Raw genomic sequence first — 144,179 nt, 5'->3', positions numbered from 1 at the left:
GTTTCTCATTGCAGTGGCTTCTCTTGTTGCGGAGCACAGGCTCTAGGCGTGCGGGCTTCAGTAACTGTAGCACACGGGCTCAGTAGTTGTGGCTCGTGGGCTCTAGAGTGCAGGTTCAGTAGTTGTGGTGCACGGGCTTAGTTGTTCCATGGCATGTGGGACCTTCCCTGACCAGGCCTCGAACCTGTGTCCCTTGTATTGGCAGACGGATTCTTAACCACTGCGCCACCAGGGAAGCCCTACATTTTGATTTCTTATAACCAAAAAGGATAACCTATCTCAGATATCTACAATTTTTGCCATAGTAAAACATGTCAAAATGTTCAAAAATTTCACCTTTAGACAGGAGAACTAGTCAAAATTAGTGAAAAGACTATACTATGGATTATTTTCAAGAATATGCATTTGAATTAATTTAAATTTTTTAAGTGACTGAGAAACATCTAATAAAGTTACCTTATACTTCAATGATTAGTTTGTCTGTGTTTATCATTATTCATATATAAATGAGAATTTCTGGAATAACTAATAACGTATAATGCAAAATGAATAATTAATAAAGCAGGCTATTCTTTAATGGTATAAACATTTCCCAGAAATCTTGATTATGACATCAATCACTTAAGAAAGAAGTAAAAAAAAAAAAAAAATTTAGCCCAGCCAAAGCCATCAAACCATCAAAAATATCAAATGAATGAAAATCAAATTAATGAAGGTTTAGTACAACTAACATACATTATACAAAGGAAGTGACCCCAGGTGCTCACTACTTGACCTATTTCAAATCTCATGAACTGGATTGACTTTTAAAATCAACAGCTATAAGAACAACTGTGATCTCTGACTACTTGTAGTCATTCAAATATGCAAGTATAATGGCTATTTGATCACATAGAGATATTAAAATAGCATAATAGCAATCATCAAAATAAAGTCTGTAGGTCTGTCATGTCTGTTGAGAAATACTGTAATTAACCTCCTTTCTCTTATGGAAGCTAATGAAAAGGACTCTAGGTTCACTTATTCATCAAATATGTACTGAAGATCCAGTATATACTAGCCACTGAGGAATCTAAGAGAAATAAGATGTCATAGTTTAACCATAGGTTATAATTTATTTAAAATTAAGACTTAATGCCTGAAAAAATACAGAGTTGAAGGAGATCTCAGAGGTCATCTAATTCTAACCTCTCATTTTAATCCCCAGAGCAGTCAAAAGATTTGTCCAAATTAAGTGCCATTTGGTGTGTTTAAAAGTTAGAAAAGAATGATGCATAATTTATGCTCTTTTGACATATATGCAAAGTCTAGTGCATTAATTTATGTAGCAACCATTTATCACTTCACAACCTCATAATTGTCTATGCCATTCTTTGGCTCAAAATAGGTTTGTCTGCTTTTTCCTTGAAGTAAAATCTCTGACTGAACAACCACTTTGCTCATTAATAACTAATTTAATCAAGGCTATATGCTGATTCTTCCTAGGACCATTTAATTTGGTTATGTGTCATGGTCTTAAATCTGGCTAGGCATCTCATAAATACACTTGAAGTTATCTAGGCAAGACATCACAGCTAAACCAAACAAAATCCATTAGCCTTGCTAGAAGAACTACTCAGCCTAAATATCCTACTGAAAGTGAATCTGTAAGTAGAACATGGACCTTGTTGATAGTTATTCAGAATTATTCCATGATTGTTCAAGGATCATTTAATTTTTTTTTCTCTCTCTCTAATTATCTCCATATCAGCTTGCCCTGCAGCAGCAGCTAAAGTCCATTCTCTGCTCATGTTCAGCCTAGTATAACTATTTTGAAAAAGACATTATCTATGGTGACTAGAAGATCTTGTTAATCTTCTTCCAGAGAACCTCAGTTTCATTCAGATATTCATTACTCAGGCAGGGTGATCCTGTAAGCAGCTGAAAGATAAATCTGCATTCATTTAAGTCAGTCATGGTTTTCCCATTCTCCTCCCCAATGATGAGTGTGCCCATAGCCGTGTAAGAGGAAGTCTACAGGCATCTCTCTGGGAAAGGTTTCTATAGCTAGATGGTTAGTTGATCCCTAAAGTTTAATTTTCCCCTTTCATAGCAGGTTTCTAGGAAACAGCTGACTATCCACGCACCATATTTCCAATCCCCCTTTTCATACATAGGATTATGTGGTTAGTTCTAGCCAATGGAATGTGATCAGCAGATACTCACATATGCAGCCTGCATTCCCCACCAACTCTTCCCCATTCTGCAGCAACCTTGAATGTCATGTCTGAAGAAGGCAGCATCATATAACTCTCCAGTCTGAGGTTTGACCAGAAATATCTGCACTGGACTTTGCATGAGTGAGAAATATTATGTGAAGATACTTCTCTAAATTCTATTTCTTAGTCAAGGAACAGAGACAAGATGTGGTACAGAAGAAACAGTAAAGGTATCTAGTCTTCATCTACATATGCAAGCACTGTAGATGTTTTAGTCTGGATACTTTTTTACTCCAGGCTTTGGTTTCTTCATCAGTAAAATTACAGGGTTGGGACCAATGGTCTTTAAACATTTTATAGGCATTACATTCTATGATCTAGGATGCCAATGTATCAGTTATACATTGCCACGATATTCATTAGTATTGAATATAATCTACTCCTATCCTTGTGAACTCTCAAAGGTGATGAGGCAGATCCTTTTTAGGACAGGGCTTTACAGTGAGCAAAAACTGCTGGAAGTGGAACAAAAATCAAGCAGGATGGGACTATGGAGGCAAAGAAAAAAAAAAACATCCAGATAAAGTGCAGGAGAGAAAAAGAACCAAGAAATTTCAAAAACCAAGGTACCATATTTTTTAATACCACATGAAAACAATAGAAGAGTGTGTTCAGTAAAGTTAGAAAATCCATCTAAGCCAAGCCTCCTTATGAAGCTCTGGAAAACTAATTCACATAAACTAAACTTCATGGAAAATTATGAAGGTCAAATCCCATGGTAAGTTACTGTAAGAAAAAAAAAGAGAAGAAGTAGAATCACAGTCCCATAAACAATTACCATATTCCAGAAATGCACTCAAAAAAACAGATCAAAATTTTAATGTAGCACTTCAAAATGAGCTAAAAGACATTAAGAAAATGATGGCACAAGACATGAACAACAGAACTAAATAAGAATCAGAAAAATTTGGAAATGAGATGATATATTTAAAGAAAAGTTGAAAATAAAGGAAAAAATATCATTTTAGAAATGAAGACTCACAAAATAGAAGGATCACAAAAGTAAATAAACCCAACAAAAAATGCCTTAAGAAACTGGTGAAAAGAATGAAACTTTTGAAAATCAAAAGTAAATGAAGAGTGAGGAGGGAATGGGGAGTTACTGTTGAATGGGCAGAGTGTTTCAGTTTGGAAGATGGAAAAGTTCTGGAGGTGGATAGTGGTAATGGTTGCACAACATTGTGAATGTGCTTAATGCCACTGGGTTGTTCACTTAAAAATGGTTAAGTGGTATATTTTACCTTGTGTATATTTTACCTCAATTTATAAAAATAAATGAAGAAAGAGGTTGAAAAATAAAAGGGAAAAAGAAAAAGTGACAAATATTATTGATAGTCAAAAAGTTTCTGAAAAAGAAAAAAGACAAGAAAATAAACATAACACTAAAATTCAAGAAAACTTTCCTGATACTGGAAAAAAAAAATTGGAACAACATGTTAGAAGAACACACGTACCTGAGAACATTGACTCAGAACAACCAATATCTACACATAATTTAGTAAAACCAATGGGCTTTTGAAAACAGAAAAAAATCCTTTTTGCATCTATGCTGAAATAGCACATGATTTATAAGGGGAAATAAAGAGACTTTTTTGACAGAAGCATATAATACCAGGAAAAAAAATGAAGAACACATTGAAGACACTCAAGGGAAGAGAATGTAAAATGTATAAAGACCATTGACAAATTGCTGTCAACATGTAGGAACTCAGGGAATTTCATTCCCATAGGTCTTCCTTTTAGAATTTATGAGAGAGTGAGCTTCAGATGGTTAAAAGGACTAGAAGGACATGGACATAAGGACTGGGGTTGAACACTAAATATGTCATTACTTACAGAACTAAAATTTAATGAGAAAGTTGTTCTAGATAGTAAAGAGCATATGAGCTGATAATATAGATACAACAATCATGAAAAAGGTAAGGGAAGAATAGGGCCAGAAGATGGAAACAAATCTAACTGCTTTCAGTAGTCATGACAGTGATCTCAATAGAAGCTTTGTTATTCTGAGACTGTCCATGTGTAACATGGAATAAAGGAAGTGAGTAATTCTGGGACATTCTAATTTGATCATCCCCTAAGTCCTTGAGAACTTAGATTCTCATTATAGACAGAAGAAAATACAGATGGAATATAGACAAGGTAAAGAACAAACCCTGTAGTCCTGTGTTTGAATTGGAAATATTAGAGTGAATTCTCTGAAAAAGCCTAGAAACAATGACAAGCCTAGTTCCATTGAGTGATCCTAAAGCATACATCCTATTAAAAAACTATTTCTTTTAAAAAACACCTGTGCTTCTTGGAGAAATGGCTGATTCTAAGTCAGGAGCAAGAAATATACAAGATGACCTGAAATATCTTGACATACCAGAGAGCAAGGAAAGACCATTCTATAATGTCAGAAGACTTTGGAGCCAACTTGAAAGAAGCTCCCATTGGCCAAAAACAGGACAAAGAATATCGAGAAGGATAACAATCATAATCAGTGGAAACCCAACCAATATATTTATATTTTGTAATGATATTTAAGACAATCTAATTGGTCATCTGCACAGAATAACAGAGAACTGATTCATTATCTTGAAAATTGGGTAAATAAAAAAAGAATCATATGCTTATGCTTCTACTCCTATCTGAATTGGGTAACCAATTAGTAGATGAGAGAAAGCATCTCCTTATAAAATTATGCCAACTAATAAATGAAAAAGAAGTGATAGAATTAAGTATTACATTTTTTGCAACCTCAATGAATTAATATACCTAAACTTTGAACAGCAACTGCTATAAACGTTACAAAAGAGCAAAAATCAAACATAATGAACCACTTGATGGAAACCATAGTATTGTCAAAGAGATTGAACCCGAGTCTAATTGTCTGGATCCAGCTGCCAATTTGCAGGAAATACAAAGGACAGAGGAGCATGTTGAACTGTACTATGAGTGTGCAGTCAGCAAAATTGGGACTGTTGACTCTGGACAGGTCAAATGCTCTGGGTTCTTCACAGATGTATTGTAAGAGGAAGAAAGAAATGGTTGAGGAAGCTATAGATTAAAAGAGGCATAAAAGAGGGGTAAGGGAGAGAAAGATTGGGTGTTTGGGATTAGCAGAGACAAACTATTATGTACAGAATGGATAAACAACAAGGTCCTACTGTACTGCACAGGGAAGTATATTCAATATCCTGTGACAAACCACAATGGAAAAGAAAATGAAAAAGAATGTGTGTGTGTGTGTGTGTGTGTATGTAACTGAGTCACTTCGCTGTGCCAAGGAAATTAACACAACATTGTAAATCAACTATACGTCAATAAAATTTAAATAAAGAGCCATAAAAGGCGTATCAAGTTTTATAAAATGGGCGAGGCTGAACTAAAGATGCTCACTTGGGTGATAAAACTATAAAGAAATGCAAGGAAGTGCTTACTATATACAACAAGATTGTGGTTACTTTTGCAGGGAGGAAAATGCTGAGATTGGAACATGTTCCTGGAGGTATATCTGCAAAGGATGCTGTATTAGTCAGAGTTCTCTAGAGAAACAGAACCAGTAGGATATATAGAGAGACAGAGATAGAGCTAGAGATGAAGATGGAGATGGAAATAGCGATAAAGATATAGGTATGTAAGTTCATGCAATTCTGGAGTCTGAGAAGTCACACGATCTGGTCTGTAGTCTTAAGCTGGAGACGCAGGAGAGCTGATGGTGTAAATCCCAGTCTGAGGGTCGGGAGAACATACAATATGTCCCAGCTCAACAGTGAGGCAGGAGCAAAGGGTCAAGTACCTCCTTTCTCTGCTTTTTGTTCTATTCACACCCTCAATGGATTGGATGGTGCTCACCCACATTGAAGAGGGCAATCTACCTTACTGAGTCCACAGATTCAAATGTAATCTTGTCTGGAAACATCCTCACAGACATGCCCAGAAAGCAATGTTTAATCTGGGCATCTGTGGCCTGTCAAGTTAACACATAAGATTAACCATCACAACTGGCAATATTCTATTTCTTACAATGAGTGGTGTTTCAAGGTTATTGCCTCATAATAATTTCCTAAACTATACATTTTTGTGTATGTGCTTTTCTGTACCTGTGTTTTATCTTACAATAAAAGGTAATAAAACAAATAAAATACAAGCATATCCTGTATCAAATATAATTTATATATCTATATGAAAGATACATTGTGTACGCAAGAATATTTTTTAAATGAATCATTTTTTAAATGTTCCAAACTGCTGTGCAGAGCCCAGGATTCTTAATATAATACAGAAAGTATTATTAATAGTGTAGCCTCTTTATTTATTTATTTTTTGGCTGTGCCACATGGCTTGTGGGATCTTAGTTCCCGGACCAGGGATGGAACCCGTGCCCCCTGCAGCGGACGTGTGGAGTCCTAAGGACCACCAGTGAATTCCCAATAGTGTAGCCTCTTTATTTTTTTATTTTTATTTATTTATTTATTTTGCGGTATGCGGGCCTCTCACTATTGTGGCCTCTCCCATTGCGGAGCACAGGCTGCGGATGCGCAGGCTCGGCGGCCATGGTTCACAGGCCCAGCCGCTCCGCGGCATGTGGGATCTTCCCGGACCAGGGCACGAACCCGTGTCTCCTGCATCGGCAGGCGGATTCTCAACCACTGCGCCACCAGGGAAGCCCATAGTGTAGCCTCTTTAAACATAGGCAGTATCTCGAACATCTTTTATGTTATCCCGTGGGCCTAGAACAATGGTGAGAATCTAACAGGTACCATTTACTGAGAGATCACAGTGTTGTCGGCCCTATGCCAACTGCTCTATGTGAGTTAGCTCATTTAATCCTCCTACAACCTTAAAAATAGGGATTGTAATTACTTTAAAGAATATTCCAGATAAGGAGACTGAGGCTTAGAGAAGTAAAGTCCCATGCCTAAGTTCCTCTGACTTTAAGTGGCACAGCTGGAATTGGAACCCCTATACTCTAGAGCAGGTTCTACCTCTGAAGTCAATGTTCAACAAATACTTGTCTAATTGAATTGTTTTCAGTGAAAAACATTTTGTCCACCTACTTTCTGTTCACTGCATCACACTAGACACACAAAAGATCGGATAATTATATTTGCATTGGACTTGAAAATGTTATACCAAATTAATGTAAATAATATATTATATCAAGTTAATGAAACACAATGTATCAAACAACATTTCGTAATTTTTACTGTCAAGATGAATCTGACTCAGGAGATTTTCGTAATTTTAACTGCTTATTTAGGTAAATATAGGAAGTCGATACTGTATAGAAAAAAATAGATAATTATTTTTATCAAATTAATAAGGATGAATCTTTTGAGTGGGGGCATGTTAAAAAGTTGTTCTTGGGCTTCCCTGGTGGAGCAGTGGTTAAGAGTTCGCGTGCCACTGCAGGGAACACGGGTTCAAGCCCTGGTCTGGGAAGATCCCACATGCTGTGGAGCGACTAAGCCCGTGCGCCACAATTACTGAGCCTCTGCTTTAGAGCCCGCGAGCCACAACTACTGAGCCTGCAAATCACAACTACTGAGCCCGTGTGCCACAGCTACTGAAGCCCGTGCACCTACAGCCCATGCCCCGCAACTAGAGAAGCCCCCACAATGAGAAGCTCACACACCACAGCGAAGAGTAGCCCCTGCTCATCACAACTAGAGAAAGCCCATGTGCAGCAATGAAGACCCGGTGCAGCCCAAAATAAATAAATGTATTTTTTTTAAAAAGTTGTTCTACTCAAAACAGCATTTATATCATCCAGTTTAACCTTAGGTGTTCTAAGAACAATTCATATAGACTAGATTATTGGATAATGAACTATCCAGAAGAATGAAGACTCTCAAAATACCCTTATGTGCAGTTGTTTGAGGATAAGGAAAGTTCACAGTATTACTGGGAAAGGTAACCCAAGGAATTATGAATGTGAATACCTGAACTAACCTTCTCAATTAATAATTTTCTGGTGCTTTATTAAGAGAGGGAGTTATAAGAAAAATTCCACTCAAATAAGAGCCACAGTGGGAATTATGAGTTGACTGTTCAATATGTCAATTTCAGTAAGATGAATGATTTTAATAAAATTGTACATGGAATACTGCATTCTAGAACCTCACTATTTTTAAGGATACTTTTACATTATGCAATTAAACTTTGGAATCTATTATACATAAATATCAAATGGTCTTTATTTCACAGTGAGGTAGTTATGGTCACATTCTATATTTGCTATTACAAATATTATTACTAACCTCATTAGAAACCATTTGCTCTCTGTTATTATCATGTGTATTGGGTTATATCCAGTAATATTTTTTGTGTTTTGTTACTGGTGTTATTTCCAGATTCTGGATCAATTTAAAAATTCACTTACCCTATGATATCAATCTACCACCCTGTGACACGTTTTTCTTTCCTCCTTTCCTTCTACCTGTCTTCCTTTCTTTCTCTCATCCATCGATCAAATAATTATTAACTGCCTATAGTATACCCAACCCTATGCTAGATGAATACAACATGATTCTGCCTTCACGTATCTTAATGTAGAGGGGATACAACAAATACACAGGTGAATATCATGAAATGTGATATTTGCAAAGTAGAAATAAACTCTGGATGGTTTGGGAGCATAAGGAAGAAGCGTTGAGCTCAGCCTGGTAGGGGAGTTGGAGAGTTGCACACTTCTTTGAACATCACCACCCTCAACAATGAGGGCAACTGCTCCAAAGCCAGTAGAGAGAATCAAAATTTTCCCTGTAGGATTGTCTGCAACCAGACCTGTTTCCTTCCATAGCCTCCAACTCATTGCTCTCCTGAGCTCGGCTACCTTATTTAAAGCACCACTTAAAAAATGTTGCCCTTAAAGGACTAAGATCAGGAAACTGACAGCTCACAAAGTAGTCTGCTGGCACCAGGGCTCAAAAGAACAGCCCCTAAAAGCAGAGGCTCCACTCGTTAGCCCAAACACAAGTTGTTATAATCCCTTTCAGCCTCCTGTGCTTATATAATACAGGCCTTCTTCGATTACAAGACACTTTGAAGATCTCACCTTCTCCCATTACTTGTGTTCTGCGTAAAATGCCCACAGATGTGAGTCTGTTAGAATGTGTGAGAACTGCAGTTGATAATTTATAAACCAGTACTTCCTAAGGTCTGAAATTTTGGGGAATTCAGTGGCACTGAAAGAGGGCCTGTTGCTGCGGGAGCGCCCCCTACTGACCATAAGGAGAAGTGTTATAAAACCGGAGGTAGAAGCTGACAGGCCTGGAAAAAATATTCAACACTTCCTGTCTAATAACAAGTATTTATTGAGTGGTATTTTGCGATACAAGAGGACTGACATTATATGTGCAAATGGCCAAAGCAATTACATATCTATTTTTTAATTTTAAAAACTAATACATTTCGGGACTTCCCTGGCAGTCCAGTGGCTAAGACTTCACCTTCCAGTGCAGGGGGTGAGGATTCGATCCCTGGTCAGGGAGCTAAGATCCCACAGGCTTCCCAGCTAAAAAAAAAAAAAAAAAAGAAAAAAAAACATAAAACAGAAGGAGTATTATAACAAATTCAATAAAGACTTTAAAAATGGTCCACATAAAAAAAAATCTTTAAGAAAAAACAAAAAAACTAACACATTTAATAATTTGACCCCTTCTAGAACAACAATCACAAAAGAAACTTGTGGTTTGGCTGAATTCAAGCGTCATGGGAGTGCTTTGTTTCTGTTTTATTTCTTCTCTAGATGTAATCAGATTATGTACTAACTGAACAAGAAGAGAAAGACACAAGAGGGCACCTAAATAGACCATGTTCTTGCATGGGGACATTCAATAATACGAAATTGCCAACTGCCCCAGATACTTCTATAAATGCAACATATTCTTAATCAGAACCTAAATTGAATTCTTTAATAAATATGACAAGTTGACTCTATAACTCATCTCTAAAAGAATAGGCAAGGCAGTTTTTATTTGATAAACCAAGTATTAGAACACAATAGAAAGCTATAGTAACTAAAACATCATGGAACTGGCAAAGTCAATACACCAGAAACAGACCCAGGTGTTTGGGGGAATTTAGAATTTGATAAAAGTATCTTTTAAATTAATTGGAATAGGATTCAATAACTGATGTTGAGATAATCAGACATAATGCCTATCTTAAGACATGTAACAAAATATATTACAGCTGGGTTAAAAATCAAAGCCAAAAAAAAAATCATAAAAGAAATAGAAGAAAATGTAGAATGACACTTTTACAATACTAGGAGGAAGTAGGCTTTCCTAAACCAAACATAAGTAAGCCATAGTTTCTGACTCCAAGAAATATGTATTATCTTACCATATGCCACAGTATTTAACTATATGAATAGTTTTAGTTTTTTTTTCCCTGTTCAGTTCTGATCTCTCTATCCTTACTCTTAACACATATTTTGCTATTGTTACTGATTGGCCACCTCTTTTTTTGAGACAGATGAAATAAAGCACAAGGAAATGAATTGACTTGGCCAGTAAGTGTGGAGCCATGGAGAGATTTTCTGGAATTCAAAGGCATGAGTTGTCCTTTTAGATACTTGGACTTCCTCAAATTAGTTCAAAACCCACAGATGATAGCTGGAGTATCTAGGTGTCTGGGACTTGTTTTGAATATTCTATTTTTCCCCAAAAGCTTTTATCCCAGTCCAGAAGACCAACCCCCCACCCCCCTGCAAAAGACCAAAGAGTAGAGACTAAATCCTCTTCATTTCTAGAGAGAGAACAGGTAAGAGGTAAAAGGTTTCAGCTGCCAGAAAACTCAGTTTAAAGCTAATGTGTATGGGCACATTAACAACCCCACTAATCTGTGGAAGAAGGCCACTTACAATGCCACTGTCAGAACTGGGTAAGGAATCAGCTGAAGAAGCCACTACCTGAAATTTAACATCCAGTAATCGCTCCATAAAAAGACCATTGAGCCACTGTGTGAAGGAAACGGGTCTAGACAGCCACTCTCCAAGAATGTGCCATTGTGTGTGTAGCAGATTGAGTTCACACTCCACTCCTGATTCACAGAGGAGAGCCAGTGTCCCAGGGGGCCACCAGCCAGGATGTGGGTGGTAAAATAAGTGCTTTTGGAGGGAGCAGTGTTCTTCTGAGAACTGCATCAGCACACCAGCTGAGCAATGCATGCAGAAGGTTTGAATGAGGTTAGACAAGAAGATAAATTGGACTTGACTTTTCCAACGTGTAGAGGGTGGGCATCCACCACATTTCAAAAACTTACTGGACTGTTATATTTCTAGGTAATTCTGCATAATGATCAATGTTTCTCTGTGAGATTCACATGAGGAAGACTTGTCTGTGCCAGTTACATATGGGAATTCTGTGACTATGCCTACATTACTATATTTTCGACACTACCTGCATGATTTGATTGCACTTGTATATCTATGACTCCATTCCATTTATATTCAGATGGGAGGATAGAAAATAGGGACAGGAATTAATCTAGATGTTTCTAAGTGGATTTGAAATACATCAGAGGAAAAAAAAAAAGCCTCCTGCCAAAACCAACTTTTTTCTTAATTAATTACCAAAGAAACTTAAATCTCACATCTTTCATGAAGAATTTCATTGCTTAAAAGAAAAAGAAAAAGTCAGTAATTTCACCCAAACCCCAAGCTGTGCAAATTCATTTCCCATGATTATACATTTACTTAATACTTAAGGGGATATGTTATTTGCCTATGACTAATACAAATACTTTCATATTTGAGGTGTTTAATCTAAAGGATAGTTTTCTTATTTTTTCATATTGCTGCCTGGATTTTAAAGAAGAAAATCATGAAAAAGTGTTTAAAATAAAAATTTCCCCACAATTTACCTTTTTCCAGCTTTGACAGAAATAATGCTGCTGTCATGGGCTTCACTAATGCAAAGTTCTTTTCCCCATCAGAAAAAACATGGGATTGAATAAAGACCTTGATTTTATGCCAGTGAGATGCATGTCAGATGTCTAACCTACAGAACTGTAAGATAAGAAACTTTTTGTTGTGTTGTTGTTTTGGCCGTGCCGTGCAGTATGCAGGATCTTAGATCCCCAACCAGGGGTTGAACCCGGGCCCCCTGAAGTAGATATGCAGAGTCCTAACCACTGGACCACCAGGGAATTCCCAAGAAATTGTTTTAAGGTACCATGTTTGTGATAATTTGTTTCAGCAACAATAGAAAATGAATACTAATACTTGCAGAAACCAGGGCCATTAGGCATAGAGCTAAAGTAGAGTCCCTTCTCTGTGGGGCAACCATAAGCCTTTGAAACATGTGAAAGGAAACTGACCTTACCCTGAAAAGTAACATAGCAATGTTAAGGAAGACCCAGGGGGAGGTAGGGCAGTTGAAGCCCAGCCACTGCTTTGTTCCAGGGTGAGTCAGCACATCAGCAGTGTTGTGTGTGTGAGTGTGAGAATGTGTGTGTATGTGTGTGTGTGTGTGTGTGTGTGTGTGTGTGTGTGTATGTGTGAGCTGCTGCTTCCTTTTGCTTCCAAATCTCGCAACAATCTCCCGTGTGGTTCATGCCATACAAGAAAGAGGATTCTGGGAAATTTAGTTCAATCCAGCCAAATTGACACATCACAAAGCCATTTAATAGGTTTTTCATGCCATAAACTTCTCTGACTTTCCTACGTTCCTTCCTTTTGAGAAAATTAATATCAAACTGATTTCAAAATGTTTATCTTAAAATGTTTAAATGAATTCAAGGTGTTTTATTTAGGAAGAGAAAAAGAAAATACTCCCAATGAGTCTAGAGTACTATGCATACTATGCATACATATTAATGTATGTTTTACATACTAATTTACTTACTTTTTGACTTACAAAAGGTGAGCTTCATCTAAACTAACAACAGGTTCCTAACTGAGATCTAGGCAGCTTCCAAATGAGTATTTTATGAAGATGCATGGTTTCCTGCAAATTGTCACTACCATAAAAAATTGTCTTCAAAGATGCAATGCATAGAACCTGGAAAATGAATAAAGTTACAAAAGGCAGAAAGAATATTTAGATTCTAGCCCCCTCTCCACCCTGTCTGAGGCGGGCAGGCATATTTAAAAAATCACCTATTTCTCTGAAATTTACTGTTCTCATCCACAAAACAAGAATGAACTCTTCAGCTACCTTCAATTCCAGGAAACATAACTTTGAGTTACCAACAATTTTCTGAAGTTGAAGGTATGTAATGGAAAGAATGGTTACTACCAGGTGGTTGTTCTGAACATGTTTCTTAACTGCTTGATATAATCAGCCTCTATGTATGAAGAAAACAGCCAGAAGAATGACTAGATAGATAGTAGCCATCAAGGTCTGTTTTTCAAAAAACTTAACTAAATAGAACAGTGAGATCCCTGGACGTGCTAAATAGATAGATAGTAGCCATCAAGGTCTGTTTTTCAAAAAACTTAACTAAATAGAACAGTGAGATCCCTGGAAGAGCTAAAGTTGTAGTCCCTTCTCTGTGGGGCAACCATAAGTCTTTGAAACATGTGAAAGGAAACTGACCTTACCCTGAAAAGTAACATAGCAATGTTAAAAGAACCACAAGTATGCAGTAGATCAAGAGAGTAAACTCTTTGAATCTCTACTGTTTTACAATGAGCTGTAGTGACCTCAATCAGGTATGTGCTTTTCTGATCCACAACTCTAAGAAAACAAATTTTGACTGTAAAATGTATTAAGAATTTAACTTATTTGCCATATGTGTTATCTGAAAGCAGGCGGGGGGGGGGGAAACCTGCTGTGAAAACATTAAAAAAGAAAAACAAGTTTGACCACATTAAAAGAGTAAGGCACACAAGGACAAAAGGATAATGATTTTTTTCTCTTAAACTCCTGGCCTGAACATAAGTCCACCTAAAGCCCCCCTTACCAGATGGCTAAACCAGCGAGGGAAGACAGCCAACTAGATTTCAAATGTGAGAGTGATTTTTTTATTTAAATGAAAGATAGAAACTGCCTCAACTCCATTATATCTAAGAGGAGAGCTCAAGTGTTCAGCATGTGGGTCTGGTCTGAGTAGGGAGTTCGTCTTCTTTTGAATAGAAATCATATGTAAACCCAGGCAGTGGCCTGAACCATTTGCTAAAACTAATTCTTGGTGGTGGAAAGCGGAGTAGGAGATTGTTAAAGTCTTCCCTGGCAGAAACCTGATCTGTGGAAATGGACTTCACAGGAGCTGTGATGAGGTTTGCAGCTGGCTGGAGAGGACGAGAGTGTGGACACCTGCATCCCCATCTTCACTTTGGCAGCGCAATCGAGACATTGAAACAGCTCTGGGAGGTGGCCAATGGCCCAAAACGCAGATTTGGCATTCCTTTCCTCCCCCAGCCCCTCCCCAACCCCTCCCCAGCTCCTCCCCAGCCCCTCCTCAGCCCAGGATTGGACAACAAAAACGGAAGCGGGTGTATTTCTAAGAACCTATATTCTCAAAAATTTATTATTTAAGGATGTGGCTATTTTGAACTATGATGAACATAAGTACATTTAAGATATATCATTGACAAGTTAGAAAACCACCAAGTAAGGCCAGATGTATAAACTGACTTGATGTTTTAATTTAAAACACCAGCATCCAGTTGAAAGGTCTATTAAGATATGAATCAGCTCACAGAGAATTCATACACAAATGAGGCTGACCTCTTATTCCTGGAACCTAGAAATGATTGCCTTTTAAAATGATTATTAACTGAGACTTCCCTGGTGGTCCAGTGGGTAAGACTCCATGCTCCCAATGTAGGGGGCCAAGGTTCGATCCCTGGTCGGGGAACTAGATCCCACATGCATGCCACAACTAAAGATCCGCATGCTGCAAGGAAGATCCTCCTGCATGCTGCAACTAAGACCCGGAGCAGCCAAAAAAAATAAATAAATATTTTTTTAAATAAATAAAATAAAATGATTATTAACTAATCTATACATCATCAAGATAAGAGGACTTCATTAGTTAAGACACTATTATAAAAGTAAACTTTTGATTGTATGTTAGCTATGACAATATTTGAGAATCCAGTTGTGTTCTATAAGCTATAACATAAAGTATCCTATGTTTTAAATTGTTGTGTGACATGTAAAATTTTTGCTTAACTACTGTTACATTCTTTTCTGATTTAGCTTTTGTTCACTAATACCTAGAAATTCCTCCCCCCTGGCCCCGCCCCAATCAGCCCTGCAGGAACTCTATATGAATCTGTTGTTTCAGTGTTAGTGGACATTACCATGGCTTCTTCCAGATGATGGAGAAAGATACCTGAGCACAGCTGATTAGGGAGAACACATAATAATATCAAGTAGATATTCTAAATGTACTTTCAAGAATAAGGAGTGATGTCCCCAATACTCATACATTTATCAGCTGTTATTTAATAAGTATAAAAACCTGCATATGATTCTTTCATACTTGTTAGAGTTAATACTCTAGCTTTTCAGCCAAACACTTACTGTCACTGTTTTACAGACAAGGAAACACAGTCCCAGAGTCCTGAGCAGAACTGGGACTCAACACCCATGCTCTTTCCATGATATTTACTCATCTAAAAAAAAGAGAAAAGAAAGTGAAATTACAAATACTACTTTGGGAAAGGTGTAGAGTGGTCCACCCCATGAAAAAAAAAGTAAAAAAATTAAAAATGGGACTTCCTTGGTGAAGCAGTGATTATGAATCCACCTGCCAATGCAGGGGACACGGGTTCGAGCCCTGGTCTGGGAAGATGCCACGGAGCAACTAAGCCCGTGTGCCACAACTACTGAGCCTGCAAGCCACAACTACTGAGCCCGTGCACCTAAAGCCTGTGCTCCGCAACAAGAGAAACCACCGCAATGAGAAGCCCGGGCACTGCAACGAAGAGTAGCCCCTGCTCACCGCAACTAGGGAAAGCCCGCGCGCAGCAACGAAGACCCAACATAGCCAAAAATCAATCAATCAATCAATCAGAATCAGTGTGGTTTATCAGTCATTTAGCAGATATCGATCAAAAAATGTCAATATCTTTGTAATAGTACAGATTACAACCCTATGAGAATGCTGCCATTGGCTTATAAAAGAAAATCTCATCTGATGTCTGGCAGAGCTCTTTAGTTCAAAACATTTAAGAGAAAAACATTGTTTTTTCAAGTGAGTGTTCTTTTTATAATATATTTTAAACAAATTATGTTAGCTAGAAACACATTGTTGTTTTTAAGCAATTTTTTAAAAAGCCTCCTTGATTTGCTTTTGGATTTTGTTTTCATTTAAAATGCTTAGCAGAGGCTGGAGTAGATAGGCTAAAGTAACGGGGTGCTGTACACAAGGAGGAAGCCAGTTTCCTGGCTTCTCATCCCCATCTAAGAAAAAATGTTTCCTCTAGTGCATCCTTCTAGATTTATGTTCCAGTTTCTCCAGCTACAACACATGACTGTTATCGAATAGTTACCAGGATATTGGCCTCTTCCTTTCACTGGTGTGCATTTGAACCTACATCCATACCCAGTCTCCAACCCCTCACCCCCCCACCCCCCGCCCGGCATCCTCCAGCCTTCTCCTGCAATGTGACACACTTGAAGGCAGGGCCTGTGTCTTAGCCCAAGGACCAAGCACAGTGTCTGGCACGTGATCGAAATGAATTGAGCTGATTAATTGGAACTTGCTGTTTCCATATACCCGGTAATCCTGTCTAATAGACCAGTGCTTCTCAAACTGGGCTGTGAATTGAAATCACATGGGGAGCCTTAAAAATGCTACAGCATGGCTCCTACTTCCTGAGATCCTGATTTAATTTGTCCAGGGTGTGACCTGAGCATCAAAATGGTTTAAAACTCTCCACGTGGTTCTAACGAGAAGCCAAGAGTGGGAATAGCTCTAACGATGAGATGCTTCCCGAATTGACAGATTCTCCAAGTGATCCCATGTTTATTCCGTAACTGCAATGTCTTAGGTTATACTGGACAGTTAGTTATTTTTCCCTCCCTTTATGATCCCATTCCCTGCTCTTTGGGAATAAGCAAAGTGACTGCTTTTTAGTTATTGGCTGCTAAACCAGTATTTAAATCAATGCAATCTGAAATGCCCCCAAAATTCCAGTGGAATGTTTTGATTGTATTTTAAGTTGGTTTTGAGCAGCTTTTCTTTTAGAAAAAAGAAATCATTTTACAAGTCTAGGCCCAGGGAACACAGGGAACATAATTTGTAACTCTCACTTACTCCCCCTGATATATAGATGTCTTCCATGCCAGTCATCTGAAAGATGTTTGTATGCTCTGGAAGACACACACACACACACACACACACACACACACACACACACACACACACACACACACATTTTGCTAATATAATTTTATAGAGTAAGACCACACAGAGATGCTTGGGGAAGCCATTTTTGCAAATAAATTGGCATGATTTTTAAATCAATAGACAATGTTCCTCTGAGTTCACTGGGCTTGCGCACCAGAGTGAAATTAACTCCCAGTCAACTATAGGATAACAAGGCTTACAAGATCCTTTGTGTTCTGGGTCATCTCTGCTGCTAGGCAACCCCTCACTTTCCCCTTCTCTCCTCACCCTCCACTCTCAGCACTTCTTACTCTGCAGAGCCATCATCCCATGAACATGCTGCACTAATCTCATTTATATTCTTGTCTCCATCACTAGACTGTAAGCTGGTCATGGGGCCATCCTGTGTCTTATCTCTAACACCTGGAACAGAGCCGTGGCTAGGAATACCTTTGACATGTTAAATGATTAAACTCCAAAGTCCATGCTCTTTCTTTTACAAGAGCAGAGAAGGTTAGGAGGTAGATAACTTGTCCTAATCCACCACAGCTCTGGGTGTGACTTGAATACACAGACCTTGGGTCAGCGTGTTAAGTAATTCAGAGAAAGGAAAGGACAACATGAAAAGGGGCTGTGTGTTTTCAGACAGCACCAATAGACTGAAATAGCAGGAGTTCATTTATATTATTAAGTTTGACATTGTTTTCAACACTTTCTTGGTGGAGGAACTTCAAAGAATCATCATCTCTCTGTTTTCATCTACTTTGAAAACTGGTTGGTATTCATCTGTTTCATCTCCTTCATTTCTGCCAGAGAAGGAAAACTAGCAAACGTGTCAGGGTTTACTCACAAAGTACTCAGGCCATTTATCTTAGTGTGGATTCTCTGGTACGCATTCAGTTTGACTTGTTTACCGTGCATTGCCCTCAGGTGGTTTTTTTACTTATAATTACTCCCTTGCAATCAATTTGTAACAACAAGAAGATACTCAGGACCCTGCTCTCATCTGTGGCAGACACTGCTAGCTGACCACCAAAGCTATTTCCTTGTCTTCCTGGGCAAAACAGCAAGACTACACTTTCCAATCCTTTGCGATCCTATGTGGTCACCTGACACTGGCCAATGATATATGAGTGGAAGTGATGTGCGCCCCTCCCAGGCCTGGCCCATAAACATCTCCAATGCACGTCGTCCAATAACGCTTTTTCTTTCCTCTACCACCAGCTTGATGCCAAGTGGTGAAGACAAGCAGGACGCCGAGGTGGAAAGAATCTTCATCACGGAAACCACGCAGAGGAAAGCTGCCTGCAGGAGGACTTCACGTGAGCGTGAATAAGCACTAAACTTCCACCGCGATAATCAACTGAGATTTGGGGGTATATCAGTTACACTGATAATACCCAACCCAGCCCTGGTTGCCCTTGTGACGGAGCCTTGCACAATATTGATGCAGAAATGAGCACCGCAGCTGCCGCTGGTGTCTGGGAAACTTGCCACCCTGGAGCCCTCACTGCTCCCCCCCTGGGAACCGGACCCACCTAGGCAACACGCTCCAGAGCCTCTCCCTAGTTCCTAACACCTTGCTTATCAGCGGATAGGATCACCGCAGGAGCCCCTCTTTACCCACTCCGCTTCAGAGGTTAGTGGCGGTGGGCAGGTGGGGAAAAGAATAAAGAGAACTTTCTTGAGCATCCATTATGTAGCAGGTATTGTTCAAACATTATCTCATCTTCAACATCACAGACCCCACAAGGGAGGCATCCTTATCCCCACTCTCCAAGCTAAACACTCACACAAGGTTACCAGATGGTAGTGGCAGAATCTAGATACCGAGTGGCTCTTCTGTCTAGAGGGCCAGTGATGACTCCACTCACCGTGAGCCCCATACAGACACACACCCATCCTGCTTCGCTGTCACGGGGTCTCCCTTGGAGCGCGCCCCTCTTGGAAGGGCAGTGTGGGAGCTTCTCCTTGCCAGCCAAGGCGTTTCACAGAGACCGGAGTGGGTGGAAGATGTGTTACTAGCGTCCTCATTTAAAACTTGGAACACATTTTTCCATGGAAAAGAATATTATGCAGAGACATTCCATTTCTTTAAATGTATGTGAAAGCACTTTGCAAACCATGAAGAAGTATGCAATATGCCTATAAGGAATTACTACTCTACAGTTCATTAGCACTCTAATTTTGTGGATTAAATAGCCTTTTGTGAAGTAGTTGGAGAATTTAACCACTGACTGTTACATTGTCTCAAAGGAAAAACACATTCCATAGCCAAACAGCTGACTTACAACAGACATTTGGAACCGAAACCATTCATAAACTGAGAGCCGCCTGGATTAACATGAAGAGGACACATCATCACCATCTTCATCAAGTATTATTTATTAAGAGCAGTGCATAGGGTGAAGGCTTTGGGGTAGAGGAAAAAAAGAAGCGAAGTGTTAATCTAATTTTTTAATGGCTAAAATTCCATATCCTCAGTTGTGAATGAACTCAAGCTGTTCCCAAACATCCCTCTCATCTTTCTCTTTATTTCTTTCCCTTCATTTTGTACTTATCTTTGACTTTCCTTTCTTTTTCTTTTCCTCTTGCCATTACATTTTTGGTCTATCTTCCCCATTTATTCACATTTATTCTCGCAAGAAACAAACTTTTTTCTAAAGCTGACGTCTTCTCAGACTTTGTGATAAAGTCTAGAAATACCAAGATGAGTAAAATGCAGTTCTCTGCAAACTCCCCGACCAGTAGGGGAGGCGAGCCCGTAAACAAATAAAATTCTGTCTAGTGTGATCAACACAGAGACCTGTCGGGGGAAGTGAGGGTTTTGTCTAGGCAGGAGTTAAGGAGCAATTCAGTTCCCTTCTTGCTCATCTTACACTTGCATGCCCTTTCTCCTGCCACAGAAGTTTAAACCTTTATTACTTCTCTTCTGAACTACTTTACAGTGGTCCTAACCCGTCTCCTGGCCTCTGCCTCTTTCCACTATAATCTAATGCATATATTGCTGCCAGAAATGTTTCGTTGGGACAACTTCAATTGTACAATGCCCCTTACTTATCTCACTGATACGTTTTGCTCTCAGAGTTTTATAATAATTCCTCACATTGCATTTGGAGGCCCTCCATGGCTATATCTGTAGCCCATCCCTATACAGAGCTCCCTTATTAGTTAATCAAATTGAACCACATGTTATTCCCCAGACAGGCTTCCTTCCGTATGCTATTCTGTCTTCCTGAACAGTACTCTGCAAACCACTAGCATGAACTTCTATGTATCCATCAACACCCTGCCCAAAGCCCACTTACTTGCAGAGCATTCCCTAATCCCCTCAGCTATGGATACTTTATTTCTTGTTTGGAGGAATGAACCAATGTTTGTTGAGCATCTTCTATGTATCCAGTGTGGTTCTGGGTAGTTTTCATGGACTATCCTAGTCAGCGTTCACAACATCCCTATGAAGTCACAGTGTCAGTTTCCCCACTTCTCAGATAAAGAAAGCAAGGCTCTGAGAGGTAAAGCGGTGTGCTCTAGGAAAGGAAGTGGCAGACCCAGAATCTGAACTGCTGTACAACCAAAGCCCATGTTTGTCTCTTTCCGTCAAGCCTCATTGCCTCCTTCTCTTAGAAAAACAGATTGAAAAGTGGTGTGTGTACTCGCCTATGTCTCTATAATCTTGTGGATACTTTCATGTCAGAAACTTGGTCTTAAACATCTTTGCATACCAGAGTGCCAACTGCTGTGTGTGGGATAGTACTGATAGAAACTTAAATAATGTGACATTGATGAAAGTGCTCCATCAGCATGACACTGGGAAGGTGGGGTGGAATCAACAAGCCCTATCTTGTTGCCACATGCAGCTTAACTCATTAAGTTATATTATTACATTACATCATTAACTGAACCACAGAATCATATGTCCACAGACTCATCAATGCAAAGAATCAGATATGGGATTCTCACCAGTGATTCTCTAAAGAGATTCTAAACAGAACAGAAACTAGAGAAATTGGCCCTTGGTGTCTGCATCTGGCAAAGTTTGAGAAGGAAAGCATAGTTAGTGTCAGAAAATACTGAAAATGCTTTGTTTATTTGCTTAGATATTCAAAGTGAACTATTTGCCAAATTTATGGATCCAAGTACAAGACTGAGAAACAAACAAGTGTTTCTTCTCAGCCAATAATAGCTTCTAATACCATCTGGAAACCTACACCAGTTAAGAAAGAAACAAATAGGCCTTTTTTTCCCTTTCCTTCCAAGACCTCAAAGCTTGTAAATCTGGGATCTGTTGGGTAGGGAAAAGGAGAGAGTTCCAAAAATGGGGGCCCTCCATAAAACTCCAGCCCCCTGGCAACCAAGACTTCACATCATAGAGTCAGTCAGAGATGATGTTTGTTCTGATCTCAGTGGTTCAGGAACAAAATAGAGGTTGCTGCTATCTCATTCCACCCTGAAAGAGCGTCATTGTGACCCAATTTAGAGTTCAGTTCAACCCTGTAAATTACTATGATATTTTTATTGATACCATGAAAATGTACCCTCGTTTCTCTATTGTCACAAAAAGCACGTTGTTGAAACACTTAAAATATCTTGGCATGCTTTAGAAGTGATTTTTACAAAAGAGACATGAAATTCATGGTGCATTTCAGTCAACATGTCCTTCACAGCGCTTTCTCTCCCCATCCTCAAAGCCACAGAATAAAGCAAAGTGGGTCCAAACAAGACTTCTGAACATTTTCTGATGGTGAGAACATCTGGGTACCCAGGAATGGCAATCAGTGTTACAATCTTCTCTCATATCCTAATGTACACAGGAACAGCATTAAGCTAGTTTTATCATCAGATTTCACTTTTCAGTGAAGTGTTTGTTTTTTTTTTTTTTTTTTGCGGTATGCGGGCCTCTCACTGCTGTGGCCTCTCCCGTTGCGGAGCACAGGCTCCGGACGCGCAGGCCTAGCGGCCATGGCTCACGGGCTTAGTTGCTCCGCGGCATGTGGGATCTTCCCGGACCAGGGCACGAACCCGTGTCTCCTGCATCGGCAGGCGGATTCTCAACCACTGCGCCACCAGGGAAGCCCTCAGTGAAGTTTTAATTACCAACCCTTATACCATGTCATTTCTGCGAGAGAGTCTTGTAGTTCACCTCCCATTTTCTTACTTTCCAAATCTTTCTCTTGGCAGGTCCCAGCCTACTCCTTTTCCTGCCTCCTCCTTTCATGCCCCATTCAGAAAGCTTCAGATTCGATGCTACCGCTCACCATTCCCTCAGCAGGAGTTTTTTTGAATCCTGTATTATCCTAACCACACAACAGTTTCCAGCCATCAGGCACATAATCTGAGTTGCACATTAGCCTGGAAATGGACTTTTCCCCCATTTGGTTATCTTATCCACAACATGTGCAACAATTACCTCATTCATGCTTGTGCTGGTTCCAGAGATTAACCCCCCAAACTGTCATGATAAATGTACAATTTAAAAAATAGTCAGTTTCCTCAAACTTTATTTTGTCAGCCTTGTTTTAAATTTCATCCCCTGTTATGACGTGGCTACTAGAACTTGTCATCTTTCATACATTCTCATTTACAAATGCTGGAGCCAAAGATGATGTCATATGTTCTAGTAGCACCGCACTTATCTAAAGGAAAAAGCATACCAAGAACTTTTTCTAATGTTTTTATTTGTTATAATAACACACACAGCACAAGTTGAAAAACATATTTTTAAGGGAAACCAATGAGACAAGCTTTAACCTTTAACCGTGAAAAGGATTCCTTGAGTATTTCAAAGGAAAGACAAATTCTATTCCTGAGACCAATTAGGCACTGACCAGCAGAGGTTTTTTTTTTTATGAGTGTTCAATACAAGCAAAATCACTCCATTTATTAGTCAAGCAGCAATTTTGTCACAAGCATCGTGCAGGTATTATGGAGAGTGTTAAGAAGTGAGGGATTGTGTTCATATCCAAAAGAATTGAACATTTTATCTTTTTAAAAAAAGGAAAATAAAAGAACACGAAGATTCTTCCATTTTCTAATTAACACTGGTAACATCATATTTAATCAGCATAAATGGAAGGTGGTATCATGGGAAACAGAAGACCAGGGCATGGTCTTAGGAACGTGATACTGGACGAGTCTCTTACTTTTCCTCATTTATTAGAGATAATCTGTTTTATCTCAAAGTGCTTGAGGAAGATTAAACAAGTAATTCATGCAAAAGTGCTTTGAAACTATAAAGTACTACTATACAAATATGGTATCATCTCTGCCAACTTTCAGCCTCGCTCTTAATTTTTAAAATTATCAATAAAGATGTTTAAAAAAATGTTCAGAGTTGGCACTCTACCCCATTTACAGTTTGTACATCCTTCTCTCCCAGCAGTGACCACCCTGTCCTGTAATCACATCTATGTGATTGTTCCTCCTACTAGCCTGCAAGATCCTTCCATTCATCTTTATAGCTCCAGTGCCCCAGGGCAGTGTTGGTACACGTCTGTTGAATGATTTACTTGCCAAGTGAATGCTTATATGGAGTCCCCAATTTTCATTAACTCATTTCTCATTTTCCATCTTTCCATTAAAGCCTAAAGCTCTTGTCTTTGCCTCACTACTATACTGTCTACAAGAACAATGTTAATTTTTTTCTACCTCCTGAACCTCCTCTTCTTCTTCCTTACTTTTCTGTGGAATTTTCCCCTTGGCCAAGAAGAGAGAATTGTTACCATAACTGAAGCCACCACATGTAGGAAATTTCACTGAAGTCTTAGGAATTACTCTTTCAAATTCATGGAAATTTTGAATGGAAACTCATGATATAACTGAATTTATCTTATTAAAAATAATATTTTTTCTCCTAAATATTTGAGTAAAATGGGGGTTTCAGAAAATAGAGCCCGCATATTCAAAGACCCAATATCTTGGCTACACAAAGCACAAGAATAATCTATATTAAAAGTTTTATTAATGTATAAAGATTAAGGAGGAAATTTGACCTCAAATGTAAACGTAATTTAACTGTATATTCTGAGCATACCATTACCACCAAATAAATTAACTAAAAAGTCTGGAGAACGTAAGGAAGCCATTTTTTTTTTAATCACCTGGGAAGGCGTTTGTTTAATAGAATGAACAAACCTACTCTTGCATTCTCATTTAATTGGTCTGTTAGACCTCATGAAAGCATTTTTTAAGCTTCCAAGGTGCTTCTACTGCACAGTCAGGATGGAGAATTTCTGAAGCACACCCAGAACTGAGAAGCACAGAGGAAAATGTAACCTAAGAACCTGGGAATAAGAAACAAATACCTCCTACAAGTTAAACTCTAAAACAGGAATGCAAAGTTGCAGAGTACAGATACCTAACTTAGAGAGAGAGAATGGCTCTCAGATGCAGGATTTATGATTAGGGTGTTGATAGGGCTAAAGAAAGGATATTGCAGTCTGAAGAGGCACTGATCACCCGTGGAAGCATGGAGAAAAGAATCAGAAAGATCAATATTGACAGAATGAGGACAGCATTGTTCTAGGGAGAGGAACTCTGACCTCCAGGTATACCCTCCCATGGAGGAGGCAACCCCATCCTTGAGTGGGGCACAGGAGTCTTAAATTCAAAATGACCTCGGGCTAAATCCTGGCTTTAATCACTTATCAGCTGTGTGATCTTATGTAAATCATCTAACCTCTCTGATCTTCAGATCCTCCTCTGAAAAATAGTTTTATCATATTCAAATGTAAATCCATGTAAATTAGCACAATGTCTCCTTTGTAGTAAAAGCTCAATACTGGTGGCTATTATTATTATTGTTATTATTAGCTATTGTAAGTTAATGACACAGTTATTGAAATCACTCAGTTAACACTCTGTTTTCACACTTACTAAGCAACTTTCTAATTGTAACTTTGCTTTCCATAAAGGCTTAGCTATTGGGAAAGAATGTAATGATCAGTGATCAGAAGTGGCTAGTCTACTGAATAGCTCTATTTCTCATCAGAAATTAATAAATTAGAATTTTTGTTTTTATATATCAGTCTTTTGTGACTGTGGTTACTGAGTTTCCTTGAATAAAGCTACTTATACTTAATTTTAACATCAAATGTTTTAGCTCTAGCCCCTGGGCTGTAAAAACTGACCAGAGACCTCCTTGGATGCCACTGGGCCTAACCTAGACAAGGGCCCTTCTCATTCTAGTTGCCCACTGCTCCAAACTGCGACACATGGACTTAAAGATAAAAATATATATATTTTTTTTAATTTTTAAAATTTTTATATTTTAATTTTATTGGACTACAGTTGACTTACAATATTGTGTTATTTCAGGTGTACAGCAAAGTGATTCAATTATACATATACATATATTCATTTCTTTTTTAGATTCTTTTGTCATGTAGGTTATCACAGAATATTGAGTAGAGTTCCCTGTGCTATACAGTAGGTCCTTGCTGGTTATCTATAAAAAAATTTTTTTTCTATTTTTTTTTTCACTTAGATCCTCAGGATTCTCCCTTATAAAATAAAGATAACTTCTTTTCCACTTAGAGAAGGCCCTTTACCATTTCTTTTAGGGTAGGTTTAGTATCGATGAACTCTTTATTTTTGCTTCTCTGAGATGTTCTTTCTCTCTCCTTAGAGTCTATTGATAAATGACAGTCTTGCTGGGTAGACTATCTTAGGTGTTAGTGGTCTCAAGCAGCAGGGAAGGAGGGAAAGGACAGCATGAGAAGGAAATGTCAGCTGGTTGTGACAGAGAGAAAAGAGAATTCAGGCTCCAGGGTTGCTGCTTCTGGAGTGGGCATTCATCTTTAACGCATGTAAGGTGCAGACTATCTGCATTATGATTTTTGAGGGTTTTTTCTATAATATTGGGGGGAGAGGAAATTTCTTACAAATTAATCTTTAATTCTGTTTTGCTATATTTTTTCTCTCTGTCCTAAAGAGTACAAACAGCATTTTCTTATTCCCATATGAAAAATCACTCCCAATTTAAGTTGGTGCAGCCACTGTGGAAAACATTGTGGAGGTTCCTCAGAAAACAAAAAATAGAATTACCATATGATCCAGCAATCCTACTCCTGGGCATATATCCAGACAAAACCATAATTCAAAAAGATACATGCACCCTGATGTTCATAGCAGCACTATTCACAATAGCCAAGACATGGAAACAACCTAAATATCCACTGACAGAAGAATGGATAAGGAAGGTGTGGTACATATATACAATGGAATACTACTCAGCCACAAAAAGAATGAAATAATGCCATTTGCAGCAATATGGATGCAACTAGAGATTATCACACTAAGTTAAGTGAGTCAGAAAGAGAAAGACAAATACCATATGATATCACTTACATGTGGAATCTAAAATATGACTCAAATGAACATATCTATGAAATAGAATCACAGACATAGAGAACAGACTGGTGGTTGCCAAGGGGGAGGGTGTTGGAGTGAAGGATGGAGTGGGAGGTTGGGTTAGCAGATGTAAGCTTTTATATATAGAATAAATAAACAACAAGGTCCTACTGCATAACACAGGGAACTATATTCAATATCCTATGATGAACCATAATGGAAAAGGATATAAAAAAAATGTATGTGTATGTATAACTGAATCATTTTGCTGTACAGCAGAAATTAATACAACATTGTAAATCAACTGTACTTCAATTTTTTAAAAATGAAAAAAAGAAAAGAAAAATCACTCCCAGAATTTGATTTCATTTTGTGACCTCCAGTAGCTATTTATGAATGATGTGTGAATCATCTGAAATATTTTTTCCAGAAATGTCATTGAACGTTTCATTTCCAGCTGACAAACAGCTGAAGGATTCTATGCATACAGCATACTTATTTTATATATTACAGAACTTTATGTCAACCTTTGCATATCAAAAAGAAGTGGACATCTTCGTACTGATACACAACACACTACATGCGAAAAGAATAACCTTATCCATGAGGAAACAGTGAAACAAAAGGAAGGGTGTATGTGTGTATTTTCATTGCTGTGTTGTTTTCATCATATTTGTCGCTGATCGAGAGACAGAAGGCAGTGTTGGTGGTATTTCCATGTACCTCTCAGTCATCCTTTTTGTGGGTTCATAGGGCCTTTACAGACTCTGATGAATGTCATGGTCCCTTTCTCCCACAATTAACAGACACAAAATTTTGCATTCAGTTTCTGGGGCTTATGGATCTACTGAAGTTTATCTATGTCTTAAAGGCCCAAGGTTAAGAACTTCTGCTCTAAGAAATTTCAGAATCTGGCCAAGAACTTCTGCTCTAAGAAATTTCAGAATCTGGCCACAGTGGGGTCATGGTCTCTACTACAATAGATCCAGATTCACTTAATTTATTTGTGTTTGTTGGATTCAATTTGTAGATAAAACTACATTGGGCTTCCCTGGTGGCGCAGTGGTTGGGAGTCCGCCTGCCGATGCAGGGGTCACGGGTTCGTGCCCCAGTCCGGGAAGATCCCACATGCCGCGGAGCGGCTGGGCCCGTGAGCCATGGCCGCTGGGCCTGTGCGTCTGGAGCCTGTGCTCCGCAGCGGGAGAGGCCACGACAGTGAGAGGCCCGCGTACCACAAAAAAAAAAAAAAAAAAAACAAAAAAACTACATTAATCTCTACCTTGTAAAAGAGGAGAGGCTAGACACCCAGTACCTGAGCTGTTTCCTCCTAAGAAAGACAGTAGAGAGCACACACCTTATGATGTCCATGAATCTGGAAAATAATGTAAACGAGCAGGAGCCATATTGACAATGTACTCACAAAACAATGTGAACAGTAGCTCTAATGTGTATTTTATTATATTTGATCATTTTAATGATCACCTTGATAGGAAGCCCCATAATATAAAAATATCTATTGAAATTTTATTTCTATATGACTTGAACATGAGCAGCCTGAAATACACTGCCTTTTCTCTTTAATCCATCGCCATAGGAACAGGGTGATGTTTTCTGCACTGGCCCCTACTTGTGGCCTCTTATAAGTATTTAGGTCTGAAGAGATACAGTTAGAACTCAATAGAATATTTCTGAGAGTATGGATTTTTACTTCCTGCTAAGCATTCTATTCTAATATACCCTTGTGACCCTATGGAAATGGGAATGATGAAAATATTTTCTGGCTTGGAGGTTAATCTATAGTTCACTTTCTCCAATGTACTCCACCAAAGGCCAGATGGGATACTAAAATGAACTAGATTCTAACTACAAAGCACCCTTGTAGCCTGAGGCAGGGGAAGGCATTACAAATATGTGTGCTATGTGGAAGTCCCAGCGGGATTTCCACAGAGAGCCTGTCTGAAGGCACATGTCCACTCTGGGAAGCAAACCACTCTGAAATTCCCAATTCACTCTCAGCACTGATCCTGCAGCCTGGGTACAAGGCCAATTGGAACCATGTGTATGGACTACAGCTCTGGACAGATTGCAGGGCCCTTGCCACACTGCCTTGTGGTTATGGTCCCAGAGCCTTCCCAATTCCATGCTTGCAGAACAAACTCTCTAAACCATTGACTTTGCCTTCTAGAAAAAGTGTACCTCTTGTGATGGGGAAACACAAGGTTTGGCATCATTCAGGCCCAGGTTGAATTCTGGGTCTCCTGCGTTTTAGTTATATGATTTGGAGCAAGTGACAATCTCTGGGCTTTATATCCTCATATGTAAAAGGGATAATTACACCTATCTTGCAGAATATTACAAAGATTAAGAAAATAGAGTAGCAAAGTGGTTAAGAGTTTTAAAGCTCTACATTGTCAGCTTCAGTTTCCTCAGCAGCAAAGTGGAAATAACAAAACACTTACCTAATAGGGTTCCTGGTAAGGATTCAGTCACTTAATATATTTAAAGGGCTTCAGCCAGAGTTTGACATGTATTAAACACTTAATAAATGTTCATATTATTGAATAATGCCCCTATAATATTTAGCAGAATGCTGTGGTAAATTAGGAGCTCAAAAATGGCAATATTATTATCATTTTATTTCTTCCTAAACATAGTATGAAAGGAAACTGTAATGTTTATTTCTGTGATCCTACAAATTCAATATGTTTAGTGTCCTCAAAAGCATCTCGTTTAAAATGTCGTATACCATATCCAGATTATCTGTACCAAACTCAGCTTGTGTCAGTTCCCCAAATTTTCTAAGGATATAAAGCATAGGCTGAATTAAACAGATTCAGTGAAAGCTACAGAAAAGTGCACAAGGGGAGAATGTTGGTCCAAGATAAAAGGTATGTGACAGAAGAATTTAGTAATCTCTACCCCAAATACTCTGGTCCTTCTTGAAAATCTCAACAAGAAAAATAAAATATTTTCTAAAAAGAATCTTTTCTTAGTGGCCAAATGAAAGATTTGTATAGTATTTTACTCAAAACAGCAATTTTATTCTGCAGTGAGGACACTTTAAAGAGGAGAAAGCACAGTTGTGTGCACGGTCATGAAAATGATTCCAGGTGCAACGAGCCCTCAAGATTTATATAACTCAGCTCTTAATTTATTTCCTTTAATCCACACGATATTTCCCGGCTTCTCAATTGTCAGCCACATGTTTCTCAATAAAGACCGTGGTGGCACCAAACTTCCAAGTTAGATGCTCTGAGTGCGTTTCTTGAGTGACCAAAATGAAAAGTAGTTACTCTTTTAAATAATTATTTCTCTTGTGATATTTACAGAGGAAGAAGTCAAAGGCTTAATGCCAAAACTTGTGATTCTGCATAGAACCCGTCAATGGACACAGGGTTACCAGAAAGCCAGATGGGCAAATTCTGATGGTGATGCCAGCACAGAGCAGCCCTGGAATTGATAAGAAACTATCTCACTGGTGTAATGCATGGAGCATGTAATGCATGGGGAGAAGGCAGCTAATTAAAATCGAAGTCCATTGCAATCTCAATATAGAAGCATTCTTTGAAAAGAACTATAGTACAGGAATATTAACCAATGGACAACATGCTCTTATTATCTAAGTAGCAAAGAAAAAGATAAATCTGTGTAGTTTTAGTGAATGAAAGTTCAAACTCAGTTATTAAAAATCAATCTTCTGAGAGATAGAAAAAAGCTTTTATCTAGAAGAAGTTCACTTTTACACCTGCCTGCTTGTACTTTAACTGCAAGAACAATTTCTTGCAGCCAATTAAGTAAGCAGGGGTCATTATGTAAATGGAAAAATTTATTACTTTTGTTTAAAAGTCATATCCATAAAAAAAACTATGTAAAATTAAAAGTTCAACCAGAGTGACACTATTAACACTTTCCTCTAAGAGGTCTGAGTAAGAATTCATTAGAATGGAAAGGTAATTTGTGAAAGTTTTATATGAAAAACAATATAAATACCCCCTTTGAATATTAAACATTAATTTATTACATCCCCACTTAAAATTAGTGAAATCTATTCTACACCATCAGCTACCATTCAAAATTCCAGGAGAAGCCATTTTGTTACCTTCTTCGTGGTATTCGAAAGCCTCTGTTAATATAAGGAGCAGTCATTTCTAGTTGTGCAACTTGTGATGAGAATTTATATTTTAGGATAAACGTCCAAATGAGCAATTTTCACACGCTCTGAGTGTGGTGTTCATGTCGACATCATGGCTTATGAGCAGAGGTTAAATGATAGATAAATCATCTCATGAGCAACATACTTAAAACTCTTTCTACTCTCCGTGGCTATCAGTGCCTTGGTGCTGTCTTTATCTTTGCTACAGCCTGCGTTCTTTTTTTTTTCTTTCTTTTTTTCTTTTTAATATGATTCCCAGCGTTTTTGATGTCATATGTTTTGCCTTATTCAGCCATTTGGAGTACAGGTGTGCCACTGTGTTTCTGATGGAGTGTTGCTATTCCAGAAAGCTCCATCCAAAACACAACCCCACACATGTAATCCAAACCCGAAGATGAGTCAGCCACGGTGCCTTTGCTCCAGTTCTTAAGTGAACGCCTCACATAGCTCCACAGAATATAGAATTAGTAACACACGCGATAGTTAAGGAATAATCCTGAACTTGAAAAGATCTCCAGCTTTCTCTATGAATTTTCAAGGACAAAATTTGGTTTTAAATTCTGTGTGCATTCTACTAGAATTACAGTCAGTGCTTTTAGATTATAAGAGTCTTTCCTTGGCGAATAAACCCCCATATACACGCCTTATACCACCTCCGAAACGGGGACATTCCACAATACTGGTTCAATTATTTTTTCACCAAGAACAAGAAGCTTAAGAGAATTTCTCGCCACGGAAATATTCCCTCAAGGGCCGATCAAGACTCTATGGATCCTGACAAACACATCACCCAATTCTTATGTCTTTGAAAATGTTTCAGTTTCTTATCACATTAAGGAAACGACCACTTTCCCAAAGCAGGCAGCAACAAAGAGCACAGCCTGGTTTTTAGGTTAATCTGGGTATTATTTTCAAGGCACGCTTTGGAGAGAGCCTTTGAGTGCTCTGTCTGAGGCTTGTCTCTGCCAGTGTTTATTTCTTGTACTGATGCAGTTCAGAGGTGATTAGTGAAAAGGATGCTGAAAGAAAGGGAATAAACGAGTGGACGGGGCGCATAGTCTTGTTCAGAGCCTGCACGGCCGATTCCATGGGGGCAGATTTGGCACTAGGTGGGTGGCTGCCTGACTTCAGATGCTCAGCTGCTCCCCGGACATTGACAGACTGTCTCCTCTCTTTGGGACCCCCAGGTGATGAGTCTCTGACCCTTTAAACAAGAAGATTGAGTACCACATGGTGACACGAAAAAGTGCTATCTCAAGATGCAGGACTTTATGAAGAACATTCGCATGCCGCTTCGCTGCCTGGGGTCTGTTTGTTACATTGTTTTTGTTGGTAGAAACTACCTTACAGTCTGCATCCTTTAATAAAATATAGCCATGGACGAATAGAAGTTTCAAGCTGGGAGGAACTGATAAACCATCTAGCCCACACTTCTTCAAGGATTCAAAAGATAACATGTGGGAAAACACTTGGTAAACTGAAAAATTCTCCCTAAGAAGAATGTACTTTATTTTGAAGATGGGGGCAACCAATGACAAGAGAATTATGTCTTGTCTACTATACTTGAGGCTGATTGATAACGGCATAATTAATTTTAGCATTTTAATATGAAGTTTTAATGACCAAGTTCATTTAAAGTTTAAAGTTAGACCATCGGTTCTGTGACTTCTGTTTTGAATGTATATTTTTGGATGAGGAATTCAGGACGTTTTCATGCAAAAAGTCTGTCTTACAACAATTCATGAAATGCCAAACAAAGAAGTTGTCAACCACAGCCAGAACACTTCTGTAGAGGTGACCACACTATCTGACCTAATGGAAAAAAGTACAAGTGAGGAGTGAATTATTTCACAGGACAGACAGAAACACTTTGCCAAGGCATGTTCTTTGGGTAAAAATAAAAGAGTGATATAAACTCTTGTGTGATATTTTAATACCAGAAGTCTTCCCATGCCTTTGTCTAGGGGTATCTGCAATCCAAAAAGCAGAAAGGTGTAGGTGGCTGCCCAGAGAGGGGCCATCAGATTTCCAATTCTGACTCCAAGGATCCCTAAACTAACAGAGCCACAGTGGTACGGAGAAGCAAGTTCCAGGCCCTGTTCCCACACAGCATCGCACAGGGAGGCACAGGAAAGAGACAGAACTGCCAGACAGGCTCACACCTGGTTGATCTCACCCGAGGTGCTGGATGCCATGGTGGCCAGGAAGCCAGGTGTTTCTTTACCCCTACACATTGGGCCCATCAGTGATGCTCTCAGGTTTGAAGGAGTGAAGGTGAAATAATTGTTCATTGACTTCTGGATGTTCCCCAGCATCCACAGCTGTCATGGAACCTGCACGTCCACAATGAGCAACTCGAAGAGGCCTGGCTAACAGGTGGAATCTGGTGGAGTCACGTCCCTGCTGGAATGTCGGCTGAGCCCACCATCCTGTTTCCTCATCCTCTTTTTCTTTTTTTTTTTTGGCCACGCCTTTCGGCTTGTGGGATCTTAGCTCCCCAACCAGGGATGGAACTCGGGCCCTTGGCAGTGAGATCACATAGTCCTAACCACCGGATCACCAGAGAATTCCCTCCTCATTCTTTTCTATGAATGCCTTCCGGCCCTCTGCACGGACCTCAGGATTCCCTGGCCCAAGCTTGCTCCAGTTCCTCCACTAATACCCTCTCCCACCTCTGCCATGGTGCCTCTTAGCTGCCCATAATGTGTTAAAGAAGAATCAGGGTATTGACCCACAGAGTGAGAAGTTGAGAATTCAGAGAGAAAAATGGAAGGAAGTGTAGCAGAGCTGACTTTACTCAAAGCTAAGACATTAAATGCCTTATTAGAATCTGACTCATTTTAGCTTCTTCTTAACCGTGGGCATCAGCAATATGGGAGAAATGGGTTAAGAATTTGGAGTGATTTTCATGTTATTAACTAAATGTGACACGTAAGACGATCTTGAACAGCGAGATTAAAATCCAGGGCACTTCAGTGACATCCCAAGCCCAAAAGGTGCCAGATGTCCATCCACCCTCTGTGTTTCAGTACCAGGCCCCCTTTTATTTGTTTTCTTTTACAAAGTGGTGATACTGGGAATGGGGCTGTATAGTGTTGCTTATCCAAGTAGCCCTGTCAAAGCTTTTGATGACAACTGTCAACACATCAACCACCCCCGCCTCCCTGGTTAGAGGCTGTCTCCTATTCACCAGGCCCCAATCTGGCAAACCCAGGAATCCAGTGGCAGAACTGAAACAGACTTCATTTCTCAACTCCACCTGGGGGGAGAATTTCCACCCACCCTGACTCCCGTGATTCTCTTCCATTTCTGTAATGGAGGGAAAAGCCTGCATTCAATTCCTCCAATATCATATTAGGAAATTTAAAACAAATATCCCCTTTTATAGCTTAAATTTGGTCCTGATTTACTTTCTAAGCTAATACGAAGGATGAAAACTGGTTATAATGTTGAGAGTGAATCTCTCATGTCTAGAGAGGGAATCTCTCTCTCTCAGTGTGGTGCTTAGGATAAACATACATTCACAGACTGTTTGTTATACTTCAAAAATTAAAAAAAAAAAGTTCAGTGCAGGGAAAATTTTTCTAGCTGTATTTAGAGAGTGACCTGAGATGTGGGAAAGTTGTCTATTGCTTATGTTATTTTTTTCACCCACTTTTGAATTCTTTGAGGCTACATTTCCCCTGAGTTAAGCAGAGATTGCCACCCACCTTGGCTCTTCCTGCCTCTGCCCCAACAGAACCTCTTTGTTGTTTTATCTAATCAGATTCAGAGGCCCTGCTATGGTTGGCTCGCTTGGATTTTTCAAGGAGGTTATATTTCTTATTTCCCAGGCTTCAGAAGAACTAAAAATAACTGGGTGAAAAATCTGAAAGGCAAAGCTGCTCTATCTGCCAGCATTATAAGGAGATAGGATCCGGCTCAACCAGAAAAGAGCATATCTCTGTCCGTCTGGGATGATTAAAGCAATCTGGTATCTGATGCCAGTTTGGTAGCTACAGCCTCCGGTTTTTTGGATGCTCATATTCAATAGACTTATATTTTTCTTATTTGTCCATTAACACTATTCATGTGAACACCTCTGCTTCTGTTAAAAATGAAATTGCCCTTAAGTCATGCTTGGCCTTCACCTTTCTGTGTCTAATATTGAAAAAAAACCACAACAGCTAGTGGAGTAAACTTAAAATAGCACCAGTGGAAAGTGTGCTGAGTGGCCGCTGTCACCATTAGTCCACTTCCAGCCACCTTCTACATTGTAGTCTCATGCTGATTCTTTTACCACTCCCTGTCGAATCTCATCCAGAAACCTGAATAGTGTGTGGCCCTAAGGCTCATTATGAAGGATTTTCTAATCAAGACAAGCAGTCCTCTTTTCAGGAGGCTTTGCTGGCAGAAACATCCACCTCTGTGTTTTTGAAAGACGGATTATGCCCATGAAACACGGGTGAGGGAACATCTGTCATACGTGAAAGATAAAATATATCTGGCTTTGCCTTTTCATGTGTTAATTTTCAGAGCCATAAAACATTAAGAGACTAAGTCCGGGGAAAAAGTTCAAAAAAGGAGTTTGTACCATTAACTCTGCTAGGGCGTAAGAGGAGATATAGGATTTCAGTTTTGAACTTACAAATATGTGAAACTAGAGATTATGAAAATAAATATTTAGCCATATTCCTAGTTGTCTTTTTGTAAAGGTTAACGGTTTCATACTGAACTAAAAGCAAACGAACAGTGGTGAATTAAGAACTTTGTTCAAACTGCTTTCTTTGCCGTGTTCACAGTGGTCATCTCGCCTGACAAAGCTAGCAATAAAAAAAGTTAGACTCTCCAAGATAACACTGAAAAGTGACATTGTTATCAGAAAGCATTTACATACAACATGGAGATGTTAATAAATAATCCATCCATCTTAAGTGTAATTATAATAACATATAAATATAAATGACTCAATCATCAGATTTGCCAAATTGTTTCACATAGCTGAGCTAAGTCCCGATTGATAAGTCAGAATAATAAAACTGACTTACATGGGAACATTCCCAATGTCTTTTGAGTTTCCATCCTGGATCACAAAAATGGTCGGCAGAGATCCTGGGTTCTCTGTGTGGTTTTTGTAAAACTTCTTCTACTTCTGACTATATTTAAGCTCTGTTCAGGGCAAGAACATCGCTATCCTATTCACAGCTCTTCGCCAGAGCTTATCAGTCACTGGTGCTCACAAAATATTTGTTGAATAAATAAATGAAGGAATGAAGGTGTGAACAGCCTGGGTAGAATTGGTCTCTTTTGGGATGATAGATTTTAAGTGGGAAATACAGTATAAGAAACACAAAACTTTTTGTTAGTGTTGATGCTAACATTTTCTTTTCCCTCTCACTCTAAAATTATTTTCCAATCTAAAACTTTGCAAATAAAGAAGTAGAAAATGTCAGCCATTATCTGCAAAACGGAAGGCTTCTTTTACTAGCTATTCCATGCAAAGTTTTGTTTAAGAGGAAGGAAGGATGAGTGGATTCACAAGGAGCAGGAAATCTCTGAGGAACTTTGTGTCTGATATAAAGGGACAAAGAGAAGAGACTATGGTACGAAAAGGTCACAAGCAACTGACAAAATACTACTTTACAAAAATGAAAATGGTCAATATCTACATTATTTTGCCTTGTCCAGTAGCCCTAGTGTTTATTTTCATCCTGAAAGCTTGTTTTGCTGGAAAATGCTTTTAAATCATCACAGTTTGTTCCAACCCTGCTAGGCGTTTGGAGGCAAAAGGCACCAACACTTTTGCATAATATTTCCATAGGTCTACCCTCGCTCACAGATTATAAGTTGGGAATATCTTGACAATATCTATGAAGTTCAAGTGATTTTGAAATGGGATCCTGTACATACAAAGTTTTTAAAAATACATATCTCCATAATAAAGAAAAGACATAGTTCCCCATATACATTAAATGACTTCACATACTCAATGTCTCTCTCATCTGTGTATAAGCACATATCTCTTCTGTAATACATATGTGCACACATATAGGAGAAGTCGGTTTTGAATGAAAAAGTCAAAGAGAACAAAGTGGAATCCCACTTCAAAGGGCATATGATAAGTACGCCCCTGTTAAATGTCTAGGAAAATAGATCAGACCCATTTCTCTTAATTATTTGCCAAGCATCTAACACAGCCAAGTATATTACCAACACTATCTTGTATTTTAACAGCCCTGAGAAATAAGTATTACTGTTATTCTCATCTTACTGATAGAAAAAAGAATTCTCAAGGAGGTGAAGTAACTTAAAGCCCAAGCCATGCAGCTCTAAATAGCTTAAATAAGTAGGCCTCGTTCTACTGACAAAGCCATTGCTCTTTCCAAAACAGTCTAGTGGTTTGTTAGCTGTGTTCCATGTGTCGCCGGGCATTTTTGACTGGATACTGGTGGTTTAGATACCATCCCACTCTCCCCACACACATTCATACATATGCATACACACACGAGCACACACCTTTACAAACATATCTGTTTGACTTCATTTATTTGCTTTTTTTTTTTTTATGAGGGTGAGAGACAGTAAAAGAAGTTATAGATGGATGGGATGGGATGGTTATCTGTTCCCACCTGGACCAGGAGACTGGATTTTTTAAAAGGCAATAGCTCTAAACAGATGGAACTGTTCAGATGTGCTTTGGGTTTTGGGGAAAGGTATGTCAGAACACAAGAGAGAAGACCCTTATGCCCCCCTGTTGGACACCCCACACTGTTCTGGGGCCCAGCTTAGGGAGCTTGGAGAGTGCCCTGAGACAGTACCCCTGGTGTGGACATTCGTGATTTCCTGGTAGCAGTGGCAGGTACAGCTCCCCACGTGGCACTGCCAGCAGCTACCAGAGGCAACAGGAGCCAGGGAGGCAAAAGAGAAACAAGGCAAACCCACTGGGGAGTACAAGTAAGGAACTGGGGGACACTTTGGAGAGAAGCTGTGGATCTATGGTTACACACCCACATATGTCTACATACAGATGTCCATTACACCTGGAGCCTTGGGATTCTCAGGAGGGGCCTAAAGGCCCATCTTGGGAATTGAGGAGGAGACCCAACAGGTGGGACTTCTGGCCTCTATGCCTATTTCAGCCAGAGCCTCTCTATTTTCTAATGTTTTATAAACTGGGATTCCATGCAATATGTCATTTGAAAAAATATTCTGCTGCTTTAAACATGTAAATTACAAATCTAAACCATAGTACCTCTCTTTTTTCCAATTAAAATTGAGTTTGATTTCCCTTCCGTAAGTTATACAACAAAATGACAGGAAATGGATGCAGGAGAGAGTGGTTGCTGTTGATATTCCCAAGCATATTTTCTTGAGCCAGCTATTTACTTACCTATAACTCTCAAAGGTGCTTCATCTACTCTGAACCTAAAAGTCATCCATATCATTCCATCCCTCACTTCTCTGCTCAAATTCAGTTCTACATATGTGACTGCCTACTGGATATCTCCAACTGCACCTTACATTCCATAATTCAACATATATCCAACCCTCTTTAGCTTACCTAGTCAATGGCCCCAGCACCTATGTACCCATCCATTCATCCAAGCTAGAAGCCTCAAAGCCATCATCAACTTCTCCCTCCACCCGACTCCACAAGTCAGGAAACAAATACATTTAGCTTCTGGAAAATCTCTCAAATCCTCTTTCCCTCTGTCTTCCTCACTGCCCCTTTCTTTTAAAGCCCTTATTATCTCTCACCTGACCATCACAATAGTCTTCTACCTGGACTCCTTGTCTCCATCCTTCCTACCAATCTCGAGACGGACAACAGAACTATCTTTGTAAAATACAAATATGATCATAACATTTCCTATTTTAAAGTCTTCAGTGTGAAAAAAAAATCTGGCATGACATATGAGACCCTTCACATTCTACCCTAAACTTCCTAACTCACACATGAGTGCTATTGACCTAAACAGGGTCATTTAGTTGCAAGAATTATGGCCGATAAAATGGGAAAGGAATTTATTACAGGATACATTGAGGAGCTCACAAAAATTCTGGAAGGGTTGAAGAACCAGACTCAGAAAAGGCAGAAAGAAAGGGAGGCAAAGCAGAAAAACCACAGCCCAGAGCAAACTACATAACCAAGAGAGGAGAGACCGCCACCACTGCCACCACAGAACAGTGGTCCTGGGCTTTGAACCTCCACTGCAGCTCTCTCTAGACACTGGGCGTGGCACTGCCCCACAGCCACTGCCTCTGGAAACTGGAACCCCAGCGATGCTGTTAATATCAGAAGGAGTCTCCGTGCACTGTGTTTTCCTGCTTCTCTTGCTCCATCCGACTGGCAGCGCCTAAGTTAGCTTTCCATTCCTTGCCAAGCAAGGTGGAAGTGGGAAAGGCTGCAAAAACAAGAGGCAGATTTTTCAGTGTCATAGAGAGAGGCTGGCCACAAACAGTGGAATCAGACACTAGACAACAAAAAAATCGACAGAAGTACAATCCATGCTTCAGCTAGTTGGGCTGTGCAACCTTCTCCAAAGGAGACCTGTTCCCTTTGCCTCTTTAAAAATGCTGTTGTCAGGCTTCCCTGGTGGCGCAGTGGTTGAGAGTCCGCCTGCTGATGCAGGGTACAGGGGTTCGTGCCCTGGTCCGGGAGGATCCCACACGGCTGGGCCCGTGAGCCGTGGCCGCTGAGCCTGCGTGTCCTGAGCCTGTGCTACGCAACGGGAGAGGCCATGGCAGTGAGAGGCCCGCGTACGGCCAAAAAAAAAAAAAAAAAAGCTGTTGTCAATATTTGAAAAGATGATTCCCTGTTTTCTAATAAGGGAGCGCCTATCTACCCCTGGTCTAATGTCACCTGCTCTGTGAAGCACTGGGTGGTGTCTTCAGGCAGAGCTGGCGCTTCTTTTGTTTGTGGTCATCACACTTAATTGGCACACTTCTCACAGGGTGTTGTCATTATTATGTCATTTCACAATTCAATGTCCCATCTCAACAGTGAGGTCTTCATGGCAGGGACTATGTCTTGATGTCTGTGCCTTCAGAGCCAGGCATTGTGCCTGGGACAAAATATGTTCTCAGTAATGTTTGTTGAATAATTGTTGTGGCTCCCCTAAGGAGAATGTTTTGGAGTCTATGGGTGATCCCTAGGAGACACTGGCCTTGACTGCCAATAGTAGAGGCACCATCTTCCCCTTGCCCAGAAACTGACACTTCCCAGAACTTTACAAGACAATTGCAAGCTGGAAGGCACTCCTGGCATGAACATTGCCCATCAGCCTTATAATCAGCACTTCTCAACTCGGTTCTCAGCTCTAACATTCATTACGGTGTGGTCTTTGGCATAATACTAAGGTTACAGCTGTACCAAAACTTATGTGCAGTTGTTTTATTGCCTAAACTAGTTATAATCTGGGTAGTATAGAAACTGTGAAAAGTTTTCCATTATTTCATAGGTGAAGGGTAAAGTAATTTCAAAAGTAATCAAATCCTGTGGGGTAGGACTCACACACACTAAAATTTATATTGTCTTCCTTGTGTTATAAAGACTGTAAAGAAACTATTTTCTCTGCCTAGATTTCAGATTGCAAATGAGATAAAATTCTTATAACTTTTTTTTTTTTTAAAGAAGGCATTGGGTCTTTTTTTTTGGCTGCGTTGGGTCTTCATTGCTGTGAGCGGGGGCTACTCTTCATTGTGGTGCACGGGCTTCTCATTGTGGTGACTTCTCTTGCTGTGGAGCATGGGCTCTAGGAGCGAGGGCTCAGTAGTTGTGGCTCACGGGCTCTAGAGCACAGGCTCAGTAGTTGTGGTGCACGGGCTTAGTTGCTCTGCGGCACATAGGATCTTCCCGGAACAGGGCTTGAACCCGTGTCCCCGACATTGGCATGCAGATTCTAAACCACTGTGCTACCAGGGAAGCCCTCTTTTAACTCTTTAATGTTGCACAGTATGTCAGTATAACAATATAAAATTTGATACATTTCAGCATATAGTATAGCTATTAAATTTCTAAAGGCAATAAACTTCATACTAAGTATTAAATTTTTTGATCACTAATATAACTAGAAGATAACGTATTCGTTATACTATTAATATTTTCTGAAAGGTAACAGAAAGCATTTGTGAATAATGTACATTTTTTTTAGGAATGAGATATTCTACTTGGTATCCACTTAGATGCTGGCCTGAAAGTAACATGTTTCTTCAACAAGCTGAATGTCATTTATCAGCTGAATGTCTCTTGGAGGAACAGAGAACTATTGTTCTTCAGGCATTTGAGAGATAGTGGTCAAAACCCATGGTAATTATTCCACCAATATGCACCATTTTCCTTTGCCAAAAGGAAATTAACCTAAATAGCTAACTGGAAAAAGAAATGATACCATAGTTGAAATGGGAAAATTGTGTGAGGAATAAGTATACATAAATTCGGGGGAAATTATTCTCTTGTCGTGAGACTGGGTGAGATACTATTTTTACACATCTATAAACTTATTTTTTTTCATTTCACAGCTTACGGCTTTCATCAGTGTGCTTGGGAAGATTTGGCACTCCAGCAGACCTCTGAAATTTATTTTGATAGAATTTCTTGACCTTGCTTTTTGAGAACCTTTTTATTCCAAATGATCTTGCTTGGGTTCTGTCATAATATGTTGGGCCAATGTAGGGGTGAGCAGTATTCTTATGAAACTATTAACATGTATTGTTTGTCCTTTCCCTACCTCTGTCTATAAACTGCATTTGCTTCTTTACCCTGGGGCCCCGTCTTTGGTCCAGGACGCCAAGAAATCAAATAACACGTGAGTCTCCAGCTTTAAGAGGAAATGCTTAGATTCACCGTGACCTAGATAAACAACAATGGTAGGAGGAAGTTTGTTACAAGTCTCAACCCTCATATCCACCAGTCCTAGTTTAATATTTATTTATTTTGCTATTAGAGCATTATTAATTTGGACCCCTTGCACAACATGAAATCTTTATTACAAACATACAATAACTTACTTTATTTTCATTTAAACTATAAATACCCTTAAAAGTTTACTGATTGTTCAGTCTTCTGTGGATTTTTTAAAATATAAAACTCTCACATTAGGAACTGCCCATGGAAGAGGCATAACCATGGGAAATGCAACCATGTTTACAGTAACTTCTCAGAAAATTAAAGTCTTGATTTTTTTAATGAAAAATGTATTTTTAAATATAAATTAAACAGGAACTTTAATTTTATCTGATAATTTTTCTTACCAAAAAATCTCAATCAAAACATTCACAAAATATAAACAAGAGCAATGCATACTTGCATGTTTCATATTTTACTTTGTACTTTCCCTCTTTTTTCAAACTTAAAAAAAGACTACACTTCCAATAAAGATAATTAGAAAAATATAATAAAATACCTAGAAAATTAATCAAATATGTCCTCCAGCCCAGACAGCTTTCATGAATGGCCTATGCATTTTTTTCTATGAGGTTATATGTGTATGTATTTAACAAAATTCAAATTAAAAGTTCTAAATTTGATATTTGAAATACTATCCTATCCTCTGATTTCAGTCTTTAAAGATTAGAGAACTTTTCAAAATTTAAAAAGAAATGGAAAAGAAAATAGTCTTTTGTTCTTAAAGAGTTGCCAGAACTGAAAATGTAAAACAAATTCAGCTTAGTAGTATATTCTGGTTGTGTTACCCAGACTTTAAACGACTGTTGATCTGAGCCAAAAATATATACTTCTCTTCTAATGTCAGATGCTACCTTGTCAGCAGCCTGCCCGTAATTGGTTTTCACTCCATTTCCTGCTCACCCTGCCAGCCCTGCCTCTCTACCCCTGTGATTCACCAGGCTTTGGCTGTGTTGCATAGGGCTGGGAGTCCTCGACCGTCCAGTTTCATCCTCCTTGATGGTAGATGTCTTGGCCATTTGTCTGCTATGTTGCCAGATGTTTGGGTTCAAACAAAGTGTATTTGTGATGGTGACATTTCCAAGGTCTATACAGGGTCTACCTCCACAGTTAAAACCGTATCTGGGACTCTCATGAGAGGCCTTCCCCCCTAGTCAGCCTTCCCCCCTAGTCAGCCTAGGGCCTCTTCTTAGATTTACACAAAAAGTATGTTTTTGTGAATAAAAAACTCAGTTTCAACGAAAATGAACTCAAATGTGTATCCTTTTAAAATAGTATCAAGAAATCAGAAACAACCTTGAAATGGTCATCATCTCATGAGTTTCACTCTTTTTTTTTTTTCTAAGAAAAATAAAGCATTAACACCCCTCTTCCCAGTGGAGAAAAAGGAAGGGGAGCTTAAGTGCTGCATCTTTACCGATGTATTAGAAAATAGCTTCTCAGAGTAGGTGAACAGCCTAAATGTGTTTACAGTAAGTCCCCTACATACGAACCTTCAAGTCACGAACTTTCAAAGATGTGAACATGCCCCTGTATGCCAGCTGTCGTACTGTACTGCTGTACTTTTCAAGGTACTGTACTGTAAGATTAAAAATGTTTTCTGTATTTTGTGTTTGTTTGTTTTTTATGTATTATTTGTGTGAAAAGTATTATAAACCTATTACAGTACAGTACTATATAGCCGATTGTGTTAGTCGGGTACCAAGGCTAACGTTGTAGGACTTAACGAACACATTGGACTTATGAATGTGCTCTCGGAACAGAACTTGTTCGTATGTAGGTGACTTACTGTATTTTTATAAGAGGAAGGAAGTAAAACTGCTGAAGTTACTTTAACTTTTTACATTAACTTATGAGAAAAATGTGGTAAAAAATAGCAAAGCTTATTCAGACTTTTCAAAGACATTGGGACCTGGTACCTTATTCCAAAGGTCATCACCAATGGTCATCCTCACTCTAAGGACTCTGAGGAGCCCTCTTATGGAGCAGTAAGCAATTAGTCCAGATTTTTCATGGATCCCAAGTCTCTCAGAATTAAGACACAAAATGAAAGAATTTTTCCATTGATGCGATATTTATCCAGATTAAGAGAAGCAACTTACTCATCCATTTGCTAGACCCTGGGAGGGTACAGAACATGTGGGATGACTCTGATCAACTGCTGAGCTGATAGAAGAGATTTTGCAGCTCCCACATCTCTCACTGTGCCTGGACATTTGGTTTTCATTGCTCTCTCTGAAATTAGAGAAAGTAATAATGGATCACCACATTTATAGTGTAATTGTAATTACTCCTACCTAGAAATAATGTGCTTGCCCATGCTTAGGCCAAAGGACAATCTCTCTATCTAATACACAAGAGTGGGCTAGAAGGGTGGGGGGGCAGCATTACCTCCATACATATGACAGTCATTTTAGAAAAGTTTTAAGTTATAACTTAAACCATTAGACAATAGAATGGAACCAAGAGACAATAAATCCAATAGTTTCAACAACTAGCTATTCCACACCTACTTGTGCAAAACATTGGTATGATAGAAAAATTCATAACACAATAGCTACCCTCAATGAATTTATGATCTGGTAGGAGAAAGAGCAAGTATTCAATAAGTAAGTAAGTAAATAAATATTTTAAAACATAAATAACTTTTCTACTAGAAATATAAGCAAAGAAGAATGATTGTTTCCAACTTGAAGTATCAGAAGGTCACTGAAGGCTTGGGTGTGAGCATGAAATAAAGCTAAATTGGATGTTCTTTTCCTCCGTATACAGTTTTCCCAAAGTTAAATGGATTCCTTTAATAAGGTGGTGGTGTTATAGAACGAATGCTACTCTCAATATCGTTGATTATGGAATGTGGAACAATGCAGATGGTGGATTTTTCAAGATTTGTCTTCCTTTGGCTTTCACCATGAAAACCAGTTCATTGCTCATAAAAACTGCAGAGAGCAAACAAGGGAGGGGATGGAGATGAAATTCATTTTGGAACTTGTTAGAAGCATTGGTGAAAGGTTTGGTGGAATTGTAGAAACAGTCTCTTTATATATTTTTTTTTCTTTCACAGAAACCTTGTGAGATTTATATAGTGACTGGAAAGTGGTACGTGTGCTTTGGCTTTCTGGACAAAGGAGCTCTTCAAAGAAGTACTTCAAGAAAAAAATCAAAAAATTTCTCCATTTCATATCAAATATTGTTATATTTTTCCTCTTAAGATTGATTATATAACCCAAACAAAAAACATAGTAAAATATTTCTCAACTAACAGAACACATCAGTATTCACACAAGTAGCAGAATCTATTTTCATGTTAAAATTGATGGATGCTAAATTTAATAATGAATCAAGCAAGTGTGAGCATCAAAAATATCTAAAAACAAAAATTTTTTTTAAACCCAAAGAATGACTTTAAAATAATTATTATTACCAAGAAAGGAGCATGAATTAAAATAATAAAATCTGTGGTGAAGATTTCTGAAGCTCCAGATTCTAATCGGTCTCCCCCAGCCACCACACACAGATGGTCATCATATGTAAAGACGATTTCAGATATAAGCAGTATGGAGGCTTCCAGAATTTGAGAGCCACTGGAAGATCAGAGATTAAACCCAGTAAGATAGAACTGACTCTAAAAAGAGGACAAAAATGAGGGGAGGAACAATTGTATGGACATGAGTGAACACTAAGGTTTGGTTGTTTAAACAAATAATTCACAAAAATGAATTCCTCCGTTAGTCACAGACTTGTGGTTTTATTACTTTTAAGGCTTTTTGATAGTTCTGATGCCTCTGGGGCTCCAAGAGACAAATGAAAAATGTCTTTTTATACACTAGATTGGAAAAATGGAACAAATAATAATGGTGATAATAATAGGTATCAAATCATTGTTGACCGCATACACCGTACGATGTGCTTCATGCAAAACAACATGACAGCTAACGTGCATTAAGCATTGTGATGTACAATCACTGATGAAAATTTTTATATGTTTTAACTCATTTATTCCTCATAATGCTATGATGTAGATTCTATTGTTATATTTGTTGGATGAATGAGGAATTTGGGATGGATGGTGTCATGTTTTAATCTAAATTTCTTGTGTAAGTCAAATACAATTTCTCTCAACCAGGATTTTGATTGTCCAATGTCAACTCATGTGCCACAGTATTTTTTAGTCCCCATTTTTTTAATAGTGGTAAAATACACGTGAAATTTACCATCTTAACCATTTGAAGTGTACAGTTCAGTAGTAAGTACATGAATATTGTTGTACAACCTTCAGAACTCTTTCAAATCTTGCAAAACTGAAATCCCATACCCATTAAATAATCCACAGACCCACCATTTTACATTCTGTCTGTATGAACTTGTCTACTCTAGATATTTCATAGAAGTGGATTCACACAGTATTTGTCTTTTTGTGATTCAATTATTTCATGTGCCACAGAATTTTTGAAAACATATAAAACTATGCCAAGGCAAAAAAATTAACAATCATTTTACAAGGAGGTTTTTCATTATTATTACTCCCCCAAAAGGGCAATGACAACTGATGACTTGTGTGTTTCATAATGCCAATGAAAATTATTTTAACTTATTGGTTTTTTGCATTTCTAATAGAGCAAGAAAGTTTTTACGGACTTGCCTGGTGGTCCAGTGGTTAAGACTCCACGCTTCCTATGCAAGGGGCACAGGTTCAATCCCTGGTCGGGGAACTAAGATCCCACAGGCTGTTCAGTGCCACGAAAAATTTTTTTAAAAAGATGCGTCCACCTCACTACAAATAACTCAATTTCATTTCTTTTTATGGCTGAGTAATATTCCATTGTATATATGTGCCACATCTTCTTTATCCATTCATCTGTTGATGAACACTTAGGTTGCTTCCATGTCCTGGCTATTGTAAACAGAGCTGCAATGAACATTGTGGTACATGATTATTTTTGAATTATGGTTTTCTCAGAGTATAGAGTCTGTCATACAGAGTGAAGTAAGTCAGAAAGAAAAAAACAAATGCCATATGCTAACACATATATATGGAATCTAAAAAACAAACAAAGAAATGGTCATGAAGAACCTAGGGCAAAATGAGAATAAAGACGCAGACCTACTAGAGAATGGACTTGAGGATATGGGGAGGGGGAAGGGTAAGACAGGACAAAGTGAGCGAGTGGTATGGACATATGTACACTACCAAATGTAAAATAGATAGCTAGTGGGAAGCAGCCGCATAGCACAGGGAGATCAGTTCGGTGCTTTGTGACCACCTAGAGGGGTGGGATAGGGAGAGTGGAAGGGAGGGAGACACAAGAAGGAAGAGATATGGGGATATATGTATATGTATAACTGATTCACTTTGTTATAAAGCAGAAACACACCATTGTAAAGCAGTTATACTCCAATGAAGATGTTTAAAAAAAGACAAACAAAAGAAACGTTTTAAATCAACGCGTGCTACCTATGACAGACAAAACACATATCGATAGTAGATATTTAAAATAAAACTTATTATCACTAAGATATTTGATACATTTTGCATTGTCAGTTTCTCAGGTGAAAAGTTTATGAGACACACTTTACTATGCTTTATGAAGTAGATACTATGTGCACTAAGAAATGTATTCCTTAACACTTCTAAGTTTTAACTTTATTTCCTTTCTTTTTTTAATAAGTGGAATACTTTTTGTCAATTATAGACCCCACAAACCCAGATGAAATTAAAAATTATATATTCCCAAGACAAGTAGTCACCAACATTTTGCATTTAAAATTTTATTCTTAAACTAAAAATTGAGACCACCAAAGGCAAATAGAGCCTCATGTTTTTGTAACCTAGTGGATAATTTTATTGTTAAAAAATATTTTTCTTCCTTCACAAATGACATTAAGTAGATTGTGGTTTTTCCTTTGTAAAAAGCCTCCTAAGAATGTTACAGGTCAGATTTCAAACTTAAGTTTTTTTCAACAAAGCTCAAATATTCTGTTCAACATTGTTCTTTCATGACCTCTGATGGTGAAAATGTAAACTGACATTACAAATACTAACAGAAATAATGCCACAAATTCCATTTAACTTTTAGTGAAGATCCTTTCCCTTCTTTTCATATTTATTTACTTTGAGAATGTAATGGTATCAATTATTCAACAATATAGAAAGAGTTTTAGACAATTTCCTACCACTTCAGAGCATAAGAAAGCCCTCTTATTCAGTCTATAAATCTCTGAATGTATGTGTGCATAGAAAGAACATTTTAATGATATAAAAACTTACTACTGTGACTACTAGCTCTCAAATGGAAATGGAATAAAGTTTGGATAAAATTGAAACAATTATTTTAATTTACAAAATCATCACTCTTCCTAAATCTCTGTATATATGAATAAGGCAGCATAATTGCATATTAAGACCTGAATTATTGGAACTTATTTATTACTTCAAGTTCATTAATAAGATTACTGTCTATACCTGAGCTCCTCCTGAAAAAGCTTCCACACAGGTAATTTATCTGGGAATATGACCCCAGAGAGCAGGAATAATGAACAGGGGAATAAAAAGGGGAAAGAAGGAAGAGCTGAAATAAGGATGCATTATCAAAATGATTATAGGAAACCTATGCCGGATTCCACAGGCCTTTTAAGAGGCCGCAATGAAATCCATGAAATAAATAGGAGAAGGGAGAATTCCCTGGAGGTCTAGTGGTTAAGACTGCACTTCCACTGCAGGGGGCCCAGGTTGGATCCCTGATTGGGGAACTAATCCTGTAAGCTGAGTGGCACAGCCCAAAAAAAAAAAAAAAGGCCAAGGATTTTTCAATGGGCTTCCATCCCCCATGGATTTAGTGGCCCTTGGACTTTGACTACCACATACCCACTTGTAGGTTGCACATGTGTGGCACTTCAGTGGGCATTCCACACCTGCACTTCTTGCCAGAAAATGTCCAGGGAAGGAAGTGGAGGCTCACACCTTGGTCAGAGGTGAGGCACTCCCCGGTTGCACCTGAAAAAAACTGATCAAAGTCTATGAGAACTGATTGTAGAAACTGACTTCAGTTGAGTGCAGGGCCAAGAGAATTTTAAGTGATGAACAAAGTGGTCACTGATGCACTAGAACCTTTGCACTACTCAGATCCACGTTTTCTCTCCATTAACTCCTATCTGTCACTGCAAGATGCTGGCCAGCCACAACTTCTGCAAGAGGGTTTGTGAACTAGCTACCATCCCTGCTGCCACAGCTGGTCCCAAAGCCTCTTGATAGTCATCAGCTCTCTTCTCCACCAGCGAATCTAAATTTCTCTCACCCGTGGCCAGCATCTCAGCTGATCTATTGTTGTTTGCCTGGTACAGTGATCCAGACCCTCTTCCTCTAGGTTGATTTGCTTTGCCTTCATCAGGGCATAGTTGCTGTAAATGCTGATTCACCATTATCACCTGGCACAAAACACCAGGAGATGCATCGATCAAGCCGATGGATATTCCTCCCTGCTTCCACCATAGGGCAGTGACCCAGGCTCTTCGTGTTAATAAGGGTAGGTTAGTCTTGCAAATATACTAACATTAATTCTCTTTTGCTTGATGATCCAGGAATGAGGATCCCAAAGAGGTGGTAGTTAAGTTCTGTGGAACTCTTTTACTTTGTCCTCTGGTGGCCCTGGTAAATGGCCGTAAGGCCCTTTGTGAAAAGATAGGGAGAATGTTTGTAACTATTCTTATGACATTACAGAGTCCTTCCTCAAGGGCACTCACCCTCCCTTTGAACACTTGGTATCTGGGTCTGTTGAAATTAAATAAATCCAGAAATTGAATGAAGGCTCTGGATTTTCCATTGTGATAGCTGATGTTAGTATTCCACTCACTAGATCACTTTTCTTTGTTATACACACACTCACACACACACACACACACACACATACACACACAATCAAGTAATCACTCAATCAGCTGTCCATTTATCTCATCCCTCAAAACACCATGATTTATTAGCTAATGGCACAAATCCCTGCAGGTCAAGGCAACCTGATTGCTACTACAGACTTCTGCCCATTTCAGTAATTACAACCATCTTGCCTTTGATAGTTTTGTATTGCTACATGGGCTCTGCCATTGAGAAATCTCATAACCGCGCTGATACTGGGGAGACTAGTTCCACAACAGCATCTCCTGTTAATAACTCTGATCTGTGGAGGACAGACATCACCAAGTTTTTTCACAGATGCTGGCCTCTTCCTCACCACTGAATTCCTTCTTGCCTTACTGAAGGGAATGTCCTATGCATCCTCCTGGGGAGCAAAGTCAGATGCTAGGTTCTAGATATCACAGATATCTACTCTAACATTCCCGTCTCTGTGAGCCTTCTGACATGGTCCTCAATCCTCTGCCAAAGCAATTTTAGCATCTCTACCTTATTTTCCTATTGGCCATTATCACATTCAGGCTTCAAGGAAACATCCCAGCAGTGGACGAGGACCAACACCAGGTGTTCTCACTAGCATGTTGAACCTCAAGACATGAGTGAGTGTTCCCATGTCAATAAATCCTTATGCAGCCTTATTTTATTCTCCCTACCAGTTCAACACTCTCAAGATTCACTCCTACATGTGTTCCCCTGGTTCCTTTTAGTATATATAACATGGGACCTGCACTTTCTGTAAACCATTTCCTCCCAGAGCAAGGAGTATATTTCTGTGCTCAGAAGATGTCTGAGACCTGACCTGATCACTGGCATGGAGATGGTGAATGGTGGCAGGGCTGGATCCTGAAGAGGACAAGAGTCATCTTGTGAGTTGCCTTCCTCATATGAGGGTCTCTAAGTCTTTGCTGGTTCTTCAGGCAATAGGAGGATGCTCTCTTTTAGCAAAGGGAATGGGACTGCTTCTGCCAGTGAGGAGAGTTCAGGGAAATCTGAGAATTCAAGAGTCCCAGAATCATTTACCCAAATGTCTATATTCCTGGTTTCAGGATTTAACTGTTTTCAACCAGGGCCCTAACTCAGGACACCCAAAGAGGCTGTGTCTTCATTCTCCTTTGCACCTATGTTGCAGAAAATGATGATATCCTCAAATGCTGATAGAGGCCCTTGGCATTTACCATGTGCCTTGAATCGATTTGGGCTGACCCGAGCCAGTTATTTTCCTTATTTCAAAGAATTCAAAGAAATCAATAAAAATCCAACCTTCCTTATAATTACCACTGCCACCATACCATTCAAGTATAACAGTAAGTATATGAGTCAACCCTTCACTTTCCACCTGTACCTATGCCCAACGAACCTCATATGAGAATCGTAGAGCTGTGTTCCAATGGTTATCACCACCCCCTTTCCCATTAGCAGTGGGATCTTCATTGCCATCTGACTGTTGAGTTACTCAGTTCCTAAATCCCATCTTAATGGTCCATTTTCCAGGGCTAATCCTGCTCTATCTTTCCTAGTGTTTTCCTGAAAGCAGAACATGAAACAGAGCTCTGCATGAGAGTAATTTACTCAGGAATGGGTTGCCAAGTAGCAGTAGCCATGAACAAGGAGAATGACGTAGAGAAGGATGGAAAGCCGATACAAGAATGTGCTATCAAGTTGGTCTCTGTTGTGAACAACTGGTTCTGGATCACAGAGGACATTGTGATTAGTCTTATGAAATGAGTATCAACACTGTCCAGGGTCAGTAAGGGGAATCGTTTGTTCATCAGCTCCAGCCCCCACTGATAAGCTTGGGCCTGTAGAGATTAAGTCCCCCACTTCTAAGTTGCAAATGTTGAGTGCTGAATGGTTACCCTCAAGGATCAGAGAAGTCCCACGGATCAGAAAGCAAGCAGTTCACACTGCAAGCTCCAGGCAGGCACACGGACGAGCTACACCTGTGTGCAGCTAGTGACAGCCTGAGTGGTAGTGGTCCCAGTAGCTGTGGCGAGAGTAAAAAGAGAGGCCAAGAAGCTCTGAGGCTACTATGTATGTGTGAATTAGTGGGAAGGAAGCCGAATTTGCAAAATGCTTCCTAGTAGGGATGGGTGGAGAAAGCTTCCTAGAGGAAATGAGGGCTAAATTGAAACATAAACCACCTAAAGGATAAGTAGAAGTCAGCAAGGGTTGATAAAGAGGAGACAGGCCATTTTCAGCGAGAAAGAAGCTTTCTCCATCTTCTCAGAGGTTGAGGTGGCTTCTAATGTCTTCCAACCACACCCTCCTTCTTCTACAATAGCAGTGGTCATACTTCGAATTGCAATTGTCCGATCACTTATCTGCTCCACTAGACCAAAGACTCTGTTAGGGCAGGGATTGTGACTGTCTTCTCCTACGCAGCACATATTAGAAACAAAAGTATAAACTTAATTGAATTGTCTTGTAGATTGTAAAGATTAAGTGAAGTAATGTATGCACAGCTCCTAACAACTAAAGTGCTCAGTAAATAGTAGCTTTTTAAAATCTCTATTATTATTCAAATTTTTATCATAGGGCACAGCTCTGGCATGTACACATTTGTATCGCAATAAACACTTGCTGAAAGAAAAGTTCAGGCCGGACATGATGAGGTCCTTAACTATGTCTGCCAGCAGCAACGTTTTCAACTGCTGTCGCTTTTACATTTTGTATCCTAAACGCTGTCCTCTGAAACTCCAACGTGCGTTGTGTTCTTATTTTTTTAGAGGAAGGAATAGAAAAAATAAAATAAAAATCCAAGAAAGTAATTGTAAGATGTCGCTATAGAATGGGGGGAAAGGAGGGGTAATGGGAAACCATAGCGATGTTCTGATATGGGTAGGACTTGGGGTGTGTCTGTGTATTTTCAATTTCTTGTCCACTAGATGGTGGAAGAGTCCCTATCCTGACAACAGAGTTCTTCATCAAAGGTTACAGGTTCTCGCACAACGCCCACGCAGGGCTTTGCACGTGAAGGAAATCATCCAATAAGTTAATTTTTTTTCAAGGCTTCCGCTTGTAAAGCAGAAAGCTGAAACGACACGGGAGGCAAATGTTACGGAGGGGTGAGAAGGGATGAGTAATGCGGAAAGACAAGAGGCAGGGGAGCTAAACTACATTTCCCAGGAAGCCACGGGCGCACCTGCCACACCCACCACGCCTGTTACGGCGCTCGCGACCCTGTCGTCCATCTACCACCGCAAGAAACACAGAGAAGGGCACGGAGTCTCCACTGGTGAAGCAGCCGCGGCGACTCCAGGCCGCCAGATCGTCCTGCTGAGCCACGACCACTCCACCCTGCGCTCGTAGAGCAGAAGGGACACTCACCGCTGCCCCTCTGCTCCCGCGAGCCACGTGACCAGCTCGGGTCATGTGACTCCAGAGCCTGGCGGCTGAAGTCAGTTACCCTGGCAACTGCTGGGCCCCCTCAGACCGTCCGGGAAAGTGGGGAATTCAGAAGCAAAGGTAGGTAAGGCGTGGATACTTGCTTTCCACTCGGTTCAGCAGGGCCCAGACTGTGCTCAGACCCGCTGCTCAGGGCTTTAGTTTCGGGTCATTCCCTTCCTCCACCCCGGCTCCACTGCGGGCGCGTCTTTGTCTTCCCGCCGACTCCGGAGCCCGCGCTTCCTGGGGCCTGGGACCCTCTGAGTGGAACCCTCATTTGACCCAAAATTTGGGGCCAAGACCTCAACCGCCCACACACTGAACTGAACAGAAATGCAAATGAGGGAGAGGAGGTGTTACCGCGCAGGCTGAGCAAAGTATTGTCCAGATCTCCACACCTCCCGCCTCAACAAGAGGAAGCTGAGGTCGGAGCTGCCTCATGGAGTTACGGTCCAGAAGCTGGCGCAGATCCGAAGTTGGGTTCTTTAGGGAGACTGGGGAGAGTTGAGCATTGCAAGTCACCATTGCGTAGTTTTTGTTGACCTTCTGTCCATCCAAGAGAAACATAATTTGTTCTGATTTGTTCCATTAACTTTGTTTTAGGTAGATTCTGAGTCTTAAGGTATTAATCCAGAAATTTGTATCTGGAAGCGCCCCCATATCAGGAAACAGTCTATTTTTCAAAACTTTTAAATATGGATTGATAAATAACTAGCTGAATGATAAAATGGCACAAACTCTGTCCTGCGCTTTGCAAAAGGGAAACAGTCTTTTGGATTTGCTTGTATTTACTTTTTTAAAAGTTTCCTTGAGAAGCCTGGTTTGTTTAAGGGATGTTAAATAACACACACACACACACACACACACACGCGCGCGCGCGCGCGCGCGCGCTAATATGCATAGATTTAGGAAATATTCTCGAGGCCACTTTTTAACAACTGGATGTTAAGAATGAAAGTGTAATTCTCAACTCTTAAGTCAAACTGTGAAAGCTGCTTTTCCAAATTAGTTTTATTAATGAATTAGAAATCTCTTGTCCAATTTACTAGTCAGTAATTGTGTGTATATGCTAAATCATAAGAGAAATGTCTGAAGTTCAAGTCTGACGGTTTTTATGTGATTTGGATTTCCTTAAAGGATGTTTATTATCTCTTGCCATTTAGTGTTTCCAGTGTTGTAAATACTTCGGAATGTTTACTTTGGGAAGGGAAAATTATTGATAATGGCCCACTATTCCAAAGAAGAGCTGGATGAAGAGTTTGAACAGTTCATGAAAGAGGTAAGTTTATATATATATATATATATTTTTTGCGTTACACGGGCGTCTCACTGTTGTGGCCTCTCCCGTTGCGGAGCACAGGCTCTGGACGCTCAGGCTCAGCGGCCATGGCTCACGGGCCCAGCCGCACCGCGGCACGTGGGATCTTCCCAGACTGGGGCACGAACCCGCGTCCCCTGTATCGGCAGGCGGACTCTCAACCACTGCGCCACCAGGGAAGCCCACGTAAGTTTATATTTTTAAAAGCTATATTGTAAATTGTCCCACAAGAAACTCATTCTTCTAGGATGCAATCAGCCTACCGTCAAGCTCTGTCACCTGTTTCCAAAATATATCTATCATCCCTCTAGTTCTCTCCCTGTTCACTGCAACTTTCCTAATCCAGGACACCATCATCTCACTAGGCTACTGCAACAGTTCCTATGTACTGTCCATGTGTTCCTTCACCACACTTCTGCCAGCGTGGTTTGTGACATAAATCAGACTCTGTTGCTCTCAATGGAAAACACTCTATTGGCCTCCCATCACACACAGAGTAAAATCCTGACTCTTCTGTGGCTTACAAAACCCTGGATGATTTTGCTCACGCCCAGCTCACTGACTACACTGCTCTAACCCCTTTGCCATTCACGCCTTTTTTCTCCTCCAGACATGCCAAGCTCATTTCACATTAGGAGCTTTGTACTCTTCCTCTGCCAATAATGCTGTCTATTCCTCTATCCTTTACCTGGATGGTGAAGATCTCTTTTTAAAATCACTACCTAAGGGAGGGTTTTTTTCTGTTCATCCAGTAAAAAAGTAACTACCAAGTTCCTTCTTATACCATGTACTTAATTCTCCATGTAGCTCTTAGAACCATTCATTATTTCACTTGTTTAGCTCTCTTTTCTGCCTCGCATGAGAATTAATGGTCTTTGACATGACAGCTGTATTTTTTTTATTGAAGTATAGTTCATGTACAATATTAGTTCAAACAGTGATTCAGTTTTTATAGATTATACTCCATTTAAAGTTGTTATAAAATACTGGCTGTACTCCCTGTGCTGCATGATATACTTGTAGCTTATTTATTTTATTCATAGTACTTTGTGCATTTTAATCCCTACCCCTACCCCTATTTCGCCCCTCCTCCTTTCTCTCTTCCAACTGGTACCCACTAGTTTGTTGTCTATATCTGAGAGTCTGTTTTCTGCTTTGTTATATTCATTTGTTTTATTTTTTTAGATTCCACATATAAGTAACAACATACAGTATTTGTTCTTCTCTGACTTATTTCACTAAGCATAGTACCCTCCATGTCCATCCATGTTGTTTCAAATGACAAAACTTCATTCTTTTTATGGTTGAGTAACATTCCATCATATATCTGTATACCACACCTTCTTTATCCGTTCATCTGTTGATGAACACTTCCATATCTTTGATAGTGTAAATAATGCTGCTATGAACATTGGGATGCATTTATCTTTTTGAATTAGTGTTTTTGTCTTCTTAGGATATATACCCAGGAGTGGAATCACTGGATCATATAGTAGTTCTGTTTTTAGTTTTTTGAGAAGCCTCCATACTGTTTCCATAGTGGCTGTACCAATTTACATTCCCACTAACAGTGTATAAGGGTTCCCTTTTCTCTACATCCTCACCAGCATTTGCTCTTTGTAGCCATTCTGACAGGTGTGAGGTGATACCTATTTGGGGTTTTGATTTGCATTTCCCTGATGATTAGCGATGTTGAGCATCTTTTCATGTGCCTGTTGGCCATGTGTATATCTTGTGCCCCATTTTTTAATCAGGTTGGGTTTTTGTTATTTTTGTTTTTTGGTTTTTTTGATATTGAGTTATATGGATATATATTTGGATATTAACTCCTTATTGGTCATATGATATGCAATTGTTTTCTCCCGTACTGTAGGTTCTTTTCATTTTATCGATGGTTTCCTTTACTGTGCAAGAGCTTTTAAGTTTGATTAGGTCCCATGTTTATTTTTGCTTTTGTTTCCTTTGCCTTAGGAGACAGATCCAAAAGAATATTGCTACAATTTATGTCAGAGTGTTCTGCCTATGTTTTCTTCTAGGAGTTTTATGGTTTCAGGTTTTATACTTAGGTCTTTACTCCATTTTGAGTTTATTTTTGAGTTTATTTTATATGGTGTGGGAAAATGTTCTAATTTCATTCTTTCACATGTAGCTATCCAGTTTTCCCAGCACCACTTACTTCAATAAGAGACTGTCTTTTTTCCAATGTAAATTCTTGCCTTCTTTGTTGTAGATTAATTGACCATAAGTGCATGGGTTTATTTCTGGGCTCTCTATTCTGTTCTGTTGATGGATCTGTCGGTTTTTGTGCCAGTACCACACTGTTGTGATTACTGAAGCTTCCTAGTATAGTCTGAAGTCAGGGAGCTTAATAGCTTTAGCTTTGTTCTTTTTTCTCAGCATTGCTTTGGCTTTTCAGGGTCTTTAGTTGTTCGTATAAATTTTAGGGTTATTTGTTCTAGTTCTGTGAAAAATGTCATACATGTTTTGATAGGTATTGCATTAAATCTGTAGCTTGCTTTAGGTAGCATGGACATTTTAACAATATCAATTCTTCCAATCCATGAACACGAGCTATCTTGGCATTTCATTGTATCATACTCAGTTTCCTTCATCAATGTTTTATAGTTTTCAGACTATGAGTTTTTCACCTCCTTGATTAAGTTTATTCCTATGTATTTTATTCTTTTGGATGTGATTTTAAAAAGGATGGTTTTCTTACTCTTTCTGATAGTTCATTATTAGTGTGTAGAAAAGCAACAGATTTCTGTATGTTAATCTTGTATCCTACAAAGCTACTGAATCCATTTATTAATTCTGAGAGTTTTTTGGTGAAGACTTCAGGGTTTTCTATATGTAGTATCATGCCATCTGCAAATACTGACAGCTTTACATCTTCCCTTTCAATTTGGAAGCCTTTTATTTCTTTTCATGTCTGATTGCTCTGGCTAGGACTTCCAATACTTTATTAAACAGAAGTGGTGAGAGTGGGCATCCTTATCTTGTTCCTGATTTTAGAGGAAGCACTTTCAGTTTTTCACCAATGAATATGATGTTAGCTGTGGGTTTGTCATAAATGACCTTTTTTACGTTGCGACGTGAGTTTAGATAACCAACTTTGATGAGAGTTTTTGTCATGAATGGATATTGAATTTTGTCAAATGTTTTCTTTTGTATTTATTGAGATGATCATGTGACTTGTTAATGTGGTTTATCACATTGATTGACTTGCAAATATTGAACCATCCTTGCATCCCTAGAGTAAGTCCTACTTGATCATGGTGTAAGATTCTTTTTATATATTGTTGAATTCAGTTTGCTAATACTTTGTTGAGGATTTCTGCATCTATATTCATCAGAGATATCAGCCTGCAATTTTCTTTTTTTGTAGTGTCTTTGTCTGTTTTTAATATCAGGGTAATTGTGACCTTGTAGAATGTATTTGGGAGTGTCCTCTCTTCAGTTTTTTTGGAATAGGTTGAGAAGGATATTAGCTTTTTATATGTTTGGTGGAATTCCCCTGTGAAGCTATCCTGGACTTTTGTTTGCTGTTAGTTTCTGATTACTAATTCAATTATACTACTAGTGATTGGTCTGTTCAGATTGTCTGTGTCTTCCTGATTCAGTTTTGGAAGATTGTATGTTTTTAGAAATTAATCCATTTCTTAGGTTGTCCAATTTGTTGACATGTAACTGTTTGTAGTATTCTCTTATGATTTTTTTTTTTTTTTTTTTTTTTTTTTTTTTTGTGGTATGCGGGCCTCTCACTGCTGTGGCCTCTCCCGTTGCGGAGCACAGGCTCCGGACGCGCAGGCCCAGCGGCCATGGCTCACGGGCTTAGTTGCTCCGCGGCATGTGGGATCTTCCCGGACCAGGGCACGAACCCGTGACCCCTGCATCGGCAGGCGGATTCTCAACCACTGCGCCACCAGGGAAGCCCTCTTATGATTTTATTATCTGTGATATTGGTTGTTAGTTCTCCTCTTTCTTTTTTATTTTGTTTGTTTGGGTCCTCTCTATTTTTTCTTGATGAGCCCCTGGCTAAAGGCTTATCAATTTTCTTAATTTGGGGGAGGACTTCCCTGGTGGAGCAGTGGATAAGACACCATGCTCCCAATGCAGAGGACCCAGGTTTGATCCCTGGTCAGGGAACTAGATACCACATGCATGCTGCAACTAGGAATTCATGTGCCATAACTAGGGAGCCTGCATGCCGTGACTAAGGAGCCGGTGAGCCACAACTAAGGAGCCCACGAACTGCACCTAAGGAGCTGGTGATCTGAAACTAAGGAGCCCTGGAGCCACAGCTAAGGAGCCCGCGACTATAACTGGGGAGCCTGCCTGCCACAACTAAGACGTCATGCAACCAAAAAACAAACAAAAAAATCTTTATTATTTCAAAAAAACAGCTCTTGGTTTCATTGATCTTTTTTATTTTATTTTTTTGATCTCTATTTTATTTATCTTCTCTTTGGTATTTATTATTTCCTTTCTTCTGCTGACTTGGGACTTTGTTCTTCTTTTTCTAATTCCTTTAGATAGTAGGTTATGTTGTTTATTTGAGATTTTTCTTGTTTCTTAAAGTAGGCCTGTATCACTGTAAACATTCCTCTTAGAACTGCTTTTGCTACATCCCATAATTTTAGAAAGTTGTGTTTTTATTTTCATTTGTCTTAAGGTATTTTCTGATTTCCTCTTTGATTTCTTCATTGACCCCTTGTTTTTTTAGTAGCATGTCATTTAGTCTCCACATGTTTGTGTTTTTCCCATTATTCTTCCTATAATTGATATCTAGTTTATACCATGGCGATTGGAAAAAATGCTTGATATAATTTATTTCCTCTTAAATTTGTTGAGACTTTTTTGTGGCCTAGAGTGTGGTCTTCCCTGGAGAATGTTCTATGTGCACTTGAAAATAATGTATATTCTGCTGGTTTTGGATGGAATATCCTGTAGATATCTATTAAGTCCATCTGGTCTAATTTGTCATTTAAGGCCAGTGTTTCCTTACTGATTTTCTGTCTAGATGATCTGTCCATTGATGTAAATTGGGTATTAACACTCCCTACTACTTTTGTATTGCCAACTTCTCCATTTATAGCTGTTAACATTTGCTTTATATATTTAGATGCTCCTATATTAGTTGCATATATTTTAATGAAATGTTATATCCTCTTTTGTATTGATCCCTCTATCATTATACAATGCCCTTTTTGCATTTTGTTATAGACTTTGTTTTAAAGTCTGTTTTGTCTGATATGAGTATTGCTACCCCAGCTGTCTTGTTTCCATTTGCATGAAATAACTTCTAACCCCTCACTTTCAGTCTGTGTGTGTCTTTATCTCTGAAGCGAGTCTCCTGTAAGCAGCATATAGATGGGTCTTGTTTTTTGGTCCAATCAGCCACCCTCTTTTGATTGGAGCATTTAGTCCATTCACATTTAAAGTAATTATTGATAGGTATGTTCTTACTGCCATTTTGTTACTTTTTTCTGTTTTTTGTACTTATTCTCTGTTCTTTTCTCCTTCTTTTTGTTTCTTCCCTTATGGTTTGATGATTTTCTTTAGTTGTATGCTTGTGCTCCTTTCTCTCCAGTTTTTGTGTGTCCATTGTTGGGTTTTAATTTCTGTTTACCATGGGGTTCATATATGTTGATCTTTGGTTATATCCACTTGTTTTAAACTGGTAGTCATTTAAGTTCAAACACATTCTAAAAGTTCTACATTTTTTTCTCCCCTCCCCAACATTTTGTGTTTTTGTGTCATATTTTACATCTTCATGTTTATTCCTTACCTTTTTATTATAGTTATAGCTGATTATACTATTTTTGTCTTTGAATCTTTGTACTAGCTTATTTAAATGGTTGATCCACAGCCTTTACTGTATATTTGTCATTATTAGTGGGGTTTTTCTTTTCCTATACATGTCTACTTCTTGTTGTAGCATTTTCTTTTCCGCTGAGAGAAGACCCTTTAACTTTTCCTTTAGGGTCAATTTAGTATTGATGAACTCTTCTAGTCTTGCTTGTCTGAGAAGTTTTTCATCTGCCCTTTAATTCCAAATTATAATCTTGCTGGGTAGAGTATCCTAGGTTTTAGGTTTTTCCCTTTTGCACCTTAAATATATCATGCCATTCCCTTCTGGCCTGCAAAGTTTCTGCAGAAAAATCAGCTGATAGCTTTTGGGGGGGTGGGGTTCACTTGTATGCGACTCTTTGTTTTTCTCTTGTTGCTTTTAGAATAATCTCTTTAACTTTTAACATTTTAATAACACTTTAATTGTGATATGTCTTGGTGTGGGTCTATTTGGGTTCATTTTATTTGGGACTCTCTGTGCCTCCTGTACCTGGATATCTGATTACTTATTCAGGTTCAAGAAGTTTTCAGCCATAATTTCATCAAATAAATTTTCAACTCCTTTCTCTGACTTCTCCATCTGGGACACCTATAATATGAATGTTGGTACACTTGATGGTATCTCAGAGTTCCCTTAAATTGTTTTCATTTTTTAAATTTGTTTTTTTTTCATGTCTGATTATGTGATTTCCATTATTCTGTCTTCCAGATCACTTATGCATTCTTCTGTATCACCTAGTCTGCTGTTAATTCGTTCTAGTGTGTTTTTCATTACAGTTGTATTCTTCAGTTCTGGCTGGTTCTTTTATATTTTCTAGTTTCTTGTTAAAATTCTCACTGTGTTCATCTATTCCTTTTTCAACCTTCTTATTACTAATACTTTGAACTTCTTATCTGGTAAATTATTTATCTCTGTTTCATTAGTTGTTTTTCTTGTTCTTTTGTTTGAAACAAGTTCTTCATTTTAACTTTCTCTGTCTCTATGAAATTAAATGAAGCAGTTACCTATCCCCATCTTGAAGGGGTGCCCCTTTGTGGGAGTGTCCCTGTGCAGTCTGCACATGCCTGGTGGCTTTGGTGGGAGAGCTGGATCTGACATGAGCAGGAGTTGTGTCTTTCTCCAGGGTGTGCTGGCAGCTATCACTTCGGTAAGAGGTGGGACTGGAGATGAAGGGGCTCAAGGCAGAGCCAGGTATGAGCCAGGGCTTCTCCTCGCTCAGTGGCCAACACCACCCTATGAGGGGTGGGAGCGAGTCCCAAGGTGCTGGAGCAGAAGCCCTGAGGTTTGGGTCCCATCTGGTTCTGTTCCCTATAAGCATGTACTCTTTCCTCTCCTAGCATTGTCACATTGTCATCTTTGCCCCAGAGAGGAGTAGTGCTGGAGCAAGAGGGGCTGACGTAGGGGTTTGGCTTGGGCCAGGGCTTGGGCCAGGGTGGTTATAGGAAACCAGCCAGAGTCCCATGCAGTTTCATTCTGCTTCTTCCACCTTGTTTCAGGAGTAAGGAAATATGTGCACACTCTTCACGAGCAGTGTCTCGGTTTCTTACAGCCCCACTGTCGGTCCCACTGGTTTTATAACCAGCTGTGGGGACTCATCTTCCCAGTGGCAGACCACAGGGCTGTGGCCCCAATATGTGGTTCTAGCCACCTACTCCCCAGAGTGAGTTTCCAAGCCTTTTAATTAAACCCTTTTCTATGTCCCTTCCCTGGGGAACAGGTCCTGACCTGATCACTTTTCTTCCCTTCCTACCCAATTCCATATGGGTCTTTCTTACAGCTGTTCTACTTAACATAACAATTTCAAGGTTCATTTATGTTGTCATATCTATCAGTACCTCATTCCGTTTTTTATAGCTGAATAATTTTCCATCATATGGATTTACCACATTTTGTTTACCTACTTATCAGCTGATGGACATTTGAGTTCTTTCCACTTTTTAGCAATTATGAATAATGCTGCTATGACAATTGTATATAAGTTTCTGTGTGGTTGTATGTTTTCAGTTCTCTTGTGTGTATACCTAGGAGTGGGAATGCTGGGTCATATGGTAGCTCTATGTTTAACCTTTGGAGGAACTGCCAGACTGTTTCCTAAACGGCTCTACCATTTTACTCTCACCAGAAGTGTATTAGTAATATTAGGGTTCCAGTTTCTCCATATCCTCAAGAGCACTGTTGTTAACTGGGTGGCCAGCTGTTTTGTTTTGTTTCATTTTTAATGATCGTGGCCTAGAAAGCAGTGTGGAAGATTGTCAGAAGTGAGAATATGTACTATGTATTAGACAGTAGGACGGGCATTATCTGTTTCTTTGCTGATCTTTGCCACAGCCCTGCAAGGTCAGTGTCGCCATGCTTGTTTTATATATGTATAAACTGAAAAGAGGTGTAATTTTCCCTAAGCAACAGAACTAGCTTATTTTGAAGTTAAAAGTTTGAACTCAGATCTGTCTGGCTCCAAAAACCTATAGTCCTTCTTTCACACTTTTACATAGCCATGGGTTTAGGAGGAAAAAACTGAATCTGAGGCAGATTGTCAGAGTTTGGTAAACAGCAAGAGATAGAAAGGAGAGAGAAATGGAACATTTCAGGGTGACAGTGAAGTATAAGACTGTGTGAAAGGTGATGCAACTAAAATTCAGATGGAGTAAAGAATACTCTTTCTTTTCTCCTCCCCTCATCCTTCCTGGTGGTCAAGGAAGACTGAGTTCTTTTTGAAGATTTAAAAATGGCATTCTTACAAGTCATTGGGGTAGAGTTGTTTGGTTGGCAGGTGGAAATGTGTGTGTAGTCATGTCAGAAGTTTAAGAAGTGCCCCAGGTACCAATGTCCTAGTTGGGGGACCATCTAGAGTATTTGAAAGTGGACAGGCCTTAGTTAGAGAAACCCAAGTTTGAATCCCAGCTCTGTATCACTTACTGATAGTCGCAACCTGGGCAAGTTGCTTAACTTCTCTGAGCTTACTTCCCCATCAGTAAATCTCTGCTGGATTATTTAAAGACTGAAATAACCTGAGTATAGATCCTGACATAGAGCAGGCAAGTAATAAATGTTGATTTCTTCTCCAGAAAAAGTGTGTAGAATAATGATAAAAAGGACCAAGAGCAGAGTCCTGGGGAAGTCTCATGTTAAAGAAAAGGGCAAAAGGGCCAAGAGCTATTAGAGTTGGTTAGGAAAGGTCGCAGAGGTGAAGTATAACCTGGAGGAGGTGGTGCTGTGAGGTCAAAGGGAGAGATTTGCAGGAAGTGAGAGTAGGTCATCATGTCAAACTCCATGGTATGATCAGGGAGATGACTGACAGTCATTCTTTATTTGTGGCATGTAGGAGGCCTGTGGTGACTGAGGAGAGCTGTTTTGGATGGGGACCAGATTTTAAGGGGTTTAACAGTGACCTGGAGAAATTAGAATGTACATAAAGGAGAGGTGATAGGTAGAATGAAAGGGAGGTAGGAGTAAGGAGCTTTGCCTGTTTGCTTTGTTTTGTTTGTTTTCTTTTTTTTAAGTAGGGTAGACTTGAGTGTTCATTCTTATACTATACAGTTATGGCAGGTGTTGTGCCAGGCCCTGGGGATGCAGTGATGAGCAAGTTTATAACCTGAGGGAAGGAGGGCATGGAGATTGAGGAGGGAGTGAGGTGCAGAGACACATTAGGATAACCCGAGGTGGGAGGTGGCCCCTCTGCAGGTTCTCCTGGGAGTGGAGGAAAGAATTGCTCTTCTGAGAGAGGAAAGCAGTGTCTTAATGGGTGAGTTTAGTGGTGGAGTGACGGGAAGGAGAAGGAGGGTGGTTTTTGACCTAAGGTCTTTATTTTCTCTGTGAAGAGAGAGCCCAAGTTATTGGCTGAGAGTAAGGGTGGTAGATCAGGGTTAGAGTAGGGGTTTAGGATTGTAGTAAGATTTGAACCTGAAGAGTAGAAAAGGACAAATAAAAGTTTATTAATCATTGTGACAAATGCAAATTTCTCTGGTAAACACCTCACACTCAGTTCTTCCTGGTCTTAGAATTTTGTGTTCTTCTAGAGCGATGCTAGGTGATTTTGCTCAATCATTATTTATTCTTAGATCCGAGATAATGTCAAGAAAAGGATTATATCCTTTTATTCCTTCCTGATTAGGTTTCTTGATCAAGTTTTTTATTTCTTTGTTGTTATTGTTGATGTTTTTCTCCTTGGTTCGTCTGCTTGTTTAATTCTGGGTATGAAATCAATGTTCAGAGATGCATTCTTTATGTTTAAGTTATTTTGACCCCATAAGTCTATAAATATATGCATTTATACATAATTGCTGAGAATGTTTAGGTGATAACTGAAATATCAGAGAACGAAGAAACATTTTCAGTGATAAATCTGGGATTCTTGAATTTAAAATTCACTAGCTTATATCTGACTTAGCTTTCAGATGATTCTTTTGAAAATTCAAATAAAACACCTAGACAACCTAAAGAAGTGAAGAAGAATGATACAATGCCATGGTGGATAACTGAAGATGAATTTGAAGATGGTGGTAAATATTGCTGATTTTTAATTTTAAAATTATTTGACCACAGGGGGGCAGTCAAGACTTTTAATTCTGGATTTTCTTACCATGCTTTTAATAAATATATAAGGAAAATAATACTAATAGTGTGAATTTTTGAAGTTTGACTTGATTTTCATATTACTTAACTTTATGATATATTTCTTATATAATAGCGAATCTATGTTTCTGCATTATCAGATTATTTTACATTGAAATAATTTATCGTTACTCAATTTAAGATGGTGAATAATATTAGGTATATTTATATATTATCATGTTTAATGATAAATTGATTTAAAGTGATTTAATAAAATATTCTGACAATGTATTAATGTCACTACATTGGGAAGATTTTAACAAATCTATAGATTTTGGTATTGCTCTCTGTTAATGTCAGTAGAAAAAAATAATTTTATTACCTTAATGGTAAATAACTCATTATTGATCCTGTCTAGCACATGTGTATATCTTTTTTGGAACTATTCCTACTCACATCTTTACAAATAGAAAGTTACTCTCTGGGTGTTTTTTTCAGTATAGCTACTATATATGCTACTTCTGTATTCGCAAGGATCCTCAGACTACCTCTGTTAAGTACCTATGTTCACACTATTTGTGTATCACTAAGCACCATTTTATGAACTGATAGGATTTCTATATCTCTTCTTTTTCCTTGTGCTCCTTGACCCTCAACAGTAAATAATAAATGTGTTTAATAGATAAATGTTACTGTGAATTTGATAGTCACTTCTCTGTTCTTCGTAACACTTTACAGTAAGGAATTGCCTTATTGAAAAGTTCAGTGTGTTTTCATAAATCCATAAACCACGCACAGTGCTAAAGTTTGCATGTGAAGAATTCTTTTTTAGAATCTTTTCCCCATTGATGCTTGAAAAGGATATTATATGATTAAGTACTATTGAAATAATTGACAATGATTTGTGACTTATTTAGCATTAAAATCTGTTTCTAGAAAGTAATGAATCAGAGATGGAGTGTGCAAACTCACCCTAAAGGGAAAGAATAGGTCCTAGACCAACACTTGAATGTAACCTGACTAAAGATACTAAATTTTTTTTAAAAGAATGTATCAATCAGAGTGGATTTGATTAGTAAAGGATGCAAAGGATACTTAGGAAGGAGACTTTGACAGTGTCCATTTAAACACAGGGGAAGAAGGTTTCTCTGCCCAAGGGTATAACCTGGTCCCTGGTTCAGTAACAAACATTTATTGAGTTCATGTTATGTTCTGAGTACTTGGCACTAGTATGCAAAGACAAAATATGATTCCTGCCATCAAGAGTGTAGAAGCTTCTAAGGGAGAATTGAACACCCCTTTTTAGAGGAATGCATTCCCAGTCTTACATAGGTGCCATTAAACATCAACATTGAGCTACTTCAGCCTTATAATTTTGCTTTCTCTTTCAGTTGCCATAAGGACAAAATGTTCTGCCTAGTTAGTGAAACCATCTAATTCTCCTACTGGTTATACTCTTCATTAAAAATAACTGAATTGGATCTTGGTTTCAGTTGTATTAGTCTCTCATGAGGTTGGTTAGTGTGGGTCACATCCCTGAGTCCATCTTCAGAGCCGGGCTGAGACCCTGGACAGATGCCCTGACAGCACCCTGACCTTGGCGTGTATGTTTTCATTTGAAGTGCCTATAGATATATCTCCTGATTTTCTCCAGCTGTGTGGAAGTTATTATTGGATCAGTTAAAACCATTATTCACAGAGAGCCATAAAATAATTTGATTCTAAAGCCTTTCCAATAGGATGCTAAGTAGGAAATTGAAGTCACAATTTATAACTTTTCAATAAGGCTTCCTTCTAAGCAAAAGTGGTATTTTTCTAATCTTATTATTTGTATCATATAATATAGTTATTTTTTCCCATATATCAGTTTTTTACAACAAATATATACTGCTAAGGTAAAGAAATTTTGATATTGTATAACTTTTCCAGTGTTTTCTAGTGCTTTTAGAATGAAGAGCAAAACCCTACCCCCAGCCTATGAAGATGAGCATGGTCTGACTGTTGACTCCTGCCCTGGGATTACTTCCCCAAGTGGCATGGTATACTGTATTAAGTACTTATGCTTCAAAATAATTTTTAAAAAATCTCATCTCATTGTGCAAGTTTTTGAAATATTCCACTTAATAAGATGTACTGCAATCAAATAGAATTGTAATTTTTGTTTTGTGAAGTTTTGGTCTGATGGATTTTTATTTCATACTATTTATCTTATAGCTACTGTCTACTATTATAACTAATATAACAGTGTAAGTAGTCTAGGCTAGTATAACAGTACTACCATGTTGGCATAGTAGTCAAAACAATTCTCTTAACATAAATATCCAACTATATTAAATCCCATCCCAGGACTACTTGGAACAAATGTAAGCTATTTGAAACCAAAGAAGACTCCTCAGCCTATTATGGAAATAGAAGAGGAATCTGCTGAAAGGATTCAGTTTCTTAAGAGCAGTGGAACCTCTATCTTAAGTATTGACAGCTTAGAGGCCAATGGTAAGAATTGTGAGGGATGTGAGTTGACAGGTTAATTACTATGCTTATAATCAGGATTTTTAGAAAAGTTAACATAACTGTCTTGGAACCTCCTTTACTGAAGCATGTAGACAGATTTAATATCTTCCTAGAAGGTTTAGAATTATACCTCAGGAGAAACTTCATAGCCTTACGTATTACAATGAATATAAAGCTATATTTGAGTAAGAGATTAAGTGAAGTATGTTTCAAATTTTTTGAAGTCTTACTATGTAATGTCAATAAATACATCATTAAAATTAATTTTTTCAAAATTCTGTGTGTTAATGAAATATATTTGTGCTTTCCATTTAGAGGTAGTAGCTCCTGAGCTCAATCATAGTGTTCTTGGATTGGGATTGGACACATTAGAAGAGCAAGAGGAAAAAGAGCAATTTTTTGCCAGGCTTGAGAAAGGCTTCATATCTTCCATTGATTACTCAAGATTAAATGAAGAATTGGATTCTCATGACTCCACACATTTTAAAGCTTTACATCGGTAATATAAATACAATATAAACTAATCACTGAGTGATTTTTGTATCTTTCTATATTTCTCAAAGGCTGGTAGATGCATGGAATTGAAGGGGTAAACATATATAACAGGCAAAATTTAAATCTTATTTTTAATTCCATTTTCTCTTCATTATTTTGGTCTGGGGTAACGTGTGTGTGTGTAGAATATAATTTATATATACATATGTGTGTGTGTGTATATATATACATATATATATGTATATATATGGGCTGGAAAACATTGATGTGTATTTGAGAGCCTCTAGAGAGCTGAAATTTCATGCATGAGGTACTTTTGAAATGAATAGCACATTGCCAAATAGACCTAACTAGGAAGGTAATTTATTAAGTGATTTTCCAGAGATAAGGTCAACAAGAGAGTCCAGGTAGCTATTATAAACTCAGGGGAAATAGGAACAAAAAGGGAAGGAGGAACCAGGGAGCAAAGACTGATTTGGTTTGTGTCCTACCTTTGTGTATGGTTGACCCTAATGATTATTAGGAGACCTCATTTATCCTGGAAATTCTACTAGTTGACTGAGCTGGTGCCTTGTAAGTGCCGTAGACCTTTGGCATTCTCAAGACTTCTGTGAAACTGATATCTTTAATTTCCTCAGTTTCAGTTTTCCATTTAATTTTTTAAATTATAAATGGAAGCCAGATTACAATTTTAAGATTTTAAGAACACCAAACTATATTTAAATTAAGGGTCAGGAGACTCATAGCCTCTGGTCATTAGAGTGCCTGGTCTCCTCAAGATGCTTATTTTCTTAGACAGTGGACAAAGCAGTGACCCTTATGAACTGTGCAGGGTCTGAGATTTTTACCCTACTTGCAAGCTAACAAGTCAGTCTGCCAGTTTTATGAATGCTGACAATAAACACAAGATTCCTGGGTCAGAAACAAAAGGACTTTATTTTTCATCACAAAAGCAGGACCTGAGGGTCATGTTTATTTGCCTTAGTTTCCCATGCCCCACAAGGTTCACAGGGTCCATGATGGCTGTTTGCCAGTGCAATGGGTTGCTTTACAGGAGAGGGTCACTGAGCTTGAGGAATCTTTGGTTTAGAGTAAGCGGAAACAAGCCTGCTTTGGGGGCAGAAACATTGCCTCGTCTCTCAAAGTTGCTCACTGCACACAACCCTGAGAAATGACCTAGGAAGGAGGGTCTGTGCCTTGCGTTCTTGGCATACCCAGCAAGAACACCTAAGGACCCTCAGGGCCCATCATGGTTTCCTGTCCTAACAGTGAAACAGATTAAACATACACAGGTTTGCTGGCCACAAGTTTTTGCCCCTTTGCAATATTTCTTAACATTTTTTTGTTCTTAACGATATTCTTAACTACTGATATTTCTACACAAGAATAGCCTAGTCAGAGTGCAGTAGTGTATTGAGTATGCAATGGTATTTTCTGCTACTGTTATTAGAGTTTTTAGTTTCTTGGATCTGCTAATGATCTCACTAAAGACATGGTTGGGGGACTGAAAAAGGTAGAACTGATTCTTTGGTTTGAAGGAAGGCAGTATATGAACTAATATATCCAATATAATTAAAAGTAGCTTTCTTGTCACCTTGCTGAGTATTTACTGGCTCAAGGCTCTCTTTCAGCTTCCATTTCAGGATGAAATTGCTTATTAGCATGTAAATGCTGATTCTGGCAGTTTTTTCTGGTCTCCACATAGACTTCACTGATTCTTACAGCTTGTGGTCAGTTCCTAATCTTTAGCATAGAAAGGCTGGCTGGGCCCTGAGACATGTAAATGCACATATTTATGTATAAAATTGTGTATATTTATGTATAAAATTAAGAAAATAGCCCCTTTGTATTACTTTGGCAGCTACAATTAGTCTTAGATCCTTTATTTTCAAAACATTTCCCTCATAGCTTCCAAATTTTTAGCTTTTGCTAGAACAAAAGTACTTGAGAAGAAATATGTAATGTTAGAGGTTTTTAAAAAATATGCACAAAATATTGCATGATAATGTATTATTAACATGTAATACTAAATTAAGTAAATATTTTTCCAGTAATCAAGCTAATGTGGAACTGACTGAAGATAAACATGAGGATGAATCAAAACATGAAGAACTGGCAGGTAATTTCATTGGTTCTAAAATTTACAGTAGTTGAAAAGATAATATAGCTTTTAATAAAGACATTGATAAGAAAAAAATAAAAGGAAAATCATAGAGAAAAATAAAAGGAAAATCATATTATCTTGGAAAGAGCTTGAACAGGTAGAGTGAGTTGCCTACAGTACAATTGGAGCTACTAAGAAATTGTTGTTAGTGCAGGACTGCTTCGTTTGTTGGGAGTGGGTAGTGGACCCATTTGGAAGACAGAAAAAGGACTTTTGTGTTAGGACCAGGGGACTGTGTGCAGTCAGGACAAATACCTCCAAAGCATGGTAAGGGAGGTGTGTCTTTTTCCATCATTTGACTTTTAATGTGTCTGTGTTTCTGTATTTTAAATGGCTTTCTTTTGGTAGCATATAGCTGAGTTTTGCTTTTATATCCAATCTGACAATCTCAGACTTTTAATTGAAATGTTTCTACCCTTTGCAAAAATATATTCATTGGTTTGGTTATTTAGTGTTTTGCCATTTGTTTTTTTATCTTCCCATCTTTTTTTGGTTATTGCTTTTGTGCTACATTTTATTGGATTGAGTATTTATACCATTCCATCTTAACCCTTCTTTTGGCTTGTTAGTTGTACTTCTTTGCTGTATTTTTTTCTTAGTTGCCCTGTGATTCACAATATGCATCTTTATCTTATTAGAGTCTACTTTCAAATATCATTATACCACATTACATGAAGCTTAACAGTAAACTTCCCCCAACCTTTTTGCTATTTTTGGCATATATTTTTCTTCTACGTATCTTAAAAACCCCACAATGCAGAAGTATTATTATTATTATTGCTTTTAACAATCTGTTATCATTTAAAAAAATTTTTAAGGAAGGTAAAAAAATTTATACATATATAAAAATTTATATTTATCCATGTATTTACCGTTCCCAATGACTTGTATTTCTTTGCATACATTTGAGTTTCTTTTTTTTTTTTACTTTTTATTTTGAAATGAATTTTAAAAGTTTATTTTAAAATTAACATATAATCGACATATATAACATTATATTAATTTCAGGTGTACAACATAATGATTCAATATCTATACATTATGAAATGAGCACCATAATGAGTCTAGTTAACATCTGTCACCTTACATAATTACAAAAAAATTGTTTTTTCTTGTGATGAGAACTTTTAAGACCTCTTCTCTTAGAACTTTCAAATAATTGCTATCTAGTATTTTTTTTTTTTTTTTGGCGGTATGTGGGCCTCTCTCTGTTGTGGCCTCTCCCACTGCGGAGCGCAGGCTCAGCGGCCATGGCTCATGGGCCCAGCTGCTCCGCGGCATGTGGGATCCTCCCGGACCGGGGCACGAACCCTTGTCCCCTGCATCGGCAGGCGGACTCTCAACTGCTGTGCCACCATGGAAGCCCTATCTAGTATTATTTTGAGTTTCTATCTAGTATTATTTTTGTTCAGCATGAAAAACCTCCTTAACTTTTCTTGCAGTGCAGGTCTACTAGGAATAATTTCTCTGAGGTTTTGTTTATCTGAAAGTATATTTTGCCTTTGTTTTTGAAGAACACTTTTGCTTGATATAAAATTGTAGGTAGTTTTTATTTCTTTGAGTACTTTAATGATTTCATTCTATTGTCCTCTGACATTATTTCTCATGAGCAGTCAGTGGTAATTCCTGTTATTGTGATTTTGTATATATATTGTCTTCTTTTCCCTCTGTTTTCAAATTTTTCTCTTTAGGCCAGTTTTGTGGCAATTTGATGAGGATGATCTTGGTATCTTGGTGTGCTTTTCTTGTATTTATCCTGTTTGGAGCTGGTTCAGCATCAATTGATTTGTGAATTTATAGTTTCCATCAAAATCAAAAAATGTCTTTGCCATTAAGTATTCAAATATCATTTCTGCCACCCCTTGCTTTCTGATCCTAATTATGTTAGAATGTTAAATTTTGTCCTACAGGTCACTAAGACTATTTCATTTTTTAAACCTTTTTTTCCTCTCTGCTTCAGTTTTTATTGCAGTGTCTTCAAGTTCACTGATTTTTTTCTTCTTTTCTTTAATGTTTTGTTAATTCATTGAATGATTCATTTTTTCTTTTACTCTAGAAGTTTCTTTTGGATTTGTTTTTTCATCTCTTTAGTATGTTTCCAAGTCCCCAACATTGAGCATATTCTGCTGATCCCAGTATTTGTTCATTTCTAGGTCTCTTTCTGTTGGCTGCTGCTTCTCCTAGTTGTGGTCACTTTTTCCTCCTTGTAATTCTAGTAACTTTTTAACTGAGTGTTGAATATATTATAGATTTACTACATTGTTGAGTGTCTGGATCTTGTCTTCTTTTAAGGAGTATTGAACTTTGTTCTGGCAGGTAGCTTGATCTTTTCAAGCCTTTTCTTCTGCTTTGTTAGGAGACGTGAAGAGGAGCCTTACTTAGTCTAGCAGAGTTTGACCCTCCTACTCACGCACAGCCCTCCTGAGATTTCCACTGAATGCCCCTACAAAACAATGAGGATTTTTTCCACTTAAGCTGGTTAGAGCTTCAGAATCTCTTTACCCTGTGCGAACTCTGGGAATTGTCTGTCTAGCCTGCAGCTTCCCAGTTATTCTCTGCTCCAGCTGCACATACATGACTCAGTATTCAGGAAAGACTCCAGGAAAGATCTGAAATCTACTCCATGAAGATTTCTAGTGCTCTATTGCTACATCAGTACCTTCTCTCTTTATCACTGCCCTGCAGCTTCTAACCACCTTGTCTTTTCTGTACTCTTATCTGTATCCTTAACACAGTGAGACCGTCCTAATCTCCCCCTCCCTGCTCAGTGCTCCAGGATGTACATACCTTCTAGTGAACGTAGGGCTCAGCTCACTTGTTATCTATCTTGGGAATCATATTTTTGCGCTGTCAATTGTCCAGTATCTGAAAACAATTGTTTCATATATTTTGTCCATTTTACTCATTATTTACAAAGTCCTTGATATCCAAGATGGTAGAGGAGAATGTCCTCTAGATTCCATCATACTTAAATTAAAATTCGCAGCCAAATATTCCAACAGAGAATGAAAAATGTCTCTAAAATGTATCTTTTAGATCTTTTACATTGAGGATTGTTTACCTATTTTCTATTTATGCAAATAATATTTTCAAAGTTACAAGGGTATGGGATATAATAGTAGAAACATATAACGTGTAACATCTTCCTGTCAAAAAGTCAGAACAATAAAAATTAATATTCTCATTGTTTTCCAAACAGTGTGAAAGAGCTGGATATTATTGTCTCTGATATTTTTCATATGAGAACCACCTTTTCAATTGGGTTTTATTCTTTCATTTTTATGTAAACTTAATTTCCCTTGGTTTTTCTTTCAGAAATCTCTGATACAGTGTTTTTCTTCCTGTTATTTCTTGTCCTATCTGTCTCATTTCTCTCTGTGACTACCAGTGGCATTTCCTTCTTGCTTCAAACCTAGTTTAATCATGACAAATTCCTGAGGAGGAGGTTGGTCTTTTATATGTTGGACAATAGTATTTGCCTACAAACTATTCAGTTAGTAAGTGCAACTAACAAAATGTAGTTTTGAAAAATGCACATTAGATTAACTTTTCTTAATCAGAAATAATATTTGGCTTTATTAACTTTCAATTCAGATTAAGTGCAACACAAGCTATAATAATACTAACAAAGATAATTACTACTGCTAAACATAATGGCTAACACTAATATATGGTACATATTATATAATACTTTAACTCAATCTCCTTGGCAACCCTCTGAAATAAATATTATCATCCCTACTTTACAGATGGGAAAAATGAGGCAAAGAGGGTTTGTGACCTGCTTTTGGTTCTACAGCGGAAAACAGTAGAACCAGGAATTGAATCCAAGTGTATGGCTCCTGGTCATGCTCTAAGCACTATGCCACACTACCTGAACTGTTTCTTATACTGCTTCTTTGCAGTGACACAAATGCTGCATCGCCCTCCGTTGATTTCAGATAGTTCCCAAATCCCAAGTAGTTGTCTGAGCTCATTGTCATACCCTCCCTTATCTCCTCTCTCCTTGTTTATCATCTTTACTTAAGAAAGACTAATCACTGAGGTACTTAAAATTCAGTGATTCCCACTAGAATATTAGGATGTTAATCATCTGATATTGGTCGTAGCATCTAGAATTTGTCTAATACAAGGTAATTTCTCAGTAACTATTTTGTGAATTGATTATGTCTACTGATATTTAGCAAATCCCAGGCAGTGTTCTTTCTCATATAGAAGAGAAGGAAAGGTGTGCTCCTCATCCTCAGAATGTAGATATTGATATGGTTAACCAACTCACCTAGCTTATCTACGTAAGTCACAATACCCATGCTGTTCCACCATTGTATTCCTTATGAACTAACATGGAGATGTTTCTGTAAGTAGATCTCACTGAAAACATCTCTATTTAACTTAATTATTTTCAGACTTCCATTGTTAATCACATTCAAGTTGTCCCCTCTCTTCTAAGAGAAGACTGAAGGACGGCCATTCCAGAAGCAGACTCTCTTGTACCTCGTGCAGTCTTTCTCCCATCAGACCATCCTGTCTCTGAATGTGATCTGACTTTTGAAATACAAATAAGATTATGAATGATCAGTTCCACTCTGAAAAGGCCATTCCTGTTCTATACCCCACAAATCTCAGTCAGTCCTTTGATTTAAGGGCTGTAAACAACGAATTAAAAATTGATGAAGAGATCCTGGCCAGATAGTCCCTGCCCACCTTTGCCATACGTAGTCTGATGGCATCATATTAACATGGACACACCTTTCTCTTCTGCTACAAAGTCATTGAGATATAATGTGGGACTTTAGCTGAGAAGTGCCCAGGATTAAGAAACAGTGGAGGTCATATAAGGCTAGTATTTACCTGAGGGAGGGGTCAGAGATAGACCTTTCATAAGTACTGCTTAAGGGTTACAGAAGAGATACCTATAAAGACAAAAAACATCAACTTAAAAAAAAATAAGCACAATCCAACCTTTTGTTTAAGAGTGTCAAGATTTTACAAAAGTGCTCCCTTTTATAAGTAAGCAATTTTGAGATTTTTGTCTTTAAAAAATCAAGTAATTGAAGTTTGTTTTAAAGATATAAAATTTCTTGAACAGCTCTAGAAATTTTCAGTTGGTTAATTATATAAAATATGAAAAATGTAAAATGATAACTGTTTGAAAGTACAAAAATAAAACCCAAGTCTTACGGATTGAATTCTCTTTAAATCTTTGCCCAAAAAAGTATGTTCTTCAAGGTATCTTTATGTTAACATTTAAATAAGTTATTCTTATGCAGACTTCTTTTGGAAACTAGTAATATTTTCATGGAATTTGACTTTTTTGACAGTATGATCCTTGTATTTTTAAAACTGTTTTCTTCAGAAAATTATAGTGATGATTTTGAAGATGAGGAGGATATTGATGCACCTTTGACTCCTAAAGAAGAGACTAATTCCAAAGAAAATTCCAAATCAGTAAAAATAAATGTACCTAAACAGGTATGTATCAATTATATGTTGGACAGTTTGGAAACTTCTTTCATCACCTTAGCTGACTGTTGCTGTATAAAGAGCTCAAAATACAGAGTTCTTTATAGTCTAGCTCATTGTTGTAAAGTTATAGGTCTCTTAATACTCAGACGTTTTCTTAACTCAGGTGTCAATTTAAATCTTGATGAAATACATGACAGTTGATGATTTTCTGAAAGATTTCTTATGGCAAGTTTCCTTAAGGTTTAGAAATGGAAAACTTCATTAAAATTTCAAATCTAATTTTTAAACAGGTATATTAAACTATACTTTTCTTTGGTAGGTCTTGTCCTTGTGAAGTGCAATACATAGTTGCCTCAGTATTTATGCTAATAGTGACATTACTGTCTGAAACTTACTGGGCTAAGATTGTAAACTAAATTATTCCATTCACATTAAGTGTTGTTGTACTCTAATTCTCTTGTTTCTCAGTTCTTACCAAGAATTGGCTACCAAGTACTACTCCATATTGCCTGCCAGACAGAAGTTATACTTGAAGCTACCTAATAGTAACCAGTAGGACAATTACTATTTGTTATATTGGTTTTGATCTGGATACAGTCTCTTTTGCAACTATGTGTGTGTTAGGACTAGATGTTTTGAACATATATGAAACCATAGACTAAATAAAAGCAGGGATCACTTTCTGGGTATTAAGGAATACTCTTATTTTTTGATTTACCTAGTACTTTGTCCTTGGTATCATTATGTCACTCAATTTGTGGGAGAAAAGAATATGACCTTAGAAATACATGAAGGTTAATGCGATCTGATAATTATGCTTAGAAAGTTAATGGGATTCATACTTGGAATATGGCAATTATAATACTTTGTATCACAATAATTTCTACTGGAAAAATAAATAGGTCAGTAGAGGGCACAGTAGTTTGGTATATTAAGAAAGTATAGCCTTTATAAAAAAGTGTCCACCTAAATGTGGAAGCCTAGTAGAGAACCATCTGAGTAAGGGTCAAAATAGGAAGGAATGAAAGCTCTGCTCTTATGGGTGGATCCTATATACTGCCTATCCAATTGGAGAATATAGATGACACAATTAGAAAACCTACTCTAAGGGAACCTATAATTTTGACAAATTTCAACTATCTTGCCATTTGATGGCCTGCCTTTTTTGAAGATTTTGTCTCAAAATGTCGATGAAATGATGAGTGCAACTTATATTTGTTCATTAATAGTGATCAATAGGGAAAACGGTGATATTATAATAGCAGGAATCTTACGTGAACTAGCCGTGTTATCTTGGAGTTCGAAAAATAGAATTTATGAGCAAGGTGGATGAACAGGTGGCATTGAGGTACTTTAAACAAGGCTTATAAAGGCCTGAATTAATTGCTGGTAATCACCAAGGTTCTGAAGAGACTTCTAGAAGTTCTCACAGCTACATTCTCTAGTCTTATAGAATTGTTGGTGAATGAGTGTGATGAAAGAAATCTAGAAAGCACGTTTCTTGATCTTTTCATAATGGAGTAAAACACTGCCTTTCAAATTTTGTTATTCTTTTGCATTGCAGTCATTTCGTGTAACTTCAGTCTCAAATCATGTAACTTTTCTTTTTTTAATTTAGGAAGAAGAGAAAACTGGCATGCTGGCTAATGGTAAATATTATGTATATTCATAAATTTTCATTGGCGAAAAATTGGTCTGTTCAGAATTATATCTAAATAATTCTGAACAGATTACTATTTTTGTTTTTAAATATTTTCTGATGAATTAAACTTTACAGATTTTCTCAATAATACGTTCCTTATGCCTACCTTAAATTCTTCCTGTTGTATTTAAGAATACTTATTTTTTAAAAGCCCAGCATGCCTTTATGGATAAATTGTACCAAACATTCAAAGATGTATTGATATCAGTCCTTGTTAAACTCTTCCAAAAAATACAGGAAGAGGGAATTTTTCCAGACTCATTCTGTAAGGCCAGCATCACCTTGATACCAAAACCAGACAAATATTCTTCAGGAAAACTACAAAAGAGCAATTCTGTTTACAGTGACATCAAAAAGAATATAATACTTCGGAATAAATTTTATCAATGAGGTAAATTATGCTTAAAACTATAAAACATTGAGGAAAGAAGTTGAAGAACACACAGATAAGTGGAAAGTTATTCTGTGCTCATGGATTGGAAGAATTAATACTGTTAAAACGTTCATACTACCCAAAGTGACCTACAGATTCAGTGAAATCCCTATCAAATTCCAATGATATTTTTCACAGAAATAGAAAAAAAATAATCTTAAAATTTGTATGGAACCACAAAAGAACTCACATAGCCAAAGCAAACTTGAGAAAGAGCAAAGCATGGAGGCATCACACTCCTTGATTTCAAAATGTATTACAAAGCTATAGTAACCAAAGCAGTATGGTACTGGCATAAAAACAGACATATAAAACCAATGAAACAAAAACAAAAGCAATGAAACAGAATAGCCCCGAAATAAATCCATGCGTCTTTGTCACCTGATCTTCAACAAGGGTGCCAAGAATATACAATGAGGAAAGATAGTCTCTTCAATACATTATGTTCAGAAAACTAGGCATCCACGTGCAGAAGAATGAAATTGGATCCTTATCTCACACCACATACAAAAATCAACTCAAAATGGATCAAAGACTTAAATATAAGACCAGAAACTGCAAAACTATGAAAAGAAAACATGGGAAAAAAGCTTCCTGATGTTGCACTAGGCAATAATTTTTTGGATATGACCCCAAAAGCACAGACAACAAAAGCAAAAATAGATAAATGGTATTACGTTAAACTAAAAACAGCTTCTGCATAGCAAGGGAAACAACAGAGTGAAAAGGCAACCTATAAAGTGGGACAGAATTATTTGTAAACCATGTATCTGGTAAAGGGTTAATATCCAAAATATGCAAAAAACTCATGCAACTCAGTAACAACAACAACAAAAAATTAAAAAGTGAGCAGAGGACCCAGATAGACATTTCTCAAAAGAAGACATATAAATGGGCAAACAGGTGTATGAAAAGATACTGAAGTTCACTAATCATCGGGGAAATGCAGATCAAAACCACAATGAGATATCACCTCACACCTGTTAGAATGACTGTTATCAGAAAGAGGAAAAAATAAGTTTTGGCGAGGATGTGGAGAAATGGGAACTCTAGTGCACTCTTGGTAGGGATGTAAATTGGCACAGCCTTATGGAAAACAGTATAGAAGTTCCTGAAAAAAATTAAAAGTGGAACTACCTTATTATTCAGAATCCCACTTCTGGATATATATCTCGAAGAGATATCTGTACTCCCATGTTTATTGAAGCATTATTCACAGTACCCAAGGTATGGATACAGCCTAAATGTCCATCAACAGACGAATAAGTAAAGAAGATGTAGTATATATAATAGTGCACATATATATGTAATATGTATATGTATTTACATGCATAATATTTCGCTTTTAAAAAAGAAGGAAATCCTGCCATTTGCAACAACATGGATGAACGTGGAGGACATTTACATTAAGTGAAATAAGCCACATGAAGAAAGACATACTGCATATTCTCACATATGTGGAATCTAAAAATGTCAATCTCCTAGAAACAGTAGAATGTAGGTTACCAGAGGCTGAGGTTGGGGGATATAGGAAGATGTTGGTTAAGGGGTACAAAGTTTCAGTTATGCAAGATAAATAATGCACAACAATGTGCGAGGTCTAATGCACAACAATGTGACTATAGTTAATGTTGTATACTACTTGAAACTTGCTGAGAGGGGAGATCTTAGGTGTTCTTACCACATACACAAAAAAAGGTAAATGGATATGTTAATTATCTTGATTTTAATGATTATTTCACAGTGTATATGTTTATCAAATCAAGTCATAGATCTCAAATATATACAATTTTTAATTGGCAATTATACATCAATAAAATAGGAGGAAAAAAGAATTTTTTTTGTTATTTTTTGCAGGCCTTTTGCCTTTTACATATAAATATAAGTTAGACTTGTATATAAGCAAAGATATATGTTGATGTAAGCCTACTCTATTGTATATAAGAAGAAAATCATGCTTGTTTTAGATCTGATTATGTATTCTTTATATGTAAACATTTATCTTTGTTTTTATACAGATTGCATATGATTTAAATATTTTGTTAATGGAACATACAAGCTTCTCTATATTCCTAATATTTTTTTCTTTTATGTTATTCCAGTAGTGCTGCTTGATTCATTAGACTCTGTTGCAGAGGTCAACCTTGATGACCAGGAGAGAGCAACAGCTAAGCCAGAAGCACTGCCAGATATGACTGATAATGAAATGACAGGAACAGGTAAGGGGGACAAAGTAGCTGTTCTCTAAATAGGTAATAGTCTATGACTAATTGACTTCATTTCTAGGGAAATGTATGTGATATATAATAATATATGTCATAGTTATATCAATAAAATTTTACATTTTTTATTGAAGTATAGTTGATTTACAGTGTTGTATTGTATCATTGCTGTATTCACTGAATACAGCAGTGATTCAGTTGTGTGTGTGTATGTGTGGGTGTATAACTTTTTCAGATTCGTTTCCATTATAGGTTATTACAAGATACTGAATATAGTCCTCTGTGCTATACAGAAGGTCCTTGTTGTTTGTGTGTTTTACATACAGTAGTGTGTATATGTTAATCACAAACTCCTAATTTATCCCTGTCCCCCTTTTCCCATTTGGTAACCAGAAGTTTGTTTTCTATGTCTGTGAGTCTGTTTCTGTTTTGTTAATAAGTTCATTTGTATCAGTTTTTTAGGTTCTGCATATAAGTGGTATCATGGTATTTGTCTTCTCTTTGTAACTTAATTCACTTAGTATGATAATCTCTAATTTCATCTATACTGCTGCAAATGATGTTATTTTATTCTTTTTTGTGGCTGAGTAGTATTCCATTGTGTGTGTTTGTATATACATCTTCTTTATCCATTCATCTGTTGATGGACACTTAAGTTGCTTCCATGTTTTGACTTCTGTAAGTAGTGCTGCTATGAACATTGGGGTGCATGTGTCTTTTTGAGTTAGAGTTTTCATCTTTTCCAGATATATGCCCAGGAATGGGATTGCTGGATCATATGGTAACTCTATTTTTAGTTTTTTAAGCAACCTCTCTGCTGTTCTCTATAGCGGCTGGACCAGCTTACATTCCCACCAACAGTGTAGGAGGGTTCCCTTTCTCCACGCCCTCTCCAGCACTTATTATTTGTAGGCTTTTTGATGATGGCCATTCTTACTGGTGTGAAGTGATACCTCATTTTAGTTTTGACTTGCCCTTCTCTAATAATTAGCGATATTGTGCATCTTTTCATGTGCCTTTTGGCCATCTGTATGGCTTCTTTGGAGAAATGTCTGTTTAGGTCTTCTGCCCGTTTTTGATTGTGTTGTTTGTTTTTTTGATATTGAGCTGTATGAGCTGTTTGTTTGTATATTTTGGAAATTAAGCCCTTGTCAGTTGCATCATTTGCAAATATTTTCTCCCATTCCGTGGGTTGCTTTTAGTTTTGTTTATGGTTTCCTTTGTGTACTAAAGCTTGTAAGTTTGATTTGGTCCCATTTGCTTATTTTTGCTTTTATTTCTTTTACCTTGAGAGCCTGACCTAAGAAAACATTGCTTTGATTTATATCAGAGAATGTTTTGCCTATGTTCTCTTCTAGGAGTTTTAAGGTGTCATGTCTTATATTTATATAAGACTTATATTTATGAGTCTTTAAGCCATTTTGAGTTTATTTTTGTGTATGGTGTGAGGGTGTGTTCTAACTTCATTGATTTACATGAGGCTGTCCAGCTTTCCCAATACCACTTGCTGAAGAGACTGCTTTTTTCTCAATTGTATATTCTTGCCTCCTTTGTTGAAGATTAATTGAATATAGGTGTGTGGATTTATTTCTGGATTCTCTGTTCTATTCCACTGATCCATATGTCTGTTTTTATGCCAATATCATGTTGTGTTGATTACTGTAGCTTTGTAGTATTGTCTGAAGTCTAGAAGGTATGCCTTCAATTTTGTTTTTTTCCATCAGATTTTCTTTGGCAACTCTGAGCCTGTTGTGTTTCTATATAAATTTTAGGATTATTCTAGTTCTGTGAAAATGTCATGGGTAATTTGATAGGGGTCACATTAAATGTGTAAATTGCTTTCAGTAGTATGACCATTTTAACAATATTATTTCTTCCAGTCCAAGAACATGGGATAGCTTTCCATTTCTTTGAATCATATTTAATTTCTTTCATCAGTGTTTTATGGTTCTCAGCATATTAAGTCTTTCACCTCCTTGGTAAGATTTATTCCTAGGTATTTTTTTAATACATTTTTAAAACGGATTGTTTTTTCATTTTCTCTTTCTGATATTTCATTGTTAGTGTAAAGAAATACAACAGATTTCTGTATACTAATCTTGTATCCTGCTACCTTGCTGAATTCATTTATTAATTCTAATAGTTTTGGTGTGGAGTCTTTAGGGTTTTCTATATAGAGTATCATGTCATCTGCCTGTAATGACAGTTTTACCTCTTTCCTTCCAATTTGGATCCCTTTTGCTTCTTTTTCTTGTCTGATTGATGTGGCTAGGACTTGCAAAACTATGTTGAATAGAAGAGGTGAGAGTGAGCATCCTTATCTTGTTCAGATTTCGGTAGGAAGGCTTTTAGCTTTTCACTGTTGAGTATTATGTTGGCTGTGGGTTTGTCATAAATAGCTTTTATTATGTTGAGATATGTTCCCTCTTTACCCACTTTGGTTAGAGTTTTTATCCTGAATGGATGTTGAATTTTATCAAATGCTTTTTCTGCAGCAGTTGAGATGATCATATCATTTGTCTTTTCTTTTGTTGATGTGGTGTATCACATTGCTTGATTTGCATATGTTGAACCATCCTTGTGACCCTGGGGTGAATCCAACTTGATCATGGTGTCTGATCCTTTTTATGTATTGTTACATTCGGTTTGCTAATATTTTGTTGAGGATTTTCGCATCTATATTCATCAAAGATACTGGCCTCTAATTTTCTTTTTTGGTAGTGTCTTTGTCTGGTTTTGGAATCAGTGATGGTGGCATCATAGAATGACTATGGGAGTGTTTCCTCCTCTCAGTCTTTTAGAAGATCTTGAGAAGGATCAGTATAAGTTCTTTTTTGTATGTTTGGTAGAATACCCTAGTGAAGGCATCCAGTCTTGGACTTTTGTTTGCAGGGAGTTTTTTTTATTACAAATTTTATTTCAGTTCTAGTGATTGGTCTGATCAAATTATCTATTTATTCTTGATTCAGTTTTGGTGGACTGTATCAACAATAAAATTTTCAATCTCATATTTTCTACTATGTTTAACAACTTAAATAATCTGAACTTGCTAATTGTGACACATAATGCTAGTAGGCTGAGTAAAGTGTGTTTTAAGATATGTACTTGTTAGTAAATGAATGAATGCTGTTGTTACAAAGTATAGTACTGTAGATGAATATTGACTCATTTTCTGCCCCCCCCACAGTATTCCATTAAATTTGCCATGTTTAGGAGAATTGAGACTTTGGTCTTGTGCTTTTCCATAGTTCCCTCTGTGTAGGCAAAAGCTAGATCACATCCTAAAATTCTGAAATGTCTAGGACCATCTGGACTTGACTAAAGGTTGTAAAGACCTTTAAGATAGTGCCTTTTCAAACTTTTTTTAAAGCAGTGGAACTCTTACCTCCAAATGGAATCTTAGGCAGTACCTCTATATAGATAAAAAAAATGTATTCTATCAGTATAAATATAAATGTTTACATATGTGACTTTTACTTATGAACTTAGTGAGAGTAGTAATGGTCTTTTGAAATTCTTAAAATTAAAAGTTCTAGATATTTGTTACATTCTTATATCATCAGACTTCCAATATGTTTGTATATTTTGTTTTTGTTGTATAATATGAACATTTTCTTGGTTTACCATATAAACAAGTGCAAATGGGAACTTTTCAACTTGCTTTTTTGCAAGTCTCAGTTGACCAGTATGGTCAACTAAGCCAACCCAGACACTTGGAAAAAAAGAACAATAGAAATGATAAATCACTAGCCAACTCTGAACATCTGCTTGCATTTTATTTTTATTTTATTTCTTTTTTTTTTCTCTACTTTTCTATGGAAGTATAATATACTTGTAGAATAATTCACCAATCATCATAGCTTGATGGATTTTCAAATACTGAACACATCCATGTAACCAGCAACCAGATGAGAAAACCAGACATGATCAAAACCACAAAGTCCACTCAGATCTTTTATTTCTAGTCAGTGCCGTTCCAAGAGTCACCACTATCTTGTTTCATCCACTTCCATTTTAAAATGTAAAAAAAATTACAACAGAATTTTTCCATCAAGACATGTTACTCATTTACTTGTTACTACCCAAGTGAATATTCCACCATGCTGAAAGCATGTGCTGAGCACATGTTCCTCATTCTTACTGCTGTTTTTATTTAAGTACTTGTCACATATGTGCTGTGATGGTCAGTCCACTTGCACTTCTTTCAGTAAGCAGATATGGATTCTTTTAAAAGACCAATGTAGAGCTACAGCTTTTCTAATCAGTGATGCATAGTAGAGGGTTCTTTTATGTACAGGATGGCCAGAGAAACTTTATTCTAAGATACACATGAAAACAAAGCCAGGGGCAAGAGTTATCACTCTGATGCTCTTCAAAATATTACAGTTATATAAATGGCACTTTTGAGTGTGCAGATTAATTTTTATTACAGTTTTTGTGTTTTAAAATGAAATTTCCGTCAAACGTCTGTGGAACCCATGATTGTCTCTTGAAAACTGTTTTGTAAAACTCAGTATGAAAACCACTGCTGTAGATTATAAGAAAAACTCAGAAATAAAAAATGTTTTGTTGGAAGCAGAAATTCGATTAAGATGATCCAGGCCAGTTATATAAACCTTAATTTTCTTGGTCTTATTTCTTAAATGTTCTTGACTCTGAAATAATTTGCTAAGTTAATTACTAGAAGAGTGTAAGTATAATCTTATTGTCTTGTGGCCTTGGATTCATATTCCCAGCCTTGCCAGTTACCAGCTGTGTGACACGGGACAATTAATGCCTCTAAGCCTGTTTCCTCTTCTTTAAAATGAGCTCTTGTGATGATCAACTGAGTTAATATATAGTGCCTAGTATATTGTTAAGATTCAACAAGCAGTGGCAACTGTGTGGTTCTCATCATTATTATTTATATCAATACTCCGTTAAGAGTACAAATTATAATAAAGAACCTGAAGGCATAGAGTATAAATACCTTTTGGCTGTGAGGTATTGAATTTACTTAGTATCTCAAAAAAGTACACTTGAAAAGTTTCAAATCAGCACCTGAACTTGGTTTAAAAACTGAAAAGATCAGTGGCTTGTTTTTTGTTTACCAGGTGTCTTCCAGTATTAAGCAGGCTTTGTTTAGGTAACATGTTGTCAAAGATTATTTCTTTTTTGATAATACTATTCATGAAACTTGTGCTTTATTGTCTTAAAATGGTTGGTAACTGTAAAATGAGGGCCAGATCTAGCCTTTTGCTTGTTTTCATTTGTCTCAGGGGCAGGTACCATTTTGTGCTGTGGCTGCATGACCAGAGCAGTCACAGGAGGACAGTGTCGCTCCACAACGGGACCCTTGCCTCTGCCCAGTAGGATTTGACCCTTCTCAACCTCCTAAAGTGGAAAAAAATAGGGCATTTTTGACTTGTGGTGATATATAAAATACATGCAGAGAAATCAGCCCTTTTCTCTATAAAATACATGAAAAAAGTTAACATGTATGACCCTGGAATTATTTTTAACATCAATCAGTTGGATTAATGACTCAAATTAGGAGAAAAGTACCTTTCCCTTGCTCCGTTTTCTGAGCAGCCCATAATACCACTCGATCTTCCATTTCTAATTTCTAACTTTTAGGTCATTGCTTTTCTGCATGTTTGCTCAGCTGTTGCTTTAAGCCAGAGCCTCTTCTTTCTGACACCTCATGTGTTAACACGTGTTAAATTGGGTATGAGCATTCGGTGCCGCTGTGCTGTTTGCCACTGGGATCATTTCTTTTATACATACTCTGAAGATACTTAAGCATCCTGGTATTTCTGTAGAGGAGATAAAACACCTTGTGCCTTTTCCCTTTCTTCATAAAAATTAATTCTCTCCCTCAGTCATGCTACTCTGAATCTGACAGGTGGTTTAGGGCAGCGGTCCTCAACCTTTTTGGCACCAGGGACTGGTTTCATGGAAGAGTTTTTCCATAGATGTGGGGTGGTGGGGGGGAGTATGGTTTGGGGATGATTCAAACACATTACATTTGCTGTGCACTTTATTTCTATTATTATTACATCATAGTATATAATGAAATAATTATACAACTCACCATAATACAGAATCAGTGGGAGCTCTGAGCTTGTTTTCCTGCAACTAGATGGTCCCATCTGGGGATGATGGTAGACACCCAAAGTGTGTTGCTTATGTCCAGCCTACTCTGTAATCCCGTTTTGGTTGCTGTCCGGTAGTGGACAGCTAATGCCACCACTGATCTGATAGGAGGCGGAGCTCAGGTGGTAATGCCAGCGATGAGGAGTGGCTGTAAATACAGATGAAACTTTGCACGCTTGCCTGCCGCTCACCTCCTGCTGTGCATCCCAGTTCCTAACAGGCCATGCACGGCATGGCCCAGGGGTTGGGGACCACTAGGCTTAGCTTAGCAGGCAAGGTCTTTTTCCTCAAGTCCTACTGAATATCTCTGCCGCTAAAACTGTTAGTGATTCTGATCTCACGGTATCCTCCACTTTTTTGTTTTTAATGTATTTAATCAAATCTATTCCTTTATTGGGCATGCTCCAAATAGCAGTGGTGACCTGAAGCACTAGATAGAAAGATATCCCATTGTGAGGCATTCTTACACAATCATATGTGGCACTTGGCTCCCTCTTATGTTTAGAGTTGAAAATAGTTCCTCAGAATTTTATACTATGTAACTCACACATTATATAGAGGAAGAGGGGGCTGTATATGCTCTTGTAAATATTTTTAGGCATTAATTGATTAGTTCATGGGTATCAAGAGAAAAGGTCACCGTATTTCTCTCTTTTTGTTTTTTCCACTCTTCTATAGCGCTTTTTTCTTTTCTCTTAATTTTGAAAATTCCACTGTTAGTAGTGAAGAGTACAAAATTAGTAAGAAAATACTCATAAAAGTCTTAGATCATTGTTGTCATTAGATCCTTTGAATTATTTCCTCTAGAGTTTATTAATCAGTTGGTGGGAAGAGGAGGAGGTTAATAGGGAAGGAAGAGTGAACCAGTGACATCACGTCTCCTGTTTTGGATGACTGGGTGACTGATCATACCATAGCCAAAATAGCAGGTACTAGTAGCAGAACAGATTTTGTTGGGGAATATAATTCATTCACTCGAGGATGTATTAGATATGATTTGCTTATAGAACAGTCTCCTTGTCTATTAGGAAGTTTAATATTCAGAAAAGAGATAAAGACAAAAGACATAGATTTGGGAGTCACGTGCACATGGGCAGTTATTAAGTGAAGGGTCTTGATGAAGTTATCCACTCTACCACCACCACCTGCCCCAGAAAACAAGAGAGGTTTTAAAAAGAGATGGGGGAGCCCTGAGGTGAGCCATTTACCATACAAGATGGAAAAGCAGCCATTAGAGCAGTGGGAAGAGCAAGGAGGTGCTATGCAGAGGAAACAGTCCCCAGGAAAATGGCAGGGTCACACGTCTCACAGGGTGAAGAAAATTTTTAAAGGTTGAAGAAAATTAAAGGCTGGGTTTGGCTACTAGGAAATCACTTTCTATTATAGCAGCTTTAACAGGCTGTTGGAACATATTGGTTTACAAAGTTAGAGGATTGAATTTCAGTTGAAGAAATGCAGAGTACAAGACGCTTGGTGGCCCCATGAGGCAGAGAGAGAGGAGAGACAGAGTCCTTGAAAAATTGTGTCAATTTGAGAAATTTAGGAATAGTTTTATCCAATGCAGAGAGGTCGATTAAGGGTAGTAGGAAGAGACAATAACTAGTAGAGTCAGATTTTACAGTTAGCATGTCAGGACACATCTCAGCCCACTACAAGAAGAGTTCCTGAGCCTGCTGTGATTCATGCTGGTAGGCTGTTGGCCATGCATGACCCAGGTTTGTATTTCACTCTATTTTGATCATGTCAGTATTGTCCTATAGGCTTGTTCACCATTCCTAACAGATTAAGGGACAATGTTAGTGTTTCATATTTCTTAGGTATTTGTGTGAATATACTAGAGATTACATTTAATTCAACAGGTGTTTCTTATGGACAGAGCAATAGTGACATTGAAGCTCTACATCAGGCTTATTGTCATATTGCCCATTCTTTGGGAGATGCAGATGAACAAAAACCTGAGCGTAATGCAATGGAAAATACCAAGAACTCAGCAAAAGATCATCCTCAAGAAAATGAAGGGTCCTCTAAAAACATCTCTACTACAGAATCTGGTAAAAGCTTCTTTGTTTGAGACCCTCTCTGGACAGTTTCCAGTGTGGTATAATTTAAATGCAATTTGCTCTAGTGATTGTTTCTCAGTATCTGAATTTAAAGGGTTTGTTTAAATCTGGGACTCACTGGTTTAGCTATAAAGTTAGAGCTGAACATAGGATGAAATTTCAATTCCTCCTCTAATAGGCCTTGACCAAATTAAGAAATCAGTTGCATACTTTCACATTTTTTTACACTTTTCCATGAACATATACTAAAGTTATTTTTTAAATAGAGAATAGTATTTGGGGATCAACTAAATAAATAATTAGCGTGTGTATGTGTGTGTGTGTTTGTGGATACACCCATACACATATATTTGATGTGTGTACATATATATATTTAGAAAGAGAGAGAGATAAAATATGTAAATATATATTTCAAATATAAATATCAAAGAAGATTTTCTTTGTACAAACAAGCTTATAGGGGGAAACGGATTATTGTATGTGCCGTTCTGTTAACTACGTCAATCAGAGAAAATGTGATTTTGGCGGTATTAGACACTAAGTTAAGCAATTTACATAAGATTTTTGGTTGCTGTTTTAACTTTTCTCCCCTCTCAAATCTGCTCACAGTAGAGGAGCTGATGAAGCCCATCAGAATAGATTCCTTTGGGGTCAGTGGTTTCGATTTACAACCTCTCAGGTATGACTTTTTTGGAATGGATTGAACAGGTTGTTTGTTTGTTTATTGTTTTGTCACTGGGAACTTTTAGAATCATTTGTTCTACAAAACCATTCCTAATGAATGATTAACGTGTAGCTGCGATGTGTCTACCTGTGAGTCACTCCTGGTTTTTTTTTCACATTAGTCTTACTCAATTAGTTTATCAAAATTCTTCTCATGGTAAAATTTTAAAATATATGCTACTAAAAAGTTGCTGCCATTAGGTAGGTAGTCTTAAAGCTTTCCACTGAAAAATAAAATCCCTTCAGCTCTAAATAGGTCAGGGACAGTGGATTTGAATGCTGAGAGGGAACATGAATTTTATTCTGTGCTGAGTTGAGTCATCCATTCACTTCTTTATAAGCCAGTTAGTTTTACACTTAGTCACAGACCAGCTGTTGTCTTACAGGGTGAGTTCTTGGATCACAAGAAAAATGGGCTTCATGAAAATGCTCCAGCTCTGGTACATTTTAATGACAGCTAGTGGGACATGGCTGTCATTCACCAACACAGAGAAGCATATCACAGTAGCCTCATCGTAAGGGTGCACTTTGCATTTGTGCAGCACTTAGAGTGTCACACCCGTTATCTCATGAGATCCTCAGAATAAGTAGGTCAGGCATCTTTATCAATGAAACTGAGGTAAACCAACTTAGTGGTGGAGCTCTCACAGGAACCAGTGATGACGATGACGATGATGATGATAACAGCTAGCATTTTAATCACATGCTTACTGTGGGCCAGGTACTGTGCAGATTTCTTTACATATTAGATTTTATTTAATCTTAAAGCAACTCCATGAGGGTCTCTTCCATTATTATCCCCATTTTATAGTTAAGAAACTGAGCTTAAAGAGGTTAAGTAAATTGTTCAGGATCATATGGCCATAACCCAGGAATGCACTTAGAATTGTCAGGTCTTTGATCTCCATGAAATATTTCTGTGAAAAGCCTGTCATCCATGCATGTATTCATTTGTTCATTTGTGTTATCAACAGACAACTTTTTGAGCCCCCCTTGAATCCCATCCTCATCCTGTAAATCCACTTGCAGTGATTTCTTGTCCTTTTTCCTCCTTTTGTGCTAATTGAGAGAAAATGATGCAGCATAGCTTACACTAAACCCCGTCGACTTGAATGCTAAGTCTAGTATTCTTCCACTGGTCTGCAGCGCTAGTTAGTATTTTGAAAGCGCAGTTATGCTTACTTACCATTGCTGTTTGGGGCTGTGCTAGTGCTACTGAAGAGATTTTTCACACATCCTGTGTCTTTGTTGCCATAGGTAGCACCATTTTAGTAATGTGAGTTCTAAATATGGATTTTCACATTGTGTTTAAAAGCTGAGAGCCAAGTGTACTTACATTAAAGGCATAACAATAATTATAGAAATGTCAGTAGTATCAACTTCAGTACACATATCAAAAAACTTTTTAGTAAATTAGGATAAGTAATTCTAGCTGCTATAACAAAAAAGTCCTTGAAATTTTAGTAGTTTAACATCATCAAAAATTTATTTCTTGCTTGCATCGTAGTTCCATGTGTCTCAGTGGAGTTGAGGCGGGACTCTGCTCCACATAGTCATTTAGGGACCCAGTCTGCTTCCGTCATCAGCACACAGTTTCAAGATTCTCATGGCCTCATCTAAACAGTAGCTAAGGAGAGAAAAAAGATGGTTTAGCATAATTCCTTTTAACTGCCTCAACACAGAAATGTTACATCATTTCAGTCCACATTCTATCGGTAAGAACCAGCACATCTAGCTAACAGAGTCCAAGAGGGCTGGGAAATAATGGTTTGCTTGTGTGCCCAGAAAGAAAAGTAAATGCGTTTGGTAGGCATCTAGCCAGTCTCCACAAGAATCTCCTCTTTTAATAGCCAAATATCCCTTCTACTTTTATTCATACAAAGAGCTACTCAGCCCCTCCCCCAAAGCGAACAGCTCAAAGTCCCATTCAGGACTCTGTCTATCTGAAAGGCCAGGATTTCCAGGTGAAGCACAGTTCTCTGTATCAGGTTTGAATATAGCTCCTCATTGTCTACTAATCAATGAATTAAAGAGACAAGTTACATACTTCATTACCCACACCCTTCTCATTCAGAAAGGAAAAGTATGAAGAAAATATAGCCATCAGTAATGAGACTTTGAAATCTAGTGAAAGACCTTGTAAAGACCACCTACCTTGAAGATGGGAATTTTCCTTAATTAGGCCATTATTCTGCTCTTAAGGAGAAACTACCATATATATATATATATATATATATATATATATATATATATGTGGGGGATGTGTGTGTGTGTATATGTGTATATATATATATGGCTCCATATAGCTGCTGGTTCCAATCCTTGAGGGATTTTTCTTGTATTTCATCACCATTGGCTTCAACTGAAGGGGGTTTCAGTGGGGGAGGCTATGCCCATCTTGGAGGATGCACTGGTTTCTCTGTCCACTTTCTGCCTACAGGTGGTTTCAAGTCTCTAGTCTTTTTTTTTTTTTTTTTTTTAATAGTAGGGTTGTGGTTTCTTTGTAATTAGTTACTTCAGAAAGTTTATTAGGCTTCTGATCTATTTGGTTCCAGTCAGTCCCATGTGCCAGTAACTACACTTAACACTCTTTGCTACACAAAGGTTTTAAATCTGCTTTATGTCTTTGCTTCCTTGTTCTTTTGTTTTTTCTCTCTCAATTTAATTGCAGCTGTCTGGATATTATTAGGAACAATAACCTTATGTTTGAAGATGACACTTATAATGTGATACTTGCCAAGGGACTGAGTCACTCTTTTCAATCAAGAAGTCCCAGGATGTCTTGCTTTTTCATAGCATTTTTCAGTGTTGAATCTTATTGTTTGGGTTCAGACACAGCGAGTGAACCTAAGAGGCCCTGAGTTTCTAGACTCTGTTTCCTTTGATTTCTTCTTAAAAAAACAGCCCATTCTATCTTGAGCTCATCTTTTTCTCATAATAACTTGTCAAAAGTAGCCAGTAGTAGCTAGCACCTAAAAGCTGCCTGTTCTCTCCTACCATTTCCTTAGTACCCCAGACTCGGTAGCCATGTGGTCTGCCTTATAAACTGTTATAGGTGAGAGTTTAGCAAATGTTTTGTCACTATAAAACATAGGTTGTCACCTCTCCAGTCTCTACTAGTAATCAGTTTCCTTGCCACCCAAAACCCAACCACTAAGCCACTGACTCATATTTTAGGTTCTTGTCACCATAGCACTCACATTCTAAAGGCCAGAAGTAGTGAACGGCCCCATTGAAGGCGGTGAGGAAATGTAGTTTCGTTGGTTCACAGCAAGAACAGGGAACAGTTCTGATGAGCAGCTAGCCAGGTTCTGCTACCATTAAGAAGGAAATAACTATTATATTTTCTGATGATTCCAGCTACTTCTATTATTTCTAACAATTATCAAGAAGCCAATCTATCTTAGATGAAAATGGTAGCCTCTTAAACTTTCCTTTAATCTTATTTTATAAATTACAAAATTAAATGACCTAATTGACCATGATTTAGTAATTTGAAAATGACAATATCCATATTTTGGGAGCTCCCATAATATGCTGATATTTAACCACATTTATAACATTTCCTTAAGGGACAGTTTCCATATTTTGAAAATCTAATGATCTGAAATGTGACATTGCATTTAAGTGTTTTAAACCACAGAGATGATTTTATTTCAAAATCCTAGTGATTTTTCTTGTTTTACTTAAAAATTTTCCTATACTATGATGAAATTATGCATTTTAATATTTATATTTTATGCCTCATTGATGTACATTATGGTTACTTATTTGGTTTCTTCTAGAAATTTGTAAAATGTTTTTCCTGCTTTAAATGCATGTTGACTTTATGAGGTACTATAGATAAAAGATATATTACAAAAAGGCCACTTAGAAATTAATTTTTAAATTTTTCTTAGACAAAAGCAATCTCAGTCTTGTTTGGTTTGGCTTTCCTTTGAAGTAGGTCTCAGAGTCAACCATGAAGTCCTGTATATTATACTGCATTACAATTACCACCTGAAATTTAAAACAGTTATGTGATGCTATGTGAGTATACTCTGTTAACCAGAATTATAAATAATATATTTAACATTAATGACCTAATTTGAATAGTTACAAACATTAGATATATTTAATACTCTCATATATTAATCATGTAAATGTATTTTATATGTATCATGTGTATGTGTATATTAATAAAACTGATATTTGAAGAGTTATATAGGGTTCATTCTCTGTGTCCTATTTTGTTTTATAGCTATAAGAAACTGGCTGAGAATAAAGAATCTGAATTTGTTAGACCTTTACCCCTTAATATGAACCCAAGTGTTATGTCTGAAGAACCACGAACTGTGAACCAATTTTTGGACAGAAATGAAGAGAATGTAGTTTTAGAAAAGGCAACAAATGAAGGTACAGAAACTAACCATCCAAGAGTAAATACTGTGGAAGAACAAATAGATAAAATGTACCTTGATATTTTGAAGAAAAAAATATCTGTTGGTCCTTCGTTATTACCTCAGGATGACAAAGTAAATAAGGTAAGTTTTTATAATTCAAATTGATTTGACATATTGATAAATGAAGTTATATAAATACTATTGATAAGTACGTTCTTCTTAAGCTAGTGGGATTGGTTATATACTAACCTCCACATAGATTCTGGACATCTGTGAGCAGTCTATAACAACACCCTGTAGTCCCCAAAGTTAAAAATAGCACCATAGCATTAGCTTTCTTTTCAAAGAAAATATTTCATTTTTTTAGTAAACATAGTCCAGAGTTTGAGTAACATAAGAAAATAAAGTGTATTCATCATTCTAGTGCTTTTCAATCTTTCTAGTAGTCTGTGTTCTGCAAAAGTAGGTAAGTTGACATTTCCTATAAATGCTATTAGCAGCTCTTCAGAAACTTATATTTCATTGTTCCTTTTTTCTCTGTTCTTGATTTATTCTGATTATATAGGCTCCATGACCACAGTATTCCATTTTTATTTTACAGTTCTGAGTTATGTGTTTACCATAAACTATCTCCTTGTGTCAATAGAATAAGGCAGGGTACTAATAAATTTTTACCTTGAGAAATCTGGAGAAAAAAGAAGCTAAGACTTTTGTCATTTCAAAACGTGTTCTTCCCTGCTCTCCTCCATGTTGATTCTAGTAATTATATGTCTTGCTTTCTGGCAAGCTTATTTTGTTTTATTATTTTGCCTTGTCTTACTCCTGACTTTGAAGATGTGCTTTCAAATACTAAAATTCTGATGAATTAGAGAACTTTAATATAATGATTTGCCTTCTATGAACTATGTTCTTTAGTAATCAGTATGGTTTTGCTATCTGTTAAATCTTATTTGCAACTGTAGTCGAAGTTTAAGTACTAAAGAGCTTGTACTTGTACACAGACTTTTAGATCTCAACTCAATTCTGGAGAAGAAGGGGCTGGAATTGGTAAACAGCTACCATACAAGAAGGCCAGAAGTGCACCTCCTTTATTTAAAAGAAAACCCCAGAGTGGATTATATGCATCAGTTAGGAGCTCAGGGTATGGCAAACCTAGTTCACCCTTCAAGACATTTTCTAATCTTGAAAAGAAAACTTCAAAGGACATTATGAAGAGCAAAAGCTTGAGATCCATTCCTACCTCAAATCAGGCTAAGAAAAGAGGTAATCATATACTCTTTTCATGATAGAATTCTGTACATGTAGTGTATTATTTTATTTTCTTTGTTCTCTACTTTCCCTGTTTCCTTCCTCTTTCCATGAACTTTCCTTATTCATAGAAAAAAATTATTCATAAGGTACTGCATTCCATCTTTGAAAGATTCAGTTCAATTGAGTTCAGGAGGTTTTTTGTCATAAGTTCTAGATTTTCCTGAAGGAGACCCGGAAAGTATGGGAAGTGAATATAAAATAGGAGAGGGTTGGCTTTGTAATATCCAAAATGTTTGCCAGAGAAGAGCTATGAATTCAGAATGCAAATGGCAATGTACAAATGAGGGATAGCCATCAGGGTATTAGTTCAGTATAGACTTGGAGAGTAAGGATGTTTTATAGATCAAAGAATGCATACTTTTATACATCACAGTGTCTCTGTTAGTTATTTCCTGATGTAGTAACTTATCACTATATTGGCAGAAGGAAAAGGTAATTTTCCTCTTAGAAGCCCATGCAGCTAGTAAAAGAAATAGAAATGCTCGAGTTACACCAACATTTCTGTTGCCTTAAGACTCCAGTGGGGAAGGGAGAGCAGTAGAGCCAGAAATATTTTGTCCTTTTCTTTGTGATTAAATCGAATAGGTTACCAATTCCATCATTGTTATCTGGTGATAGTTGTTGGAGGAGAACTAACTTCACTGGAAAATTCACTTCTAGCTTAAAGTAGGGAAGTGCCTTTCCCTACTACTGTCAATTCCGGGACCACTTTAACTATATTTAAAATTCTTTCAGCATTAAAGGCTCTCTTCTTCTGTCTGTATTGGTGTGTATTCGCTGCAGCGATTTGTGTGTGTAAGATGGAAAGGCTAGGGCTGATCTGTATGAGAGTGCAGGAGAACATCAGTGTGGGATGGCTATTCTGGAGAGACAGGAATATGATTGTTGGCTTAATGCAAACTTCCTTCCCCCCTGGTCTTAACCTATGGACCTCTGACCCCTTTTCCTAAGAAGTCTCTTGTGTTCTCTTATTTTCTCGTTTCTGTGGGACATCTGTTTGTGATGTTGTCATCTATTCATGGTTATTAATAATTAACTGCTGATTGGATCTAGTGCTTAATGTTAAGGAAAAACACTTGGAACATTTCCCAAATTTTAGAATCATCAAGAGGAGTGTGAAAAATTTTCATTAATGTTTTAGGAGTATTCATTCTGTACTTTCGGGATCAAGAAAATGAAATTTTGTTTTTAATATTCTCTATTATATGTAGATATATATTATATGTATTTTAGATAAACTAACCACCAACATTTTTGAAGTTTACTTTATCCAGATCCATTTATATAACAAATATTTTTTGAGCACTGACCTTGGTCCAGGTAATATTAGAGGCCCTTGAGATACATTGGTAAACAAAGTAGGCAAAGATATCTCCCCTCCCTCATTTTGGAACTTTCATCTGATGAGGAGAGGTAGACTTTTAGCAATATGCATAATAAATCAGTAAATGATATTATATGCTAAGGAAAACTAAAGGTAGAGCAAGAACGTCAGTGGGGGAGGTCAGTTTTCAGTAAGATAGAGTAGGCCTCATTGAGAGAGAGCCATTTGAACAAAGACTCGGAGGAGGTAAAGGAATTGGCCGTGTGGATAGCTGGGGGAAGCATATTCCAGAAAAATGAAATGACTAAATAGTGCAAAAGTCGTGAAGTAGGGAGGGATGTCTGGCATGTTCAGGGAACAGCATGGAAGCCCATACGGCGTGGGTGGCGTGGGAAGAGAGGGTAGGAGGAGATGAGATTGCAGAGTCATGGGAGAGGCACATGTAGGCTTTTCTAGGGCATTTTAAAGACTTAGGCTTTCACTCTTAGTGTGAAAACATGAGCCACTGAAAAGTTTTGAGCATGGGAATGATTCATCTAATTATCCTTTAGACAGATTCCTTTGGCTGATACCTTATAGACCATATACGTACAAACACATACACACACTGTAGGGGACACAGGAAGAAGCTCAGAGCCCAGTTAGAAGGTGATGTTGGGAATGCAGGCTAGGAGTGATGGGGCTGGAACCAGTGTGGCAGCAGTGGTGGTGATGAGAAGCGGTTGGGTAAGGGTATATTTAGAAGACAGAACCAAAAGTCTGAAAGATGGGTTTGGGGTTGTGAGAGAGGAGTCAACAATGATGGCAACTGGGTGAATGAAGTTACTCTCTCGCTGGGGGTGGAGAGAAGACCAGGAGTTCAATTGTCGAGGTGATAGTTTTGAGATGTCTGTTCTACGCACAAGTAGAGAAAACAAGGAGGCAGTTAGGTAGAAAAGTGTAGAGTTAAGAGGGTGGTGTGGACTGTAGGTTTCAGATGTTAAAGATGAATATTTTTGAAGCCATGTTTGTTTGGGTTTTTTTAATTGAAGTATAGTTGATTTACAATATTGTGTTAGTTTCAGGTGTACAGCATAGTGAAATTTTTTCTTTGCAGATTATATTCGTGATTACAGGATATTGGGTATAATTCTCTTTGCGGTACAGTGAATGCTTGTTGCTTATCAATTTTATGTGTAGTAGTTTGTGTCTGTTAATCCCACACTCCTAGTTTGCCCCACCCACCCCTCTCTCCCCTTGGTAACCACAAATTTGTTTTCTATGTCTATGAGTCTTTCTGTTTTGTATATACATTCATTTGTATTATTTTTTAGGTTCCACGTAGAAGTTATATATAGTATTTGTCTTTCTCTGTCAGACTTAATTTCACTAAGCATAATGGTCTCTGAAACTGATGAAGATTATCAAGAGAGCATATCTAGAGAAAAAAGAACCAGGGCCTGAACCCTGGACATGCTAACCTTAAGAGGTCAGGAGGAAGAGGAGTAACCTGCAAAGAAGACAGAGTAAGGTTGGAGGAAACCTGAGTATGTGGGATCCTGAAAGCCAAGTGAAGACAGTATATAAAGGAGAATTGATCTGCTCTATCAGTTGCTGCTGAGAGATAAAGAAAGATGGGGACTGACAGCTGGCCTTTGGGTTTAGCAAAAAGGAAACCATCAGTATTGGACAAGCAGTTTCCATGGATAAGTGGCTATGAAAGGCAAATTGAGTGGGAATAGGAGGAGTAGAGTTGGATACTTTGAGTTCTAGACTACCCTGGAGGAAAGGGTGTAAAAGGTAGGAAAAAAAAATGGGGCAGTAGCTCGCATGGAAGTGGAGTTAGGAGAAGCCTTTTATTTTGCTTTGTTTTGTTTTAATGGGAGAAATAATAATATGTTTATGCATTTTGGAAAGATGCAAAGTGGACAGGAAGAAATGCATGATGGAAGGGAGAATTGCTAGAGCAGTGTCCTTGAGTAGAGGAGCTGTCTTGGGATCCAGTGCACATGGGAAGGGTTGGCTTCAGAGAGGACCATGGACAGTTCGCCTGTGGGCAAGCAGATAGGAAGGGGGAAGATGTGGGTACAGACTGGTAGGTGGGTAGAAGTGGTGAGAGGTTGCTTCCATTTACTCTGAAAAGTAAAGTACAATGTGATTAGGTGGCAGTGAAGTTGGGGCAGGGGTGTTGGAGGAGGGAAGATGTGAAAAGGCAATCCTGGAGGGTTAGACTTCAGCAGGAAGCGTTGGTGTGCAGTTAGTGACCATGAGTGTAAGTCGAGACCAGGCAGGGTGTGTGTGTGTATTTGTCTATGTGTTTGCACAGCCACATTCTACTGCACGATTGGAGGTGTTGGATAGTTGTATAATTGGGTTTATCAAGAGGCATGGCTTTTGCCAAATGAGTACAGTGAACTGAGAGAGGAGCAAAAAGGAAGAGACCAACATATGTGGAATGTAAGTTGAGTCATGAAGGAAGAAAAGACATCGGGGTGGGGTGATACAGCATGACACAGGCAGGACCACAGAGTGAGTCCCAGGGGGCCCCAAGGATTGTGGGAATCCAGGTAGAAGGAAGGATTGATGGAGAGTAAATGCGTTACTGGTGATAGAAAAAGATCTAGAGCGCCAGTGGCAGAGAGCAGCTGGGGTGGAGAGGCACGTATATACAGGGGTTGAAAGGATCTCCTGTGCATGTATGGAAATTACTGAGTGTGAAGACAAGTAATGTCATGGGGTGAGACGGAAACGAGGGGGTTGGTATAGAGGTTGATAGATGAAAGTGGTAAACTATGACTGTCTATTTTTATTTTGAGCTACTTTTTCTCATTAGACCATCCATTAAGTATGATTTTTTAATCTCTGTCTTTTTATTGGAAAATTGCCCAGAGTGACTTTATTTTCATTTCTAAAGAACTGGAATTCCTTTGGGGTTGTAGTTACTTGTCACAGATTGGGTCTCCAAGAAGCAGACCCTGAGGCAGAGATGAGTGTCCAGAAAGTCTAGAGACTGCTTGGGACCCACATTGGGTATGATGAAGAAGCAGCCCAATGACTGGGGCTTACACAGTTAGAAGGCTTCTTTTTTTTCACGTAACCAAGAAACCAGGGCTCGTCAGTTCATAGCTGGTGCAACTGTGCAAGGACCCTTCTTTCCTGCTGCAAAGTCCTTAGTCGGTGACTTTTGTCTTCCTTGTCACAAGATGGCTACACAACCTCCAGGCCTGTCAGGAGGAGAGGTGAAAGGTCCCTGCCTGTTAACTCAGCAGCTTCTTAATCAGAAAAGTAGTCACTTTCTTGGAAATGCCATGTAGGAAACGTTTGCTTTCATCTTATTGGCCAGAACTTTGATCCTGTGTTTCCTTCCCACCCCTCTACCCAGCTGCATGGAGTCCAGAGGGATGGGTGTTTTTAACTGGCACACTGCTGCCCGGGGCAAAATTAGGTTTCTGTTAATAGGGAGGAAAATGAGATTGGCAGCTAGTGGTGTCTGCATGTGATGGTTTTCCTTTTTATTCTAAATTAATTTTCTTGGGCTATTGCCTCATATTTTTTTCTTTAGACTAATACATTTACTGTCACAAAAGGAATAGTTGCTCATTATTTAAATTTAAAAAACACAGAGAAGTAAAAAGAAAGCAATAATTAGCCAGAAACAGCTAAGGTCACACTGGGTGAGCCTCTTTCCATGTTTCTTGTACGTATGTCCTTGTCCAGATCGAAGGAAGCGGGGATGGGAGCTGGAAGGAAGGAGACAGGCAAGACAAACAGACAAAACATTTTATAAGAACAGATAACACTTCATAAGTTCTTTTTAAATAAAATATTAGATTGATTTTACTTAAATCTGTAAGACGAGAAAGAAACTTCATCCTAAGAAATACTACATCTCAAAAGATCCCTTTAAGAAAATAGACTGTGAAAACCCCTGAAAGGTTGCCAAAACCATGTTGTTGTTTTTACCTACATTTTATACATTATCTGTTTTCCCTTCTATGAAATATGAGGTAGTAAAACCCCTAGTCACATGCCTGCTACCCATTTTTGTTAGATTTATTTTTACTTGTTCAGGATATATTTATTTTATTTGCTCCAGTGACTGTATTTCTCCTCAGCTTTTGACTGAGGGTCTTGGTTCTGGCTATGAAAAGGCCAGAATGCTTTTCACCAGTCCCTTATCCATCGCTTCTCCATTCTGGAATTATTTTGATTGGTTTCTTATTTGACTGAATTGTCATAATCCATTGTTTTTTCAAGAAGAGTTCATGGGTTCCAAATTCTGCAGTGTTTTTTCACGTTTGAATTTTATATCCAAGCAAATTTTCTTTCAGGTATAAAGGGAAAAGATACTGTCCATGTACTATTATTGAAAATAATTACTTAGAGAAACCAAAATTAAGAACCCAGGAAGGGAGAATTGTTGTATAAAAGCACTGGCTGACTGCAGCTTGAGCAAGAACCACCTGCCACTCTTGGCCACCATGTCCTAGGGAGAATCACAATGCTAGCAGAATCACACCCCATTCGTTGGCCAGTGACTTGGAAGGATTAAGGCCTGCTTTTACAGTGATTCAAACAGTTCCTTTATGAACACTTTAAGAAATTTCTCAAGAAAAACCTTCCACATCAAACAATCTAATTAAATATGATTACTACTCTATAAGGAAAATCCTGCGTGCCCGGAAAAGATTAGAAGGAAATCTCAGGCTGAGGTACTATTAGGAATGTGTTTCTTCTTTTGACTTTCCTGTATTTTCCAAATCTTTTAATGACCATGTATTTCACGTTAATGAAAAAGTAAACTCTGCATTTGAAAAGTTAGCATCTTGAAAAAATTATATTAAAAAAATAAATTTTGAATGCTTCATTTACATCTAAGGCAATCAAATATTTACTCAGTGTGAAGTTTAGAATCTGTAATAATTGATTATGGGCCTCAAGACCTCTTCTAGGTATTTTCCTTAAATGTTTATTTTTATTATTAACTGAATAACTTACTGGCCTTAGAATTATTTCCACTGTTTGAGGATTTACGAGGTACCTTTTAAAAGCTGAAAATCTGACCAGAATGTATATACATTAATCACATTTTTTCTAATTTAATAAATGGTATTATAGCAGTATTATCATTTTGTTTTTTTAATCAAATTTAAAACTACTCGTTATAAAGTTTCCATGTAATCTATATTATTCCAGTGATACTATATCTTGATATACATTACTTATAAAAAATGTGCTCTGAAAGCACACTTAATCTGAAGTAAAATGCTTCATAAATTTATCAGCTGCTCTTTGATTCATTGTTTAGATATTTTTATTTGTTACTGCTGTGAACATTTGACAGAATAATTATTGAAAAATAATAAAACCTGAAATGATCCCAATCTACATTCTCCTCCCGTTTATTTAGCTCCAGTTGTCATTTGACGCAGGAGTTCTGAGTGCAGTGAAACAGATGCCTTGCAGGCATCAGTCTGCTTTGTGATCCTCGTTTGTCTTAATGTTTTCATTGTATTAGTACTTATTGTTACGTAATTGCTGAATACACACTCAACTTAGTTTGTATTTGTGGTGCTTTTATCCATTGTTTACAATCTTTAGAAATCTTATCTGGAACAAGACTCATCAGGCCTGCAGCTTTGGGTAAACCAGCACCCCAAACTGAAAGTTGCCTGGCTACTCCTAAGAAATCTGAAGGCCCTACAGAAGCTGATTCCTGTGTTCAGGTTCAGAATGTAGGTATTGAATTTCAAAATAATATTCATAATGTTTTTATGTTCTGTAATTATATATTGAAACTAAATTATAAATAATGAAATATATGTAATTTCTTTTATGTTGACTGATATTCTTGTCACACAAGAATTTATTGATCTTCTTATACAGTAGAACATTGTTAACCGTGTCATTTTTATTCTTTGTGGGGTTTTTTCCCCTAACCACCTATGTTCAAATCTAATATTATAACTCTACATAATGAAGTAATGCTTTTCCTTTAAAGGATTCTTCAGGATACCATGGTGGGAACAAGGAGACAGAATTGATTATGCTTAAAAGAGTTCAGGAAGCAGAGGAAAAATGGAGGGGTGCCCAAGCCCTAATTGAGCAAATTAAAGTCACATTCTCAGAAAAGGAGAGAGAGCTGGAAAATAAGATGGAGGAACTAAAGAGACAACAGGAAAAGGAACTCTTCAGACTGAATCAAGACAATTACATTCTTCAAGCCAAGGTACTAGACACATTGTCCTATTTCTCCTTTTATTTAATTAAAAAACTGGTACTCCCTGCTAAATGCATTGTCATTTGCTTGTCCCTGGGGCTGCTTCACTTGCTATATTTGCTGTATATAACATGAACATAGTTCCTGAGTGTCTCCTTACAGAAGAGCCTACATGGAACCCCTGGGAGGGGGGGGGAATTGAAATTGAAATTGGCTCATTTTGATAGTTTTCTTGTTAGCAGTCCTTTTTGAAAACAAATCCGTTGGTTCACTGCAACCTTCACGGAAGACAGTTTCAGAAAGAAAGCTATGGAAGGTCTAGATTCAGAAAGTGACACTGTGTAGCATTTCTGAGTTACTTCCATCATCAGAACTGTCAGCACAAAGCACACTGAAGTGGTTTAACTGTAGTTGGTGTTATGATAATTCCTCTGTGGTTATAAGGCAGTCTTAGGTTTACGTACCTCAAATTTTCTGTTATTCTTCCTCACTGCTCACTGTATCATTTCCTTTTCCAAATAAAACAATTCCTGCATGTTCTCAAAGTTAAGTGACTTTGAAGAATCAAACAAAAAACAAAGGTGGTTGCATTTTGGAGAAACAGCTGATCCTGTCACTGAAGAAAAATTGAAGCAAATCCAAAAAGAAATACAAGAACAAGAGACACTTCTTCAAGGATATCAACAGGTATGGCTCTTCAGCACATAGTGAGGTTGTCTTGAGATTCTTTGATTATAAAAATAAGGCATTTAAAATTATTTCTGTGTCCATTTAACAGGTAATGGGAATTCTGGCAATGCGAGGAAGTAATAATTTGACTAGTATAAACATTTCTTATGGGCAGAATTAAAGTGGTTAAGGGCATGGGTTCTGATTCAAAAAATCTGGTTTTAGGCCTTGCTTCCTGTTGGGCAGCCTTAGGCAGATCATTTCACCTCTCATCCAGTTTCCTCATCTATGAAGTGGGAACGAGGATAATAGTACCTGTCTCATAAGGTGGTTGTGAAATTAAAATAAGACAGTGCAGATCAACCACTTTGTACCTTCCACACAGTAACCAGTTACTTCATGTTGCCTGTTACTAATTGTAATAGCCCTGTTTCCTTAGAAACTCTCCTCTTTTTCTTTAATTTTCTATAATTTTTTCAGTAGATAATATTGGCTAGTTTTGATATTATATTGAGAAATATAAATCTGAAATCCATTGCCAGTGCCCTGAGAGTGAAAAACAATTGAATTAAATGGGAGAAAATGAGTGTGTCCTATAGGAGCCATACATTTGTTCTCTGGGATGATGGAGTGTTGGTGGTATTGACCTGACAGTCAGCCAGGGCAGGTTTGATGATCCCCAGAATGAGACTTGTCTTAGTTTCTTTCCCATCACTCCTTTTTCTTAACTTCCCTCCCCTTCTTCTTCTGTCTCATTACCTTTTTCTTTTATGACAACAATAGCCTAAGCCTACAGCCTACCGATAACAAGCATTTTCATTCCAGGGACATCCAGAGAAAGCATCACCACATCAGAGATTACAGCTTTTGCTGTAAATGAAATTGTACTGATTTTGCAGGACACCCCACCATAGAGTTAGTGAGAACTGTCCAAAACCCTTTCCTGCCATTCTGAGCTTGCTGTATAGAACATGGGTTTTAAGGAGGATTTCACAGACCTATGAGTATGCCAACCACCCACTCTCACAAAGATAATACAAAATTTATGTGTCTGTGTATGTATGTATTTTTCTGAGTTTCATTAATTCTGTAGATAATCAAGCACAGACTGTGTGCCAGGCACTAGACCAGACATGGTGAGACAGTTCATAGTTTTCATTAGATCCTCAAAGGTCCGTGGTTTTCATCAGATTCTTGATTTTAAAGAAGTTAATAAGCCAGAGCATCTAAGCACAGATGGGTACTTTCTCCCCCTGATCTCACTGTTTGAGTCCCCCTTCAGCTTAAGTCAGGTGCTGTACTGGGTCTAGTCTCTGCTCTGCTCCGTCCTGATCTTCCACAAACACCCAGTCTCTAACTCCCTGCTCACAGAAACTTCCAGAAACAAACATGGATACCCACCGTGGGTACATCCAATTACCTGAGGCAGAAAGACGAGCCAAAAACAGGAAGAAAGAAGGTGCAAACAATCCCACTGGCCTTTCCATCCCTGGTGCATGAAGTCAGGATGTGGTTATTCCTGCAGTCCCTCCCCCATTTACTCCTGTGAAATGCGGTACATTATACTGACAGGCTCTTTGGCTTTGGGAATTTTTCTGCAGCTTTTTTTTCAAGTAAGCATTTTGAGCATTTTAGAAAGAATTGTTTTCAGATAACAGATTTTCTTCTGAGACAAATCAAAGAGTTTGAAAAAGATTTTGCTTACTCAAAAACTGAAGAAATTTAAAAACTTTTAAAAATGTTTAAAGGATGTATCTTTTAGAAGCAGATATACTTATATAAGTACTACTGATTTTTAACTAAAACATAATTTTCCGTGTATAAAAAGGAAAACGAAAAATTGTATAATCAAGTGAAAGATCTCCAAGAACGAAACAAGAAAAATGAGGAGCGAATGTTCAAGGAAAACCAGAGTTTATTCAGCGAGTTAGCTGCCTTAAAGTAAGTCCTTTTACAATTCTTATAATCAAATATACTTGGACTGTTTCTAAGCATTTTATTGTTATATTAATAAAACATTTAATATACTTAGAAATTTTTAAAAACTGTACACTGATTTACAGTTTTGTAACTTTTGTATATTTAACATTCAGTGGATTTTCTCTTGGTGTTAGATGACTAGTACATACTTCAGTATTTTCAGTATATTCGTATTTGAGTTTGACATCAATTTCAGGAAATTGAATATTCCTTTTAAGCTTGAGATACTTGGGTAATACATCTTAGTAATAATGCTGTTAGTAATAATAGTAAAAAGAAAATACAGTGTTACTTACTATCTTAGGTCAGGTTCCATACAAGTAGAGCCTGAGATGGGGATCCTCATGGAGGTGATTTCCCGGAGGATAACTCTCGGGAGAAGGGGAGCAAAAGAAGCGAGATGGGGGCGGGTAGCAGGAGGGAAGGTAAGTAAGAATGTGGTCTCAGCTGGAGCCTGGCTTCATTCTGCTCTCGCCAGGAGGCTCAGGAAAACAGATTGCATTGCAGAGTTGGCCCCTACTTGAGGCAAGTGGGGGGCAGCCTTTTGTATCCCCCAAGGCAGCCAGTCACTGGCTGAGGTGGGCTCCAGGAAGCGTGTGGGGGTATCCTCTGGGCCAGGGGGCAGGGGTTGCTATTTGGCAAGGGCATTTCTCAAGGGAAGGGAGAACCTGCGAGTTATTACAACCAGTGCTCACCATGGCAGGCTGATGGAACACCAGCACCCGCTTAAGAACCAGTCATACTTCAGACTGTAAGGCCTTTGGGATGTTATTACCTCTGTCTTTAACACACTAAGTGAAAGAGCTGAACCAACAAATGTTGGCAAGCTAGGGTACTGTCTTCTTTTGGGAAATGACTGCCAGCTATGCATCATTTCAGGTAAACACCTAAAACCTCAAATAGGACTGCTATCAGAAGAAATTTCTTTGGCTTTGAATGTCGTGTATGTTTTATTTATTTACATACTTCTTCCATTTTTTTGGTAAGGTAACTTAGGGCATATGAGGCAGGGCTGCTGTTAGCTCACACTTACCTTTCATGCAAAATAGAAAAAAGCATATCTTATAGCAGACAAAGCTGGAAAGTATACAGGTTGGCAAGTGAGGGCACTTTTGTGTAAATTAGGAGGGGGAAAATGCCCCTTTCTCCTGGTAAGTGTGACCCCAAGCTAGGGCTGATAATCTGCACAGTTCTGAGGCATGAAGGCATTTACATCTGCTTTCTTCCCAGATGCTTCACTAAAGTATTTTAAAATTTCATATCTGATAATGTTGCCTGGCTTTTAAAAGAGAAGATCTATTCCAGGATCCAAACCTAAAGCTCTAAATGAATTTTCACAATGGAATAAATGGTTTCCTTAGAAAGTAGGGTTAGATGATCATGTGTGTACTCCTAAACTTGTATATCTCTGGAAAAAAACAGAAAAATTGATTCTAAGATACCAGTAGTAGACTGTGTTTGTTTTGTTTGTTAGTTTCCATGGGTATGATTGGCAATTTGTGTTTCTCAGAAAGGAGTCTAGAATGACAAGGAATATAGAAGTGACAAGGAATATAGAACACCACAGGGTAAATGCAGCAGGTCTTTCCGGGAGATTGATTTTTTTTTTCTAAGAATTGGCAGGAAATATTTTTATATTACAAATAAACCAGTACTCTTCGGGTTTCGGTTCTTTTAGATTATACATAAAAATTTCACATGAAGTATATTTCTCTTTTAGTATTTTAGTATTGTAATCTTTAGTTTAAATAAACTTTCTCTTCAATGACTCACATAGTTTCAATGTACAAAGTGTTTTTAATTTTTAAGAATTGAATATTTTGTATTGAAAGGAGTACCTTTTAAAAATATATATATTTTTTATTTTCAAAATAAATCAGAGAACAGATGCATAAAAGTCGTTTCCTGTCTCAAGTAGTTGAAGATTCAGAGCCCACCAGAAACCAGAATTTTACAGATCTGTTATCAGAACTACGGGTGGCACAGGTAAGTTGCATAAGGATTTTAACCATTAGTGATAGGAAAGATTGTTATAAAAATCTTTACATGTGTAAAAAAAAATCTGCTTTTGTAATTTATGAAAAAATAAAATCTTATAAATTTCATACCAATTAAAAATTAGGAAATATCTAAGGTTAGCACTGGGACACATGTGACCTTACTATAGAGGAGACAATGTGATGCTGATTTTAGATGGCATCCTCTTTATAATCCAACCTCTCATCAGGCATTTATCACGTGGAGCCATGTTGGAGGCATAACCTTATTTAGGACATGTATACCTAACTTCAAATTCCTCATTGGAAATGTATGGCTAAAATAGGAAAATACTTTAAAGATAATCATTCACCTTAAAGAGTTAGTTGGCTTTTCCTCTGTCTTCCGAAGCGGACTGTGCACTTCTAGGTGGCGGAGACTATATCTGCAAATATGTGTGTCTGATGTGCCTAACACAGAGGTGAAATACAATAGCTACTGTATAACTTTTTTCTTTATTTGTATTGAATTGTTATAAAGAATATGGCCTAGAATTTTCTAAAGTAGTATTTATCAATAGGAGAAGTTTGGGGATTTAGGGCAGATTAATTCTGTCTTAAGCAGGACAGTTCTATGCATTGCATGATTTTTATCACTCCTGTCGCCAGGAACTATGCTCATAGCACCCACCAGTCGCTGCAACACTCAAAACCACTGCCACGTTTCCAGACATCTCCTGTGGGAGGGCAGTCAACTCTCCCCACTCCCTCCCACTAAGAACCATAGCACTAAACTAAAAAGTCCTTCCGGGCTTCCCTGGTGGCGCAGTGGTTGAGAGTCTGCCTGCCAATGCAGGGGACACGGGTTTGTGCCCCGGTCCGGGAAGATCCCACATGCTGCAGAGCGGCTGGGCCCGTGAGCCATGGCCGCTGAGCCTGCGCATCCGGAGCCTGTGCTCCGCAGCGGGAGAGGCCACAACAGTGAGAGGCCCGCGTACCACAAAAAATAAATAAATAAATAAAATAAAAAGTCCTTCCAATCTATTTGAATGATTATGTAAATTGGAAAAATTCTAATTACATATCACTTTTTAATTAGAAATTTATTACATAAAGTTAGGTTATGTAACACTTTAAACATGCCTTAGTTCAATAATTGATGCTTAACAGACTTGTATGTAAAATACAGCTTCAAATATGAATCCATTAGAGAACTTTCTTAAGATGCACATATGTATAGAATGATTTGATAGGTAGGCAGATAAGTAGAAAGAAGGAATAAATGATTGGACACCCGCACTTATCAGTGGGCCTCAAAAACTAGCAAGTTAGGAGAGCAATTAACATTGCTGAAGTTTATGAAAGCCTGGGAAAACATGGTAAGGTTTCAAGCACAGCATTAGCTTCATTTGAAGGCTGTTATTAGTGACCTTTTAAAAGTGCTACTTTAAACACATTTTTTTCTGACAAACGGGAAACTAAAACTGCCACTGAAATCACTGGAAAATGCTGGCTAAAATATAAGAAACATCTTGTAAGTGCATATCCCAGCTCTCAAGAAAGTAAGGGGAATCTCTAGGGGTCAGAAATGAACAGGGATACAAACCTAGCAGTAAACATTGCTCCTAGGCTGCCAGTTCAGTAACCAGGAGCCTTGAGCTTTAACAACAAAGTAGAGATAGGACCCCAGGACTTCAAAGGGCCACATCCTTCAGTAAAATAGTGGTCTATGAAAAAATCCACCCACCTTCAGAAGGGGCTGAAATATCAAGAAAGCTTATCTGTCTTAACTTGATTTCTATATAGAGAGGGGGAAAAAAAAATCTCTGCTCAGTGTCTTACTAGTTGTTCAGTATAAATGTCATATCTACTGCCTTCATTTGTGTTTTAGTATTTGAATTGACACTACTTTCAAGGTTTGGTCATACTCAAACTGGAAAAAAAATAGCATAAAAAGTAGTCCTGAGTCAGTGATCATCTTAAGTGTGTCTATAAGAAACACATGCAAAACACTCTTAGAGGTATCCATCCTTAACCCAGCTCACATGGTATTCCTTCAGATAAAATCGTGCTGACAGTACACCCAGAATGCAGAATTACAAAACCCATGGAAACAACCCACCGTGAGCAGGCATGGGATGGTTTAATAAACAGCAGGATTAGAACCCTAATCAAATTACTGAGTAGACTATGAAATAAATAGACTTTAAATGATTTAATATACAAAATAAGTGAGAAACTCAGTGTGAGGAAAGAACAAAACAGACTAGGCAAATTCAGAGAAAAATAAACAGAATAAGTAGAAAAATTAAATCATACATAACTAAGAAGAAATTGGTAAACTAGAACATCTAAGGAGCTTAGAGTGAAACACAAAAAAATAGAGAAATGAAAAATATCAGAGATATGAGATACTCCAGTATGTAATTAAATATTTTTTTAAGTAATGGCTAAGAATTGTCTAGAAATTAATAAAAGAGATGAATTCTCAAATTCTGAAAATACAGTGAGTCCTGCTCAGGATACATAATTTAAAATCTACATCTAAACCCATCATGGTGAAAGTACCAAAGGCAGCGAACACCTTAAAGAAATCAGAAAGGGACTTCCCTGGTGGCGCAGCAGTTAAAAATCCACCTGCCACTGCAGGGGACAGGGGTTCAATCCCTGGTCCGGGAAGATCCCATGTGCTGCGGAACAACTAAGCCAGTGCACCACAACTACTGAAGCCTGTGCACCTAGAGCCCATGCTCCGCAACAAGAGAAGCCACCACAATGAGAAGTGGGTGCACCACAACGGAGAGTAGCCCCTGCTCGCAGCAGGGGAGAAACAGCAGCAACTAGAGAAAGCCTGCGCACAGCAACGAAGACCCAACACAGCCAAAAAAAAAAAGATTAAAAAAAAAATCAAAAAAAAAGTGTTAAAGATAAAAATTATTTAGGGTTGTGTTTATTTGTGCAAATATTGAAAGATGGAATGTCATGCGTTAATTTTCATTCACTTTGGTTTTCTGAGTTTAAATAGTTTTAGAGCAAAAAATTCATACTGAGATAAATCTGTAATATAATATTCATATCAAACCTACTTATAAGTGTATAGTCTAATTTGTACCTTAAAAATTAATACCAATTAGTGTAGTCTTAAAATGTGAATTGCTTTTTTTTAAAACTATGGATGGACACATACTAAAAGTGAAGGTCCTGAGCCCTGTCCTTCTAGATTCCCAGGGTGGAGAGGAGGGTGAGGCTGACTGCAGTTCGGCCAGTCAGTCAGGCAGTCATCCTGGAGTTGGAAAAACACTAGGTAAACAAGACAGACATGGGCCTTGCTCACTAGGAACCTATATTCTACCAGGGAAGACAGATAATAAGTAAACAAGAAATAGTTACAAATAGAGGTAAGTTCTTTGAGGAAAATAAGAATAGAGACTAACGGTAGGCAGGGCAGGGGTAAGGCAGCTGTCAGCCATGTGGGCAAGGAGGTGCTCTCTAAGAAAGTGGTGTCTGCATCAAGAGTGGAGGAGAAGCGGCAGCTCACCGTGCAAAGACCGAGCCTTCTAGCCAGGGGGAAGCACAGGCCCTGAGTCAGGATTGGGCTTGGTACCTTCCAGATGCAGAGGCACCTGAGGCAGAAGTGGGTGAGTAAGGACAAAAGTGATGGAAGAAAAGGTCGGAGAGACAGGCAGAGGCCTCTGAGTGTCCACACAGTAGGTTCTTGTAGAAATTCAGTGCTCTCCTGAAAAGACATCCACAGAAGATCACACAGACGATTAAACAGTGAAATGATACAGCTAGAACCATGATTATTCAAGCCCTTATGAATGGATTTATTTTCTTCATAAGACTAGATTTTATATTCTAAGGTAGTGTGGTAGAAAGTTTCTAAGAATTTTTATTTTGAAAATAAAATATACTAACTGTGCTCCAGGAGTTTATTCAGCAGTTATGAGTTCAGTTCAGTATACATTTATTCAGTACCTGCCATGTGCTTGGTGCCATAAAGTAAACAAGTAGTAAAATCAGTCTTGGTCCCCAAAGAGCTTTCAGCCTAATACAGAGAAAAGGCTTGTACGCAAATAAGTGTTGCATGAAACAAAGTAGTAAATGCTATCCTAGAGGTACACTGAAAGTTTGTGGTAATGCTGGGGCAGGGATTATCAGGAATAGCCTCATTTGAACTATGCTTTGAAGGATAAGTATGACTTTGGCAAGGCGAGGAATGAGGGCAGTTGAGAGAGTGCGGCATGTGAGCACATTGAGAATTTAACTTTTTTTTAAATGTGCCAAGCATTTTTTTGCATTTGTGATATAGGGATGAGCAAAGTAAAGTTCTGCTTTCAAGTAAATGTCTATGTCAGGCAGTGATGAGTGTGTGAGAAGAAAAAAAAAGCAGCACACCTGGGGGCCAGGATGAGGCTTGCCGTTTTAGAGTGATCAGGGAAGGCCTTCCTGGGGACTGGTTTGAACAGGAATCCTGATAAAGTGAAGGAACGAACCACCTGGCTATGTGAGGGCAGAGGAGACAGTAAGTGCAAAAACACCGTGGGGTCGGAACGTGCTGGGCGGGTTCAAAGAACAGCCAGGAGGTCTCTGCAGCTGGCATGGAGCGTGAGCGGGAGATTTGCAGGAGATGCGTCAGAGGAGTGGGCGCGACTGGGTTCTGTGACACTGAAGGTCATGGGAAGGACTGTGGGCTTCCCCCAAGAGGAGTGGGAGCCGCCAGAGAGCTTCAGACAGAAGACTGATATTAACTGACTCTTGAAGACAGTTCCTCTGGCTGCTGTGGGGAGAAAAGACTGTAGGTGCTGAGAGTGGAGGAGGCAGACTGGTTAGGAGGGTATTGGAGTAACCCAGGAGAAGTGAGAACGGCAGAGTGGAAGGGCTTGGAAGCTGTGCTGAGTTAGGTGATTAGAACTGATTCTAGTAGGCTCTGGGGAGCTTGTGATCGTTTGGAGGGGAATGGTGATAAGATCAAGCTAAAATTTAGAAAAATAATTAACAGTGTTTATGATCACCTGGGTGAAAGAGACTCTACCACAATTTATTGTGGTTGGAAATCATTTGCTTTTGTATTTTTATGAATATCAAGAAAGAAAAAAACAGTTTATTGGAAGACATCAAAAGACTGAAGCAAGACAAACAGGCTCTTGAAGTAGACTTGGAAAAAATGAAGAAAGAGAGAGACCAAGCCAAAGACCAGATTGCTTATGCCACAGGTAAAAGTCTGAGCTGAAACGGTTTACCTTTATACTCCTAACTGTTCTAACCTTGAATTAAGTAATAGCAGTTGGATAGTATAATTAAAGTGCTATTTGTTGAAGTGTATTGTAATTTTAGAAACTTTAAAAAATTAGTTAATAGGTATGTGCATTTGATTGGTTTTAGCAGCAATAATTGAGAGACCAAAGAAAGTCACATTGTTTTGAATTCATGGCATTGTAAGCTTAGTTATTTACAGTCATCCCAGCTAAACTGTGACTTTCCAGGGCACGGTCTCCCTTTTTATCCCTGGGTCTGCAACATAAGCTCTCAAGTATTTACCAAATGAACAAATGTTTGTAGAAACTATGTTTGTAGAAACACAAGGAAGCATATGGTATACCCCACCAGGGAAAACAAAGGAGAGTAAGATAAGAACGCAGAAGGAAAGTAAGATAAGAAAGTTTAATATTAAAAAAATTAGAAATAAACATGAGGGTGCTAATAAGGGTTTCAGAGAGGAATGGCATTTGAGGGTCCTGACAGATGGAGAGATTCAGGAGTAAACGAATGGAAGGGGCCGCTCAAGAGTGTTTCATGAGCGTGTTTTTAGATACACCTGTGGATTGCGGCTTAGGATGGCAGAACACAGGGCTAGAAAGGTTGATCAGAGAACCCCTTGTTTGCCAAAGTAAGGATCTTTCCTCTGTGATATTATGATCTTCAGTGTAAGATGTGTGTAGTAAAATCCACTTACCTGTTTGTAAGAAATTGACTTTCTTCATCTGTAAAATAGAATAACAACAATAGTTCCCATCATATGTTTGTTGTATTAAATAAAGTCTTACATGGGAAGAACTCTCTAATGTTTGCCATTGTTACTTTTTAATATAATTATAGAAATTCTTCATTTTTATTATCTTCTGAATCCAACATTTATCTTCATAGAAAAGACTTTACTTTTATAATGAAAGTCAGTGGGAAAACAAGTGATTTATCAAAAATTTCTATATGCCCACTTTGCTACAAGTTTGAGGATTTGGACTCTGAACACAGTCTTCATCCTTCTTTACTAATACACTAAACTAGACACAGCCTTGCATACATCACTTGTTTTTGGCCTCTTATTTTTTTCTTAATGCTTTCATTAGAGAGACATTAGTTTTCATTAAAATCTTTCAATGTAGTTTATTTCCATATTTTGAAAACTTACAATGGAGTTATTATATTACTTTATCTTATAGGTGAAAAATTATATGAAATAAAAATTTTAGAAGAAACACATAAACAAGAAATAAGTCACCTGCAAAAAAGATTACAGTGGTACGCCGAAAATCAGGAACTTCTGGATAAAGATGCAATTCGGCTTAAAGAAGCAAATGAAGAAATTGAGAAGCTGAAACTTGAGGTAGTATTTCAGAATGTATTTCTATAGATGAACCCTATTATCTTCAACACTCCTTCATAGCTTTGTGTCATCAAATCAATATACTCGAAATTCTGTTCATTAAAATGGCCGGTTTGACTTTGGTTTGTGTTTATTTGTGTAGTCTATTTTAGATTAGCCTGAGAATACAGTCAGCCGTCTGTATCCACAAGTTCCCTATCCAGCAGATTCAACCAACTGTGGATTGAAAATATTTGGAAGAAAAACAGAGTTTCAAAAAGCAGAACTTGAATTTGCTGTTCACTGGCAGCTATTTTCATTGCATTTACATTGTTTTAGGTATTATAAGTAATCTAGAGATGATTTAAAGTATATGGGAGTTATAGGCAAATACTACACCATTTTATACAAGGGACTTGAGCATCCCTGGGGCTTTGGCATGCCCGGATCTTAGTATCTGAAGAGGTCTGGGAACTGGTGCCCCACGGTTACCAAGGGGCAACTGTAAATCCAAGCTCCTTAGCACAGCCTGTGAGGTCCTCATGTGGCCTGAACCCTGCCTGTCTCTCCAGCCCCATTCTTACTGCACTCCCCGGTCACTGTCCTCCCGACCACACAGGCCTCCCTCTGGTTCTTGAACATGCCGAGCTCGTTCCACTTGTTGCTTTGGCTTAGAGTGTGCTCTGACCTAGCTTCTTCCTGTGTCTCACTCCTTGTTCAAGTCTCAGCTCCGATTTCTACTCCCCAGAAAGATCTTCCTGACCTCTTAATCTAATGTAGTTACCAGTCTCGCCTCCCCTGACTCTTTCTTCTCATTCCTTGAGTTTATTTTTTTCATAGTACTTGTCACTCTCTGAAGTTATTTAATTTACTTAATGATTTTGTTTATTAGCTTTTCAACTGTCTCCTTCCTAATAAGCACCATGAAAGCAGGGACCTGGCTTGTCTTGTTTGCTCTCCATATCTCCAGCACAGTGCCCTATCTGGGATCTAATGAGTGAATTAATGAACTGCCATTATGCTTCCCTCTTGGTGTTTTAAATATGCTTCTTAACATGGTCTTTCCTTATTGGTAGGTTGAGAAACTGAAAGCTGAATCTGGAAATCCATCCATCCAGCAGAAGATACGTTTAAAAGAAAAAGCAACTGATGCCAAAAGAATTCAGGATCTAGAGCGACAAGTACGTGTTCAGGGTAAATTTTCATTAAGATATTTTATATACAGAGCATTTTTGTTTTCTCTTTTTATAATTTTATTTATTTATTTATTTTTGGCTGTGTTGGGTTTTCGTTTCTGTGCATGGGCTTTCTCTAGTTGCGGCAAGCGGGGGCTACTCTTCATCGCCGTGTGCTGTCTTCTCATTGTCGTGGCTTCTCTTGTTGCGGAGCACAGGCTCTAGACGCGCGGGCTCAGTAGTTGTGCCTCACGGGCTTAGTTGCTTCGCAGCATGTGACATCTTCCCAGACCAGGGCTCGAACCCGTGTCCCCTGCATTGGCAGGCAGATTCTCAACCACTGCGCCACCAGGGAAGCCCCTGTTTTCTCTTTTGTTTCAGGAGTTCCTACAAGATGTAGTCAACCTGGAAATTTTTGGTTTTATTCATTTTAATATAGAACTGCCTCTGCTTTAAACTTTTAATACAGTATTGAAAGTAACAATAAAACACAGTAAACAACATCATTTTATGTACTCTGTGGCTTTTTGCATAAAGAATTTTTAAGAGTAATGTGTCTCGGGCTTCCCTGGTGGCGCAGTGGTTGAGAGTCCGCCTGCCGATGCAGGGGACACAGGTTCATGCCCCGGTCCGGGAAGATCCCACATGCCGCGGAGCGGCTGGGCCCGTGAGCCATGGCTGCTGAGCCTGCGCGTCCGGAGCCTGTGCTCCACAACGGGAGAGGCCACAACAGTTGAGAGGCCCGCGTACCACAAAAAAAAAAAAAAAAAAAAAAAAGAGTAATGTGTCTCATTAGGTGGTAGACCTATTAATGAAAGGTTATTTGCATCCCAGCTCTATTCGACATCCAGGAAGAAGGAAACAGAACTTTGCCACTCTGGGTGTAGAGCTAGGATTCCTTCTCCTGAGGAAGGATAGGTGAGAGAGGAGGGAAGGGAAGGAGACCCTCCAGTTGGGAACACGTTAGTAGCGCTAGGGAAGTCCAGCAGAACACCCTGGAAACCGAACATCCCCTCCCAGAGAGCTGGCCATAATTTTGAGCTCTGGCTTATTGTTTAGGCTTAGAAATACTCATTTCAAGGTCATTGTGGCTGGAAGACTTTTTTCAAAACCCGTATAGTAACACTTACTAGGATAAAGATTTTTTTTCATTGAAATAGTTGTTTTGTAGGCTGGAATATTAATTGTACCTTATGTTTTTAAAGCCTTCTATAACGTAGTATTTGTGTTCATAACTAAATATTAAAACAAAATTAGAATTTCCAGTCCTGTTCATAAGAGAACATGATTCTGTACTCAAGTCATGACCCTTAGACGTACAGCTATTATTCCATCACAAACCTGAAACTGTGAAGTCATCACTGGGCTGCATATTATCCCAGTTTTATGAGAAGAAGGAAAACTAAGCAAAAAATTAACTTTGTTACTTTACAGGACCTGTTATATTAAAAGGTATGATTTGGTAGTTTGGTTTAGTGGCCAGGAAAGGAACAGGACTGAAATGGTTTGAAGAGCGAGAAATATGCTGAAATAACTATAGTCTTGGTCGCTTGGAGTTTTTTTTTTTTTTCCTCCAGTGTCTAAGACTTAGATTAGCCTATGTAGAAGAAGCTATCCAGAATTGTGAGAGAGGAAAGACCAAAGGAACCACTTCTCCACTAGATGATTTTATTTATTTTATTTATTTTTTGCGGTACCCGGGCCTCTCGACTGTTGCAGCCTCTCCCGTGGAGCGCAGGCTCAGCGGCCATGGCTCACGGGCCCAGCCGCTCCACGGCATGTGGGATCTTCCCGGACCCGGGGCACGAACCCGTGTCCCCTGCATCAGCAGGCGGACTCCCAACCACTGCGCCACCAGGGAAGCCCCTAGATGATTTTATTTTAAGAGAATAATGTAGAACTGAACGTATGAGAGTAAAAAATAAAGCATGCTTAAAAACAAGATTTGAAATGGTGATCCATATGGATCAGAAATATAACGTTTTATCAAAGTAACATCCCTCTTTTACTAACACTTTCATTAAAAATTTATTGGTTTACTGTCTTAGATTATATCTTTCTAAAATATTGTTAATATTTTGTATAGTTTGCTCACATTTCAGATCTTACTCTGTTCCCTTGAACAGAACATTTCTATCCTAATGATTTTAAATCTTAATACATATTTTATAATCAAGGTATATCACAATATATTCAGAATCAGTTTGAGCCATATCCTGAAATAGATTAATTGTAGAATGAAACATCTTTTTTTCTAAATAGCACATAAGTAATAGTGGGGCTAATTTATATGCATGTTATGGTGAAAATTTCTGATTATGTGTGTTCATTCATGCTTTTATTTAATGGAATATTCCATAGTTTAATTTCCAGTGAGATTTAAAAAACAACAACAACAAGAGCCACACTGGTATCAGAGACCAAAGAATAAATTAAAAAGCAAAATGAAAGAAGATAGAAATAAAATTAATTTTCTACCAAAAATGTAGTATACTTTGCAAACTATCAAAGTCAGATTGAAAATATTGTTTAGAATTTTAAATTAATGTTAATTGTAAATATGTTAAAACAAATTCATTTTTAAAAATCTAGTCTCTTTTTAATATACATGGTGTGTGTGTGTGTTATATATATGTATATATATATATATATATATATATATATATATATATATACACACATACCTTTATATGCTTATATCTAATCTAGATTTTTAATACCAGGGGAAGCAAAATGAAAAATTTTGCAGATGAAATGATCCATTTTTGTATCTGGATCTATCCCACTTTATGGTATATCTGTGAATGTGCAAGCAGTCTTCAGGAATGGAAATGTTTGTTGTTAACTTTGCAAACGATGTGACCCTTAAGTACCTACTAGGAACAATATTCAGTCTATAAACATGATTTTGAGCAACCCATCTTGCCTTTGGAAGGGTAGTTTTGGGGACCAGGTCATATATAATAAAAACCATTATCAGGCCCTCACCACATGCTGGGCACTCAGCTGAGCACTTCACCAAGATAAATGTCATCTGATCCTTACTTAAATATATGAACACCATGAAATCAGTATTGTTACCTCCCCATTTTACCAACGAGGCGACAGAGATACATAGATTGAGGAGTTGACACGGGTCACAAAGCCGCTAACACACTCTTAACTTCAGACACGCTCTAACCTCTGCACTAGACCACCTCTTAGGTGCTATTTTATTTATTTTATTTCATGCTCAGGGGTTAGAAGACTGTTCAACGAAGTTTTAGTCTCTTAATCTATGTTTTTCAAAGGTATCTTAACATAATACCTTTAACAAAAGCAGGTATACACACATGTGTATATAATATCAAGCTCTAATTTCTGTGGCCCCAAGTACAGTTTTTCCTTACAGAAAGATTGTGTAGTATGTTATTGTTTAAATAGACTAAATGAAAAGTTGTTTTTATGAGGACTTCATTAAATGTCATCTAATCTTCTTTGCTTCCTGATTGAAAGAAGTCATTTTAAAGTAGATTAAACTTTATTTGGAGAAGGGCTGGGGTAGATTAAACTTTATTTGGAGAAGGGCTGGGGTAGGGGGGAGATTGTTGCAGGCAGGGGCAGGCGCTTAGGAAGCTGTATGTTTATTACAAAAACTTTGCACATTCATGTGCTTATAAGTAATTTTTCAATCAGTAGACAGTATAAACACTTATCTGGGGCGGGGGGTGGTCTGTGGAAAAAAGGGAGGGGGAAAGAGCTTTGTCCTCACAAAGATTGGTTGTTAGTAGTATAATAGGAAGACCCAAGATCTATTTCAAATAAACATGAGGATTTCTGTAAATTAACCAGTATTAGATTAGACATTATACTATAGTGTGTTTTAATCAGATAATCTGGGATATAAAATTTGAAATTAATTTGTGCTGCTGTGCATTTGATTCAGTCTTGAGATGTGATATGAACATCTTTGAAACCTAAACGTGACTGATAGAACATAATCTAAATTTTTACATTAAGCTGCTTAATTTTATTATATTTGTGACCTTAACATGCATACAAAAATATTTTAATAGGTTAAGGAAATGGAAGGAATTCTAAAGAGACGATATCCCAATTCTTTGCCTGCTTTAATATTGGCTGCAGCGGCAGCTGGTGATACAGTGGATAGAAGTACAGTGGAGTTTATGGAAAAAAGGATAAAAAAACTAGAAGCTGATCTGGAGGGCAAAGATGAAGAAGCCAAGAAAAGCCTTCGGACCATGGAACAGCAGTTTCAGAAAATGAAGGTAAGTGCCGGGTAGCCATGGCGATGGGGCTCAGAGGTGTACCATGGGGGCTGGGGGCTTCTTAGAATGAGACCGAAGAGTGTGTCTTTGGAGGGCCGAGACCAAATAGAGGAATGAATTCCAGCCCCCTCCCTTTTAATCTATCTAAATGTACCTTTTTCCAGTCTGTATCCCACCCCCCTCTCCTGCCCCTGCTCACTTCCAGCCACTTCCTCCTTTCATTTCTGATTTCCAGTGCACACCAAGCATTTCAGTTGCCTTTGCATGTGCTCTTCCTACTTCCAAAATACCCCTGCTTCCACTTATCCCCAAATTTACACACATCCCTCAAAGCTGAACTTGAATGTGCTCCCTCTGTGCCATCTTTCCTTCCATCCTTCCCTCAGGCCTCCAGACACACCTGGGTGCCCCTCTGCACCATGTTCATAGGCCCATTATCGCAGTTATCATAGGACATTGAAATTTGCCATGTCACTCTCCTCACCGGGCTGTGAACTGTTTGAAGGCAGGAACTGAGTTTATCTCTAGGATCTGGCACACTGCCTGGCATGCAGTTGTAGCGCAGTAAATACATTCAGTGATTGAATGAACAAAGCTCTTTCATGCCTCCCTCCACAGAGTAGACTATTAGGTTATTTTGTTAATAATAATAAAGCTCCAATATGCAAATTCTAAGCTGACTGATTACTCCTATGAGATTTCTAAATTGATGTTAAGAAGGTTGAAAATGTGCTATTTCTTACAGATATCAGTAACCCCAACTGCTTTCCCTATTTATCCTCAGAGAATATATAGTGTGTCAGTTTGCATAGAGAAGGGTACACAATAATAGGTTTGCTTGTGAGGTTAAAATAAGTTTTGGTGTATAAAAACCTCTAATGTTATGAAGCAACATATAATTAGGAAGTTACATAACATATATTGAGAATATGTAGTGGTATGCCCTTCAAAGATAGGACTTCAACACATTTGATTGACTCAAGGAACATGGGCTTGGAGGCATCAGAATGTATGTTGAGTCCCCGAATGAAGGAAAAGGCAGGACCTGGGAGAGGACAGGGCTTCGGTAACTAATGAAATGTTTAGCAGCAGTTTGTCACATGGACTTTTTCCTACAGATTCAGTATGAGCAGAGACTGGATGGGCAGCAGCAGCTACTTGCCTGCACATTGAAGGAGGCGTCCCAGAACCAACATGACAACTCCTCCAGAGTTAAAGCACTGGAGAAGGAACTGAGTGACGCCAAGGAAGCCCATCGAATCACTGTAAGAAATCTTGAGGCTGAAATAGATGTTCTTAAACATCAGAATGCTGAATTGGAGCTCAAGAAAAATGATAAGGATGATAAAGATTTCCAGTCTATAGAATTCCAGGTGGAACAGGCTCATTCTAAAGCTAAACTGGTCAGACTCAACGAGGAGCTAGCCGCAAAGGGGAGAGAGATACAGGACCTTTCAAAAACTGTGGAGAGGCTTCAGAAGGAGAGGAGAAAGATGCTCTCTAATCAGCACAATAAGGCTAGGGAGGAAATGACTGCCAAAAGGGTGAAGAAAGATGTTCTGCACCCGGGTAAAAGAAATGCTAACTCCTCTGGAACGCTGGAGGGCAAGCTTTACCAACCACATACTTTTACTGATTCCGATATTTCAGAGGTTGTACAAGAAAACTGCAGATTGAAAAATGAACTGGAGAGATTAACTGTGGAGAGGAATGAGCTGAAGATGAAATCTGAAGTAGCAGTGAACCAATTTGAAAACTCCATGAAAAGGTAAAACTGTGGCTTCATCAGTATATGGAGACATAAAAAGATAAAAATTAAAAAATCATAGATGTATTTCCCTTGGATAATTAGCTTGACCCTGAACTAAATTCATTACCAAATTTTAAAAACCTGTATTACATTGCTAAGCACAGATCTGTTTCAGAGTTGGATCTTCTACCTATTAGAAGCTCAGATTCTAATGAACTTGAATCTTCATGTCAACCCAGTTCTTGGGCCGAGCAGTCTTACCTTTCTGCACGTATCCAAATGGTGTTGATAAGCTGACCCACTGGGCCTTCCTGCAAATGAATATCATCATTTATGGTTGCTGTAGGCAGATAGCTATCAGAAAACAGCTCTTGGTGAAACTAGTTGACATTCTAAGAGGAAAAGGTCCTCTTCCAAAATAACTCTTCAAATTAGTCTTGTGATTACATCTCTTCATGCCTTGAAGAACTTCTATACTCATCCCTTTGCTTCTCAGAATCTCCAAGTACCATCTCCTGTCTCTTTCCTGAGCCTTCTTACATGCTCAGATCTTTTTCGCCCGATCAAACCAAGTTCTGGTCCTCTGCCTTTCAGTACCAGTTTCCCACACGTAGCCCCTCCTTTTTCCTCCTGACTTCCTCTAAGAGTGGCTCTCATCCTCACACTCTTTTGAACCTGGTCTCTCAAGAATAGCCTTTCTCAATCAGTGGAGTTTTCTCCATCCTCATCTTCTGTGATATTGTTGACTACACTGCCTTTTCTGAAAGGGTTTCCTCCTTAACCTCCATGACTTGGCACTCTGACTAAAGCTCCTTTTCTGCTCCTTTTGACAGACTCCTGGCCTCCTTTTTCCTCTCCCTCCTCAAAAATCTGACTTTCTACCAAAGTTCAGGTTTTGGCTTTTTGTCTGTTCTCTGCTTTTTCTCCCTTGCTAGACTCATCTGTTCTCTATGGCTGCTATAAACCACGACTCCTAGATTTACTTTTCAAGGCTTGTTCTCTTCCCTCAGCTCAGATATTAAATCTAAAAATGTGTTGGATTATTCCCTTGGAATCAGTAGTATCGCAGATTTTCTCTCTTTTTTTAACCCATAAACTAGCTCCGCCTCCCAACTTCCCCATCTCTGTCTATGACCATATTTTCAGTTGCCAGGCCCAGCTTTTACCACCTTTATTCCTTGGGTTGACAGTCTATGAGGTACTTCCTTATAAGTATTCATTTTGCTTTCTTCCTTTTTATAGTGTGGTCTACTTGGTTTACTAGACAGTTTTCCCACCCCACTCTCCCTGATTTCAGTTTCTGTCTCCCCCAGTCATCTTGCTTAAAAACCATTAATATTCTTTAAGTACTCCTGTATCTGAGTCACTCTGTTCTCCAGTGACTCCCAACTTCCTAAAGTATCAAGACTGAATTTCTCTACCTGGCATCTTTAGTCCCATCACCATTCTGATCCTCTGCCATCAGAGTAGTGTTACTTGTCAAATTTCTTTCCTGCCTTTTGCTCACTCATGTCTCATTTTCTAGGAAAAATATTACCTAGAACTTCTTAGAAATTTCCTGCTCCCATCTCCAAGTATCACTTACGTACCAAGAAAGCACTAATTATACACCACCTTATATAGCTCCTTGAGAACTGACGTATGATTATACTTCTTTTGCAACCTGTAGGCAATCATAGGTTTGAGTATGAGGTTTAAAATAAGGTTTGGGGTGTACAGAACATGTGTAGTTTAATGTTTGTGAAGCAACATATTAATTATGAAGTTCTATAACATATTGAGAATATGTAACATCATGCCCTTCAGAGATTAGGATTTCAGTATCTTTGACTGACTTAAGGAACCCAGAGTTAGAAGCATCAGCATATGTAATGAGTGCCTGAGTGAAGGAAGAGGTAGGACCTGGGAGAGTGCAGGGCTTCTACCAGAGAATGAGGATAGGAAGCACCTAACAAATGCTTATTGACTGATTAGCAGCCACATCTAATTGAGCCATCATGGCAGTCATACTGCTTTCAAATTGAAACCTTGTTTCTTTAGTCCTGAATATGAGTAGTAATTAAGCTATTTGGAAAGAATCATATTCTTTCCTAGAAATAATTTAAAATTCAGGTTCTCCTATAAATTTTCCTATACATAATTTATAATTTTTTAGTATTCTTCATCTGTTTTTCAGACAGCTCTGGGCCTGAGAAGTGAAACGTAATGTTTCCTAGGCCCAGATTTAGGCTGCTTTTTACTACAGTTCAGTTATATCATGGGTGCTTCAGATTTTTATGCTTTTCAGAGGGTCCTAATCACACTGTTTCCATGAAGAAATGTAGTCAAGTAAGCAACTGATATGTTTGTAGTTTGGGAATTACCATATTAATAATTATCAACAGTGATTTACTAAATATCTGCTTTCAGTAAAACTGTCATTTTTTAATAATTTTTCCATTAAGGGGAAATGTTTATAACAAATGTATCAGCTTTCTAGTATAACTTTACCATTTACTGAACTGCCTCTGAATGCATAAATTTTGTCATAGAGACAAACGAGTAGTCTCAGGTTCAGACTACCCTATGTCCTAAGAATTACCGTAAAGATCATTTTATTCTTGCAACCAGCAGCCAGCCCTGGAATCATATGCATGGACCAAAAACTGGTGAGTGTTGCCTAGAAACAAAACATTGGAGAGTCTAAATAATTGGGGCAAGAAATCTGAGTTTATCTTAAAAGATAAAATGACAAGCTCTTTGCCTTAAATCCATACAGAACATTTAGAACCTTTGTATCTCTCAGAAAGTGCCCCAGGCTGGGGCATGTCCAGCTCTGCTGGGCTCAAACTCCAGCTCTGCAACTTACTGATCTGGGACCCTAGATACATCACTCTTTCCTACACTCAAGTTTGCCTTTATAAAATTGAGTAAATAAGAGCAAGCTCATGGAGTGGTTGTAAGAACTCATAGGCAGTAATGTATAAAGCACCAAGCACAGTACAGTAGATATTGGTGCCTTCTCTCCCTTTGCTTCTTTAATTTCCAGGCTTCTTACACTATTTTTGTGCTGACTCTGAATTAGAGGTTGAAGAGCCACTTTTATGTGTGGTGTTCTTTCATTTGCTCTAAAGGTTCAAGGAAGAAACTGCAGCACACATCACATCCCTCAAAGCATCTCATGAGAGGGAAGTAGAGAAACTCCTTTGCCAAAACGCAGTCGAAAATTCTTCTTCCAAAGTAGCCGAACTAAATCGTAAAATAGCAACTCAAGAGGTAGGTGACTTTAATAAACTTTGAGTGTAATGCAGTTTTTTTTTTTTTTCAAGACTGTTGACAGTATTTGGAAATATTTTAACTTCACTTCTTGAGGTTGGTGATAGGAATGGGAAATTATTGTCACTTTCTTTTTTTTTAATAGAAGATAACACTCTTACCATATTTGTGTTTAACTATTCTACTTTACAGTTATACCTTTAAGTAAGTGTTTTTGCAATTTTGTCCCTACATTTCTCAAATATATCTTCCTGTAAGTAGGCTGTAATAGATGGTTGAGGGATACATCCAATGTGATGGGGACCTTGTACTTATACCCGAATGCTGAACCACCTCCTTCCACCCCAAGTCCCAGCTGCCAAGTCACTCTTCTTTCCCCATTACCTGTTGTTCATTAAATAATATTTTGTGGTCATTCAGGCGCTGGGGATAAAATAATGCTACAGCCATTATGAAGCATAGTCTTCTGAGAATTTTGACAGGGCATGGCGACAGCTCATCTGCATTTCCTCAAGTGTGTCTTCCTTCTTGCATAGTATGTTTGTCAACTTGGAATATTTATGAGTATCTACTGTGTGGCCCATCTTCTGTGGTTTTTGCAAGTTGAAACAACAGCATTAAAATAGAATTTGCAACTTACTTTCAAATGGTGTATCCAAGAAAAACAGAAAAGAAAGCAAATATGGCAAAATGTTAGCAGTTGGTAATTCAAATTGAAGAATATATGAATGTTTAGTGTGTTCTTCATCTTTCTGTAGGTTTTAATACTAAACTGAAGGGAAAAAACTTCAAGAAATAATTATCTCATGATTACCTCTCCCACCCATAATTATTTAATAGGATTTTAATTAAAAACAAGTCTGTCAGTTGGGGAAGTTTGAGTATGGACAAGACAGGAGATATTATGAAATTACTGCAAATTTTCTTAGGTGTAAAAATGTTGTTGTGGATTTGTAAGAAAATGCGTGTTGAAATATTTGGTGTATCTAAGGGTGAGATGTAATGAGGTCTGTAATTTAATTTCAGATAGCTCAGAAATAAAGAACTTTGACTGTTTTAATACTTCACTGAAAAAGATTTAAAGTGCTTTTTTGAAGTAACCATTATACAGCCTTGCAGAGAGCTTCTCTAGCTTTCTTCCCCTCAAAGGAGTGGGGTGTCAGTGGGCAGCAAACATTATATCAAGTGATTATATGATAAGGAGAGGTCTGGGAGGGATGGGGAAAGTAGTGTCATTAGGCCATAGTGCCATAAGTATCAATATGTTATTTTCCCAGAGTTCTAAGTGTAATATTTTAAATTGGGAGTTAAATGAAGTCAGCATAGTCCAATTGTAGAAACAGTAAAAGTAAATCATTAGAGAAAAGAAACATGAATTTTTACTGTTTTTGCAGCTTCTTGATGGAAGTATTTACTTACGTACTTCAGTTTCTTTGTCTAAAAATGAGACTTTTTACAGATGTTAGGTTTTATTATTTTAGTCAGTAGCTCTAATAAAAGCTATCGTAATTACAAAGTACAAAGATAATATTGGCCACTTTCTTCAAAATGTTTAAACTTTATAGAAGTTGATTTTAAGTGGTATTTTTCAGATCTTCAAAAGAAAAGTATTAGAGATAAAGAAGCCAAGGAGTTACATCGTTATTAATTTATGTGTGTGGTGAATATATTAAACTTTGAAAGAAACAAAATGATGAATTTATTCAGTGAATTTAATTCATTCAATGAACTTAATTTCTGTGGCAATTATGTTAGATTTTGGCAATTATAAAATATTAGGATCCTTTTTATTTTTTAATACAAACAAGTCATTTGTTCACTTTCTTATATTTTTCAAATAATGTTCAAGGAAAAGCGTTATTAACTCAGTACTTCTAACATAATTTCCTAGGTACTTATAAAACATTTCCAAAATCAAGTTAACGAGCTGCAGGGTAAACAAGAGTCTCTTGTAGTTTCTCACGTTCGAGAAGAAGTCCTACAGAAAGAGGTAAGAAATAACCAAAATATTCTGCTAACATAAGCTTTACTTAGCCATTTCAATCATATTCATATTTCTGTATAATTCTTTAAATTTAAATGTACAAATAGAGATAACCCAGAAATATCTATCACATCAAGAAAATATTAATAAAAGCCAGCTTGGGCTTCCCTGGTGGCGCAGTGGTTGAGAGTCCGCCTGCCGATGCAGGGGACACGGGTTCGTGCCCCGGTCTGGGAAGATCCCACATGCCGCGGAGTGGCTGGGTCCGTGGGGCATGGCCGCTGAGCCTGTGCGTCCGGAGCCTGTGCTCCGCAACGGGAGAGGCCACAACAGTGAGAGGCCTGCGTACCGTGAAAAAAAAGAAAATTTTTTAAAAAAATAAATAAATAAAAGCCAGCTTTCCCCAGATGAAGCTCAAATGTTAGTTGATTAAGTTATTTATATGTTTGTATTTGTCATTGAGATTTTCTGGGCAGTAGGGAAATGGGGCGAGTTTGGTTTGGCTGTTTTGAGTTTTTAGGAGGTAAAATTGGATGGTTAAGGCCATTTCTGCATTAAGTACTAAGACTATTTAATTTGGTTAAGAAATAGGTAAAGAAATTATGACAGTGATGCTGGATCACTAAGAAGAAAATCATTATTGGAAATAGATCTTTCTAGAAACTCACCATTTTTATTACTCTGAGATTCTTTTGATTCTAGGAAGTATGAAAAACCAGATAAGCTGTGTATTCTGTTTGAAGCGTATACATATTTTTGTTATTCAAGGACTTATTAAATCACATGATAAAAGTAAAACATACAACTAATTGCATTATGGAAAGATTAATGTAAAAATACTCCACAATTATGCAACTATCTGTTTTAAAAATCTTGTTCTAGGAGCTGAAAGGCTATGTAGCAGCATTATGCATTCTTTTCGGTTTAAGAGGTACATAAACTTTGTTGTATAAGCAGTAAACGTATAGAACCTCACAAACCTCAAGTAAAATTTTTAGGAAAACAGTAAAAGGAAGTATGTGTTCATGTTTGCAAGATAAAGAGCAAGGTCAATTTTGGTCAAGTTACAGTGTTCTTAGTTTGAGAATAGCTAAATATTTTGAAAATAGAAAAGCTATAACACATGATTTTCAAGCATATTTACTGGAAAACTAAGTAAAGCACTCCATCTCTTGAATAAAGCTAATGACAGTCTGCCTTTTGGTATAAACCATATTTATCATAGCTGTTTTATCAGGGCTAATTTATTCCCTCTCTGGTGCCCTGTGTGTTACGAGGCATTCCGTCTCAGGCCAGTGGGAATATAAACCATTCCCAGCCTGTATGAGCTCCAAGAATCGTACAGGCTACTGTTTCCACTGGCTTCGAAACCACCTCTGGACAACAGACTAGGCAGTTATAGAGCTCATCTTGTTTGTTTCCTTTCTCTCATAATTACGGCCCTGCAGTGCTATTAGCCAGTTTTGGAAAATAGTTGTTTCGTATATTGTCTTTTTTTCTGGTTGTTTAAGAAATCCCTGTCGCTTACTCCACCATGGCCTCAGGTGAAAGCATACTAATAAACAGTGGTGAATTCTGTTTTATGATTTTTTTTTCTTTTCTTTTTATTTTTGGCTGCATTGGGTCTTCCTTGCTGCACGCAGGCTTTCTCTAGTTGTGGCAAGCAGGGGCTACTCTTCGTTGTGGTGCGCAGGCGTCTCATTGTGGTGGCTTCTCCTGTTGCGGAGCACAGGGTCTAGGCGCACGGGCTTCGGTAGTTATGGCACGTGGGCTCTAGAGCGCAGGCTCAGTAGTTGTGGTGCACGGGGGTAGTTGCTCCGCGGCATAGTGGGATCTTCCCAGACCAGGGATTGAAACCTTGTCCCCTGCACTGGCAGGCGGATTCTTAACCACTGCACCACCAGGGAAGTCCCTGACTGCTTGTTTTTAAAGTACTTTTATAGAGCTACGAGAACACTGAGTGATTTCAAGTTTTTCAGCATAGCTCAAGTTAGTTATAAGAGACTTTTAGTTTTCTTTGGTGGTGTCATACTTAACCTGATTTTTTTTGATCCTTGATTCCTGCATTGGTTATCTGTGCATTCGAGTAATTGGTGTCCTCTTCCAGACTTTGCAAGTTTGCTACGGCAGAGACAGTTCTTTACTGGTCAGCTCAGTTTGGGTTTCTGGATGTGTCTGCTGGTCATATCCTTGGGCTTGCTTTCAGGGTCTATTTTTGGGCAAGGCCACTGCCTGAGTTCTGAAATTGGAGGAAGAGGGATGCCACTAGCTGAGTACAGTTGGACAGGATTCCTGGTTTGGTTCCCTACCCAACTGAAGCTGTTGCCTAGCCTGTATCCAGAGTGCCAACTGTGGCTTATGATCACTGTATGACTCTAAATGTTTACTTGAACCTGCATTTTATAACAGAGGAGTCAAAATAGTAATAATAATAGTTACTGTTTATTAAGTGTTTACTATATACTAGGCACTGAAGTGTTCTATGTGGTTCTCACAATAACCCAAAACAGTAGGTACTACTATTCCCATTTTATAGATGAAGAAACTGATGCTAAGAAAAATGAAATAACTTACCTGAGGTCACCAAGCAGAATATAGAAATGCAAGCATTAGGACTCAGGGCCTCTGGCTCCAGGTCCAAGGCTCTCAGTTACTTTTTTTAAAAAAATTAATTAATTTATTTATTTATTTATTTTTTTTTTTGGCTGTGTTGGGTCTTTGTTGCCATGCTCAGGCTCTCTCTAGTTCCAGTGAGGGGGGCGCTACTCTTCATTGCAGTGTGCGGGCTTCTCATTGTGGTGGCTTCTCTTGTTGTGGAGCACGGGTTCTAGGCATGCAGGCTCAGTAGTTGTGGCTCGCGGGCTTAGTTGCTCCGTGGTATGTGGGATCTTCCCAGACCAGGGCTCAAACCCATGTCCCCTACATTGGCAGGTGGATTCTTAACCACTGCACGACCAGGGAAGTCCCATCAGTTACTTTTCTACGAATCCCCTATCAATGGACATTCAGGTTGTTACCAGCTTTTTTCTATAGTTTTCAAGTAGCAGGAAGCATTTTTGATCATATATCTTTGCTTGTGTATCCAGTTGCCTCCAGTGGATAAATTCACTAAAATATAAGAATTTTTTAAAAGTAAAAATTCAACCTTAATTTATACTCTAAAAGGTGCTTTTAAGTAGGTACAAATGAAGGGACATTATCTCTGTTCTTTGTCTAGAGCCAAATTTCTGAATTTATGTAGTTTACAAATGAATGTTTAACCTTTGAAAGGTGACTCCGTTGATTTATTCATGAATAATTGTTAAACACCTACTCTCTGCTCTGCATGACTCTAGGTGCTAGGAATACTGAAAACAAAGTTAGACAAAAATCCCTGCTCTCATAGAGCTTACGTTTTATTTGGGGAATCAGACAATAAACAAATGTAACTTTTGATAGATCAACTGAGACAACATCTGGTAAGTACTTAGCCTAGCACCTATCACATGATACTGCCATAACTCATTACTGCTTGTCCTTTAAGAGTCAGTTCAGCCACAGCTGCCTCAGGTTGAGAATCCTGTGGCCCACCTCTCCTTCAGGTTTAGGACTCCTTCACCACCTCACTGCTTCTTGGGCATCTCTCCATGGCAGCACATCATGTTAGAATTCTTTCTCTCAAGTGTGCCTTCCACTAAACCAGAACTTCCCAGCTGGTGGACCTGGAATGGGTTACCTGTGGTCACAAGATGATGATGGCTGGAAAGGTTGTCTAATGACAAACTCAAAGTCATTTTTCAATTATTAAAAAGTTTATAGAAGAGGAAGTGATATTTGACCATTTCGTATATGACAATACCTCTGACAACTTTCTTAGTTCAGTATCATTTTATGTTTTGTTTCGGGGTGGTGGGGGTGGTTTTGTTTGTTTGGTTTTTTGTTTTGTTTTACAATTTTTAGCAATCATTGTTTTGACACAAGATTTTGTTCCCCAGCACCCATCACCACAGCATGGTATGTAGGGCATCTCCCCAACCTTTCTGCAAATCATCTTAATTAAGGTCTGCTTATTTCTTTGGTCAGTGATGATATCAAGGATGTCCCACACTTAAAATGTTTAGATTTGCCTCTGATTTAATTTGCTTGTATTTTCACATTTTTTAAACTAACTTCAGAAGAGTATATGGGTTCTTTTTTTTTTTTTGTATTAGTGTTAATAAGTACTTGGGTGTTTCCATGTAAAGCATGATTGAATTGTTAATTTTATCCATTTTCATTTGCTTGTTAATTATTTTGCCTTTTGATATTAACAGTTGGCAAAGTTATCATAATTTTATGGTATAAATAAAATGCAATTAATTTTTTTTTATGAACTCCAATATAAAGATCCCTCATGTCACCTCCATTTCACTCCCTGGTGCCATAAAAATTTTACCATTTTCTCTGAGTCATGATATGAAAAAGGAGGTACTGCACTAGACTGTCATTGCCATGAGGACAGGGACCGTGTCTTTCATCTCTGCATCCTCAGTACCTAAGAGACAGCCAGCACAGAAAGAGTTCAGTAGTTCCTTATCTCTGTTTTACATGCATACATTCACATGTGGAATGAATTATTATAAGTGACAAAGTGATAAGAACCCAAAGAGAATTACAAATAGAATTATAGGGAGTTGACAAAAGAGGATCCATATTTATTGAACTCTTTCTGTGTATTGGCTGCTTTAAATGTATTATTTAATCCTCAAAGTAATCACACTATTAACAAATACTTTGAAACAAGGCTGAATACATCAAAGAAAGTGCCCAACTTCATTTTCAGCACCACAACCAGCCTGGCATACGTGGGAGGGAGAAAGTGGTCCAATCATCTGGAACCTTTTGGAATGTGAGGTCACTTCAGAACAAGGATGAGCCTTTACTTTCTGGACCTAGGGAATGAAAGCTATTATTTTAACAACTCCAGATACCTTTGATGTTAACAAGAAGCCTCTTCCCTAAAGAAATTATATACAAATATTCAGTGACTGTTCTTACTTCTTGTGGCTGCCTGTTAAAAATGAATTATTTCCTTACCATAGTTTCCCATTTATTTCATATCTCAATTTTAGATTACAAAACTCTTGGAAGAATTGAGAGAAGCCAAAGAAAACCATACACCAGAGATGAAACATTTCATGGTCTTAGAAAAGAAAATTAAACAGATGGAAATGAGACATGAGCAAAGAGAGCAGGAGCTTCAACAGGTGAAGTAGTAAATCACTTTTACATATTTGTACACTTCTTCACATTTAAGTACCTCCCGTTTGCTATCGTTTTGTCATCCCTAGCAAATTACTTCTTAAAGTATTTCCATTGTATATTGATTTTATTAAAAATAAATGTATAGCTTTTAAGAGAAAATAAGACTAATTCTTAAATACCTGAAGATTGGTTTGCCTTATATCTACAGAAATAGAGTAACAACTTTTGTATTCTGTTCTTTATTGTTGATGGATGCCTGAAAGTTAGGCATTTTACCTTGGGAACAGTGCTCTTGGGAACCGTGTTCCATATTTAAGTCATTTCAATAAGTGTTAGTAAGAAACAGGCTTATATTAAAATGTGATCACTTAAAATATTATTTGCCTAGCACCAGTAACATTGGGATTACTACATGTAGCTACAAACAGATAAATTAACAGAAATTAAAATGGGCAGAAGGGCTTGATGTGTTTTTAGGCACTAGCCTTGGTCTTGATATTTAGCTTTGCTTGAACAGTGTATTAGTCTGCTTGGACTGCCACAACAAAATATCAAACTGAGTGGCTTAAAAGACAGAAATCTTCTCACAGATCTAGAGGCCAGAAGTTTACAATCAAGGTTTCCAGCTGGTTCAGTTTCTGGTGAGAGCTCTTTCTGACTTGCAGATGAACTTTTTTCTCCATGTGTGCTCTGTGGGGTGGAGAAGGGGGAGTAGAGAGAGAAAGAGCTCTCTGATGCCTCTTCTTCTGAGGACACTAATCCAGTCTAACTAGGGCTCCACCCTTATGACTTAAACAATATGTTAGATGAGATGGACTTAATATATATAGTATATTGTATCCAAAAGGAACAAAATACATTTTCGAGCACACATTCTTCTCAAGCACACATGTAAAATTCTCCAGGATGGATCATATATTAGGCCACAAAACAAGTCTTAATATATTTAAGAGATTAAAATCATATCATCAGGCATCTTCCCTGACCACGGTGGAATGAAACTGAGAATCAGTTACAAGAAGAAAACTAGAAAATTCACAAATATGTGGAGTTAAATCACATGCTGCTAAACAACCCATGGGTTAAAGAAGAAATCAAAAGATAAATTTAAAAATACCTTGAGACAACTGAAAATGGGAACACAGCATACCAAAATTTACAGGATGCAGCAAATCAGTCCTGAGAGGGAAGATCATTGCAATAAATGCCTGCATCAAGAAACAAGCCAAAGACAAAGCGAATTTTTAAAACAGCAACAAAAAAGCAATGTGTCACATACAGGGGAACCCCCATAAGAAGATATGTAGATTTCTTAGTGGAGAGTTTGCAGGCGAGGAGACAATAGATTGATATATTCAAAATACTGAAAGAAAAGACTGTCAATCAAGAATACTATAGCTGGCAAAGCTCTTTTTCAGATACAAATTAAAAAGCATCAAAAAACTTGAAAGAAAAGCTCAGGGAGTTCATCACCACTAGACCTGCCTTACAAGACTCCTAAAGGGAATTCATCAAGTGGAAATAAAAAGATGCTAATTAACATCATAAAAATATATGAATGTAGTTATAAAACTCACTGGTAATGCTAAATATATAGTCAAAGTCAGATTCTGTAATATTGTAATGGTGGTGAATAATTCTCTTACAATTCTAGTATAAAAGTTGAAAAAACTAATGTATTAAAAATAACCATAACTACATTAGTTATTGCACACACAGTATTAAAATAATGTAAATTGTAACAGTAACCTAAAATTGAGGTGGGAAGCAGTAAAAGTGTTAAATTTAGTATGCTATTGAAGTTTTTATCAACTTAAAATAGGATGTTATAAATATATCACATTTTATGTAGGCCTCATGTTAACCACAAAGGAAAAAATCCTGTAATAGTTATCCAAAAGATTATGCTAAAGGAGTCAAAGCATACAACAACAAATCGCTAATTCACAAAAGGAGACTGGAAATGTAAGAAGCAAGCCCAGAAATAAACCCACACACATGTGGTCAATTAATCTATGACAATGGAGGCAAGAATATACAATAGAGAAAAGAAAGTCTCTTCAATAAGTGGTGCTGGGAAAACCGGGCAGCTACATGTGAAAGAATGAAATTAGAACATTCTCTAACACCATATACAAAAATAAACTCAAAATGAATTAAAGACCTACATGTAAGACCAGATACTATAAACCTCTTAGAGGAAAACATAGGCAGAACACTCTGACATGAATTGCAGCAATGCCTTTTTGAATCTATCTCCTAGAATAATGGAAATAAAAACAAATGTAAACAAATAGGACCTAATTAAACTTAAAAGCTTTTGCACAGCCAAGGAGACCATAAACAAAACAAAAAGACAACCCACAGAATGGGAGAAAATATTTGAAAACGAAGTGACCCAGCAAGGGATTAATCTCCAAGATATACAAACAGGTTATGCAGGTCTATATCCAAAAAAACCAACAACAACCCAATAAAAAAAAATGGACAGAAGATCTAAATAGACAAAAGAAGACATACAGATGTCCAAAAAGCACATGAAAAGATGCTCAACATGAGAAATGCCAATCAAAACTACAATGAGATATCACCTCACACCAGTCAGAAAGGCCATCATCGAAAAATCTATGAACAATAAATGCTGGATAGGGTGTGGAGGAAGGGGGATAGGACCTTCCTACACTGTTGGTGGGAATGTAAATTGGTACAACCACTCTGGAGAACAGTATGGAGGTTCCTTAAAAAACTAAAAATAGAGTTATCATATGACCCAGCAATCCCACTGCTGGGCATATATCCAGAGGAAACTGTAATTTGAAAAGATACATGCAACCCAGTGTTCATAGCAGCACTATTTACAATAGCCAAGACATGGAAGCAACCTCAATCTCCATTGACAGCAGAATGGATAAAGAAGTCATGGTACACACACACACATATATATATATATATATATATATATATAGTGGAATATTACTTAGCCATAAAAAAGAACAAAATAATACCATTTGCAGCAACATGGATGGATCTAGAGATTATCAGACTAAGTGAAATGAGTCAAAGACAAATATCATATATCACTCATATGTGGAATCTAATTTTTTTTTAATGATACAAATGAACTTACTTACAAAACAGAAACAGACTCACAGATTTCAAAAAACAAACTTATGGTTACCAAGGGGAAATGTGTTAGGGAGGGATAAATTAGGAGTTTGGGATTAACATATACACACTACTATATATAAAATAGATAACAACAAGGACCTACTGTATAGCACAAGGAACTCTACTTGATATTCTATAATAACCTATATGGGAAAAGAATCTGAAAAAAAAAGAATATGTATAAATATATAAATGAATCACTTTGCTGTACACCTGAAACTAATACAACATTGTAAATCAACTATACTCCAATAAAGTTAAAAAAATCAAAAAGGAACAGTGAAGTCAAAAGGCTGCTCTAGCAGCACATGTATTGAAACCTTTGCATATTCTAGTGGAGACTTATTTCCTAGATTAACAGTACAGATGCTTGTAAGAAGATACAGGGTAATGTTTTTTGGTTTTGTGGGTTTTTTTCAGAATTGAAATTACAGAACAAATTTAATGCTTGTAGCGCTTGTGAAAGTGACCTTTTAAACCTGTGTTTTTCCTTTCTATTTGGAAGCTGCTCTCAGCTCTGAGTTCTATTATAGTGAATATGAGGGGAAACCTTCATGACCCACTTAGGCATACTTATACTACCAATATTACCACTGTCAATGTATAGAAGATGACCATATCAGGACATAATTATTTCCAAAAAGGCATATATTCCTTGTTTAAAAAAAAATTAGCAAACCAAATTCAACAGCACATTAAAAGGATCATACACCATGATCAAGTGAGATTCATTCCTGGGATGTAAGGATGCTTTAGCATATGCAAATCAATAAATGTGATACACCACATTAACTCAATGAAAGATAAAAATCATACGATCATTTCAATCAGTGTAGAAAGAACATTTGACAATATTAAACACTTATTCATGATAAAAAAAAAAGTCTTAACAAATTAGGTACAAAATGAATGTACCTCAACATAATAAAGGCCATAGATAACAAGACCACAGCTAACATCATACTCAGTGGTGAGAGGCTGGAAGCTTTTCTGCTAAGATCAGGAACAAGAAAAGAATGCTAACTCTCACCACTTTTATTCAGCATAGTACTAGAAGCCTTAGCCAGAGCAATCAGTCAAGAAAGATAAAGGCATCAGAATTGGAAAGGGTGAAATAAAATTGTCTCTGTGAATGACATTATTTTATATATAGAAAATCCTAAAGACTGCCTAAAAGCTGGTCAAAGAATTCAGTAAAGTTGCAGGATACCAAAATCAGTATACAAAAATCAGTAATGTTTCTATATACTAGCAACAAATTATATGAAAAATAAAACAATTCTATTTACAATAATATCAAAAACAGTAAAATACTTGGAAATAAATTTATCTAAGGAGATAAGAGATCTGTACACTGATAACTATAAGACATTGATAAAAGAAATTGAAGAAGACACAATACAAAGGTGTTCAATGTTCATGGATTAGAAGAATTGATATTGTTAAAATGTCCAAAGCCATCTATAGATTCAGTACAATCCCTGTCAAGATTCCAATGGCATTTTTTTACAATAATAGAAAAAATCTGAAATTTGTATGGAACCACAAAAGACCACAAATAGCCAAAGCAATCCTAAGAAAGAAGAACAAAGCTGGAAGCATCTCATTTCCTAATTTCAAACTATATTATACAAATACATAACTGTAGTAATCAAAACAGTATGGTCCTGGCATTAAAAATAGACACATAGACAAATGGAATCAAATCAAGAACCCAGAAATAAATCCATGCATACATTTCATAAGGGAGCCAAGAATACTCTTTGGACAAAAGACAGTTTCTTCTATAAATGGTTGTGGGAAAATTTGATATTCACATGCAAAAGACTGAAACTAGACCCTTACCTTACACCACACACAAATATTAATTCTAAATGGATTAGAGACTTAAATGTAAGACCAGAAACCATAAAATTCCTAGAATAAAATATAGGGGGAACATTCCCTGACATGTCTTGGCATAGATCCTTTTTGGATATGACACCTGAAACACAAGCAATGAAATAAACAATAAACAAATGGGACTACATCAAACTAAAAAAAGCCTGCACAACCAAAGAAATAATCAACATGATGAAAAGGCAACTTATGAACTGGGAGAAAATATTTGAAAACCACACATCTGATAAGGAGCTAATATCCAAGATATTCAAGGGACTTACACAACTCAAGACCAAAAAAAAAAAAAATTAAAAATGGGCAAAGGACCTGAATAGACATTATTGCAAAGAAGATATTTAAATGGCCAACAGCTACGTCAAAAGGTGTTCAACATCACTAATGATTAGGGAAATGCAAGTCAAACCCACAGTGAGCTATATCAAAAAGAATGGCTATTATCAAAAACACAAAAGTAACAAGTACTGATGAGGATGTGGAGAAAAAGGAACCCATGTGCACTGTTGGGACTGTAGATTGGTGCAGCCAGTGCTCATTGAAGCATTATTTACATCAGCCAAGACATGGAAATAATGTTAAATGTCCATCAGTGGGTGAATGGGTAAAGAAAATGTGATATATATACATACAATGGAATGGTATTCAGCCATTAAAAAAAAAAAAAGGAAACCCTGTCATTTGCAACAACATGGATGGACTTTGAGGGCTTTATGCTAAGTCAGACAGAGAAATACAGATTCTATGTAATCTTACATGTGTACTCTAAACAACCCCAAACACGCTGAAACAAAGATCAGATTGGCAGTTGCCAGAGGCAGGGTGTGGGGGAATTGGGGGAAGGTGGTCAGAAGGTTAAAACTTCCAGTACAAGATTTTGAAACTTAACATGAGGTGACAGATGTTAACTAAACTTACTGTGGTAGTCATTTCACAGCCTTTACATATGTCACGTCACTACACTGTATACCTTAAACTTATACAGTGTTATGTTAGTTATGGTTAAATGCCGAATTTCAATATATAATAGACATCCAAAATTTTCAAAATATAATGTTTAAAACTTAGAGTTGAAAATTCATACAGCATTTTGTATTCCGCTTAACTCAAGCATGTGTTTATACAGTATTTCTGAAATTCTTTTATTTTAGAATTCTGAAGTTACTCTGTAGCCAGGCAGAATTGTAAATAAAAATTTTATTGGGCGTCCCTGGTGGTGCAGTTGTTAAGAATCTGCCTGCCAGTGCAGGGGACACGGGTTCGAGCCCTGGTCCAGGAAGATCCCACATGCCACAGAGCAACTAAGCCTGTGCACCACAACTACGGAACCCACATGCCACAACTAGAAGCCACGGCACTGAGAAGCCCACACACTGTGCAGCAATGAAGACCCAATGCAACCAAAAATAAATTTTAAAAAAAGTTTTATTGCAGAGGTTCAGCGGGTATAATGTTTGGCAACATTATTGGCTTTGTTGTCCTAACTAGTTGTTTTTGTATGTCTAGCCTTCTGTGGTTTGAAGTGCCTGTGACTAAAGATTCCCTTATGATAAGGTATTTTGAAATTATAAGAACAGTATTATAAGTTACTGGACAAGGTACACTCATTTCACAGTTGAAAAAAATTGACCCACATAAGCAAGGCAGTCTAGTGTGGTAGTTAAGAGCAGGGACTCTGAGGCCACCCTGCCTGGGTGTGAATCGTGACTCTGCCTGGAGCGGGTTCTGTGTGAATCTAGGGCAGATTAATTTTTTGTTTATTTGTGCCTCTCTTTCCCTACCTGTTAAATGGGGATGAATATGTAGAATATTTCCTAGTGTGTTGGCAAAATTAAATGTTAACATATGTAAAATGCTTAAAGCCAAGCCTGGCACATGATAGATGTATGTGCTTTTTTTTTTTTTTTTTTTTGTGGTACGTGGGCCTCTCACTGTTGTGGCCTCTCCCTTTGTGGAGCACAGGCTCCGGATGCGCAGGCCCAGCAGCCATGGCTCACGGGCCCAGCCACTCTGCGGCATGTGGGATCTTCCTGGACTGGGGCACAAACCCGTGTCCCCTGCATCGGCAGGTGGACTCTCAACCACTGCGCCACCAGGGAAGCCCCCATGTATGTGTTTTTATCCTATATAATTCCTGCTGCTACAATGTATGGTTCATTAATCACATGTGTTGCATTAAAACTGTCTTGATTGCATCCTGAGTACTGTTCTTAAGAACAGCATTTTAGGGACTTACCTGGTGGTGCAGTGGTTAAGAATCCACCTGCCAATTCAGGGGACACAGGTTCGAGTCCTGGTCCAGGAAGGTCCCACATGCCACGGAGCAGCTAAGCCCATGTGCCACAATTACTGAGCCAGCGCTCTAAAGCCCACAAGCCACAACTACTGAGCCCACATGCCGCAACTAGAGAAAGCCTGCACGCAGCAACGAAGACCCAATGCAGCCAAAACTTAAATTAATTTTTTTTTTAAATTCTTAAAAAAAAAACAAAAACAGCATTTTGGGGATGTTTGGATTCATTCCAAGGTATTGGATGCTTTAAATGGTACCCTTCCCCTCTCACCCCCACCATGGCTTAAAAGAAAAAAGACTAAACTCCACAACTCCCTATCAGAATTAGATATTAAAATTCCCACTTACTCTTCACTTACAAGCCTATTGACCCAGCCGGGCCCGTTAGGTGACGCTCCCCTCTCTCTGCCTCCCTCCCCTCTGATACATAGGTCACAGGTTTACCATCATCAACATTGTCCCACTTGAGCTCTTTGAGGCTATTAGAGGTTCTTCACCCACACTATGAACTCTAAAAGTAATGTGGCATTTTAAAATTTGCAGATAATACAGCAGACGCACCAAGTAGTAGAAACCGAGCAAAACAAAGAAATTGAGAAATGGAAAAGACTTGCACAGTTGAAGAATCGTGAGCTGGACAAGTTCCGCACGGAGTTAGACTCGATTTTGGATGTTCTCCGAGAGCTGCACCGGCAGGGGGTGGTCATGCCAGTTGCTTTGGCAGAAGAAGTAAACACAGCAGAGTATTACTAGAAACTCACATGTCATGTGACCTCACAGAAAGGCCTGAAGATGGACGGTGGATGGGGTCTCTGTCAGAAGGAGGCTTTTGAAAAAAGTGTTACAGTATGTTGCCAGAACACAAAAGCAACATTTCAAAATAAATTACCTTTTACCAATTAGGAGGGGGGAAAAAAGAGCAGCACTAATGGTGTATTTTACTGAAAATCATTAACCAGTCACATTTTAAATAATTTATGGACAAGTCCCTTTTTGTCAGGTGACTAGAACTAGTGAGATTTATTGCAAAAGGTCTCACACGCTAGATATGCAAAGAAAACAAAGTTGCAAATACTCTGCCATTATTGACTAAGCGTGTATTCTTAATTCCTGGCCAGAAGAACAGCTTCTCTTTCCCACAGAGACACAGGAAGGAATGTGAGCACAGAGGCCCGGACAGTCACCAGAGTAGTGGCGCTTCCGTGATCATTTTGATGAGAGTTGTAACTTCTGTACAAGTAGATAGGAAGTGAACTCTCATGTTCTCCCAGATTTCCACTCCTACCTCTAGGTGCCTCATTTTGCACCTGATATAAAAGTGCAAAATATATTTCACAAGTAATAGGGGAATTTGATTTTTTCACTGTTTTAATCTTTCATGCTACATGTCTTAAATGTCAGTCCCTTTTTTGTAACTTTAAGGTTATAAACAGAATATAACATTTTTACTTCATTTAAAAAGTAAATATATGTTCACTAGAAAAAATTAAAAGCATGCATAAAGGTAGCCAGATTATTCTTTTATTTACAATTTCATTTCCAAAAGCAGATAGTGGGCATATAAGATAACTGGTAACTTAAAGCTGTAGCTACTTTGTTTTCATATGTTCTGGATCATGTGAGCCACATGTAATTTTAAATTTTCTAGTAGCCACATTTAAAAAGATGAAAAGAAACGAAGTTAATTTTGGTAATTTATGTAATATATCTAAAATAACAATATAAAAATTGGGTTTTTACATTCTTTTTTTCATACTAAGTCCCCCAAATCTGGCAAGTTTTCCATTTATAGCACATCTCAGTTTGGACCAGCACATTCCAAGTGCTCAATAACTACATGCCAGCAAGTACAGTTCTAGAATAATCATTACAAAGTAAAATGCTTTATAAAAGACAGTTGAAATAAATCTTAGTGAAATTATAGGTAGCAAATGTGAAATGTAGAAATTAAAGGAATGCAATTAATGTCCAGAATTTTTAATGTCCCTTTCCTAAGAGGGTAGAAAGCATTAATTATAGTTTGTTGTTTTTTATATGAAAGAATTTTAAGTTATAAACTATTTTGGTTATTATTTGAGTGTGCTTTTGTCTATTTTTTTTACCTGCAAACCTGCTAATTTATAACTATACCCTGCCCCTATTCATCTTTTTGACTATCCATGGGCCGTTCGTTCTAAGCACAAACATAGCTGATTCTGAGACACAAGAACTACAGACATTAAACAGATTATCACTTACAGAGAAAGTACATCCTATTTTGATGAGGACTCCATATTCTATTTTGGAATAAGCTGTGCACATGACACAGCTTCAGTTTTACAGAGTAAAGGTCCATATGTACTATCAGAACTATTAGTTATAACTAGAAACCTTGGGGACCATATCCCATCCCTTAGTTATTGCACTGAGGGTCTAGGATGAGAACACAGAAGGTGGACACATTTAGGCCATCTTGGAAAGGAAGGCTTTTATGAAGATTCAAACTCTAGAAATTATCAGTCCTCCTCTACCACTTCCATCTCCCTCACAATGTCGTAGGACACCTGCATCCACAGGCCTTCCCTTCAGGAACCTGGTCAAGATACATGGTTGCTGCTCTCACCGCTGCTTTTGTGCAGAGAGATTTCTGATTGGATCTATTGTGAGCCCACAGTGTTCCATAACTAGTGTCTACCCATCAACCCCCAGAAATCCAGGCTTTAGTATTAGGGTCCCATTCTATATTAGAAAATCCTGAATTTGTGACTAAATGCCAAGAAGATGGAAACATCTATTCCTCTTTCCCACTTGTACTTCCTAAGGGCTCTAATTGGGTAGGTCTAACATCTGCAGGCATGTTATATAACAGGTAAACTTACTTGGAATTGGACACTTCATAGTTACATAACTATTCAATGGCCTCCTTCTTTGAAGAGCCTCTTAGCAATGGTTGGAAGAGTGAAGTTTGAAAGTTTTCTAATCCCAGTTAACGGATAATTCTACTTTGGTATTTGAACCTGTTAATTATAGCCTTTTTCAGTTTCTCTTGAAGAGTCTTTAATGAAAAGCACATGTATTCCTTCTCAGCACCTGTCCAGCTTGGTAAGGGATTAGTTCCTAGCCCAAATTAACCTATTTCCTCCCCTCTAAACCAAAGTAAGTCCAGTTTTCTCTCCAGGTTTGCTGAAAGCTTCCATCACCACTACTTAAATAGTGCAAACGGGGAAAAATTTTTTCCCCACCAACACCTACTCTCTAGGATTGTTTTAAGAAATCAGTTTGAAGGGCAGTATTTGTCGCTGCCAGCACGACCGAGGGCTCGAATTCAGGCGGCAAGGGGATGAGGAAAAAGTTTAAGAGGAAAGAGTGAGGACGGGAGGGACACCAGGAGCCATTGCAAACAAGTGTCAATTTTATTGTTTATATGCACAGCTTTTATAAAATGCAGTTCCAGGGAGTTCAGGGAGTTAAAGCACACTAGGTTCTGTTTAAGATTAGGTTAGTTTCTTTCTCGTGGGAACAGTCTGTCCTTCATCCTGCTAACTTCTTGATAACAATATTTCTACCGTCTCTGTTTGTACCCAAAGTTTCTATTATGACTGGGCATATTGTTCTTGACCTTGTGATAAACATTAGCAAAAAGGGGGCTTTCATCTGTCCAGAATGGGCTTCACCTGCACCTGTCATGCACTGATCACCTCGGGGAAAACGTGGGTGGAGAAGTCCCAAGAGCGTTGGCTCAACCTTACTGAGGTATGCATGAATGCCTGCCTCTATTTTGGGAGCCTGTGCTCAATTGGTCATTTTCCTCCAGGCCGAATACCCTTAACGGGCATGGCGCGCTCCACAGTATTAATCTCAGAGGAAAGGGGGAGAGGCACCAAGTTCCACTAGTAGAATAAAATGGGTTGTTAGTAAATTCAGTAACGAGACGAGACTGTGGAAAAGGGGCCAAAAAACGGGGCCTGGGGGTGGGTTGCGATAATTGTACCAGGTGTGCATCCTTAGAGCACAAAAGAGAAGAGGCAGGAACACAGCAGGAGTCTGGTCCAGTGGAGCTAGTCTCAGTAAGCTTGCCCTGCTCTTGAACTCCTCCTGGTTGCCTGCCAGTGGGCCCCACCTTAGGGTATTGATATTACAATGAGAAAGTCCTGATGCAGAGAACAGATCATAGAGTTGTACATGGTCTGTGTAACTCCTTGGAGAAGGGTCTAGAAGGTACTTGGAGGAAGGATTTGTGAGGCAGGCAAAAGTGAAGTTATTAGAGAAGGACTTGACAAAAGGGTTAAACTGAGCCTGCTCATTGGAGAAGCCTGAGTGGAATGAAGCATCTTGTTTTTTTCTGGCACCAGCTCCAGGCAGTGTCAGTGATCAAAGATATTTGCATGCCCATGTCTTACCTGTTTTGTTCATTATCAAGGCCACGTGCAAGGAACCCTAATGAGATCAGGCAGGTGCTCACTCCCCTGGCTTGGGGTCAGAGCCTTCATAGCAGCCTAGTCCCTCATACATAGCAGGGGCTTAATAAATTGATCACCTTCTCTTGTCCTTTGACCTCCATCTACATACAACCCTCTGCTCCCTCCAATCCCCAGAGATCATCACATCTACTCTCATACTCATGGTACAGCCACCACTACCAGCAGGGTAACATTGGGTCTGATCCCTACCTTTCATTTCTGAGTGCCAGCCCCTGTTCCTAATTCCTGCCAAAATTACCCACTGTTCTCATAAAAGTCTGCATGTTTGAAACCAGCTGCCCTGAGTTGCAGCATTCTCCAATGAGTTCCAAACTCTAAGGCATTCTTTTTTTTTTTTTTTCCCCCCGGTACGCGGGCCTCTCACTGCCTTGGCCTCTCCCGTTGCAGAGCACAGGCTCCGGACGCGCAGGCTCAGCGGCCATGGCTCACGGGCGCAGTCGCTCCGCCGCATGTGGTATCCTCCTGGACGAGGGCATGAACCCGCGTCCCCTGCATCGGCAGGCGGACTCTCAACCACTGCGCCACCAGGGAAGCCCCCAAACTCTAAGGCATTCTTGACCGTTTTTGTCAATCTGGGATGCTGCAACAAATTACCATAGATCAGGGGGCTTAGACAACGAATTCTGGAGGCTGAGAAGTCTGAGATCAAGGTATCTGGGTGAGGGTTTGCTTCCTGGTTGTCTCCTCATTGTATTCTTATGCGGCAGAGAGGAGAGAGAAGCAAGATCTCTTGGGAGTTTTATAAGGGCACTAATCCCATTCGGGAGGGCTGTACTCTCACGACCGCATTTAAACCTAATTACCTCCCAGAGGCCCTGCCTCTTAATACCATCACACTGGGGAATAGGTTTCAACAGATGAATTTTGAGGGGACACAAACATTCAGTCCATACATTGAGTAACTTTTTCCAACATGGAGTCATCAAACCTGTAGCCAATTTCTTCAGAATAATGCTTATATCAATGTCCTTTTACATTCCCATATCCACCATCACTGAAGCCCTGTCACCATTTTACTCCTTATTTTTCTGGTGGAGGTTTAATTGATTCCTGTGCTCCAGTGTTCTCCTCACTCCAAATAGTCCGCCAAACAGCGCTGCCAGCTCTGCTTGAGCATTTCCCCTTCCCACTTCACTCTGTTGTTTTTTAGGTGTAAATGTCAGAATCCTTACCCCGTCCTCCCTCTCCATCAGACTTCTAATCTCTTACACAAATCCTCACTATGTTACTACTATTTGTACTACTGTAATAAATTTCCACAAACTTAATGGCTTAAACCAGCACAGATTTATCACCTTACAGTTCTGGAGGTCAGAGGTCCAACACAGTTCTCACTGGGCTAAAAGCAGGGTGCGTTCCTTCTGGAGGCTCTAGGAGAGAATGTTTCCTTGCTGTTTCCAGTTTCCAGAGCCCACCCATATCCCTTGGCT

General features: G+C 38.0%; 1 protein-coding gene across 2 annotated transcripts; it reads left to right on the top strand.

Annotated features, from left to right (window-relative positions):
• The first annotated feature begins 53,017 nt into the window (after window positions 1-53,017).
• On the top strand, window positions 53,018-140,361 carry CEP162 (centrosomal protein 162). Of its 2 annotated transcripts, none has more exons than XM_067011408.1 (27): window positions 53,018-53,297; window positions 54,380-54,495; window positions 64,776-64,887; window positions 67,286-67,432; window positions 67,766-67,949; window positions 69,997-70,064; window positions 75,466-75,581; window positions 77,194-77,224; window positions 79,813-79,929; window positions 87,927-88,118; window positions 88,737-88,806; window positions 93,091-93,373; window positions 94,234-94,495; window positions 101,448-101,581; window positions 101,848-102,075; window positions 102,613-102,753; window positions 104,564-104,676; window positions 106,596-106,701; window positions 111,781-111,907; window positions 113,135-113,298; window positions 114,354-114,458; window positions 118,508-118,720; window positions 119,839-120,488; window positions 123,584-123,725; window positions 125,617-125,715; window positions 130,800-130,934; window positions 138,833-140,361. In XM_067011408.1, the coding sequence occupies exons 2-27, from the start codon at window positions 54,439-54,441 to the stop codon at window positions 139,040-139,042; spliced, it is 4,206 nt and encodes a 1,401-aa protein (XP_066867509.1). In that variant the 5' UTR covers window positions 53,018-53,297; window positions 54,380-54,438; the 3' UTR covers window positions 139,043-140,361. The 2 variants fall into 2 exon arrangements, with proteins under 2 accessions (XP_066867509.1, XP_066867510.1); XM_067011409.1 differs by having other exon boundaries at window positions 53,044-53,297; window positions 88,740-88,806.
• The last annotated feature ends 3,818 nt before the right edge of the window (window positions 140,362-144,179 follow it).

Source organism: Kogia breviceps, chromosome 13, assembly GCF_026419965.1.
Source record: "Kogia breviceps isolate mKogBre1 chromosome 13, mKogBre1 haplotype 1, whole genome shotgun sequence".
NCBI lineage: Eukaryota > Metazoa > Chordata > Mammalia > Artiodactyla > Physeteridae > Kogia > Kogia breviceps.
The sequence above is the reverse complement of the archived record's forward strand: the minus strand, read 5'-3'. Positions and strand labels throughout refer to the sequence as shown.

Coding starts and splice junctions, on each gene's coding strand:
- CEP162 (XM_067011408.1), top strand. CDS start 54,439: ATGGCCCACTATTCCAAAGAAGAGCTGGATGAAGAGTTTGAACAGTTC. Junction 93,374..94,233: donor AGGATGACAAAGTAAATAAG/GTAAGTTTTTAT, acceptor ACTTGTACACAG/ACTTTTAGATCTCAACTCAA. Junction 120,489..123,583: donor TTTGAAAACTCCATGAAAAG/GTAAAACTGTGG, acceptor TTTGCTCTAAAG/GTTCAAGGAAGAAACTGCAG.